General features: G+C 44.0%; 1 protein-coding gene across 4 annotated transcripts; it reads right to left on the reverse strand.

Moving 5' to 3' along the window:
* Positions 1 to 3,431: 3,431 nt before the first annotated feature.
* Positions 3,432 to 109,318, reverse strand: SLC44A1 (solute carrier family 44 member 1). 4 transcript variants are annotated; one of them, XM_054031267.1, is made up of 16 exons: positions 109,107 to 109,314; positions 64,980 to 65,069; positions 62,046 to 62,188; positions 43,814 to 43,950; positions 34,591 to 34,684; positions 28,369 to 28,538; positions 25,674 to 25,763; positions 23,574 to 23,713; positions 22,577 to 22,763; positions 18,895 to 19,060; positions 15,307 to 15,463; positions 14,988 to 15,071; positions 12,682 to 12,819; positions 10,578 to 10,814; positions 8,707 to 8,787; positions 3,432 to 5,838 (listed from the first exon to the last, which is right to left on the reverse strand). In XM_054031267.1, exons 1-16 carry the CDS (start codon positions 109,131 to 109,133, stop codon positions 5,815 to 5,817), a joined length of 1,965 nt encoding a protein of 654 aa, XP_053887242.1. In that variant the 5' UTR covers positions 109,134 to 109,314; the 3' UTR covers positions 3,432 to 5,814. The 4 variants fall into 4 exon arrangements, with proteins under 4 accessions (XP_053887242.1, XP_053887243.1, XP_053887240.1 ...); XM_054031265.1 differs by lacking the exon at positions 3,432 to 5,838 and having other exon boundaries at positions 5,862 to 8,787; positions 109,107 to 109,318; XM_054031266.1 differs by lacking the exons at positions 3,432 to 5,838; positions 109,107 to 109,314 and adding an exon at positions 87,326 to 87,374 and having other exon boundaries at positions 5,862 to 8,787.
* Positions 109,319 to 144,179: the final 34,861 nt, after the last annotated feature.

The raw sequence follows: 144,179 nt of genomic DNA on the forward strand, positions 1-144,179 counted from the left end.
ATGGGCTGCGCCTGTGATCTAGGAGCTGTTGACAAACATGAATAATCCTGAGGTGACGGGCACAGGATGACTACCTGGCTCCTAGCGAACAAAGTGTGAACTGTAGCTCAGCTTTCCCTCTCTTTTTGCACAGATGTTCCAGGGAAGGAGGGTTGGAGGGTTCTTTTTATTCTGCTCGTGTTAAGTTGCATTGCTTTGTTAGGAATATTACTCCACAGTGAAGAGACCTCGCTGACTGCCTCTCTGGCCTTTTTCTGCTGTGTAGGTCCCCTAACTTACACCTGGGCTCTCACTCTCCTGGTAAAGGTCTACGCAATCCCAACATTCTAGTAAGTGAAGTATTTTTGCATTAAGAGCAAAGGAGGCTAATGGAGTGAGGTATGAAACTCCCTCTGACTTTCAACGGGAATTGCATTCCTAAACTCTTCTGAAAATCCCAGCAAAACACATTTGTACTTGTCCAGAGAAGCACTGTCCCATCTCGTGCAAGTTAATACCTGTAGAAATGCAGGCATTGCTGTTCTAGGGGTCAGTGATGCCTTTAACTGCTGCAGAGAAAACAACCTTAAGGTAGTTTTAAATTGTCTGCTGCTTGTAATTTAATCTACCTATGTCTTCCATCAAATAATTCAGAGGTCAAAGCATTCTTTGAATTTATTTAAAGCATTGCAGTTCAGTTTTCAAGACTGGTGGTGGTTCTGCTGTAAAACCTTGCAGCACTTTGAGTTCTTTGTTAAGGTATGTCCAACATCCCGCTTCATTTATTTGAACATCAATTGGAACCAATTTCAGCAGTAAGAAACAGGTTTTGACCCCATAGTACTTGGTAATTTGTGTTTTTAATAGAATTTCCACCAACTATTTTTATAGGATTTTGGCTGATTCCCTATGGAAATTCCAGACAACTATCTGTTCTAATTCCTCTGAAATATCCTGTAGAAAACAGGTATATTCAGAGCATTATAATTTGCATGTTTTCCCCTTTGGGGAGAAAAGTTGCCCCAAGGGTTTTAATTGTTTCATTCGTTAAAGAGAATGGTAGGTGGCTATATCTATTTAAAAAATAAATGGAGTCAAATAGCTTAATGGGACTAGAAAAGTATTTTCGTGATTTTAGAATGTCACTGAAAATCGTTTTGGCTTGGTTGCATTCTCTTGCTACGTTGAAGTTAAACTTTGCAGCACTGTGGTACACCAACGGTTCTCAGTGTTTTCCAGAACACATCCCAGGCTACAAACAAAAGAGTTGAGACCCCAGCCCTCTCTAATCTATCCAGAAAGGAAAGCAGCTTGAGAACACAGTGGCTAGACAGCATATGAAACAGAGAAATGTACTAGTCTCTGCCCATAGGCAATATTAACAGCAAGTGTCAACAAAGACATTGTTTTAAAAAAAATTACATTTAAAAGTGACTTAACCGAATGTCTTTGTTATCAGAGTGTGCACAATGTTTCAGACAAATCTGTTAGTTTTAGAGCTGGGTTTGGGACTATTAAATTGAAAAACTACAGGCTTTGTTCAGCCATAATGTAGCTCAGGACCTATTACTAACAAACACTTTATGAAACTGATGCTTAGATTTAGGAAAATAGCGACCATATAAGCCCAGGCCAAGACTTTCAAAACTGGGCACTTGAAGTTAGATACCCACTCTTAGATCTGGTCCACAGTACTTCTTAAATGACTATTACTCAATACAATGTGTAATATGCATGAAGACCAGAATGATCACTGTTTGGTGATTATATACTATACAAAAGTCTGCTATATGCATCTTACTCTGAATCCACAACATACATTCATAGAATACATTTTAACTGCTCAGAGCAAGCCATTAAAGTGCATGTCATGAGGGCACGTTAAAAAGAAACTCAAATCCTGGCAGATCAGTTGGTCGAACATTTGACTCAGCTGGGACTCTTGTCTCTACCATTCTACATTGGGAGAGCCACCAGCCAGTGTGCATCTCCGAAAAAGGGGGCATCTTGTTGCAAGGGAGTTGCTGCTTGTGGGGAAAGCCCTTTCAAAGGCAGCTATCGCCAGCAGAGGGAGTTATACAGAAGCTACTGGAGAAGCCCGAGATTGGCTGTGAGCCCATAACTGGATTTTCCAGGTTGAGTGAGCCCCACTTAGTGCGTGACCAAGAAGGGAGACACCGAACAACAAGACTCTCTCGAGCTACAGAGCCAAATGAAAGCTGTACATAAGACAGCCCTGCCAACGGGCACACTTGGGGTTGAATGCAACCCCAGGAATCAAACTAAGAACAGGGGCTGGGGATGCATCTTGAGTTGTTCGCATCACATGCTTAGAGGCTAGCTGTGGAGCCGCGCGGAGATCTCACAGGTGGCGGTATGGCGACTGCAATGACTGCAACTGCTGTGAGGAAGAGGGGATGGTCTCAGGCAGGAGATAAGTGGTGGGGAAGCACCTTAAATCCCCCCATTTAGTCCAGGTGATCTCCTGAATCACTGCCTTGGGGAGGCGAGGATGCCCTTGGCACATGCTGAGGTCAGTGGGGCAAAGGGGGGCTGGTGCGCAGCTGCCCCTATGCTGAAAGAGAAATATAGAAATGAGAGCTTTTCTGCAGGTACGTGTGTTCTCCCTGTGGCCAGCACATTGTCCTTAAAGAACAGGGGGAGGCAAGAAGGGCCGGACACTGCTCGGCCTCCACCTGAAGTGCAGCAAACAGGTCTTCTGTGACCAAAGCTAGGAATATGTTGCATAACGTGCTACAATCCAGATGTGCGGTCATTCACCCAGGCTAGGATTTTAAATCCAAGCTGACCTGGCTGAATCTCTAATCTTTCTTGCTTAGGCAGAGGTTTTAAGCATCAGGGGAGATGGCTTCCCCAACTTTATCCTTCTGAGCCACCCCCTCGCCAGTAAGCGTCGCCCAGTATAGGGGGGAATGGTAGCACTGACACTAGCTTTGATAACCAGATAGGAAGAAGTGTCCAAATCCTTTATCACTGGCAGTGCCCAGCATTTCAGCTGCCACGTGTAGATATTACTGCAGGAGAAATCACATTCCCACTACCCTCATTATCAGGACAGGCAACGAGCGTCTAAAACTTGCTCTGCAAGCAACTTTCTCTAGAGACTTGTTTTCCACCTCTCTCTCCACACACAAAGGAGGGACTAGGGAGGAAGAGGGCAGCGTGTAGTCTGCTGCAAAAGTAAGTTTCAAAGAGCATCCAAAACACTGAAGTGCCACTAGAAAGCCTGCCTGGGAAAGGAATGCTTTTGAACAGCCAGGGCATTTGGGATAGTTCAGTAAGGCATGACCCTACTTTGTAACTGAGAAGCTAAGCATGCTGGAGATACGCTAAGGAATGGTACACTTGAATTGATTAAGAACTTTATCATGATAGATAACTTGAAAATTACAGCTACCCATACAAAAGTATTGTCCATAACTACTTCTACACACTGTGATAATAAAACCAATTTATTTGTAAAACAGGCCCTGTTATAAAAATGGTGCACAGGCAAGTTATACAAAAATACAAACTCTGTTTCTGATTACAGTTCCAGTTGTAAGTTAACTGAAAAGCACCCCCTTCCCCCACAGCTTCCAGGGAGCAGAGAACCCAAAGTTGTGGAACTTGTCATGGCAGGAATATGATGTTAGGTCATCAAAGTGAGGAGAATCCAAGACTTCCGTCAGAGCACGTCAAATGCTGTCTTCAGAAGCAGGGTGTAAGCTGCGGTTTCTGTGGAGTAGCTAGGCACACGACAATCCTTTTCTTAGCTTTGGAATCCAGCTCCTAGGTTCCTGCTGAGCCAGTATTGAACTCGCTGCCAAACCCCACTGATCTTGGCAAGTATTCTGAGTCTCCAAACTCCAGTGCACTTCTGGCCGTTGATGCAGCAGCCTCCTTCCGGGCACAAGAGAAGGCTGCCCTAATGCCTCCGAGACATCCTGACAGATGCATGTAATTTACATTGAGAGACCTAACCACTGCTCCATTTAAAATCCCAGACTAAAGCCCTGATCCAGTTAATGCTTACACAGGTGTATAACTTGACTTACATGAGCGGTCCTGCTGAAGTCAATGGAACTACTTCCTTGAATAACGCTAAACAGTTGCATAAGTGTTTGCAGGATCAGAGCCTAAGCCAGTTTTTTGCAATCAAACAGCTACAGTTTATTTATATTCATACTGTTTGGTCTGTGTTATGATAAGGGTAAATCCTTTTATTCATCCTGATTTTTATTGCAAGAAGTATCAAATGACTTACAGAAACAAAACAGAAGTAGTTAGCTACCACTGGAACTGTTAAGAGCACTCATTAATTAAAAAACTACAGGATGCCTTTTCCCTTCGGCAGCAGTTTAAAGGTCTGATCCTTTGAAAGGAAGCACATAAGCAAACCCTGGTGGCATTAATCGTATGCTTCTCCACACATCCCTCTGTAATCCATTTGCAAAGCTTAGCTGAAGGGCTGCTCTCTTTCAAAAGATTTTCTTGTATGGAGCGAACAAACCATTGAGGCATTATCTATTCTTACAGAGCTTGTCTTTAGTGCAATAAGTTTAAAAATTCTGCTCTGAAATATTTACTTTACATTAACAAAAATAGTTTTCTTAAAAAATTGTAACAAAAAGGAGTATATCGCATGAACAGATCATGAGTTTTTAGCAAATACACTAAGCATTTACCATTACAATAAGCTGAACAATGGAGTATTAGCATTCATATCTGGTAAGCTTCAGGAATGAAAAGTTTTAAACACTCACGAATTAAACTGAACAAGTTCTCTTATGGTTAGTGGAGAACTTTAGATACCATGGCAGTGTCATTTCCAAAGAAATGTTTATCTACCCTCTCCGGTTTTACCCGCCGGTTACAGCACATACTAACGGGAATGAGAAAACAGCCCAGGCCTGGTCATTTACATTTACACTTCCCAAATCTCTCTGGAGTTAAATAAAAACAACTTCCAATACTCTTTGTACAGTTTGTTTCTCTCCCCATGTCCAGCATCCTTATATCTAGTCATGAATGAACCATGAGGAGTATGGCTAAGGCGGAGTTTTAATGATCAGTTTGTTCAACTGCTCGTTTGGAGAATCCATACCCTTCAAAGGAGCCTTATGAAGTGCAAAGCAGGCTACTGAACTCAAAGGGAAAAATAAAGTAAAACGGAAAACAGTTGCATATAAAACTCATCCTTTCCCATTTTCTAATTTCTCTTTCATAGAAATACAGGGGCTCCCACAACATCTAAATACCTGAGGAGTTGGTTATTTTGATATCTGAAATTTATAAACAAAACAATGTGCAACCCCACTAGGCCCCAATAGGGTTGGTGGGTAAAATGACTGACTACAAATGAGTTATAATTATGACTCTCATTGAAACCCTTTTAAAAGCCCCTAAAATTTTAATTGTTTTTTAAATCTGAAACATTTCCCCAGAAGTCACTGATGCATCTGAGTTTAAATATAAAATCCTAAATGAGCTGATTTAAAGGTAATTCTTGGTTACATTTCAATTTTGAGGGACACCTGATAAATCTGATACTCTAACCAAAAGTCTTGATTTAATTTTTTTTTAAAATAACTGATTCCTCCTCTAGATTGTATCTTAATCAGATAAGAATCTTAACATTTCCATGACCACAATGATTAAAAAAAGGAACAATGATAAAGTTGCTTGTAAAAGCCACCCGTATGAAAAGAGTACATGTTTCACAAAAATAATCATTAAAAAAAGTATTAAATCCCTGTTCCTTTTCTGATTTTGGCTGCTTATTTATATATAGTGTTTTGGAATGTCAATGGGTTCCATAATGGCTGGCTAGTTTCAAGATGAACTTGCTCCAGAGGCCTAGAAAACAAAGTCATACAGTACAGTCTTAGACACATGTCAATGGACAATTGAAGAAATTGATCCAAAAGGATCACTACAAATAGTAAAGTTTGAAAAGCCTTGTTCTTGAACCTAGACAGTCTCTTTAGAAATGACAACTCCTAAATGTTTCCACTCAGATTTTTAAGAAGTGTAATTCTAGGTAGCCATTTAAATTTCTGAACTAATCCTCCACACTTTTGAGAGAGATTCCCTCTACTTTATAAATGAGGGAACCGAGGCAAAGCAGTGAAGGCCCAAACTCCCCAAAGTGGCCTTTAATTTTTGGGTACTCAACTTTAGGAAGAGAGGAAATGCTGGATCAGATCAGAACTATGGTCCATCTTGTCCAGTACCGTCTCTGATAATGGCCTTCAGAGAAAGGTGCAACAAACTTCACATTAGGCAGATGTAGGATAATCTGCCCGCCCCCCACATGAAGCTTTTATCCTACTCTCTAATAGTTAGAGATGAGCTTCAACCCTGTGGCATGAGGTTTTAGATCCTTTCCGAAAGGTCAGCACTAACTACTAGAGCTCTGCATGTTCTTGTTATTCATATGAGGGTTGTCCTGCTTGTCTGGATTCCCTGCAGCTGAAATTAGGCACCCAAAATTTGGAAGCCACTTCAGAAAATATGGCCCGATGATTTGTGGAAGGCAACCAAGTTAGCATCAGTACTGAAAATACAATGTAGGAGTTCCTGCCTTCCTGTCCCAGGCTCGCACCATCTCTCTAGCAATCCTCTGTAAGGGACTAAAAGATAAATTTCAAAACCTGAGTGGCCTAAAGTTAGGTTCCTAAACAAGAGGCCTGACTTCCCTCTGAAGGCTGTGGCAGTGTGGATGCTCAGCCTGTCTTCACAGGTACCCAAATTCGGCTGAGGAACCGAGCTGAAGCCCCAAAGTGCTGGACCAACAGCTTTTAGCATCTTTCGCAGTGTGCACTAGCTATAAGGTGGATGTTCTTAGGACACTACTTGATGTAAAGCAGTACTCTGAACTGGGAGTGGAGTAAAAAGCTTTAGGTTAGGACTTTCAAGGCAGCTGTCCAAATCCTCTAAGCAAATTCCCACTAATTTTAATGGGAGCTGTGAATACCCTTAGATAGATTTGAAAATCCCAGCAGTAGCTTCTAATGTTCACTTAGTTGGAATTACTCCTTGAAGGAAATGGTAGATCATACATATGAAAACGTTCTTATCCTATATTTAGATATACAACAGCACTTATGCTTTAACAAATACTTTAAGGTGGAGAAAGGCCAGTCATAGCTAAAATGTTGGCCTTTCAGAAGACTGTGCAAGGGAACGAAACCACACAGGTCACAATAAGTGAGCCAAACCACTGTCACTGGACTAAGTGTCTATACGCTGTGGAAGTTGTGCATGGGAATTACTCTGCACAGTTCTAGAGACGACAACAGTAATGAGATCTTGGCACCCATAATAAAATAATAATAATAATATAATATATATGGAGATATACCTATCTCATAGAACTGGAAGGGACTTTGAAAGGTCATCAAGTCCAGTCCCCTGCCTTCACTAATAGGACCAAATACTGTCCCTGACAGTTTGGTTTTTTTGTGTGCCCCAGATCCCTAAATGGCCCCCGCAAGGACTGAACTCACAACCCTGGGTTTAGCAGGCCAATGCTCAAACCACTGAGCTATTCCTCCCAATAATAATGAAAGACTATTTATAATCTAGGTTGGATATGCTAGAACTGATTGTATACATAACTTTGCATAACACTCCTCACAGCTCCAGGGTTAATCAGAGAGCAGGAATTCAATCTTTCTAGATCAAAGTGCTGGCACAGCATGCCTTTATATATGCCATATTAAAAAGGAATTTTCTACTATACGGAAATGTATTTGGATTTCATAACTTTTTATGATTTAAGAGCGTTACTACCTACTGTTGGAGGAATCAACATAAACCCCACTATACCCTATGGCACTGTTCTAGTGTCAGTATTAACAGACTCATCTCTACCTAGTTCAGTCATACCTGCCCATCTTTTATACACAGAAAGCCTGGCTCCCAGTTCTCCGAGTCCCAAGCTCACCTTGCAAGATGGAGAACTCCATTATCTGTATTAGTTACAGATGTTCCTTATTACAGGATACTTAAACATGCAATGCCTTTCAAACAGGCACAGCGTAAGTGAAAACAGGTGGTGGTTAAGACTTCAGAAGCATAAGTGATGCATTGTCCCTGTATCTGACAATGTGAGATGGAAATAGAGAGCGCAAGAGACAGCAACATAAATAGTTAGCAATAAAAAACAAACAACTGGGAGAAATGTTATTTTAAGCAGGTTGAAAGGAATCACTGTATCCAATCCCTCGCCACAGTTTAACATAATTTGGTATGCCCCTGAAGTGCATGGCCCCATTGTTTTAGGATACAGCTCACAAGTGTCCTTCAGGCTTTTATGCTGAATGCAAAATTAAGAATTTAGTTCACCAATGGAAAGAGGAGTAAGTTGGGCTATGATAGTAATTAATTACACTCCCTGCCCCACAGATCTTCTGTATGTACCACCTAGCATGTTGTGGGCACTGCTGCAATCCTGATCCTAATTCAACTGACTCTTCCACTGTAGTTCTATGTCACAAGATACAGTTCCTTTCAGCTTACTTTTACAGGAGATGGTCTCAGCTGTGACAAAAACTCTGCCATCCAGGTGATAGGCAAGCTCACAAACAGAAAAAGCAGAACATCTTGAGTGATACAAAGAACAAAAACTTCCCCTGAAGAAGTGCAGTCAGTAAAGACAGAGAGGGAGAGGAAGTAAAAGTGAAATTCTTGGAGGATGGCCACCTCCTCATCTGCACCTACCATTGGTTTTAGCTCTCTGCCTTCAGCTCCACCTCCCCTGCCAGCTTCTTTCATTGATTTTCTACTGTTCTCCACAAATTCCTGCAAAATAAGTCAAGTGGCTTAATCTTTCTTCCACTGGTTGTATACTGAAGCATCCAGGGAATGTGCAAGCCTATGGCTCACATATAAAATTCCCTGACAATGTCACAAAAAGTAATCTGTTCTGCCCCAAGAAGTGAACACAAAAACAAGAGATACCGCCTCCCTCCGTCTCTTACCCCTTTGGCACTCAAAAGATCCTTACAGACAGTATTAACCATACCCCCACCCATCCCTGGCATCCACATTCTGATGACTGGCACAAAATAAATACAGACCCCAGCCACTACAGTCTGTCCAGTGAAAACAGTATGTAGTGTTACAGCTCTATCAAGCCGTTGTAATAGAAAAAAATATACAGGGATTTTGTTTTTACTTCTAGCAATGCCTTCTAGTTTTCCTTAATCCCTCAGAACACAACTTCTCAAAACTTTTGCACATCCAGGGTCTCGTCTTGTGAGATTTCCCCCCCGCCATGGACACGGCCTTTCCCATTTGTTATAACATCAAATGGAAGAAGCCAGGCATTAGACCCTGCTATTAAAGATATCAGCAGATATGCTATAGTTCTGTAGTATTTCAATACATCTTTCTATTGTAAAGGTGAAGGCATCAGGTAGGAAGTTCCATGCCATGTACTTTGATATCTACCGCATCCCTTTGTTGTTTACAATTCTGTGGCCAATCTGAACATTGATTCTCTGCACACACGCACGCGCACACAGTGTGATCTTTCTAAGTTTCTTGTGCTAGATTATATATCGTGATCTTACTAAATTACCTGTGCTACGTGAGTGTAAGGTATTTTCAATTATTATTCTACATTTGATATCAATGGGATCAGCTAGTATTACGTACTATACAACCTAAAGCACTACACAACAGAGGTTTAGGGTTAAAATCCTGACACACTTCCCAACAAGTATTCAGAAATCAGAATGTTAAGAATAATTGGATTTGAGTCTGTCTCTGGTTTATGCATGAGAATACATTTCATGTGAAGTGAGGAATGGACTTCATGGCTGCTATGCAGAGCAGGTAGAGAAACAGGAGCAAGGAAATTCTCTCTTAGCACTGAATTCAGTCTAATGTTGGCTTTAAGAGGATTTTTACTTCCCCATTTCTAGTACATCAGATGTACATGGGGGGATGAGGGGGAACATCTAAATTAAGAAACTAAGACCACGTCTACACTACCACTTATGTCAGCAAAACGTATGTCACTCTGGGGTGTGAAAAAACCCACACACCTCAGCGACATATGTTTCACCGGCCTAAGTGGTCGGGTGCACAGTTTCTCCCACCGACATAGCTATCGCCACTCATTGGGGTGGTTTAATTCTGTCGATGGGAAAGCTCTCTCCTGTTGGCGTAGGTCTGTGGTGTAGCCGTTCTGATAGTGGCGCAGCTGCATGGGTACAGCTGTGGCGCTGTAGGTCTCCAGTGTAGACATAGTGTAACTGTAACATGGCCTACTTTGTCCCTGTCAAATGAGATGCTAATAGCAACTCGGGCTCAGACCCGTACTCAGGGAGGGACTGTAAGTGCTGCTATTTGAGGACTAGGAGAGACGCTGTCTGAGCAAAGGCTGGTCTGCCGGTCTGGGTAAGAAACCCCAACCTGGGCACTACTGACGTTAGTCATACTGTCTTCTGGACCCAAGAGAAAGGTCTTTAAAAAAGGCTGACCCTGGGATTTTTGTGCTGAATGGCATCAGAAGCTTGCACTAAATTCTCTATCAACAGTAGAGTTCCTTTGACTCAAGGGAGAGGGGAGGAAAACTAACTTACCATGAGAATTTTATCCATGTAGAATTCTCTACCAGGGCTTCCATCGTTGTATTTTGTATCAATGGCAAAACATAAGAAGAGGACATCCACGACCATTTCATAAATTGACAGGAAGCAGTGAGCAACCAGGAAAGCAAAGAGGCAGACGATGATGAGAGGCAGCACCCACACTGTGTAATCCCTCTGGTAGTTCAGCAACATAACCCCCGCCAAGCCTGTGCTGCAAACGATCAGTACCTGAAGCAAAGAAAACAGAAAGACAAGAAGGATTGCAGAAGCCGTTGGATTATTTTTCATGTACGTGTGCACACACTTTAGTCTCACAGGTATAGGAGAACTGGATGCTACTATGTCACTGATTCCACCACAAGACACTAAATGCTTCTAAAACCCCACATACTGCTGGATCCAGCCAGAGCTGTTTTCAATGCTGGGCCTGCACAGAGAAGAATACCATCTCTTCAAAGCCCCAAAGCTAATCACATAAATAAATACAAACCTGCCACTCACCCATTGCTCCAGGAAAAAAAAAAAAAAAGACAGAACCTTACTCTGTTGTGTTGTCGGTTTATTCAAATTATAAACTCCTCGGGTCAGGAATCAGTTCTAGGTCTGTACTTTGTACACAATATAAAAATTAATATAACCAGATCCACCAATTAATATGCTTTATAATAATTTTGCTTGCAGACACACACTTAGTCAAAATATCCCTTCAGCTTGTTCCAGTCCCTCCTATTTGCAACAGGAAGGCTGCTAAGAATGACCTTGTGTACTAGGGCCCCACTGTAAACTAAGCATTATTTCTAACTCTGATTTTAACAGCGCAAGGCATTTCTACATATCTTTCAGGTAGTTTCCCAAAAATTAGCATGAGTGGCTCTAAGAAACGTCATACTAGGTGTCAATGTAGTTTTTATGAACAATACACCATGCCTCTGCATTTAAAAATCAAACACTGCAAAATAGGTCAGTTTCCACTGTATTATTCAGATATTGAATTAGGCTGAAAGAAGAGCTGGGTTGGCCAGGCAGCAGCATAGAGCCAACACTGTTGTTTGGTAGTTTGCACTGCTTATTTAAGCATTACTGACACCCTTCTGTTCATCCAATGATGTGAAGGCCATTTTTTCATGGAGACATTTCCTAGAATGTTAGACTACTCCAGAGAACTGCAGTGTTCACTTCAATACCCCCAAGGCACCTGTATCTTCATTATGTGCTCATTCCCATCACTCTGTATTGATTAGTTTATTTACTGGATTAGAAAACCACACTTAGAGTTCAGCCCACTGTAATCTGATTTATTACACGGAGAGACGTGCATGGAGGATAGACAGTTCATTCCATGAAGGGCCCCAATGCTGACGGGTACTTGTGGGGCTACAGCTGATGCAGTGGGACTAGCATTTAGTAGGTTAGTAAATAAGAACACAAAAAGTCAGCCCAGGTGTAACAGTAACTTACTGGGTTCTGGTTTTTCCTAAAGAAATAGAAAACTGAGCTGCAACAACAGTGCTTAGTAATCTTTCTACCCTGGAATATACTTGGTCCCAACTTTTTCCTCTTTACTCCCACTTGGGCAACTCCCAGCTGCCAATACAAGGTCCCGCTGCCTCCCACTCCACCCCTACTACGAGGGCTGGTCGAAAATATATGAACTTCTTTCTGAAGGAAAATTGAGGGTTTGATTAAACAAGTTGTTAGGGGAAGTGTCTGCTTTCCTTACATTTTAGATTTTTCATTGGAAAACCAAAAACTCCTGGCCAGACTTTTTTCAGCTTTTCAGTTGCCAAAGGAACCAAAAGCCAGAATATGTTTGATGACAAGAAATTGGAATTTTTAGCTGAACCCCGGCAATGTGCACTTTCTGACCTGTCTCACTCACCACCATCCAGAGGTTCTTTTACATTCCCCTTTCCTGCTCAATTCCTTCTAACCCATGTTCCTGAGCAGAAGCAGCAGGATGGGATGGGTCACAGCAGTAGGCAGTGGGAAAACAAGCGCTCAGAGGCACATTGTAGCCGGAGTGCAAGCACAGGGAAGGTTTCTGAGAGCAAGCAGACTTGTTCCAGGTCTGTAACAGTACACCCCTTCGGCATACCTTTCCCAGGAACAGCATGAAGTCTCCCACTGTGTTTATAGCAGCCACTCGCAGAGCATTCTCCACTAGAATGACAAAGGCATCCTTTGCTGAGGTGCAGAAGTTGGTGCTGTTGATAGCTGTGGCTGTGTATGCATTCTGGGGGGAAGCAAAATGAAGAATTAGTCACAGACACTCTGTCCCCTTTCCTTCAACGTTCCCCACAGCTCATGTTCCCAATATCTACCTACCTACCAAGAAATCATCTGTTACAGCAACAAGACTTTCTCCGCCCATCCCCTTCCACAACAGAAAGCACAATGTCATGAGACACTTGATTTAATAAGAGATCTTTAAAGGTACAAATCTAATCAAGAAATAATGAGGACTCAGTAACATGACACTCACTTTCAAGACAATCAGCCCCATCCCAGAATTAGGGAGGAAAGGAACTGTGTAATGAAAAATCCCGTCCATGCTCACTGCTGATTTCATACACCAAAACGGCAAGGGTTTGTGCTGGATCTTGAGACAGTCTCTGCTCACCTTGAAGCTGCTGAACCAAGTCCCCCCAGCGGAGTGGTTGAATCAATAGACAGAGAACAATATCGGAGGGAATAACGATTTTTCCACCTGCCTTGCTTATTCTTGCCACATATATATCAGTTTCACACCAAAATGCTAATGGAAAAAGAATTTGGAATCTCTCTGCAGGAGTAGGAGGTGAGCAACGGCATTACTACCACGATAAGCAGCTGGACAAAAATCTCTCTCTCTCAGGACATACAATAGTTTGAGGGTCAGCTGTTTCAGAGAAGTTGCTTTCTAGATGTTGAAAAAGAAAGCATTTCTAGTTCTGTCCAGCATCACTGAATACGTAAGTCAAGGGTAACAAAGACAATTTCCAATAATTACACACTAATCATCTTCATCAAGAGCATTCAAAAACAAGGCCTGCTGACAGCAGGCCAGGACTATGCCCAGGCTAGAACTTTATGGTACCACTCTGAAAACCAAGCTTCGAATAAGGCAGCTTCCAAAAACATATCTTGTGGTTCTACAAGCACTACAAGTTCTGTATGGCTTTAATCTGACCCAATGGGAGAGTGTGAACCCAGATATCTTTGTGAGCGAGCTCAATTGTGTAGGTTTATGAAATCAAAGATGGAGGAGCTCCATTACACAAAATGTGTGTCTCAAATTTGAGAAACAAATTGAACAATAGTAAAAGAGAGATATATATTAACAGATTACAGCACAGCTCTCCCACAAGGAAACAGATATGACTAAACAACCCATCACAATTCACAGTCATTTCCCTTCTTTAGAGAATGGTACACAGAAGCTGGGAGGTATATTTCTCAGCTCAGGTCCATGTACCCGTGACAGCTCTGCTCAAGCTAGCACGCTAAAAATAGCAGCGTGACAGCCGAGGTGGCCCCTTGGGCTAGCCACCTGAGTACATACTTAGGATCTCAGACATGGTTAGACTCTGGCACTAGCCCAACCTGCCGTAACTACCCTGCTATTTTTAGCACACTAGTCAAGCAGAACTAGTGTGTATACATCTACCTGAGATGGGAACGCACCCCCCATCTGCTGTGTAGACATAGCCCTAAAAGAAGAGAGTGACTTAAAAGAAATAAAGACTTCAAGGTACAGAGACTCCTCCGGGGCACGGGGCACTTGCTGGAGGATTCTCTGCACCTTGAGGTCTTTAAACCACGATTTGAGGACTTCAATAGCTCAGACACAGGTTAGGGGTTTATTATAGGAGTGGGTGGGTGAGATTCTGTGGCCTGCGTTGTGCAGGAGGTCAGACTAGATGATCATAATGGTCCCTTCTGACCTTAAAGTCTATGATTCTAAATACATTTTCTCAAATATGTGATGCTTAAATATTAAAAAGGAGAAAAGCTCCACACTCTGTTACCATATATACACTTTCAAACTTAAATGTACCTGAGGAAAGTGGGTGCTGGGAGGGTTGTATTCAACCATTAAAATCTAATGCTATATTGCTTAGACACAATTAGTCATTTTTAAAGGACAAAATGTCTTTTCCAGAAAGAGGAATTGGGACAATTTTTCACACAGGCGCTGTAAATGAGGACGAATGTAATGAGCCTCAGTGAGATCACAATGTACTTTAATTTCAGTAATGGGGACATGACTGAAGTACATAGGTTCAATCAAGTTCCAAAGTACAATTTAACATGTGTCAACTTCAGGAAAAAATTACCCCATCTTCTGGTTTCAGACTAGCCTTCCTCAATCACATAAGTTGTCAGCCTTTATATAAAAAGTCAAAATATATAAAATCTTACCTGATTTAAGTAAGTCAGGCACTTTTCTAGACACCAAAGGCAGCAGATGCAAGCTTTCAGCATACATCGAGCACAGGCATTTTCCTAGCATGGCAACAAGGGGGGAAAAAAAACAGGTACAATAAAAAAAACCCAAAGGATAAAGAACATGGACGATCATTACATTCAAATGCATGGGCTATACTTTAAGGGCTGAATATTCTGAAATCAGCCCTTAAGTTTCATGCACACTCACACACTTACTTTTTTGGTCAAAATTTAGGATCAAATTTCAAGCATTTGGAACCCAGTATTTTAATAAGAAGTAGGTTTCCCTTACTTTTCCTTTGAGTTGGGAATGAATATACATAAGGATCATTCGTGGAATCTTCACTAATGTGATAATGAAAGAACCTTTTGCCACTGTTCCTAGGTGGTAACAGACAAGACGATTTACTGATGCCAGAATAGGAGTAAATGGCAGATTCCTTTTCTCCCTGTGGAAAATCATCAGAGAAATAAAATAAAGCAGTATCATCAATATGGACTTTAGATGAGAAAAACCAGCTACAGACAAATTCTGACTGCGTTCACAGGTGAAAAGCAATTTGGTGGTCTCATTCTGGTCTTCAGTGGACATTGCTGATTCATTGAGAAGCAGGGTCCATAGCAGTATTAGCTCTAATGTAATAGCAGGAAAAGGATGAGTCTGTGAGGGGACACTTGCCTGCACTATAGTTACACCTAACCAATCAATTTTTTAAGCTCTACACTTCTATGAATGTCTAATTCAAACATTTTTAAGTCTTTCCCTCCTCTCCCCCAAATTTATTTTAGGATTTTCCCTATTTTATATATTGGAAAAAGCATATATACGTTCATTACACAAAAGCTGTTTTCAGACCATTTGCATTTCTGAATATACATATCCACACAGCCAGGGAAACACGTATTAAGTATTAAAACAAAATACAGTGCTGTAACAAAGTATTTATAAGGATGTATTTATAAGGGGAAATAGGGATTTATTTATAAGAGCTGAATGCACAGTCTTCTGGTACAGCTATTAAGAAATGTATTCTTATCATTCGTATTTCTCTAAAGCAAACCATCACTATTTCCCTCTCTACGGAGGCTTCATTCAGCATTTAGTGAAAGAGCACTCAATAAGTATTAAAAAAATAAACTCAGTGATAAAAGTATCATAGGATTAATGTTATTGAACTGTCAGTGTTCCAATAATAAAATACCTCCCCTGAATTTAGGGAAACCTATTCTTAAGGGCGGTTTCACTTGAAAAATATAAAAAAGTGGCACCTTCTAATTCCACAGACCTGCTCCCTGCATGTACTGATTCATGCTGACTTCAGTGAGGAAAAAATGTTTTTACAACTTTTGGCTCCTATTAGCATTCTGAAGTCAGTTTTCAGTGAGCTGGATTCTATTTCTTCTTGCAAAAAACAGTTTCCCCAGTTCCAACCAGTTATACCTGTGCAAATGGAAGGCGGCAATTGGCTTGTACAAGTGTAACGGAGGGCCTAATCTGGCCAGAAGAACCTTATGGCTAGGCTTGGAAGCATTACATTTTTACCAGTAGATATTGATAAATGTCAATTTCACCACAAGCACACACATACACACATAATAGCAGAGTAAGAAAAATGCTGCTTGAGTTTGATTTAAGGATGTTTGCTTTGTATATTTTGACAAGAGGATGTTGACAACTCGTGTTTATAAAAACTAACTTTCTGATTTTCATTGTCTACTGTCGTTAAATAAGTCTGACCTTTCCCCTTCATTCCCCTCAACTGTGAAAATTTAAATAAATAAAGATGGAATGAAATGCTTGAAATGAACATTGATATTATCCATCAAAATAATAAAAAAAAACCCGAATTCTGCTGAGCCTACTTATGACTGGTAGCATTGCATGAAATGCAAAGAGCCCATCTTGGCTTTCAGAGCCCTAGGTGAGAGTGCAGGGCTAGCAGTTAAACAAAAATCTTCCTAAATGGAAGATATGTACATTGATCTAGAAATCATTAACAATGTGGAACCCCAGTATACCATTTTCACAGTCACTTTTCAGACTAGAACCACACTTTAATATGCAAGAAAGCAAAGTACACCTCTACCCCGACATAGCGCTGTCCTTGGGAGCCAAAAAATCTTACCGTGTTATAGGTGAAACTGCGTTATATCGAACTTGCTTTGATCCGCCTGAGCGTGCCCCCCCGGAGCGCTGCTTTACTGCGTTATATCCGAATTGGTGTTATATCGGGTCACGTTACATCGGGGTAGAGGTGTAGTAGAGGGAAATGGATATTTAATAACTCAAAGTTCCCATTAAGGGACGATGGATAGGGAGCAGGTAAGAGCAAATTCATTTACCTTCAGGTAAAATACAGTTAATAAACTCACAGATGTTGGAGATGCAAAAGATCTCTTAAATCATCTAGCCCAGCAACATGCTGCAGCAAGACTATTCCTACCTACTGTGTATTTCCTAGTTATGTACAATTTTTGAAAACTGTACATTTGTAAAAACAGCACAGCAGGGATATCAATGAAAATAAATTACTGTCAGGTATCTTTCATATGAGAGAACATTTAAACCAAGGTCTTGCTCTGTTCTGCATGGACACTGACGACCCTATGGCAATTTTAATAAGGCATAAGGGCTTTGTCATGGGTTGATATTTTCCTTCCTTACTCCAACCACTCTTGCTGTGCATCACGGCTGATGCCCTCTGCTTCAGAAGTAGCTGCATTTTCCCAGAGGTGCTGTATTTCTACTGTTTGCAAACTACTATGAGACCATTTGGAATGGGAAGTGTAACTTAAATTATCAGATTGTTGAGCACAGAGATTTCTTTTTTTAAACAAATATATAGTGAACTATAAAATATCAGTTAGTTACATTTTGAGAAATTTCACTTTAGAAAGATATACTTTTAAAAAAAGAAGAGGCGAATAAGTTCAATAGCATCATTTCTTTCCTTAATCAAAAATGTTGCCAACAGTTGTATGTTAGTAAAAACACTCGATATCACTTCAGTGTTGCTCATTCTCAAAAAATTATTGCAAGACGCGTGATAGAGTTTTTCTTAAAGCCTTATCTCCTAGCTCTGTTATTGAGAACCTCCGCTTGCATTTAAAAAAAAAAAAAAAGTTTCTAGTCCTTATTGTGGTAGAAAAAAAGCTTAAAAACATGATCTCCGTGCACTTAGAGACTTAAAATTTTTTTAAAAAGCTCAGATTTATTTATTTTTAATTCTCATTATTTTTTAACACGGCAATACTATCAATTAGGAGTTATCCTAAGGATATGTGATGCATCCCTCCCTTGTACTTGAGATACACGTGCATTAGCTGATATGAGTATAGCATGATTTGCAAATTAGAACTCACGCACAGTGATGGTACATGGAGATTTAATACATATATTTTGCTTCACTTGAACATTAGTATATAATCTGAATTCATATGAAAATGATGGCTTCTAATGGGACTTTATGTAATCTTAGGAAACAGACAAACGAGTGGGTGAAAAGAATTAAAGGACTGTATTTTTCAGTTAAGTAATCCCAGTCAATTAGCGCTAATCATCTTTTAATTTAAATGGAGCTTATCAGCTTTATTACTGAAAAGAGATAAATGTCAAAGTGCTTTTTACTTTTTAAAAAAAATGCATCATCTAGGTCTTCATTGTGTATATGGGACTTAGGGGCAACCCAGACTCTGGTGCTTACCATCTTCAAATTGCACATAACCAGCTAAACACACTATTGATTTTAGAAGTTTGCTTTTGCTTTTCAGCTTCGAGGCAGAGCACATCTGCTCATTTCACCACAAGCTCTGGCCCCAGTTATTTTTGATGATTCAGTTACTAGGTCTCTTAAGAAAAAGCTGTCTGAAAAGTTCTCACCTTGTGAAATAGTATGTCACAACAGCCCCGGCTACAGTCATCTGTTGACATGCTAGAATAAATTCACTGATCCAGATCAGCCCTACCATATGGTACCACCACATGTATCGTAGAGGGCCCAAAACCCGGAATTCCACAAACCCTTGTTCATTTAGGACAGGGCTACCTAGGAACAAATCAGAGAAAGAAGGCAGATAGCCAATATCAACTTAGAAAGAAGGAATCGTTTGTAATTCAGCTAATAACTCTCAATCATTTAAAGAGTGACAGCTCTGTCTCCTAATAAAGCGTTAACATCAGTGTAGTTGGACAGTTGATAATGGAGATAATATTGCTGTGTCAGCCTGCAAAAATATTAATTACCGTTAAAAATTATGCAGAGAAAGGATTTTAAAATTCTTCAGAGCACACGCAACATCCAACTTAAAAAAAAATAAATTGTTAGCTATGTGGCAATTTGGGGGAAAAAAAAAAAAAAATGAAGCAGAATGATTTCTTATTCCAAAATGTAATGGAAGGATACCTAAGTCGTTCTGAATTTTCTGCCACCCTCCCTTCATATCCATAGTTTGCAAAAATTGCAGAAATTTATTTAAAGATCATAATTTATATTTTTTAGTTAGGATCAAACAACATTAATGGTGACCTCTATTTCTTGATGGTGCAAGTGTTTCTATGTGTGTTTTGTCTATATTTGAATAACAGAATCTATTTGCTAGAATATTAGCAGCGTTTGAGAAGAGAAGATTTTTCCCAAAGAATTTTATCCATATTTTAATACCCATTAGACTTGTCTGATCCAAGGAGCACTTTCACATAAGCTCACTGACACTGTGTCAGGATTTCCTCAGGCAATGGATGCTCTATTTCAAAAAGCATTAGCACTCACTGTGGAGGTCCATCTCACCCATCAAAATGATGTGAACAGCAGAAGAGGTTCAGGAAAACACAGAGAATGGAGATAACAGGTGCATAAAACAGATCCAAATGGAAAGCCATTAGCGTTTTCACTTAGGTTTGCACTAGATCTCTTATGTGAATGGTTTCAGATTTGTATGAATCTTGGAAGTCAAACACCACTACCAAAATAATTTTGTTCTAGTGAATTACTATTTGGAAAAACAAGTTTCTTCTGACTCATTTTTAGAAAAATGTTATACATTTTGGCTTTTAGTAGTTTGGGAAATACTGATATATAGTATGTATGGCCTTGTTTCTGCAAAGACGTCAATATTTGCTTAACTTTAATATGTTTTGACACTTTGTCCCATTGACATCAATGGGACAACTCACAGTGAATAAAATTAGGCACATGCAGGACCAGGGCTGAGGTTACCAACAATTAAAACTGAGCAAAGCTTTTTATTATTAAAGCCCAAACTTTGGCCCTGCTGATGCAATTGGGTCCATGCGGGTGTAGGGGTCTACCCGCACAGCTCAAAATGCAGAATTGGGACCTCAACCATTTTCAGGTACAAGAAAATATTGTGACTCATTGTTCCCCAGATAACAAACATCACCTCTCATAATTCAAATTAAACTTATAGCAGTAAAACAAACAAAACCAAGAACAAATTCCATTAGCTCTGTCCCTTGTTAAAAACAGGGCCCCAAAATCCCAATTATTTTTCCACAGTTAGGCTGAAATAGTTGTATGATCTAAAAAGTGTTAAAATTACTATATTGTATTAGAGCATTTGTGAAGTAGTGAACATACCGTTTCAAATGTCAAGTTCCATTAAACCCCCTTCCCCCAGATGCTTATAACTTTCTGAGAAATACACATTTCCCATTTTGAAAAGTTATTGCCACCGTTTTGTACAGAACTAACTAAAATCAGTGAAACTTTTAGGCCCCAGTCCTACAAACTCCTCTATTCAGGCAAACCCTTGTACCTCTGCTGAGCCACAGCAATGTCTATGGGGCTCAGGTGAACCTCTAGGCCTTTATCTTGAAACTGGGTGTGTAAAGTCCTCATTACTGTGGAGCATGTCCCCTCCTAAGGCTATGTCTACACTTAAAATGCTACAGCGGCACAGCTGTAGCACTTCAGTGTAGATATGTCCTACAGTGATTTCTGTAGTCAATTCACCTCCCTGAGAGGCAGTAGGTAAGTCGTTGGAAGCGCTGTCTACACAAGGACTTAGGTTGGCTTAATTATGTCACTCAGGCATGTGGATTTTTCACACCCCCAAGCAAGGTAGCAGGGTGGATCTAACTGTCTAGTGTAGACCAGCCCTAAGACTGTCACAAACAACAGAAAATTGGCTACTGTGCATTTGCGTTTTGAGCGACACTCTGTGCATGCACGCGTCCTTTTAGAAATGTGCATTTATCAATTTAAGTAGTGGCTAAATTGCTTGTGCTGCCTTAAGTCCTTAGAGGAGCGTCACTGGGTTTTTTAACCCTTTGCTCTACACTGAAAAGGAGGAAAATTAAATGCAAAAAACTGTTAATGTAATGTTACTGTCATAGGAGATATATTAAAAAAGTCAAGAAATGCAGAGTTATGGCCCCTACAATAATATTAGCATATTCACATTGCATGTCTCTAGTATTTTCTAGTCCTTTTATTAGAGATTGCATATATGTTGAATATTATGGCAAGTGGCTATATTAATATTTCTGCAGGAGAATACCATTAACTTGAAAATTACATTGCTCTTCATGCGATTGTTATAAGTAACCCCTAAGATCACCATAACTGAAAGACGGCAGAACACTTTTCCTCTATTATTCTGTTTGTGTATTTGACAGCACTTTATCAGGTTGCTGATGTTGCACCAGGCCCTGCTGGGGACTGTTTACTAGTAACAGCTGCAGCAGATCTGAAAATGAATAGATTGCAAGCAGCAGGCGGCTGGTTGTGTGCACAGAGAAGGGGAAGAAGGACCAGGGACAGACCTGAGCATGGCTGGTGGTGTTTCTCTCAGATCCAGCCAAAATACCCTCTCAACACAGAAAGGAACAGAAATAACACTTCTGAATATTTTAAATAATGGTTTAAATTGCAGGACATTATTTCAAAAGATGTGCTGAGTTTAATTTTTGAAGATAAAACCAGATTGATGGGTTCCTTTGAAGTTGTACATTTCCTGACTTTTTAAAAAATGTATGTCTTTACTGATGTATTGACAGGCTTTTTTTGCATTCAATTTCTGTAACTCTGCAATCAATGAGAGCCAAAAATGAGACACTATCCAGTCTGAAAGCTACCCTAACAGGATAGCTAAGTATTCCTCTGGCATGGGGAAATCTGAGAGTGGCATAAAGCTGGTATCATAAACTCTCCACCTTCCTTTCGTAGGCCCCCCGCTGTATATGGAATATGCCATAGCCAGAACACACTGTGTTCAAACAGGTCCCAGCTAGCATGACAGTCTTTTGGAGACATAGTGCTTGCATACGTTACAGCAGCCCTGCGGCTGCTCTTCCTCACATCAAACAGGGCCAAAATAATGGTAGAAAGCCACTTCCAGGGCACCAAACAATGGGTAACTTCACACCTGATGATGAATACAGATGTGCACAAGAACACAGTATTAAAGTGCTCTCTGTGCTCATTCAAAGTCAAAGGGATATATCAGAGCACAGCAATTCTTATTTTCAAATTTTACCTACATCTAAAGTCTGTACAAGGAAGTACTAGTGTTTACTCAAAAGAAGCAATGTGCCCACATACCTGTCGTGCCAAGGAAAAGCAGGACCATGATCCAGTAGCTCCAAAACAGGATGAGGGCAAAGAAAGTCCAAAAGGGCTGGAAGACTAGCAGTGGCAGGTGAATGAAAACTTTGCCAGCCACGTGGAACAAGGCAATGGTGAGAGCTACTCGCTTGCGCATAATTAACATGATCAAGAACAAGATAACCTGAGGAGAGAAGTTTCCAACTGACATTTTAGGTGATGAAAAGCAGACCATCAGGTGCAGTAAACAACACAGGATTTCAAGTAGAGCAAACCAATCACACTTCCAACAGTTTGTGTAAGCCCTGCAAGTTTACACGACTCAATCCTACATCAAATATTTCGAGATTGATTTATCAATGCAAACTACTTTTAGTGACTCCTGCTACCTTTTAAATACTTTTTTGAACTGACACTCAGACTGACAAGACTATAGACCAAATTCTATCACTCAATTGCATTGTGCAACCGAGTAAAAGCAATGGGATTGCACAGGTGTAGCTGAGGGCAGAATTTGCCCTATATTTTGAAACAGAACCTGGAGAACTTGTCAGATAAGTTTATAAAAAGGTTTAATTACAGTGCATGCCTGTATCAAGTATTATTAACTAAAATGAAATTATGAGGTAGCATCTCAGCGTTGCATGTTTGATTTATCTGACAAACAGGACCCAAGTGCAAGTGAACATACAGATTAAGGGTCCAATCTTGAAGCTGCTCTGTGCATGGAAGTCCCAGGTGACTTCTGAGCGTGGCCCAGACCAGCTGTGGGTTCAGGCCCTACAATCTATTCTTCTGATGTCAGGGGAGAGTGTGTATCTACCAGAACAGTGCCTAATAGTAGAAAGTGCAGCAACAAACAGAGAGGGATATTGTTTCTGAAGCACTTTCAATTTTTCATGCACATATTACAAAACCTGCATTGACAAGCCAAAGAACATGGGAAGAATGGCAGAAAAAGGGAATACAATTTTGTCAGTGACAAAGCACTTACCGTGAAGACAGTCGCTGAAATGGCATAGACCAGGAGGGCCTGAAGATTGTCTTTGGCTACTTGAAGCTGATCAGCAGTAAGCGTTTCATTGACAAACTTTGTTTGCTTAGCATACAGCCACCACAATACTCCTGTGCCTCCTATATTTTGAATTAAAGACAGGACAAATACTATATTTCCCTCTACAGAACAGACACAAAGAATGGAATCAGTCAAACACAGCACAGTCTAAACGGATAGAAAATAGCCAAGTGGGCTGATGCTATTCTGAAAGGAAGGATTTTAAAGGGGGAGTGCTCTGGCTCAAGCAGGTGCTCTCCCTGCACTGCTCCTACCCTGCTAGGAGCATCTGAAAATCATGCAGTCCCTTGGATCAGTACTCCTCATTTCATGTGGTTTAGAGAGAACAGGGTGAAGCCACTAGTCAGGGGAGGCATAGTAAGGACAGATACTGCTCCCATATGACAGGCATTAGAGGACTGGAAGGGGGTAGGGAACAGATGATGATGTGGTGGGAGGTGTATGGGAAATTAAAATGGAAGAACTGAGTGAGGGAGCCCCAGAGACGATGTAGAGAAACAAGAAGAGCAAAGAAAGGTGAATAAGTGAAAGGGTAAACACTTCAGAGAGAAGTGCCACCATGAAAGAGGAAAGGAAACAACCAAGAGACAGCGAGAGAGAAAGGAAAGGGGAGAAAATCCATGATACCAGAAACAGCACCTCAAATAAATCACAGATAGGTGTTCCTGCCTCCAGAAGAGCTGATGCAGGCACTGGAAGTGCAGGAGTGATGGGGAAGAGTCAGCTCACCTCACTTGAGATGGGAAAATGAAAAATAAAAATAAAAGGCTAAAGAGAAGAGAGGGAAGTGTCTCCCATTAAACTCCCTGGGGGAAATCCCAGCCCTACTGAAGTCAATGGGAATGGCAAAACTCCCATTGATTTTAATACGGTCAGGATTTCACTCTCCGGCTCTAGCCATTTTTCCAAGACAGAACCGTCCCTTTGATCTGGGATTCCATACCTCCAATGAATTAACCTTTTTCTTTTGATATTTCTCTCTCCAATTCTCCTCTCCTTACCTCAAGGTTTGAGACTCAGCTGCAGTGTGCCTATCTAACGTGCCAAAATCTTAGCTGATTGATTCTACTCATTTCAAAAGATAGGTGTGGGACTCAGGACATTCCAGATTTGCCGCCGACCATATGGGACTTTCAAAAACATGAACTGATGTAAACAAAGCAGCGTGTCTCACAAAACACAACTTTTAAGGTCTTCACACTTGGTGCAGTTTTTCAGCATGTAATAAGATGTCAGTGGGGCAGTTCAGAAAAACTAAGTGATCTTGGCCCACTGAAATTTTTCTAACCCTAACCTTAAATCATGGCTATCACCGAATTTAGCTTCCCCCACATACCCATTATTTTGCCGACATTATTAAAGATCAACAATACAAAACTTCAGTTCCACAAAATTTAAAGTTAATGGGGTAGATCAAAGCTGCCAGAAAGCAGCCGGAATGGGACAGCTGGGAATTCACATTCCGTAGAAGAATCTCTGGAATCTTAAAGCCAGCGTGTCTAATTCATCCCACAGCTTCAGGCTACTGTTACTTGCTCTAGGGGCCTAATTAGCCCCCTGCTCCCCAGTAGTCCCCAGGATTGGAGGAGGTATGCAATGAGGAGGAAAAGTGATGGAAAACCACCCATGTTCCCCTCTGCTTAAATGTATTGAGCAGAGCTCAGGCACCCCTAAGGATCTCGCTGCTCTGCCCCACAGGGCTCTACACTGCAGTGTACGGATTCTAGATACATTCCTGGGGTCATTCTCCAGGTTGTCATGGCGGTGTGCGTACTCATTCACCTAGCAGGAGGTGCAGCAATTGTCTGGCTGGGTAAGGAGCAGCAATGACTCAATCTAATCCAGTCCTCCTCAGCCAGAAAAATAGCAGTTTCCCCACGGAACCCGGAGACAGGTCAATGTAAAGCAGGAAAGAAGAAGTGGCTCTGAGTAGGATGCTGACGAACCTTGCGATTGGGGGAGGGGTGAGAGAGAGATCAGAACATGGCTCTCAGAAACAAGGAAATGAACAAGACTTACCAAGTGATCCCAAAACGACAAGAATTGTTAAGATCCAAACCAGCACTCTTGAAATGTACCTGATTATCACCATCAAAATCATGGACAGCACTGCAGAAGAGAGAAATATAATAAGCAGAGCAATTATTTCAGACAGGAACATGCTACGAAGGTGTTGTTTTTCGCAAGCAAGGGGGAGGAAGTTCAACTGAACTCACTACTCTAAAGATAACTGCATATTAATAGAATCTTTTATAAAAGGAATTTTCCCCCCTATGGCTTTCAAACTTATTACACAAATACACAAGGAAAGTCAGGTAGCCTCTACAATTCCTGCTTCTGCTAAATAAAAAGAGCATGTGTGCATTTACATAGTACACTATATATAAAACATAGCCACACAGATGTATTCAGACAGTGATAGAACAAACAAGAGGACATGACAGAAGTGTGAGTTTAATATCATGAGTTGGGAAAACACTGCACAACTCTGAGCAGCAGAGGAGAACTTGCATGCAAACATACATGCTAAACAAGTGCAGATATTGTGATGTATGTAATTTAAGATGTCATGTTCGTTACAAAGAAAAAATTACTGCTTTGTGCTTTATCTTTCTTATTCACATTGGGTACTTTAATGAATTTTATTGATTCTGCAATAATTTTTTACTTGCAATTTTCACATTTCCTCCTCCAATCTTTATTATTTTCCCATTTCTCATCTCTTAAATCCCCGTTTTTGTGCACTTGGCATTATGGCACCATATGCAACATGCCACTTCAAAGTTCATTCGTTTGGACTGGTGCATAAATATTTCTGCATCTGTTTCCAGAGTGCACCTATAATTTGGGAAGCTAACTCCCTCACAGGGAGCCAGGCTGGGCACTATATTAGTCCCACCGACATACAGGTACAGCATGCTAAAAACCCTCCTTAAATTGTCACTCACTAACATGTATTGTGTGTGTACTAGCTACATTTTGAAGTGAAAGGCATTGGGGTCTTCTTTGTGAACTAAACAATCTACCATTCTGATTTTTTTTCATTAAAGGAGCATAAAAAGTGATCTGAAAGCAATCACATTTTTTTATCCCCCTTTAACCTAAAGGGCTACATTAATTTTATGTAAAATTTTGCAATAAATATTCACAGTAAAATCTGGCACTAATCCAACTATAGTGTTGCTAATAGACAGAGCCCTATCAAATTCACGGCCATGAAAAATGCACCATGGACCATGAAATCTGATCTTTTGTGTGCTTTTATCGTATACTATAGAGATTTCATGCTGGAGACCATAGTTTCTCAAATGGGGGGTCTTGATCCACAAGGGAGTTGCAGGGGGGTTGCAGGGTTATTTTATGGGGTAATACCAATACCATACAATGCCAGCCTTATTTCTGTGCTGCTGCTGGTGGCCGTGGTGCTCCGCCTACGGAAATGGGCTCCTGACCAGCAGTCACCACTCTCCAGCTGCCCGGCTCTGAAGGCAGCACCATCGCCAGCAGCAGTGCATCCCCTCCCCCTTACAATAACCTTGTGACCCTCCCCCACCCCCAACTTCTTTTTGGGTCGGGACCCTACAATTATAACGCTATGAAATTTCAGATTTAAAGAGCTGAAATCATGAAATTTACTATTTTTAAAATCCTATGACCGTGAAATTGACCAAAATAGACCATGAATTTGTTAGGGTTCTACCAATAAAGCTACAGGCTTGCAAATTCTTAGTTTTCTTGTTACTTTTAGGTCAAATTATTGCAGGTCCATGATTATTACTATGGAGTGCAATGGAAGAAAAAGTTCTGTGGGTTTCTTTGCAGCTGGTTTCAAGAAGTGATTTTGCGTTTTATTTTTTTCCAGTCAAGATCTAGCTCTCTCTATACAGAGACAGATTGGCTATAGCAGAGTCTTGCTGCTATAGACTTTGTGGCACCCTGTAGTCAGCCAGTCATTTCTTTTTCTTTAACCACACACTCTTTTGACAGATGGCTGTAACAGCAGGGGTTGGGTTTTTTAATAGGTTAAGGGCCTCATACTAAGAATCAAATGAAGTCAGCTGATCAGAAATGTAATAAATTTGGATGCACACAATTTTACCTTCATTTATAGGGTCTGTTTAAAACCATCATTTCACTTTGGTGTGATATCAGTGATCAACAAGAAACCTAAGGCCCAGAATTGGGAATTTCCCAGCTTTTAGTAACACATTTGCAACAACATTTGCATTCATAAAAACCAAGGTTAGCAGTTTCAAAGGAGCCAAATCCAATTGCACCTAACTTCCTTTCGCTCCTTTGAAAATCCCAGCCAAATAGCTAAGCCATACACACCAAAAGAAGCCTAAGCCCCAGGTTTATGAGAGTATAATGCCATGCACCACTCTCATTTTTAGGAGGTGGTGCAGGGAGTGGGCAAATGGATGAGTGGAAGGGCCAGATGAGCATTGTAAAGTACAGCTGCCTCTGGTTGACTTAAACAGCTGTGGCAAGAGCACTGAAGAATGTCCAATCCCTCCCACCCATTTTAAATAAAAACTGAATGTGCATGTATACTTCTTTCGAAACACTTATTTGGCTACTGAGTAAAAAGCATTTGAACAGTTTCCTGAGGGCTTATTATGGTATATGTTTTATGTTCATGTTGTGGCTAGAGGATGTTAAAAGTCTCCTATCGCAGTACTATGAAACAGCTAATAATGAGAAAAACAATTACCTAGTGATAACAAGCAAAGTCCCATTATAATCTCTTTGCTGGTCATAACTCCACTAATCAGCCTGTGTAAGACACTACTGTCACTGACAAAGGTGATCAGGGCCTCTGCAAACTTGGCATAGCAGGAAATGTTCACAGGAGCACAGCGATGGAAGAATGGAATAGGTGCACTGGTGACACAAGAAAAAAAAAATCAGAAAAAAAATTACTCCTACTTAATATAAATGCCACATCAACACACAAATGAAAGGTGAATTGATGCAATACTCTCCACCCTCATAACACCATAACAAGGAGCTGTGAGTTTAATGCAGAGGTGCTACTATAATGACAATGGTCACAATGAGGAGTGATGCAATTTTTACAAGTATTTCTGTAAAGAAGGCAGCATGCATATTCCAACAGGATATTACCCTCCGCCTCTCAAAGGAGTATTTTCTTATTTCAGCTTAAACATCTGTCATTCAAGTGTCATGTGGTACACCAGCTCAAATAATGCCCTTCACTGACTTCAAAATGGAATACTGACCCACTTTTGTAGCAAAAAAGTAATCCAAGTATGATTGTACTATAGTTGCAAAAATATTCATTAGTCTAAAATGTCACCATTTACAACTGTTGCCAAGCAGCCATGATACAAATACTTTATTCTTTCCCTCCCTTATGCTTATTCTGGTCATAGGAGAGGAAAATTACAGTGATTACTTACATTACCTCAGCTAAATATTTAAATGTTTTATAACAAATGCAATGAAGAGGCCTGTAATTGTTTAATTATTCCTTTTACCCTGAATGGTATTGGAGTCCCTCTCAAGGAGTACTGACGTTTTGCATTATACTTCTCACCCCAGTAAACAGACACTGGGATGCAGTTCACCAGCAGATAATACAGGAGAGCACAAACGTGAGACTTTATTTTCCCAATACTGCCCACTGGGGAGTTGCATCTTCTTGTATCCTAAACTATGTTAGACTATCAAGGTTGTCTATTTTTTAATTATTCTTTTCCATTACATTTAAGACACTTTTATTAGTGATATACTCTTGCTTGTAATTGAATCCAATGAATACAATATATTTTTACATTAAATTGAAGAGTTTTCTTTTAACCTCCAGATTCTTTCCTTCCTCTCCATCAGTTCCTACTGACTTATTTTCAAGATTTCAGTATAATGAAGCACCAGTGCACACTATCCCTTTGCGAGTCTCCTATTTTAGTAGTGATTTTGAAGCCAGAGATTTTCTGTACCAGATACCTCTTTTTAAATTGTGAGTCTTACCAAAATTCTAACCCTCACTTCGTGTGTGTCGGGTTAGAGGAATCATCTGCTTTAAGAATATCCCCTCTATGCATTATTATTTTGGCGAGGTGGAAGAGAGGAGGGAGATAACATACTAAAAAAGCAATTGTCTAATTATTCAGTGCAGAATTGGGAGGTTTTTATGATCACCCTCATAATTAGATAATTAACAGATTCCCATGCTTTTGTGAAACTGACAGACAGGTTTTAAGTCAACTGTGCTGACTAAGTAAATGCGTTTGCAGATGCTTATACTGATACTCCGCTTTCAGTGAGTGGTAGAGCCAGCAGTTAAGCAGAATAGTTATACATTTAGTCAGAGCTGTTAAAAATCAAATTAAACCCATAGTAATGGCCTTCCCAGCTAGAGAGCAGCCTATCTATTCCCACAGCTTTTTTAGAAGATGGAGCTAGTTTGGGCGTGTGTTAGCATCTTGCAGGTCTGCACAGAATGTATGCAATGAAATTTGAAAAACTTGAAATTAGAGGGCTTTGCATTTAGCTTTTAATTCGTGCACATGCTCCAATTTTTAAGAAAGCTTACAAAGTTTCACAGGCTTATGCTGAAAATTAGAGCTATCATTCTGACAAAGCTCAGTTTTTATCTGGAAACGTGCAAAAAAAATCCATTTTTTACATCTTGATGAGAAAACAGACATTCTGAAAAAAAGTCATGAGAAGCAATATGACCTGGAGGAGAAATATATACTTTTTACCTTTATCTCACAGCATTCCTATATTAAACCGCTAATATCCCACTTGCTTGTAGCAATTATATTGTACATATTAAGTTACCTGTTTTTATGTGTAACAGTTAAATTCAAACTGTTATAATTAATAAAAAAATAAGGTCAATGGTTATTACAACCTTTCTTGAATAAATGAAACGCTTGAGAATCCAGCATGAGACCTGCTTCTATTTCAGTGGTTCTGACTCAATGAGCATGTGATGTGATGTGTCTCGTTTAACAAAAAAATGAAATAATAAATCTAGTCATAGTGACCTCTGCTATTTATAAGGCCCCTTGATTACACCTTGCTACATTACATACGTAAATGAAATTATAAGCTTCTAAGAATAATCTGCTGCTTAATCATCGTGATCAAGATAAGCAGAATCCACCTAGTAGGGAATGATGATAAATAAATTTTAAAAAGCACAAATCTGACAGTTGCATTGAAATTATATTAAGGGCCCAGTTTAACTGGATACGGACAAGGAAATGAATGCAGAGTTAAGAACAGAGTAGTTCTCTATCAGGTGGGCCTCAAAACAAGGGTGGATGTGAGATATTTAGAGTCCCCATAACTGATATATGCCAACTCGTGGGAAAATCGTGTCTTACTAATCTATTAGAATTCTTTGAAGGGGTCAACAAACATGTGGACAAGGGGGAATCCAGTGGACATAGTGTACTTAGATTTCCAGAAAGCCTTTGACAAGGTCCCTCACCAAATTCTTATGTAAATTAAGCTGGGATAAAAGGGAAGGTCCTTTCATGGATTGAGAACTGGTTAAAAGACAGGGAACAAAGGGTAGGAATTAATGGTAAATTCTCAGAATGGAAAGGGGTAACTAGTGGTGTTCCCCAAGGGTCAGTCCTCGGACCGATCCTATTCAACTTATTCATAAATGATCTGGAGAAAGGGGTAAACAGTGAGGTGGCAAAGTTTGCAGATGATACTAAACTGCTCAAGATAGTTAAGTCCAAAGCAGACTGTGAAGAACTTCAAAAAGATCTCACAAAACTAAGTGATTGGGCAACAAAATGGCAAATGAAATTTAATGTGGATAAATGTAAAGTAATGCACATTGGAAAAAATAACCCCAACTATACATACAATATGATGGGGGGCTAATTTAGCTACAACAAGTCAGGAAAAAGATCTTGGAGTCATCGTGGATAGTTCTCTGAAAACGTCCACGCAGTGTGCAGAGGCAATCAAAAAAGCAAACAGGATGTTAGGAATCATTAAAAAGGGGATAGAGAATAAGACCGAGAATATATTATTGCCCTTATATAAATCGATGGTACACCCACATCTCGAATACTGCGTACAGATGTGGTCTCCTCATCTCAAAAAAGATATACTGGCACTAGAAAAGGTTCAGAAAAGGGCAACTAAAATGATTAAGGGTTTGGAACGGGTCCCATATGAGGAGAGATTAAAGAGGCTAGGACTCTTCAGCTTGGAAAAGAGGAAACTAAGGGGGGATATGATAGAGGTGTATAAAATCATGAGTGATGTGGAGAAAGTGGATAAGGAAAAGTTATTTACTTATTCCCATAATACAAGAACTAGGGGTCATCAACTGAAATTAATAGGCAGCAGGTTTAAAACAAATAAAAGGAAGTTCTTCTTCACGCAGCGCACAATCAACTTGTGGAACTCCTTACCTGAGGAGGTTGTGAAGGCTAGGACTATAACAGAGTTTAAAAGAGAACTGGGTAAATTCATGGTGGTTAAGTCCATTAATGGCTATTAGCCAGGACGGGTAAGGAATGGTGTCCCTAGCCTCTGTCTGTCAGAGGGTGGAGATGGATGGCAGGAGAGAGATCACTTGATCATTGCCTGTTAGGTTCACTCCCTCTGGGGCACCTGGCATTGGCCACTGTCGGTAGACAGGATACTGGGCTAGATGGACCTTTGGTCTGACCCGGTACGGCCTCTCTTATGTTCTTATGTTCTTAACTCATGTAGGGGAGCCTGAGCCAACAGAACGGAGCATTCTGCTGCAGTGGTATGCTCGCCTTTTCTCTCCAATCTCAATGGAAGCTTCTCTGCCAGGGCTGTGCAGAGTTGGAACAGGTAGAGGCAGGAAGGAAAGGGGAAAACTGGCTAGATTCCCTGCTCCAAAGCCACCTTCATGCAATGAAACTGCTCTCTGGCACAGGGAAGAGGTTCCAGGAGGCATGGCTGGAGGGCGTGGTTATCTTTGGCAGTGCTGTGAGGAAGCCAAAGCGAGTAAGGACAGAGAGTGCCAAAGGTGAAATGTCAGAGTCCCCCAAGATCTTTAGGTTCCTCTGCAGGACATGAGGAACACACTACCTCCGAATTGATCAACTGGGAAACTTCAGGGGACAGTTCTCAGCTGACCTAAGTTGACATAGCTCCATTGACTTCAATAGAGTGATATAATTTACAGCAGATGAGGATCTGCTTCCAGGAAGGGAACATCAGGGAGTTTTCCTCCTCAACATCCTTCTTCCTGCAGTTTATTTTATTTTTCAATCCTTCAGACCATTTCATTTCTTCTCCAAAACGTGCTTGTTCACGCCAATAACTGCACTAGCACAATATCGAAAACACAGTTATGGGAGTTAAAGGCAAACCACTGGGCATTTCCTTTCATTTTCTTTGGGGGTTTAAATCAAACTTTAGGAAACTTTAAAATTTAAACGAATGTTTTTCTTTTTATTTTAACTTATAACTGTAGAATAAAATGGAGAAACCCTCCACTGACATAACAGCTCCTTCTGACTATTTTAAAAAGCAATTTTGCCAGGAATCTGCACTGTATTATAAAGTCTGCATGCTTGCTTATTATTGAATGACATGGAACTGTTTAGGAAGAAAAGTACATTTAATTTTTGCCAGAATTGTAACTGACAAGCCATTTGAGTGTGCAAAACACCACTGGAATTGTTATTTATTTTAGTTAGGTAGCGCAGCATCTATGCCTAGGTCTGTTGCATAGGCTGTAGAGCTGCAGTAAAAAAAGAAAAGAAAAAAAAGATTCAGAGAAAGTATGTTATTGTCAGCATTCGAGTTGCTGCTTATCATAGTCAATTTAAACTTGGATAAGTTACCGAGGTAAACAAAAGACCTTTAAAACTCCAGGTCCTAAAATGGATAGAACATATCCTCTCCAGGACTTTTCTCTGTTTCTCCTTTGCCAACACTCATGTCCATGAAGAGAATGTATGGTCTGACCCTGAACAGATATAATCCGACTGAGGTTGTTTCTGAAGTAAGAACTATGCCGGGTCACAACTGTTTGCATTGTCAAGCCCCTTCAATTTCAGCTAAAACACAGAAGCCCAAAGCCACAAACACCGCTGTAGAACTCTCGTTAAAGACAGTGGAACCACTCACAGAAGTGTTTGCAGGACTGAGCCCTAAAATAATCGCATTGCTGAACAACTCCAAATTTGCTGCATAGCTGAAGTGCTGAACTGTCCCTGTACTTCTGGGCAGCACTCTAATCTTCCAACATACAGCTGGGCTCCCAATGCCAGCAGCATCCTCTTTGTTACAAGCACTACCATAGACTTTACCAAAAACAGCCAAGGCAGATCTTCGTTGAAATTTTAAGCATTAAAACTAGAGTGATTTATTTACAAAACGTAGTAATACATGAATAGGAGTGCCTTCAGGTATTTGGGTCTTTTTTCTTCTTTCTGCCATTTAAGCATCCCAGTGCTGGAAACTTAGACGCAACCAGAGAACCAGCAAATGAAACAGACCCACCGAGTTTAACTGGCTGAGTAAAGTGCAAGAAGCAAACACCATAAATGACAAACGTAATATTTTATATGCATATACCACCTTTCATTCTAAAGCCCTTCATACGTTGTGTACAAACAGCACCACTAAAATGCAGCCAGTCTTCAGGGTGGCAAACAAACTGAATTGCAGCACATAGCACAACACTGAGTATATAACATCAAATAGCATTTGTAATATTCCAGTTTTAATAGCGCTAGTAACACAGTAGGCTTCTTTTTTTTTTTTTTTTTTTTTTTTTAAAGTGTTATGTTGACAGAGTCTCTTTAAAGATGACCTTTGTACCAACAGAATTAACATGCTAAAAACAAACACAGGTATGTTATAGAGTGACCTAAACTATTCTATGTGAGATTTTTATGAAATCTTTTTCAGACAAATGAACAATTAGACAAGAAGCCATTAAACTTACCTCTCTGGAACCGGGAGCTTAGGACAAAGCTTAGAGGCCTGTGAATTTTTAGTGTACTCAGATACCTGTAGTTCATAGCTACATAAATTTGATCCTGTTGAAAGAAAAACAATATTACAAGATCAAAAATCTAATATTCCTGTTCCAGTCCAGCAAATCATCTTAAAATGAATAATAGTCCTGATTCTCCACTCCATTATATTAGTTTCACAGGACTAAAACTCCACTGACTTCAGAGTTACAAGAGACTACTAGAGAAAATGTTTTGTAATGGAATGTTGAATCAATGTATTAGATGGGCCCCTTACATCCATGGTTGGGTCATCCTCCTACCACCTTTGATCATCCAAGAGAGAAAGGCTAAATTCACAGTCCACTTTTAAAGGAAGGAGGACACAAATCACTCGACTCCTTGAAACAGTTCCCTCCCCCCTGACTGTTTCTTAATCATTCTTAATGCATTAAAATTGCAGACACACAACATCCATGATTAGGCATCAAAGGAACAGATTTTTATTGGTAAACCTTAATTTCACCATACACCCACAAATTGAACAAAAAATATTTCCATCGATAGCAGTCAAACTTACAGATAGGCAAAGTGAGAAAATGCTGCTTGAGAACGCAGCTTGATTTAAGAATATTTACTTTGTATATTTTAACGTGATGGTGCTGATTTGTGTTTTAATGGTTAGAAAGCTTTATCACTTTTGAATTGCATACTGTCAGTAAATAATTATTGTCTGATCCCCCCCTTCCCCTAGTTTCCCACAACTGTGAAAATTTAAAATTGCTAAATACTGGGGAAAAACTGCTTATATACAAACAAATATGATCCATCAAAATTATACAAAAATAAAAATTAAATTCTGCCAAACCTATCCACGATGAAAAGAAATTATCCAGTTTTCTTTTTAAACTACAATCCATGTGCTTTACAGAGAGCAAAGAGGATGAACTATTGAGGTTAAAGAGTGAGTTAGCTGAAGACCTGTACAGAGAAGTGCTCTTGGGTTTATATTGTTCAATTCTATAGATGCTCAGCAGCTCTAACAAAGCTGAATCCCGCTCCACGCACTGGCCAGTTAAACCATACTGGAGACCAGGAACAATCAAGTTCAAACCATGCTTAAGCACAGTTTTTAAAACTGCTGAGCCAGCATCAACTGGACTTAATGATGCTGCACCACATAGCAGCATCTCCTCCCATTTACTACCCCTGCAGAAAGGAGTCTTCTATTTGTACAGAGAAGTGGCACAGCCTGGGAGTACCAGTGCAAAGTATCCCGTGCAGTCTCAAGACCCTCAATTGTATGGTTTAGATTTTTCAGGAAGAGATGAACATCTCTGTATTTAGCAGATCATTAAAGAAAGTCAGGTGGCTGAAATAGGCAATCAAGAATCAGGACTTCTGAATTCTAGTTCCAGTCCTGCCATTTAGATAATTACTCCAGAGGGCATTCTGCACCAAAAAATAAAAAATTCTGCACACAATATTTTAAAATTCTGCCAATTTTATTTGTCAAATAAATGTGGAAGCTCCAGCGTGGCACTGGGGAGCACAGGTCACTGGCTGCACAGAGGGAGGGAGATCACTGTGCAGCTCCCCCCAGGACACGTACTTAGCGGTGAGGCTGCACCAAACCCTGATACAGTGCAAGGACCGGGCCTGGCCCAGAAACACCTCAGGGCCCTGCCCCTCCATGCCAGGTGTGGGCAGGCAGGCTCAGCAAGGCAGGATCCAAGTGTGGAGGGGCTTAGTATGGGGGGATCCAAGTGTGGGTTAAGAAGTTTCTATGGGAGGGAATCTGGGTGTGGGTGGCTCAGTGGGGGATCCAAGTGCAGGGGTAGGGAGATCTGGATGCACAGGGGCTTGTTGGCGGGTTCTAGGTGCAACAGTAATGGGACTCTGCAGGGGGGTCCATGTGAAGGTGGTTGAGCTCAGCAGGGAGAGGGGTCTGAGCGGGGGGGGGGCGGGGTTGGCAGGGGGGGTCTGGTGTGGGGGTCCAGATGCTGGGGGAGTGGGGCTCATCGGGGGAGTGAGGCTCGGTGGGAGGGTCTGGATATAAGGGGGTCTGGATGTACAGAGGCTGGGTGGATGGGGGAGCAGCTCCTGTACAGGGAATCCCTCCTCCTGCAGCTGAGGAGCGATGGGTGCAGGAAGCAGGGGGGTGGAGGGGAGAAGGGAGTTTGCAGAACTTCCCCAGGGAGAGAAATCTGGGGGTGGGTCTGACTCAGCCTCAGATGCTGCGTGGGGAAGAGGAAGTCCTGTCCTCCTCAGCCCAGCCAGGACTAGCAGCTGAGTCCGGCTCAGGGTAGGAGCCACTAACCGGGTCTTCCCCAGTCCTGCCCTTTGCCAAAAACAGTGATTTATCTCTTTGGTGGCTGCCCTGGGCACTTGAAACATACTGCTCTTGTGGCTTCCCTCGGCTTTCCTGTCAGAAAGTCATTTTTCTGCAAGGAAGCAAAGAAATCTGCTCGGGACATAAATTCTGAGCATTTGCAGAGGCGCAGAATTGCCCCAGGAGTAATGATGAAGCACTATGCCTCAGCTTACCTATCTGCAAAGTGGCTATAATACACCTGCCTACCTCAAAGAGGTGTTGCAAAACTTATTTGTATATCAGTATTTCTGCATTGTTCCTGGCTCTGGAAACAGTATTGTTTAGTGGTAGTCTGGACAGACTAGTGGAATGTAAGGATATCCCTGTTTGCATTGTCCACAAGAACTGAATCTGGGATCTCTGGATCTAAACCCCCAAGCCTCTAATTCTAATTCAAATAGTAAAGGGCCATAATCAGGAGCATGGAGGAAATAGCAGATTCATGATCTTCCATATATGGTTTCTTCTCTAGAGGGAGACAGAACCACACTGGTAGCCTGAGTTACATAACATGGTAATTTGGCCCAGTTCTTCAGAAAGGTAGTGTGGGAAAGAGGAAAAGATTTATACTGTCATATTAGAGAGTGGGATTCTATTCCTAGTTCTCTCTGAAGTGAGACTGTGCGCCTTCTGAGTCACTCATCTGAAAAACAAATAAATGACAGTTGCCTGTAAGATAGGTGTATGAGACCTTGGTTAATAATGGTTATAAGTATGCAGAAATATGAACAGTAAGTCAGAAGGCAAAGTGGAATACATCGGATTGTCTCCGGACTAGCAGCTCAGTGCCCATTCCCTTGAGTACAGGCTATTTTGTGGGGTAGTTTGTCTCTCATCAAAAACACAACAGATCTTGCAACTGCAAGAGTGAATCTCAAGACGGAGGATTCTTGACAGGTCTGCACTGTACAGGTTGGTGGAGGGAAGCTGAAGGCATTAAAAGCTGGACAGTGGCAACCTGGGCTTTTGGTACCCAGGATGGGTAGGCCTGGAGGCGCTTGTAAATTTTGGGCAGGGTTTAATTAATTTGATCATCCCAGCAGTTATTTACAGCTACCACCTTCCACATCCACACATTTGCCCCATATTTATGTGCACAGCTAAACCTAGTCAATGTGTCTAGCAAAATGATCAGCAGTAAACAGTTAACCGGGATGCCATTTGTATTGCATTAGGTTTCAGAGTCAGCAGCCAATTAAGAAAAATGGGATCAGTTCCCTGCTCTAGCTATACAAGCGCTAGTAATATTACTTAAAAAAAAAAAAAAATGAAACCTCAGATACTAGAGCGTAGTTCTGCAGTAAATTGTGGCTATGGAATTTGCCCCAGAATCCACCAAATCAGAAACTTGCATGAGCGCTTATTTCACATGGTAAGATATGTTCCACTGCCAACCACTCTCTGTATAAAGGAGACAGGTTTGTAGGACAAGGAGAAGATCCTCATGTGATTAAGACAAATTATTCCTATGGGGGACGAGCACAAGGGCTGTTCTCACAAAGATGACTTTCTTGAGCCCTTGCAAGTGCACAAAGGTTAAGGACATCAGAAAGAGAAACATATTGAGACTGACCAGCTCTTCTTCATTCTGTGTCTGCTGGACCGGACAATTTGCAATAATACTCAGTCAAATGCTAAAATGCTACAGGGAACAAATCTACCAAGAATGTATGCGCTAAGAACATACATAATTTAGACCTCCTATGCCAGAGATTTCCGTTTTTGTGTGTGTGTTTTTAAGAGGAGGCAGGAAAGCAGTTTGACTTTCCACTCACTTCTAGAAAGAGAAACTACAGGTTTTAATGCTCCATCATGGGACCAAGAGGTGCTGGGCCAGATGGGGGAGGAGTCCAGCAATAAGATAGAGACTTTCACTTCCAGGTCACTGGTTTGAATCTGGTCCAGGTTAGTGGTAATCAAAAGGAGTTCTCACCTAACATTAATTTAGGGGCCTATGTGAACTGAGGAATGGTGCACACATGAGAACATCAGACCTCACCATCACAAATGATACTATTTACTGGAAACAGTAAAGAGGTTAACTATCAAATAGGCACAGCCACTGAACTATCTTCTCACTACAGGTGGTTGCAGCTGGTAGGGACTGAAGCAACAGACAAGGTGAAATAAGACAGACTGTACTGCTTACTATGTTCTACAGATACAGTGGACTTCATTCTCCAGCACTGCCACTTGGCATCTTTCAGAAACATTAAATACACTTTTAAAGGGAGGGAGAATATGCAGTTGGATATTCAGAGTTTCTTGAACTCCTAATGGTCTCACAGGAACATATAGTAGGCGCCAGTAAAGAGGAAGCATCAGAGGAAGGGAGAAATTAAAGCTCTCTATTAAATAGTTCTGGGATTCAGACTAAAGAAGGGAATATTCTCTAGAGCCTACAAGAGAGTTCCAAGGAAGGAGACATTATTTACATCTTTATAAAGGTCTCCAGATATATAAATATCTATACGACTGCAAAGGAAGAATAGCAGAGATATCCAATCATGGTTGCCACAGCAACTAACTGGATTCAAAAATGTGATTAAGAAATATTTATCTATCCTACAGTGAGTCAGAGAAGCCTTAAAGATGTATTTTTATGGTCAGCTGCAATCCTTTATTTAAAAAAAGGAAGAATGCTGCCCGAGCCGTTTTGTCTTTTCTGTTCACCATTCTTTATCAGTAGATAGAAGCTTGAAAGCAAATATTACTGATTTCCTTTCCCTTTGGTACACAGCAATTCTCTCTCCTCCCACCTCTCTCACTCCCACAGATTTCTAATGGAGCTTAAAAATGAGTGTGGCTTTTTAGCTTACTTTATTTGCAATACAGTCATTGATGCAAGCATAATCCTGGGAGAAAGGTTCACTGGTTATAGTCCCACTCCCAGGAGCAGAACGCAAACATGTTTTGTGATTTTTTTTAAAGACTTGTTTCTGTTTTCAATGTAAGTGTACCAGACAGTGCTGACAGATGCAGACAGTTCTAGACTAATGTGGAGGAGTGCCCCCAAGACCTCCATGCAGTACTACTCAACCATAAACAATCAAACCAAAACATCAGTTGTATCTATTACAGCCATTCAAAATTGTACTTATATTCAAATAATGGCTTTAGGCTAGATGAGGTCTGGCAGAAACCAAATGGTGTAAAATCCGTTTCTCCTTGGCAACATGCCTTTAACAAGGAAACCTAACAGCACAACCAGGAGCTTCAATAATCATTCCTTGGCTGCGATTTCCTTAACAGTTTTCAGGAGTGAAAACCAACATTTTCTAACCTTTGCACATTTCCACAAAAATATGGAGAAAATATACAGTTCACTCCACATTATCTCCAACACATACAAAATCTGCGTCAAAGCAGTGCTTTGATTATTATGCATACAGATGAAGAGGCCATTATTGCTCAGACCAGAGACCACTGAGGCAATAGTTTCCCCTACCTACAGCTGCTTCTCATTTCTTCACAATACCTATGTGCGTTTTACTTTCATACCCATCCCAAAGAAATCTCTACAAAGTCAGTAGATTAGGCCTTTTGAACCCAACTCGGATAAGACGACTAATTCAGTGCGTCTTCTCATTTCAGTTCAATTTTCAACCTACTGGTGTAATACAAACAGTGTGGGGTGGCTCTTGGCTTGTGCTCAAATCTGCGACACCCTCACCCTCAGCTCAAAAAGATGCCTGAATTTGACCTAATCAGCTTGATTTCCTTTACTATTTTAATTCGGGTCAGCCTCTGCAGCAGGCTTTTTTCCTTTCGTCTTTTATTTCAGTAACTGCACCTAGGCGTGGCATCCACCTGGCCTGGCCTGGCTACAGACCTCTGCAAGTGAGATCCAGGCCAAGACGTTTAAAAATAGAACCCTAATTCTAGGCTCTTAAACCCACATTTAGTCATTAGTGACCTAATTTTAAGTGCTGACCAGCCGGCCGTTCCCACGAAAGTTAATGCTAGATGCCACACGCACAGCATTTTTGACAAATCCGACCACTTGTTTAGAAGCATGTGGCTAATTTTAGGTTCCTACTTCCAGAAATTTTGACCCCAGATTTCATAGCACATGCATAGATAAAGGAAGTTTTTTTGTGAGCAGTGGGACATGATGAGAAAGAAAATGAAAAAAAATCGAATTGTCTTAAAAAGTTATTTTAATTCAATCTGGCCAACAAGCACTATGTGCATCCACGGTAACTGTTTGATTACTGCATGGAGTCACTACACGGCAGAGTTAAGGTTGTTTGGGTCCTTTAACTGCATTTTCACACATTAAATTTAAAATCCAAACACACTAGCCTGAAAAGTTATAAACCCAAGAAACTGAGAGTTGGTTTTGGGATAGTTATGATATCCCTGTAATGTTTCTTATCTTAACGTACATATATGTATTTCCAACCTTCCTCCAACCTTAATCTATTTTTTTTCTGGGAATATTATACAATCCTAACTAAATACAACAGTCATTAATTTAGCTTAATTACAATCCAGTTATTCAGATGTAGCCTGTGCACAAGATTTCAATGGAGGGCAAACAATGCAGAAAATTTGAAGAATGTGTTATTCCATTATGAAGATCATCTGAGACATTACAAGGTCTGACACCAAACAAACACTAAATTTCTTAAAGGCTCCATTCCCAATTAATTTCAATCCAGGTTAGTTAATGGATTTACTTTCAAATTCTCAGAAATAGCCTGTATTCAGTGGATGCCATAATTTTGGCATGGACACACTATTCTTCATACTTAAGGTTGAGTTGAGTCTGGGTTAAAGCAGATTCAACCTTTTTCTTAACTACGGAGCTGTAACCACCACTATCATAAATTTAGAACGCAGGCAGTAAACTTCCAGCAAATACAAGTTTAACTGAATCAAGCTTTCGATCCTAAACAGTTGATATACACCTCTATCCCGATATAACGCAACCCAATATAACACGAATTCGGATATAACGCAGTAAAGCAGCGGTCCGGGGGGCCGGGGCTGCGCACTCTGGCGGATCAAAGCAAGTTCGATATAATGCAGTAAGATTTTTTGGCTCCCGAGGACAGCGTTATTTTGGGGTAGAGGTGTAGTTTTAAACAGAAGTACCAGCAGGGGATGACATGATTTCTAAGCCATAACTATATTCTCACAATCTTGCATAGTGTTCATCAGTGATCTTCTACTCTGGTTACATACTTTTTTTTTTGGCTAATTTAGTTACAACATGAAAGCTCAGTTTAGATTCAGCGTCTACTTTATTTTGAAATTCTGCATTATTAACATTCTAATTGGTTTACCTCAGACCTAAAATGACTGGCCCATGGTCACACTGAGCGAATATGGATTAGAAAACAGGGATCAGAGCCCTTGAGTACTTTTGGCTGACACTTCCCTGCAATAAGTGCCAGACTTCAGATACCCTGGTCTAAGTTTACAAGAACCAAGGCAACTCCATTTAATGCCAATTTTAAAACATTTCACAAGCTCTTGTTTTTTATACAGCAAGTGCCAAGGAATTTTGGTTAGCCTGGATCACCTTTAGCACAAGATGCAGTAAATTTTAGCAAAGCGCGTAGCCTTTGGTTCAGTTCGACAAAGACAGTCATGCCAAATATACTGTAGTTATCACAGGATAATAAGGAAATTTTGATTTCCCAGCACAAGTTAGACTTACACAGAAAAACAACACTAGTCAAGACAAGAGAAAGACACTAGGCTTAAGTGGCCACGTTTAAATATTTCAAGAGGCTCTGATGAAGAAATTCTCCTACTGAATTCTTCAGTTTAGTTGCACTAGAAGGCCACTGTACATCAGATAAGACAAAAATGAGAGGTAACCAAACTAAAGCCACTCTCGGATACTTGAAACTGAAGAGTTAATGGAAGTTAGCACCTCCTTGCCTTCACCAAACGGGGCTCCAGGCAAACAATTATCTGCTCTGTGCTCAAAACAGTAACACTGTCACTATCAGCTAATGAGCAGAAGTGTTTTGCCATGACCTGCAAAAAGATCAAGTGCCAAGGTCTAAGGAAAAAACCCACTAACCATAGTCATGAGAGCTGAATGACAGAACAATTTGAAGGGATTTTTGCCAAATATTTACATTTGGCTTCCTCACCTTTCAAAGTCCCAAAGCTGGTCACCTATCTGAGGGCTTGTCTACACTACTGCTTAACTCTGTTATAATTATTCCAGCATGCCTTAAGGTGGTCATATTGATATCACCATGGATAACAAAGCAGAACAGTTCGGGGGAGGAGGGAGGAGGAGAAGAGAGGAATTGAGTCCGTTTCGTTCAACCGTATAGTTTCCCTTATGCTTACCTCACACAAAATACAATAAGAATGTTGAAAAATAGGGAACTGCATTGCAGCACTGAATGAAAACAGGATTACCACCCACTCGTTGGCAGACACCATGCTCCAGTGCAGTTCAATAGCAGTACTGATCTCACCAATCCAATTCTTGCTAGAATGACTCAGCAGCGTAGGAAGGCTACCTGGAGCAGTAGCTCGAGGGAGCTTCCAGAATGCAGGGGCACAGGCCCATAAAATGTAAAACCGCTTTGGTCAAGTTCCTGTTAGGTCTTGCCTTTTTTTCTTCTTCAAGAAAATGAACTTTAAAAAGGAGATTCATGTAGATAACAGGGCAGGACAAATGGCTACCATTAGGTTTTAGTTTTATAAAAATACTAGAGACTATTCCCCTTGGTATTTCCCATCATGTTTTGTCAATTCATTTTTAGTTCTGCTAAGTCTAAGGCATCTTTATCTGTCTTATATCTATGAATACTAAACAAACATATTTGGCTCCAGAGGAAAAAATGGACGTGCTTTCCTCATACCATTAGATTCCGCAAATTTCTGAACGTCAGCCAAAGTTTTTAGCTCTTTCCTTGGGCAAGCTGCTACACACAGGGCAATGGATTTGATCTTCCGATGTACCAGGTCTACGTTGCATGGATCCAAAAAGAACACATACCTACAATAGGAAAAAAACAAACAAGTGGCTGAACTATTTATATTGCAAGAACAAACTTAAATTTGTTTCTAGCAGAAAAATTCTACCAAGACATCAATAAATAATGTCAACCATAACAATAATTTCAGGATTCCTTATTTTAGGACAATACCAATGTGGCATAAGCACATACAGAAAGAAACTAATAGAGATTGAACGTATGCATTATAGGATCCTTGAATGTACGGACTGATACTGTACAATGGGCATACTCTAAAACATTTGATCAGACTTCAGTACATTCAAGTGGCATTGTTTGTACAGCCTCAGCACTTCTATTATAGACGAGCTTCCACAGTTATAAACAGGCTGTGAACATTAACTCCTGTTTGAAACATAACTTGAAGATCTCCAGTCTTTTCCCCTGAAATACAAAGTGGAAAAAAAACAAAACAGAAAGGTTGTATGTATAACGTAAAAAGAAATGAAAAGAAAAGCTCAGGATGCTTTAATAAACGTACGTAACTCAAACAACTCCAGCTTTTTGTTTTAAATTGATTTTTCACACCACTAGTCCATAATATTGACTAGATCATTGTGGTATTTATTTAGAAGCATAAAAATTGTTGTGCTATTTCAGGTAACTCTATCTACTGTGTAAGTGCAGTATTTTAAAATATCGCCTTTCCATGAACTCTATCATGATTTAAAAAACACCCAAAGTTGTGAAATGTGCATTGTTTAACAACTCCCTAGCAAACATCTCCTTCCTCTAGATGTCTTATCTCAAAACCTAACTCTGGAGCTATCTCATTCATTCAAAACGTTAAGAACATGTACTATTTCTATTAAACACATTGATGAAAAGTCTCTTCTGATCTCAGAAAGCCTATTTCAAATCATAGTACACTTGGAGACAGTTACAAATGATTTTGCAACAGGTACATGGTGAAGTACACTAGCAAAAATATTTTTCAGTTGATCCAACTGTTGAAATGCTTCTCAACCCAGTGCACTAGCAAAAATACCATTACAGACCATTTAAACAGTTTTGCTGGTTTTGATTCCTTGAGGTTTTTATTTATGTATTTATTTATTTATTTGTAGGACAAAAAGCACTTTCTTGCTAAAAGTGAAGAGGAACTGAAAATTGTTAGATCCTCAGTAAGTTTTACACCACACTCCTTAAGGGAATACCTCTGAAACTACATTACTAATAAAGGACATCTATGGGAAATGCAAAGATGTCCAAGTATATGTTTATTGTTAAATAATCAGAACAGGCTATGTCTAATTCACAGTGTCAGATAGTGGGAACAGAAAATGTCACTTGTGTCATACAATCTGACCCTTTGCACATAGGCTCTCTACTGTTCCTGGCTTTTCTCACATCATTTTGACTATGTGCAGTGATGGTGCCTCACTCTGGGTAGTCAGTTCTATTATCCAAGTTCAATGTACAAAAGTTATTACTATTTAGCCTCAATTTCTCAGTTTCTAGTTTCACGTCCTACCTTCTGAAATGGAATCAATCCCTGTCATCATTTATATTAACTTTAATGTATTTATAAACTGCTCATGTTCTCCCCTGAATGTTCTTTTTCCTAGTGAAACTGTAGTGCTTTCAGTCTCCCTAGGTATTATCCTCCACTCCTTGGATTATTTTTTCATTTCTGTTTCCCCTGCATACTATATCCATCCACTACTGTACAAACATTATGGGCTGTGACACAACTGGAAACTTTGAACTTCATATTCTATCCGGCAGCTGATTTCAAAGGTAACTACACATAGTAATACATGTGTATTAAGCCTCTGATTCCCCATTTCTCTCAGCAAAAGCACAATCTCCACTATTAAAAACACTTTTGAGTAGCTAGAATTTTAATACTAATATTAAAAAAATACTAGAAAAATAAAATTTACAAGACAGGTGGTAATCCTAGTCTTACCCCCAAAGGGGAATAGCTTTCACTGAGATACTATACCAGGAATAATAACACATAGCAGCACAACTGAATCGGAAATCCTTTGGCAAGAGCAAGTTAGGAGAGACAGTCCCCTCTCTTTGTTGATTTGAGTTCTTGCTATTAGTAGAGAGGTACAGTTTCAATGGAAGGGGAAAATTACACAGATTATTTTATGAGGAAAATCCTGTAATTTTGAGCTTGGTCCTGTAATTTACAGGTATAGCATAGCTCTATGGTGTCATCTACGTTCCTAACAGGAGCATTCTGTTATCATATCATTAAATAGATACATATAACCTAAACACTAAAGTACTCCTTGGTTTAGAGTACGTTTGACAGGCAAAGTTTTCAATACAGCTTCAGAATGAAACTGGAAACTGTGGTGGTGTCTGCAACCTTAAATCATACTTTTTGAGAGTTACGGAGTACTTCTTGTGAGGTGCTGAACACCCTTCAGTTCCCACTGACTTCAGTGAGTCATACTCAGCACCTCACAGGATCAGGCCCTTAAAGTAGAAAAGTTGACTCTGGACTTACAAAAGCAACGTAAGTTCACTACGCTGTCCAACACTGTCACTTCTTGGGTTCTTGAGATTGGGAGGCTCAGACTTCTGTAGGAAACCTACCTGAAGTAAAATACTTCTTCAGTCTTCTTCTAAGAGGGACCCCAGTTCATGAACTGACATGACTTGTGTCCAGAAGAGCAACTTATTCAAGGATTGCCTCTCTGACTGGTGTTTCGTAAGACTTTTCTGGTCCTAGCAGAGTGAAATAATTGGCGATTCTCATACTACTGGAAGTTGCAATTGTGACAAAATATTTGAAGTCACTTTGTGCTCCTGGACGAGACTGGTTAGGGATGATTTTAGTCAGTTGTTCGCATGCTTTTTTGGGTGATGCAACCAAATAGTTTAACATCAAGAGGGAACGAATAGATTGTTTCTGGAGGCATGTCCCGGAATGCTGGCAGGCTAGGTTGTTGCAGAATAGGGATCCACACCAGAAAATAGCATTTCACAGGTTCTTGTACAGAAAAGCCAGAGTTAATTTAATGGATCTGAGCTGCTTAGAATTCCTGTCTGTACTCTCGAAGAGTCTCTTGGATGAAACATGGAGTAGGGTGACTGAGAGGGCTCTACGTGCTGATATTATGAATATTACCGTTGTAATGGGGAAAGATTTGAAGCCCCTTTTAAAGAGCTCTTTATCTTCTAGTCTAAAAAATCCTCTAGAGACTCCGTTCCCTGTGATCACAGTTTTCCAACGGCCAGGAGCAATCTTGGCTGAGATGAAGAAAGAAGCTGTCAGTTCTGAGAACTTGAGTCTGAGAACTTGACCAATCAACTTAACCCTTTAAACATGTCACAGCTTTGAGTGGCTCTTGATAGACTTCTTCCTCTTTACACTGAGCCATCACAAGAGATTCTCCTATTAAGATCACTGTTGTGCTCTTTTAATGCTTCATACCATGGAGGTCGTGAGCTAGAGGGAGTTGGGAGGAAGGGTCTGCTATTTTTAATGGCTAAGTAGAAACAGGTCAGTGAGCTCATTAACATTGCCCTGTAAAAATTACCTGAATCCAACTGACTGTTCCCAGTGCAGATCGGGAGAGTTCACCCACCTCTTCTAATGATTTAAATGACCACTTATGGCAGCTAGTTAACTAAGCACAAAGCTGCTTTGAGTTTTGTTTTCTTCATGGCTTTTCACTTTCTGGGGTGAGTTTGGCTACAGAGTGGGAAAGGCTCAGTAAAAGATGTCAGAGGAAATCTAAAGCACCCAGGGACCTCTGGCACCAATGAAGATCCATGGGAAGTCACTACAGAACCCATTTCAGTTCTGCCTAAAGAACTGTGAAATTATAGTTCCAAACATGAAGGATACAAGTAATCCAAAGTACACTAGTTAAGTCAGCCACGCAAACAAAGGTCATTATTTATCTTACTTGGGCTGGTTCAACTCACTTCAAGATTACACTGCAGGAACAGGAAAATAATTAATTGTACTATAATAAACCTATACATACTAGCCGTGTAAATTTTTAGTTGGTCTATGCTTTAAGACAGCCAACATACTGGATTAATGAAATTACAAGATCTTTGTAGAGTGTTTTCATAATCCAAAACATTTTTTGAGAACACATAGAGAAAAAGAACTTCTGAAATATGAAAAGAGGGAGGAGAATTATAGAGGCAAAAATACTTGATTAAACTGATGTAATTGTGGACATGCCCAGTTTTTGGCCAACCCCAGTAACTATCTGGAATTTTAAACTCTTCATCAGTACATGCCTACATCTATAATGTTTCTTAAATTTCATTCAAAGGTAAATTGCAATATCAAAGCTACAGGTTTAAACGTTCAGAAATCAGAATATGAAAGTTCAAGTTCACAGCGAAGTTAACCGCCGAAGCACATATCTTGTGGCATACATTTAACAAGCTTAAATATATATATTTAAACCAACACAGAAAAAGAAAATGTTTCAAGTGTAGCTTTTTTCATCTTTGACTATTATTGCTTTTAAGTTTACATCATGGTAACATTGATTTTTTTTGGTGTGTGTGTGTGTGTGTGTGTATTTTAGTGCCTACTTTTCCACACTCTCCCCCCCCCCCCCCCAAAAAAAAGAAAAAAATCCGAGCTACTACAGAAATATATGGTTTTAAATTAACATGAAGTCACACAAGGAAAGAAATGGAGAGAGAATCAACAGTCCCTTCACATGACCAATAGGCTTACTGGGCAAATGCCCGATTACCCCATCCATGCCTGTTCAGTCATGGTGAAAAAAAAGTTAGCAGAAATATAAAAGTGAGAAGAGGCAAAGGTATTGTTTTGTTTTCCAAATATCCTGTGTTCTGCTATTTTAAAACCACAATCAGTTAACCTTTAACTGTGCAGCAAGCTAGCACAATATACAAGTCTGTCTTGGCTTGGAGCATCTTGTATGTGCCTACGTTTGTAGATTTCATTGATTTCCTGTCATCCCTCAAGACATCTCTAGAGGTTTAAATGAGCACTGTGCAGAACCACTGTTCACTGCAATCGACAAGCATCTAATTGCAATAATGGAGAGATGAATTAAAATGTTCACCCAATTCATACCAGTTCTGGGTGGGTCATTTAGAATTTAGCTCATGTATTTTCTCTGCATGTATGCTACAAACTTCCCATTTGTCCATTTGCTACCTGCATGCACTGAGTAAAGAGCCCATTTATTAAAGTCTTTGCTTCTGGGGGATCAAGAGAATTTGCTAGCATTTGAAAATCACTGGCTGACAATTCTCTGAAGCAGGGTATTTCTTCTTGTAGTTTTTGTGAAGGATATATACTATAGCAGGGGTGGGCAAACTTTTTGGCCTAAGGGCCACATCAGGTTTGCGCAACTGTATGGAGGGCTGGGTAGGGAAGGCTGTGTCTCCCCAAACAGCCTGGCCCCCGCCCCCTCCCACTTTCCACCCCCTGACTGTCTCCCTCAGAAACCCCAACCCATCCAATTCCCCCTGCTCCTTGTCCCCTGACCGCCCCTCCCCCATCCAACCCCCCTGTTCCCTGTCCCCTGACTGCCCTCCTGAACTCTATCCACAGCCCCGCCCCCTGACAGGCCCCCCAGGACTCCCACTCCCAACTCTCCCTGTTCCCCATCCCCTCACCGCCCCCCCAGAATCTCCGCCCCATCCAACCACCCCCTCCTCCCTGACTGCCCCCCATGACCCCCCGCTCCCTTACCCAACCCCCCATACACTCTCTGCCCCCTTACCAGCAGCAGGAGCTTGCAGCCGCGACACCCGGCCAGAGCCAGCTGCGCTCCCCACATTGCCCAGCATGGCCTGCGCAGTGACGTGGCTGCGGGGGAGGGGAGAGAGTGGGGGAGAGGCCGGGGACTAGGCTCCCCGGCCGGGAGCTCAGGGGCCGGGCAGGACGGTCCCACGGGCCGTAGTTTGCACACATCTGTACTATAGTATCTTCATTCTGCCAAAGCAGCAAGATAGTACAGGTCAAATACCAGTCAGGACTGGCATTTGAACAACTTGTACCTTGTCAATGTGTTCTTAATTTTGTTTGCCAATTACTCTAGCACATCAAGATAATTTTAACCCCATAATCCTGGCAAAGCTCTAAAAGACAAGCAACCTCTTCAGAGTAGGCAGATTGGTCTGGAACTGGTTGTCAGGTCTTCGCTGCACTCCAGGGGTTTGTCTCCCAGCGCACAGCATATTGAAACTATGCTGTGTTCTTTTTGTAATAAAGAAAAAAAGTCAATTTTTGGTGCAAAGGTGTGGCTGTGAAAAAGCTACAAAACTTAGTCAGGATACTCTCTCAGAATCTGATGTGTACTCAGCGAATCACTCCACGCAGAGGACCCCCACCCCCATACACGCATATTATAGCTCAAGCTTCCCCAAATACCGTCAATTTCACTTCCTCATTACATTCCCTACGTGTTGCTATGATTTAGCAGGAAGAGATAATGCTACTTTACCGATAATTTAACATGTCTGCTTCTGATTGGAGGCTAAAGATAACATTACTCTACAAGAAGAGGCAAATGGAAATATCTTCAGGGAGCCCCGAGAAGTTTAGCAAGAAACTGTTTCTTCAAGGCTTAGTTCATGATAGAGAGGCTAAGAAAAAAAAAAAAAAACTTATTTTCTCTGGACTGTAAAAAGCCTTACTATAAAATTTAGATGAGCGTATGAAGTAACTCCATGTACCGTACCTCTGACACTACAAGAACTCAGTCTGACAGAAATAGATGCTGATCAGATTGTTTTGAAACAATTTCAAGACAGTGAAAAACAAGGGGAGAAAAAAATCACTTGCTAATATATAGGAATTGCCATACTAGATCAGACTAGAGCTCTCTGTAGTCTAGTGTGCTGGACAGTATCATATGCTTCAGAGGACGGTGCAAGAAACTCTATAATGTGCAGATATGGAATAATCTGGCCATAAGGAAAGTTTCTTCTTATTCCCAGGCAGGTAGTAGTGTCTTATGCTCTAAAAGAAATGATGATTTATAACACTTAATTTTTCTTAACTATGGCCTGGTCTACACTACGAGTTTAGGTCGAATTTAGCAGCGTTAAATCGAATTAAGCCTGCGAGCAGCGGCACAGGAGGCAGCAAACAGGGCTGCTAACAGGGGAGTTTGAGTGGGAGTTTGTAGGGGGAGGTGGAAGGAGAGGCAGGAGGGCACGGTGTGTTGTGTGCTCTGTGTCCCCAGGTGCTGTGGGCAGAGACTGCAGCAGCCATGAGCAAGGCAGCAGTGGACAAAATGCAGATGGCTGCATGTGGAAGCTGCAGTATGTATATGGTTCTAGCGGGTGAGCCTGAACAGAGGTATGTTTGCATTAAGTGCCGCCTAATACAGTTACTGGAAGAAAAGATTAAGGGGTTGGAGATGCAGGTAGATACCCTGGTGGAGTTTAGAAGGGGGTTCGAGCAGCTGATGGAGGAAAGGCAAGGAGGGGCAGAAGGGGAATGCTCAGGGGTGCAGGTGGAAGCAGAGACCGAGGACTGTGAGGGGGGAATCCTAGGGGAGGAACAAGGGCAGTGGAAGCATGTGACCGTGAGAAGCAGGCCAAGGAAAAGGAGGGCTAGTGAAGGGGAAATAGAACTCAGGAACAGGTTTGGGTGTTTGGATAACGAGGAGGGGGGGCAGCGGGTGGTAACTGAAGGTGAGAGGGTGAGGAAGAAAGAAGAGCAGCTAGTCCAATAGAGAGAGGGGAGGAGTTGATGGAGACAGCACCAAATCTGGGCACCGGGAGGATACAGGATGGCACAAGGGGGAGTATGAGGGAAAATAGGAACGGACACGGGTTTCGACTAGAGGGAACAGAAGATAGATTGGTAGATCGCACTGTCGCCAGGCGACGGCAGGTTTATGTGATTGGGGACTCCTTACTGAGGAGGTTGGATAGGCCTGTGACCAGGGCAGACCCAGAGAACAGAAGGGTGTGCTGTCTACCGGGCGCAAAGATACGGGATGTGGACCTGCGGTTGAAAAGGATACTAAAAGGAGCAGGTAAGAACCCCTTGATAATCCTTCATGTAGGAACGAATGACACGGCTAGGTTCTCGTTAGAGAGAATCAAGGGAGATTATGCCAGGCTGGGGAAGACGCTCAAGGAAATCGAGGCTCAGATCATCTTTAGTGGGATTCTGCCTGTTCCTAGAGAAGGGCAGCAAAGGGCTGATAGGATTGTGAGAATAAATAGTTGGCTAAGGGAGTGGTGCTATAAGGAGGGCTTTGGGATGTATGGCCACTGGGAGGCTTTCAGGGACAGACAGCTGTTCTCACGGGATGGACTTCACCTGAGTAGGGAAGGAAATAGACTTCTGGGAGGGAGGCTGTCTCATCTCATCAAAAAAGCTTTAAACTAGGAAGTTGGGGGAGACGGTTGGGAGATGTACAGTTAAGCTCCACGCCAGATTCCAACATTGAAAAGGCGAGAGATAAGAAGAGATATAGCTGGGGGGATGGGATTGGACATAAGAAGGAGAGGGGGTAGGAACAGTAAGGGGTCCATAACAAATTGCATAACTAATGGGAGACAGGCTAAAAGGCATACATTAGGATGTTTATACACCAATGCAAGAAGCCTAGGTAACAAAATGGAGGAGTTGGAGCTCCTGGTCCGAGAAATGAAACCAGATATCGTAGGAATAACTGAAACGTAGTGGAACGGCAGTCATGACTGGAGTACAGGTATGGAAGGGTATGTGCTGTTTAGGAACGACCGGAACAAAGGTAAAGGTGGGGGGGTGTCATTGTATGTCAATAATGAGGTAAGCTGTAAAGAAATAATAACTGATGGAATGGATAAGACGGAGTCCGTCTGGGCAATACTCACACTGGGTAAAAGAACTACTAGAGCCTCCCCTGGGATAGTGCTTGGGGTGTGCTATAGACCGCCGGGATCTACCCAGGATATGGATAAAGAACTATTTAATGTGTTTAGGGAAGTAAATACTAATAGGAACTGTGTAATTATGGGGGACTTTAACTTCCCAGATATAGATTGGGGAACAAATGCTAGTAGCAATAATAGGGCTCAGATGTTCCTAGATGTGCTTGCTGATCAATTCCTTCATCAAGTAGTAGCTGAACCGCGAGGGGGGAGGCCATTTTGGATTTGGTTTTAGTGAGTAGTGAGGATCTCGTTGAGGAAATGGTTGTAGGGGACAACCTTGGCTCCAGTGATCATGAGCTAATTCGGTTTAAACTAAATGGAAGGATTAACAGAATTAAATCAAAGACTAGGGTTTACAATTTTAAAAAGGCTAATTTTAATAAATTAAGAGGACTGGTAAGGGAAGTGGATTGGGCAAACATATTAATGGATCTAAAGGCAGAAGATGCCTGGGATTATTTTAAATTAAAGCTGCAGGAGCTGTCGGAGGCCTGTATCCCGAAAAAGGGAAAACTGTTAGTAAGCAAGAGATTTAGACCGAGCTGGATGAGCGACCGTCTCAAAGGGGCGATTAGGAAAAAACAGAAAGCGTACAAAGAGTGGAAGAGGGGAGAGATCAGTAAGGAAACTTACCTTATTGAGGTCAGAGCATGTAGAGATGGAGTGAGAAAGGCCAAAAGCCATGTAGAGTTGGACCTTGCGAGGGGAATTAAAAGCAATAGTAAGAGGTTTTATAGCCATATAAATAGGAAGAAAGCAAAGAAAGAAGAAGTGGGACCGCTGAAGACTATAGCTGGAGTGGAGATTAAGGATAATCTAGGCATGGCACAATATCTAAACGAATATTTTGCATCGGTGTTCAATGAGGCCAATGAAGGGATTAGGAATATTGGCAGCGTGACAGAGGGGGATACAGGAGGGGGGATTACCGTATCTGAGGTAGAAACCAAACTTGAACACCTTAACGGGACTAAGTCGGGCGGACCGGATGATCTTCATCCAAGAATATTGAAGGAACTGGCACGAGAAATAGCAGGCCCCTTAGCAATAATTTTTAATGAATCTTTAAACTCGGGGGTGGTACCGTTGGACTGGAGAATAGCTAATGTGGTTCCTATTTTCAAGAAAGGGAAAAAAAGTGACCCAGGTAACTACAGGCCTGTCAGTTTAACATCTGTAGTGTGCAAGGTCCTGGAGAAAATTCTGAAGGAGAAAGTAGTTAAGGACCTTGAGGTCAAGGGCAATTGCGACAAATTACAACATGGTTTTACCAAAGGCAGATCGTGCCAAACCAATCTGATCTCCTTCTTTGAGAAAGTAACACACTTATTAGATAAGGGAAATGCGGTGGACCTAATATACCTTGATTTCAGTAAAGCATTTGATACTGTACCGCACGAGCAATTATTGGTTAAATTGGAAAAGATGGGGATCGATATGAAAATCCAGAGTTGGATAAGGAACTGGTTAATGGGGAGACTGCAGCGGGTCGTATTGAAAGGTGAACTGTCAAGTTGGAGGGAGGTGACCAGTGGAGTTCCTCAAGGTTCGGTTTTGGGACCGATTTTAATCTATTTATTACTGACCTCGGAACCAATTGTAGGAGTGGGCTGATAAAGTTTGCGGATGACACAAAGTTGGGAGGTATTGCCAATTCGGAGGAGGATCGGGATATTCTGCAGGGAGACTTGAATGACCTTGAAAATTGGAGTAACAGAAATAGGATGAAATTTAATAGTGAAAAGTGTAAGGTGATGCATTTAGGGATGACTAACAACAATTTTAGTTACAAGCTGGGGACGCATCAGTTAGAAGTAATGGAGGAGGAGAAAGACCTCGGAGACCTGGTAGACCGCAGGATGACTATGAGTTGACAATGTGACGTGGCGGTGAAAAAAGCCAATGCGGTCTTGGGATGCATTAGGCGAGGTATATCTAGTAGGGATAAGGAGGTGCTGCTTCCGTTGTACAAGGCGCTGGTGAGACCTCATTTGGAGTACTGTGTGCAGTTCTGGTCTCCCATGTTTAAAAAAGATGAACTCAAACTGGAACGGGTACAGAGAAGGGCCACTAGGATGATCAGAGGAATGGAAAACCTGTCGTATGAAAAGAGACTCGAGGAGCTCGGGTTGTTTAGCCTGACCAAACGAAGGCTGAGGGGGGATATGATTGCTCTCTTTAAATATATCAGAGGAATAAATACCAGGGAGGGAGAGGATTTATTTCAGCTCAGTACTAATGTGGACACGAGAACGAATGGATATAAACTGGCCGTGGGGAAGTTTAGGCTTGAAATTAGACGAAGGTTTCTGACCGTCAGAGGGGTGAAATATTGGAACAGCCTTCCGAGGGAAACGGTGGGGGCGAAGGACCTGTCTGGTTTTAAGATTAAGCTAGATAAGTTTATGGAGGGAATGGTTTAATGGGAGAATATGATTTTAGTCAAATGAACAGCGTGCCATCGCTGGTAAATAGTATCAATGGCCAACGAGGGTCTGGCTGGAGAATCTTGCCTACATGCTCGGGGTTCTACTGATCGCCATATTTGGGGTCGGGAAGGAATTTTCCTCCAGGGTAGACTGGCAGAGGCCCTGGAGGTTTTTCGCCTTCCTCCGCAGCATGGGGCAGGGATCGCTAGCTGGAGGATTCTCTGCTACTTGAAGTCTCTAAACTACAGGATTTGGGGACTTCAACAGCAGAGTCAAGGGAAAGGGTTGGGACGGCTTTGTGGCCTGCATCATGCGGGAGGTCAGACTAGATGATCATAATGGTCCCTTCTGACCTTAAAGTCTATGAGTCTATGGACACATCCACACGACGAAGCCCTTTTTTTTCTGACTTAAAGGGCCCTTTAAACCGGTTTCTTTACTCCGCCTCCGATTAGGGGATTAGCGCTGAAATCGGCCTTTGCGGGTCGGATTTGGGGTAGTGTGGATGGAATTGGACGTTATTGGCCTCCGGGAGCTATCCCACAGTGCTTCATTGTGACCACTCTGGACAGCACTCTCAACGCAGATGCACTGACCAGGTAGACAGGAAAAGCCCCGCGAACTTTTGAATTTCATTTCCTGTTTATACAGCGTGGAGAGCACAGGTGACCACGCAGAGCTCATCAACACAGGTAACCATGATGAAGTCCCAGGATCACAAAAGAGCTCCAGCATGGACCGAATGGGAGGTACGGGATCTGCTCGCCATATGGGGAGATGAATCAGTGCTAGCTGAACTCCGTAGCAGTAAACGAAATGGCAAAATATTAGAAAAAGTCTCACCATGAAGGACAGAGGCCATAACAGGGACGCACAGCAGTGCCGCGTGAAAATTAGGAAGCTAAGGCAAGTCTACCACAAAGCCAGAGAGGCAAACGGAAGGTCCGGGGCAGAGCCGCAAACATGCCGCTTCTATGCAGAGCTGCATGCCATGCTAGGGGGTGCAGCCACCACTATCCCAACTGTGTGCTTTAACTCCATCAATGGAGAATCACGCAACAGGGAAGCGGGTTCGGGGTACGAGGAAGATGATGATGAAGACAATTAAGATAGCTCACAGCAAGGAAGCAGAGAAACCGGTTTCCCCAACAGCCAGAATATGTTTATATCCCTGGACCTGGAACCAGTAACCCCCGAACTCACCCAAGGCGTGCTCCCAGACCCTGAGAGCACACAAGGAACCTCTGGTGAGTGTACCTTTGTAAATATTACACATGGTTTAAAAGCAAGCGTGTTTAATGATTAATTTGCCCTGGCAATCGCGGCCAGTACAGCTACTGGAAAAGTCTGTTAACGTGTATGGGGATGGAACAGAAATCCTCCAGGGACATCTCCAGAAAGCTCTCCTTCATGTACTCCCAAAACCTTTGCAAAAAGGTTTCTGGGGAGGGCTGCTTTATCCCATCCGCCATGGTAGGATACTTTACCACGCCAGGCCAGTAGCACGTAGTCTGGAATCATTGCATAACAAAGCATGGCAGCGTATGGTCCCGGTGTTTGCTGGCATGCAGACAACATCCATTCCTTATCTCTGTGTTATCCTCAGGAGAGTGATATCATTCACGGTCACCTGGTTGAAATGGGGTGATTTTATTAAAGTGCCCGTTTCTGCTCGGCTGAACAGAAATGTTCCCCGCTGTTAGCCACGCGGTGGGGGGGAGCGGTGAAGTGATCATCCCAGAGAATTGGGTGTGTGTGTGTGGGGGGGGGATAGTTGGGTTTGTGCTGCAGGTTAACCCGGAAACTGCAGCCCCTCCTTTTACATTGCAATCCCATTTTAAATGGCCAACCCAATGGGTGCTTGGTATGGGAAATGAGGGCGCTGCTGTTTGAAACCATTCCCACATGTTATGAAGGTTAAAGAAGCCAAAAGACTGTGGCTTACCATGGCTGCCTGCAAGCCGAATTCTGTTGCCTGGCACTGCGTGACTGATCTCTCACACCAAACCGGCAGGCCCTCAATATAAGAGGAAAAATGCGACCTTGTAACGAAAGCACATGTGCTGTGTAATGTGAACAGCAAAATTTAATGTGAAAAAGTGTACTCATTGTTCTCTAAAATGTGTCTTTTTTAACCACCTCGCCCTTCTCCACCACCAGCTGCAAATGTTTCTCCTTCGCAGAGGCTAGTGAAGATTAGAAGGAGAAAACGGCGGACTCGGGATGATATGTTCACGGAGCTCCAGATGTCCTCCCATGCTGAAAGAGCACAGCAGAATGCGTGGAGGCAGTCGATGTCAGAGTGCAAAAAAGCACAATATGAATGAGAGGAGAGGTGGCGGGCTGAATCGCGGGCTGAAGAGAGCAAGTGGCGGGCTGAAGAGGATAGGTGGCGTCAGCTTGCAGACAGAAGGCAAGAATCGATGCTCCGGCTGCTGGAGCATCAAACTGATATGCTCCAGCGTATGGTTGAGCTGCAGGAAAGGCAGCAGGAGCAGAGACCGCCGCTACCGCCCCTGTGTAACCAACAGCCCTCTCCCCCAAGTTCCATAGCCTCCTCACCCAGACGCCCAAGAACGCGGTGGGGAGGCCTCCGGCCACCCAGCCACTCCACCCCAGATGATTGCCCAAGCATCAGAAGGCTGGCCTTCAATAAGTGTTAAAGTTTTAAAGTTTAAACTGCAGTATGTCCTTTTCCTTCCCTCCTCCCCCACTCCTCCCAGGCTACCTTGGCAGTTATCCCCCTAGTTGTGTGATGAATTAATAAAGAATGCATGAATGTGAAGTAACAATGACTTTATTGCCTCTGCAAGCGGTGCTCGAAGGGGGGAGGGTGGTTAGTTTACAGGGAAGTAGAGTGGGGGGGAGGGGGCAGCAGGGTTCATCAAGGAGAAACAAACAGAAGTTTCACACCGTAGCCTGGCCAGTCACAAAACTGGTTTTCAAAGCTTCTCTGATGCGCACCGCGCCCTGCTGTACTCTTCTAACCGCCCTGGTGTCTGGCTGCGCGTAATCAACGGCCAGGCGATTTGCCTCTACCTCCCACCCCGACATAAATGTCTTCCCCTTACTCTCTCAGATATTGTGGAGCGCACAGCAAGCAGCAATAACAATTGGAATATTGGTTTCGCTGAGGTCTATCCGAGTCAGTAAACTGCGCCAGCGCGCTTTTAAATGTCCAAATGCACATTCTACCACCATTCAGCACTTGCTCAGCCTATAGTTGAACAGGTCCTGACTACTGTCCAGGCTGCTGTGTACGGCTTCATGAGCCATGGCATTAAGGGGTAGGCTGGGTCCCCAAGGATAACTATAGGCATTTCAACATCCCCAATAGTTATTTTCTGGTCCGGGAAGAAAGTCCCTTCCTCCAGCTTTTGAAACAGACCAGAGTTCCTGAAGACGCGAGCATCATGTACCTTTCCCAGCCATCCCATGTTGATGTTAGTGAAACGTCCCTTGTGATCCACCAGGGCTTGCAGCAGCATTGAAAAGTACCCCTTGCGGTTCATGTACTCGGTGGCTTGGTGCTCCGGTGACAAGATAAGGATATGGGTTCTGTCTATCGCCCCACCACAGTTTGGGAATCCCATTGCAGCAAAGCCATCCACTATGACCTGCATGTTTCCCAGAGTCACTACCCTTGATATCAGCAGGTCTTTGATTGCCCTGGCAACTTGGATCACAGCAGCCCCCACAGTAGATTTGCCCACTCCAAATTGACTCCCGACTGACCGGTAGCTGTCTGGCGTTGCAAGCTTCCACAGGGCTATCGCCACTCGCTTCTCAACTGTGAGGGCTGCTCTCGTCATGGTATTCTGGCGCTTCAGGGCAGGGGAAAGCAAGTCACAAAGTTCCATGAAAGTGCCCTTACGCATGCGAAAGTTTCGCAGCCACTGGGAATCGTCCCATACCTGCAACACGATGTGGTCCCACCAATCTGTGCTTGTTTCCCGGGCCCAGAATCGGCGTTCCACGCCATGAACCTCCCCCAGTAACACCATGATTTGCACATTGCTGGGGCCTGTACTTTGTGAGAGGTCTATGTCCATGTCAATTTCCTCATCACTCTCGTCGTCGCGCTGCAATCGCCTCCTCGCCTAGTTTTGTTTTGGCATGTTCTGGCTCTGCATATACTCCAGGACAATGCGTGTGGTGTTCATAGTGCTCATAATTGCCGTGGTGATCTGAGCGGGCTCCACGATCCCAGTACTATGGCATCTGGGCTGAAAAAAGGCGCGAAACTATTGTCTGACGGAGGGAGGGAGGGGCGAGTGACAACATGGCTTACAGGGAATTAAAATCAACAAAGGTGGCTGTGCATCAGGGAGAAACACAAACAACTGTCACACAGAATGGCCCCCCCCAAAGATTGAACTCAAAACCCTGGGTTTAGCAGGCCGTTGATTTCACGGCGGGAGGGGGAAGCAAATGAATACAGAACAAATCTGGTCCATCTATCTTTTACATCTTAGACTGGCAGCAGATGGTGCAGCATGACTGATAGCCATCGGCATCTTCTGGGTGCTTTGTAGAAGATGCTGTATTACGACTGCTAGCCATCATCGTCAAGACGGTGCAATAGGACTGCCGGCAGGACTGAGTCTCCAGGAGACAAAACATGTCTGCCCAGGTGCCTCTGATCGAACTCACTGAGGAATACGACGACGGATACCAGTCGTAATACACCATCTACTGCCAAAAGGCAAGGAGCTGCTGCTGTATAGCAATGCAGCCCCACGTCTGCCAGCAGCCAGATAGCCAATGATGGCTACCAGTCATACTGCACCGGCTACTGCCAAAAGGCAATTAGCTGCTGCTGTGTAGCAATGCCGTACCACGTCTGCCGGCACCCAGATGACATATGGTGACGGTGAGCTGAGCGGGCTCCATGCTTGCCATGGTATGTTGTCTGCACAGGTAACCCAAGTAAAAAGGCGTGAATCGATTGTCTGCTGTTGCTCTGACAGAAGGGGAGGGGCCTGACGACATGTACCCAGAACCCCCCGTGACACTGTTTTTGCATCATCAGGCATTGGGATCTCAACTCAGAATTCCAATGGGCGGCAGAGACTGCGGGAACTGTGGGATAGCTACTCACAGTGCAACGCTCCGGAAGTCGACAGTAGCCTCGGTACTGTGGACGCGGTCTGCCGACTTAATGCACTTAGAGCATTTTATGTGGGGATACACACAATCGACAGTATAAAACCGATTTCTATAAAACCGGCTTCTATAAATTCGACCTAATTTCGTAGTGTAGACACACTCTATGTGACATAATCAGATGTTCTCGTAAGCCATACAAAAGTAATCCTTTTTCTGAACTCTGTTGAACTCTTGGCCTCAGTGATATCTTGTGGCAATGAGTTCCATACATCGTGAGAGACTGTGTAGGTAAAAAAAAAGTTATTTCCTTTTATCATTTTTAATTTGCTGCCTTTCAGCATCATTAGATGTCTCTTTGTATTATGTGAAAGGATAATACAATAAAGTACTCTTCCATGTGACAGCTGATTTGAGGACACAACGTTCTTGGATATAAAAAATCTGATTGATTAGTGAGAAAGTGGTCCAATGCAGTCACACATCCCGCTCATCTACTTTTTGAAATAGGACAAGCTGCTTGTGAAATGAGTAGCAGATTGCCAATTCAAACATCAGGTGATTTTCTAGGATAATTACCAGCCTTACAAAAAAGGACCTGGAGGCTAATTAGGAAATTTATGAACTTTGAATTAACACCTGGCCTGGATTGTAAGCCCACTCTTTATATCTTTCAGTCCAAGATGCTGCTCATCCCTTTGAACGTTTCAAAGTTAACATCAGAAAAGATCAAATCAGTTTTAAAGAGTTTACAACAATATTAAATTCAATACTATGTACTGCTCAATTCCCTAAATAAAACATGCAATTTTTACCCCACAGAAAAATTTAAAAGATGTCCTTATTCCATTAAATAAAGGGCAAGTATTTATGTTTGGTTTCCAAGGGATGAATGCCACTTGATGCCCAAGCATCAAACTAGGCCTACAACTTTTACAGATTTACATCAATAAATTGTTTAACTGTCACTAGATTTTATTTAACCAACTCAGATTACTTCAGAAGAAGTGATAGCATTTCCTAACTATTCACATTAAATTACTCTTCCAAATGAAGATGCCAAGAAAACTCCAATACTATCTCCAAATAATCAAACCTTCAGTCAAGCATCCTTACAAAACGATCTGCATGTATTGAGTGGTTTGTTAGTCTAAAGACAGGTGAACCAAGACTATTCCAGAAGTTAATAAGGTCTTTTAGTTTTTCCATTATCCTTTGGTGCAGTCCTATTTCAAACTTCATTAGTTATAGTCTCAATACAGTGCAGTAGTGTTGATTTACAAGCTAAAGGGATATTTTGCTTTCTAAAGTCCTCTGAATTGTTCAGAGGGGTTTCTTGGCTTTCCTCATTCAACCCTGGAACATTTGAAAATGTTGGTCAGTCTGTAAAGCCCCAATGTACCAAACGGCTGAACACAACAATCAAACTATATAATGAGATGCCAAGAAGAAAGCAATACTCCAGATTATTTTGTTTGTATACATATTACAAATTCCACAATGCACATTCACAAATGCAGGCTACTGGTTGTTAGAGAAAGCTTTAAGCAAGAGAAATTCAGGCAAGGACTAGATAGGAAAAATTAAACACATTAACTAAAAGAGAGTCAGAATATTTATTGTAATCTACTTCCAACGGACAACAGACTCTGGTTCAATCATCCACTAGTTTGGAAAAGGCATATACTCACTTCTTTTGTGTGAGGTCTAAACCACTATTGACTATTCCATCCACCTTTACATTCTTCTGTCCACAGATATTTCCATAACTGTCATATCCTGAAACCAATCTCGCAGCTGCTCCAGTAGCTATTGAAAAGCCACAAATAAAACCCTGGGAAAAAAAAAAATAGATAAAAGGTTTCAATGGCAACTGTGTCAGGAACACAGTTTAACAATGCTCTCCTTGGAGCTGGTTGTGAGGGAAGGGTCAGTTGTAATTCATTTATTTCAGAGCAGGGGAGTCCAATTTTTTGCACCCTTCTTTGAAATTCCTTCCATTTAAAAGGGAAAAGTCTAAGTCAATCGAGAAAGAACCACTGTGGGGAACAACAGACAGTTGTGAATTTAAATGCAAACACTAATTTAAAATATGATTCAGATGCGCTAAAAATTATTTATTAGCTGAACAGGCTCAACAATGTGCAAGGTGCTTTTACAAGAGACAGGCATAAAACAAAGTTCCTGAGGGGAACTGCTCACAATCTAGGCAGATAGCACACAATTATAAAGGGGAGGGAGGCAGGGAAGGAGAGCAACACATGCAGCATGACTAGTGAAGTTTGGGATACACCTTGTTAATTTCCAGATAGTTTGGGTATTTTGGTTTGCAAGATTTTTCAAACATCTTGTTAACACTTCTGAGGGAAAGAAGGCCTATTTGGAGTAAGTGCATTTTAAGGAGAAGGGGAGGCAGGGCAGACCAGGCAAGACATTTCAGATATAGGGGACAAATGGAAGAAAAAGAAACATAAATAACAGTGGAAGCATATAAAAGGAGCAGCTAGGAGCAGCATGGTGGAGCAAAAGGGGGAAAAAAGGGCCTTAGAGAGGAGAGACCCAGGTCTCACTGGGCTATAGACTGACTTTCAAAGAGCTTAAATCGGATATTAAAGGGGAAGTTTGGGGGTCAGGAGGAAATGCAGAGAGGCCACTGTAAGGAGGTCGTGCCTTAAAGCATCAATTATCTCTTTACAACTAATTAGGTTGGCAAGATCCTGGGCAGAGAAAAATAGTCCTTACGCTGTCTCGCCAAGTGTCCAGTGATGCCAGAGGAAGAAGATAAGAGGGGTAAGCCAAAGTTTGAGACTGGTGGGAGAATGAATTGGTGGGGGGGGGGGGGGGGAAGAGGCAAAGGAAACAAGTGCAGAAGAGAGTCTGGAGTTACAAGTGGACACAACAGAATCAAAAGGCAATTGGAAGGAGGGTGTGGAGGAGTCAAACATTGACAGCCTTAAAGCCTTAGGAAGGCAAGACAGCGCAGTGCTAAGGAGGGACCAATACCGAAGGAGACAAGTTGATTAGAGAGAAATTCCAAATGAAGAGCAGGTCACTGTCTTATAGTAAATTAGCTTATTTATAAACTTAACATTGGACAAGTCAAAGCAAAGAAGGAGGAGCAAAAGGTTATCGCTAGTAATAAGCTGATTTGCAGCTCTTTCTGTCAATTTCATCAATCCATCACCACTCAGGTAAAAGCTCTAATTCCTTTTAATAGAATTTTATGTAGGATAATGCACAGGTTCTTAATGTTTTCCACACTGTGACTTTACATTACAGCAGAGAAGTTTCAGGATCCTCCTCCATCTATTTTAGGATTTTATTCCCATCTAGCCACAAAGTGAGGGAAGGTAGATGTAACCACCTGAACTTATTTGCAACTCCCCAAGGCAGTGATGATATGACAATTGCTCCACACACCGTATTGGTGAGACAAGAAAGCTGTAGGATAGTACACCATAAAAAAGGAAAAATTCACAGTTGCAGGTGTGTATGGAATTATATCAGCAGGACACGGCCAACAATAAGACCGGGTAACAGCAAAGAGTGAAACGTAACACAATCTGGGACCTAATTTTCAAAGATGGGCATATGCAACTGTGTGTACCTAATTTGTATAGTCTAATACCCCAAATAAATATACAGAACTAGGCATTTCTGTATTAAACTGTCATTTAAAAATCAAATTTGTCAATGGATTGCAAAAATACCAAAGGGGTGCCAAGTGAAGAGCAAGTTAGCTATGAGCTTGCAGGGCAACCATGGTTGTAAAATAAAGCCAATAAGAGTTTGAGATGCATAGACAGAGAGAATCCTCTCACCAACCAGGGATGTGAAAAAGATAGTTATTCTCTAATTGGCGGTGGGTTGGACCTAGAATAATGTAAGCAACCCTCCCTAATTCCATACAAAAAAGGCAAAAACCAAGATACTGAATTTTCACTATGCTGCAATCATTTTTTTGTAATTTGACATTTAACTGCATCATAGCATTTATCAGGAGGAAGCCAAGTGTTTTGGCATCTAGATAAAACACAGTGAGGCTTTGGCACCTGGGACAGCTTGGGAAGAAGGTTTGGACTGTGGAATAAGCGTATTAACTGGATGGCTCTGCTAAAGTTATCAGCAGGGATATCAACAATGTTGAGGTTTACATTGCCATTTTTATGTTTCAGAACTAACAGCCTATTGAGATTAAGGTAACAGTTCCTTATGCTCAAAGCTATTTTTTCCAAGACATCTACAGGCTTAGGATGATAGCGTTTAAAAAAAAAAAAAAAAAAAAAAAAAAAAAAAAGTAGGCCAAGTGTAGCGTGACATCTTCACAACCATGAGGGCTAGAAACTTGTTTTAAAAGTAGCTTCGATTCTGATGCACACAATTCTGTGGCAAAACAGAGTCTACTGCAAATTATGAGACCCTGTGAAAGTACTAGATTTGTGCATTGTGACACTGCTTTAGAAAATCAAGCAAGTTCTTGTTCCGTAACTGATACTTGCCATGCTAAAATACACTAGACATTGACTGACGTTAGCAAATTTCTAATCTCAAAATCTGATTTCTTCACAATGAGTGAAAACTGTCTGTGGCTATGTAACATTTAGAATCTTTCTAATTTTACTCACCATTCCAACACAAAAGAGGATGAATAGCAACAGCCATGGTATATCTGTGCAGCTGCGATCCTCCAGAGGCTTCCACTCTCGTTTGGAGCTCTTGGGTGAGAAAAAGGGATAAAGACAATGGTTACGAAGTCAATTCAATAAAATATGTTCTGCTAATAACAAAGCGCTTTGAAAAGTAGTTTTTAGGGCACTGATATTCATCTGGGTTTATCTTTTGATACTTAAGTTACTTCATCTAGACTGTAAAATGTACAATAATTATTTAAACTACAGTGAGGCTAATGGAACCATTTAACAGACAGTCAAGGTAATGTGTCCAAGGGTAAATGCGATAAGAATCTGAAAAAGAGAGCGAGTAAGAGCAATGCTGAATTCAGAAAGCATTTCACTTATTCATATTTCTGGCTCTAGCACTAGAGGGGAAATAAGCATGGTCACTCAAGGGATCAACAATACTAGCTAGTCACTGTACCCTGCCACAGCTACTGTATGTAGAGTAATCTGCTTTCCAAGAAGGATAAAAGGATAAGCTTTTCACAAACTCATCAGTTTTAAACACCTCCATGGCAGGATTAACAGCATAGTACAGACAGAAAGACTGTAATATGTAGCTGTCTAAGGAACAGTTTTTTAATCTGTCTAGAAAAGGCAGCTGTGGAGTTCTGCAATTCAGGCAAGTCATGTCAACTTACTAGAAGGAAGGAGTCTAGAATTAAGTTAAAACTCTCAGGAAAGAGATTCCACTGCTGTATCAGATGACAGAAATACCTCCATGGATAAAAGGCTGGACTATTAACAATTTGCACTATAAAAATGGCTACCTTGCAGCCCTCAAGTGTACATTTCATAAAGTCTGTTCTATTTATACTGGCTCATTATAATTAAAAAATTATGAAGAAGTTTTTAAGCTACGCTTCTTCCCTAGGAAGCTAGGGGAAGAATGCATATTGACTACAAAGGAAAATTAAGTATAGCACTAGAATTTTGTTCACAGATCAAAATTTTGATTTAGATCCAAGGTTGAAAAAAGTACACCTCATTTTAAAAATAATAAAGTTGCAGAGACAACAAAGCTCTTTCAATAAGTTTCCAGGAACCTACTGCTTGTAGCATCTGCCTAGCAAAAGTTTAGGCATTTCACAAAGATCCTTTTAGAGCTATTCTTCCATTCAGTAAGGACACAGACTGTAGTCCTGAAGAAGTGTAGAATGGCCTTCTATACCTTTATGGGACAGCATGAACTGGGATATAAAGAAACAACTAAAGATTCCAACTTCTTGTGTAGGATAACCTGCCAAAACCTTAAATTTTCATTATAGGTTCTGGAGTTTGTTGGAGATTCAGATGAGAAATTAGAACAGGAGACTGAACTTTGCTGACATTTGCCATCTCCAGCATCTAGTTTTGCAGACTGACCAAAAGCAGAAAGTCTGCAGTATGTGGCTGTTGTATTACTAGCTAAAATGTGTTAGTAAGATGTTTTTTGGTATTCAAGACTCATCTTTAGCTTGATTTGCAAACACAAATACCCTTTACAAATAAAGTTATTAGAAAACTACAAACTAGATACAATGAATGAAAAACTGCATCTTCCTCATGCTCTGCATTCAAATTGCACATCCTGTTTGAAATGAAGTTTCATGACAATGGTATCTGTTAATATTTTTAAAGACTTCCTGTATTTGTCCAGGCTGTGCGTGAGTCCTCTAATCAGTGGCTGTTGACAGGAAAATAAAAGAACATCTCTTGGGAAATCACTGCCTCCCATGAGAGGAGCTGGCTGGGTGACCCCACTCAGTCTGGGCTGGCATAGAGGGGACTTGGAAGAAATTTAAGTTTCCAGATAAGAACTCCAGCAGACCCAGACTCTGGGAACTGCAACCTCTGGAATTTGGCTAAGATCAGGAACCAGAAAGGTACCTTATAAAGGACATCCTGCAGCATGGACTTGGCTTTGGAAGTTAGCATCCACAGAGGCTGCCCACATCAACTCTAGTGCCATGAAACAGTAAGGATACCCATCTCTCTCTCTGCTGAAAAGGTAGAGGCTGCTCTTGTGGAGTGAGCCACGAACCTCTTTACTCCAAACACTACATTCTCTTTCTTCATATATCACTCCCAATGACACAAAGCCTTAAAAGGCAAGCTGGGGAACCCCACAAGAATAAAATCTGCCCTCTAGTTTCTAGAGTTTTATTCAGTTATGCAAAGCCCTCTTCCCACTGAGCAATAAGTTTCTCTTTATTCTGTGGGACTGGAAGGAATGAGGAGAGACATCCCCACCCACGTGGACAGATGAAACACGCTGGAGGACACAGGAAAGAGACTGAATTACTGCAAAAAGAACAGGAGTACTTGTGGCACCTTAGAGACTAACGAATTTATTTGAGCAGACTTACACGGCTGCTACTCTGAAACCTGAATTACTGCAGAAGTTCTGACCTGATTAAAAAGCCATGTAGCAATCTGTGAACAATGAGCAAAGTTCCCAAAATCATGGCCAAACAGATTGCCAATAAAAAGGAAATTTTGAGAAACCTCTCCTAAGATCTTCTTTAAGGCCTTGGCTACACTCGGGAATTCACAGCGCTGCCGCGGCTGTATGTACTCCACCTCTCCGAGGGGAATAGCTTGCAGCGCTGTGAGAGCTCTTGCAGCGCTGTATGTACTCCACCTCTCCGAGGGGAATAGCTTGCAGTGCTGTGAGAGCTCTCTTGCAGCGCTGTATGTACTCCACCTCTCCGAGGGGAATAGCTTGCAGCGCTGTGAGAGCTCTCTTGCAGCGCTGTATGTACTCCACCTCTCCGAGGGGAATAGCTTGCAGCGCTGTGAGAGCTCTCTTGCAGCGCTGTATGTACTCCACCTCTCCGAGGGGAATAGCTTGCAGCGCTGTGAGAGCTCTCTTGCAGCGCTGTATGTACTCCACCTCTCCGAGAGGAATAGCTTGCAGCGCTGTGAGAGCTCTCTTGCAGCGCTGTATGTACTCCACCTCTCCGAGGGGAATAGCTTGCAGCGCTGTGAGAGCTCTCTTGCAGCGCTGTATGTACTCCACCTCTCCGAGGGGAATAGCTTGCAGCGCTGCGAGTGAGCGTGCAGCGCTGTATGTACTCCACCTCTCCGAGGGGAATAGCTTGCAGCGCTGCGAGTGAGCGTGCAGCGCTGTATGTACTCCACCTCTCCGAGGGGAATAGCTTGCAGCGCTGCGAGTGAGCGTGCAGCGCTGTATGTACTCCACCTCTCCGAGGGGAATAGCTTGCAGCGCTGTGAGAGCTCTCTTGCAGCGCTGTATGTACTCCACCTCTCCGAGGGGAATAGCTTGCAGCGCTGTGAGAGCTCTCTTGCAGCGCTGTATGTACTCCACCTCTCCGAGGGGAATAGCTTGCAGCGCTGCGAGTGAGCGTGCAGCGCTGTATGTACTCCACCTCTCCGAGGGGAATAGCTTGCAGCGCTGTGAGAGCTCTCTTGCAGCGCTGTATGTACTCCACCTCTCCGAGGGGAATAGCTTGCAGCGCTGTGAGAGCTCTCTTGCAGCGCTGTATGTACTCCACCTCTCCGAGGGGAATAGCTTGCAGCGCTGCGAGTGAGCGTGCAGCGCTGTATGTACTCCACCTCTCCGAGGGGAATAGCTTGCAGCGCTGCGAGTGAGCGTGCAGCGCTGTATGTACTCCACCTCTCCGAGGGGAATAGCTTGCAGCGCTGCGAGTGAGCGTGCAGCGCTGTATGTACTCCACCTCTCCGAGGGGAATAGCTTGCAGCGCTGCGAGTGAGCGTGCAGCACTGTATGTACTCCACCTCTCCGAGGGGAATAGCTTGCAGCGCTGCGAGAGCTCTCTTGCAGCGCTGAATGTACTCCACCTCTCCGAGGGGAATAGCTTGCAGCGCTGTGAGCGAGCGTGCAGCGCTGTATGTACTCCACCTCTCCGAGGGGAATAGCTTGCAGCGCTGTGAGCGAGCGTGCAGCGCTGTATGTACTCCACCTCTCCGAGGGGAATAGCTTGCAGCGCTGTGAGAGCTCTCTTGCAGCGCTGTATGTACTCCACCTCTCCGAGGGGAATAGCTTGCAGCGCTGTGAGAGCTCTCTTGCAGCGCTGTATGTACTCCACCTCTCCGAGGGGAATAGCTTGCAGCGCTGTGAGAGCTCTCTTGCAGCGCTGTATGTACTCCACCTCTCCGAGGGGAATAGCTTGCAGCGCTGTGAGAGCTCTCTTGCAGCGCTGTATGTACTCCACCTCTCCGAGGGGAATAGCTTGCAGCGCTGTGAGCGAGCGTGCAGCGCTGTATGTACTCCACCTCTCCGAGGGGAATAGCTTGCAGCGCTGTGAGCGCTCTCTTGCAGCGCTGTATGTACTCCACCTCTCCGAGGGGAATAGCTTGCAGCGCTGTGAGCGCTCTCTTGCAGCGCTGTATGTACTCCACCTCTCCGAGGGGAATAGCTTGCAGCGCTGTGAGCGCTCTCTTGCAGCGCTGTATGTACTCCACCTCTCCGAGGGGAATAGCTTGCAGCGCTGTGAGAGCTCTCTTGCAGCGCTGTATGTACTCCACCTCTCCGAGGGGAATAGCTTGCAGCGCTGTGAGAGCTCTCTTGCAGCGCTGTATGTACTCCACCTCTCCGAGGGGAATAGCTTGCAGCGCTGTGAGAGCTCTCTTGCAGCGCTGTATGTACTCCACCTCTCCGAGGGGAATAGCTTGCAGCGCTGTGAGAGCTCTCTTGCAGCGCTGTATGTACTCCACCTCTCCGAGGGGAATAGCTTGCAGCGCTGTGAGAGCTCTCGCAGCGCTGTATGTACTCCACCTCTCCGAGGGGAATAGCTTGCAGCGCTGTGAGAGCTCTCGCAGCGCTGTATGTACTCCACCTCTCCGAGGGGAATAGCTTGCAGCGCTGTGAGCGAGCGTGCAGCGCTGTATGTACTCCACCTCTCCGAGGGGAATAGCTTGCAGTGCTCTGAGAGCTCTCTTGCAGCGCTGTATGTACTCCACCTCTCCGAGGGGAGTAGCTTGCAGCGCTGCGAGTGAGCGTGCAGCGCTGTATGTACTCCACCTCTCCGAGGGGAATAGCTTGCAGTGCTCTGAGAGCTCTCTTGCAGCGCTGTATGTACTCCACCTCTCCGAGGGGAATAGCGTGCAGCGCTGCGAGGGAGCGTGCAGCGCTGTATGTACTCCACCTCTCCGAGGGGAATAGCTTGCAGCGCTGTGAGAGCTCTCTTGCAGCGCTGTATGTACTCCACCTCTCCGAGGGGAATAGCGTGCAGCGCTGCGAGGGAGCGTGCAGCGCTGTATGTACTCCACCTCTCCGAGGGGAATAGCTTGCAGCGCTGTGAGAGCTCTCTTGCAGCGCTGTATGTACTCCACCTCTCCGAGGGGAATAGCTTGCAGCGCTGTGAGAGCTCTCTTGCAGCGCTGTATGTACTCCACCTCTCCGAGGGGAATAGCTTGCAGCGCTGTGAGAGCTCTCTTGCAGCGCTGTATGTACTCCACCTCTCCGAGGGGAATAGCTTGCAGTGCTGGGAGCGAGCGTGCAGCGCTGTATGTACTCCACCTCTCCGAGGGGAATAGCTTGCAGCGCTGCGAGTGAGCGTACAGCGCTGTATGTACTCCACCTCTCCGAGGGGAATAGCTTGCAGCGCTGCGAGTGAGCGTGCAGCACTGTATGTACTCCACCTCTCCGAGGGGAATAGCTTGCAGCGCTGTGAGAGCTCTTGCAGCGCTGTATGTACTCCACCTCTCCGAGGGGAATAGCTTGCAGCGCTGTGAGAGCTCTCTTGCAGCGCTGTATGTACTCCACCTCTCCGAGGGGACTAGCTTGCAGCGCTGTGAGAGCTCTCTTGCAGCGCTGTATGTACTCCACCTCTCCGAGGGGAATAGCTTGCAGCGCTGTGAGAGCTCTCTTGCAGCGCTGTATGTACTCCACCTCTCCGAGGGGAATAGCTTGCAGCGCTGTGAGAGCTCTCTTGCAGCGCTGTATGTACTCCACCTCTCCGAGGGGAATAGCTTGCAGCGCTGTGAGAGCTCTCTTGCAGCGCTGTATGTACTCCACCTCTCCGAGGGGAATAGCTTGCAGTGCTGTGAGAGCTCTCTTGCAGCGCTGTATGTACTCCACCTCTCCGAGGGGAATAGCTTGCAGCGCTGTGAGAGCTCTTGCAGCGCTGTATGTACTCCACCTCTCCGAGGGGAATAGCTTGCAGCGCTGCGAGGGAGCGTGCAGCGCTGTATGTACTCCACCTCTCCGAGGGGAATAGCTTGCAGCGCTGTGAGAGCTCTTGCAGCGCTGTATGTACTCCACCTCTCCGAGGGGAATAGCTTGCAGCGCTGTGAGAGCTCTCTTGCAGCGCTGTATGTACTCCACCTCTCCGAGGGGAATAGCTTGCAGCGCTGCGAGAGCTCTCTTGCAGCGCTGTATGTACTCCACCTCTCCGAGGGGAATAGCTTGCAGCGCTGTGAGAGCTCTCTCGCAGCGCTGTATGTACTCCACCTCTCCGAGGGGAATAGCTTGCAGCGCTGTGAGAGCTCTCTTGCAGCGCTGTATGTACTCCACCTCTCCGAGAGGAATAGCTTGCAGCGCTGTGAGAGCTCTCTTGCAGCGCTGTATGTACTCCACCTCTCCGAGGGGAATAGCTTGCAGCGCTGTGAGAGCTCTCTTGCAGCGCTGTATGTACTCCACCTCTCCGAGGGGAATAGCTTGCAGCGCTGCGAGTGAGCGTACAGCGCTGTATGTACTCCACCTCTCCGAGGGGAATAGCTTGCAGCGCTGCGAGTGAGCGTGCAGCGCTGTATGTACTCCACCTCTCCGAGGGGAATAGCTTGCAGCGCTGCGAGTGAGCGTGCAGCGCTGTATGTACTCCACCTCTCCGAGGGGAATAGCTTGCAGCGCTGCGAGTGAGCGTGCAGCGCTGTATGTACTCCACCTCTCCGAGGGGAATAGCTTGCAGCGCTGTGAGAGCTCTCTTGCAGCGCTGTATGTACTCCACCTCTCCGAGGGGAATAGCTTGCAGCGCTGTGAGAGCTCTCTTGCAGCGCTGTATGTACTCCACCTCTCCGAGGGGAATAGCTTGCAGCGCTGCGAGTGAGCGTGCAGCGCTGTATGTACTCCACCTCTCCGAGGGGAATAGCTTGCAGCGCTGTGAGAGCTCTCTTGCAGCGCTGTATGTACTCCACCTCTCCGAGGGGAATAGCTTGCAGCGCTGTGAGTGAGCGTGCAGCGCTGTATGTACTCCACCTCTCCGAGGGGAATAGCTTGCAGCGCTGCGAGTGAGCGTGCAGCGATGTATGTACTCCACCTCTCCGAGGGGAATAGCTTGCAGCGCTGCGAGTGAGCGTGCAGCACTGTATGTACTCCACCTCTCCGAGGGGAACAGCTTGCAGCGCTGCGAGAGCTCTCTTGCAGCGCTGAATGTACTCCACCTCTCCGAGGGGAATAGCTTGCAGCGCTGTGAGCGAGCGTGCAGCGCTGTATGTACTCCACCTCTCCGAGGGGAATAGCTTGCAGCGCTGTGAGAGCTCTCTTGCAGCGCTGTATGTACTCCACCTCTCCGAGGGGAATAGCTTGCAGCGCTGTGAGAGCTCTCTTGCAGCGCTGTATGTACTCCACCTCTCCGAGGGGAATAGCTTGCAGCGCTGTGAGAGCTCTCTTGCAGCGCTGTATGTACTCCACCTCTCCGAGGGGAATAGCTTGCAGCGCTGTGAGAGCTCTCTTGCAGCGCTGTATGTACTCCACCTCTCCGAGGGGAATAGCTTGCAGCGCTGCGAGTGAGCGTACAGCGCTGTATGTACTCCACCTCTCCGAGGGGAATAGCTTGCAGCGCTGCGAGTGAGCGTGCAGCGCTGTATGTACTCCACCTCTCCGAGGGGAATAGCTTGCAGCGCTGTGAGCGAGCGTGCAGCGCTGTATGTACTCCACCTCTCCGAGGGGAATAGCTTGCAGCGCTGTGAGAGCTCTCTTGCAGCGCTGTATGTACTCCACCTCTCCGAGGGGAATAGCTTGCAGCGCTGTGAGAGCTCTCTTGCAGCGCTGTATGTACTCCACCTCTCCGAGGGGAATAGCTTGCAGCGCTGTGAGCGAGCGTGCAGCGCTGTATGTACTCCACCTCTCCGAGGGGAATAGCTTGCAGCGCTGTGAGCGCTCTCTTGCAGCGCTGTATGTACTCCATCTCTCCGAGGGGAATAGCTTGCAGCGCTGTGAGCGCTCTCTTGCAGCGCTGTATGTACTCCACCTCTCCGAGGGGAATAGCTTGCAGCGCTGTGAGCGCTCTCTTGCAGCGCTGTATGTACTCCACCTCTCCGAGGGGAATAGCTTGCAGCGCTGTGAGAGCTCTCTTGCAGCGCTGTATGTACTCCACCTCTCCGAGGGGAATAGCTTGCAGCGCTGTGAGAGCTCTCTTGCAGCGCTGTATGTACTCCACCTCTCCGAGGGGAATAACTTGCAGCGCTGTGAGAGCTCTCTTGCAGCGCTGTATGTACTCCACCTCTCCGAGGGGAATAGCTTGCAGCGCTGTGAGAGCTCTCTTGCAGCGCTGTATGTACTCCACCTCTCCGAGGGGAATAGCTTGCAGCGCTGTGAGAGCTCTCGCAGCGCTGTATGTACTCCACCTCTCCGAGGGGAATAGCTTGCAGCGCTGTGAGAGCTCTCGCAGCGCTGTATGTACTCCACCTCTCCGAGGGGAATAGCTTGCAGCGCTGTGAGCGAGCGTGCAGCGCTGTATGTACTCCACCTCTCCGAGGGGAATAGCTTGCAGTGCTCTGAGAGCTCTCTTGCAGCGCTGTATGTACTCCACCTCTCCGAGGGGAGTAGCTTGCAGCGCTGCGAGTGAGCGTGCAGCGCTGTATGTACTCCACCTCTCCGAGGGGAATAGCTTGCAGCGCTGTGAGAGCTCTTGCAGCGCTGTATGTACTCCACCTCTCCGAGGGGAATAGCGTGCAGCGCTGCGAGGGAGCGTGCAGCGCTGTATGTACTCCACCTCTCCGAGGGGAATAGCTTGCAGCGCTGTGAGAGCTCTCTTGCAGTGCTGTATGTACTCCACCTCTCCGAGGGGAATAGCTTGCAGCGCTGTGAGAGCTCTCTTGCAGCGCTGTATGTACTCCACCTCTCCGAGGGGAATAGCTTGCAGCGCTGTGAGAGCTCTCTTGCAGCGCTGTATGTACTCCACCTCTCCGAGGGGAATAGCTTGCAGTGCTGGGAGCGAGCGTGCAGCGCTGTATGTACTCCACCTCTCCGAGGGGAATAGCTTGCAGCGCTGCGAGTGAGCGTACAGCGCTGTATGTACTCCACCTCTCCGAGGGGAATACCTTGCAGCGCTGCGAGTGAGCGTGCAGCACTGTATGTACTCCACCTCTCCGAGGGGAATAGCTTGCAGCGCTGCGAGAGCTCTCTTGCAGCGCTGAATGTACTCCACCTCTCCGAGGGGAATAGCTTGCAGCGCTGTGAGCGAGCGTGCAGCGCTGTATGTACTCCACCTCTCCGAGGGGAATAGCTTGCAGCGCTGTGAGAGCTCTCTTGCAGCGCTGTATGTACTCCACCTCTCCGAGGGGAATAGCTTGCAGCGCTGTGAGAGCTCTTGCAGCGCTGTATGTACTCCACCTCTCCGAGGGGAATAGCTTGCAGCGCTGTGAGAGCTCTCTTGCAGCGCTGTATGTACTCCACCTCTCCGAGGGGACTAGCTTGCAGCGCTGTGAGAGCTCTCTTGCAGCGCTGTATGTACTCCACCTCTCCGAGGGGAATAGCTTGCAGCGCTGTGAGAGCTCTCTTGCAGCGCTGTATGTACTCCACCTCTCCGAGGGGAATAGCTTGCAGCGCTGTGAGAGCTCTCTTGCAGCGCTGTATGTACTCCACCTCTCCGAGGGGAATAGCTTGCAGCGCTGTGAGAGCTCTCTTGCAGCGCTGTATGTACTCCACCTCTCCGAGGGGAATAGCTTGCAGTGCTGTGAGAGCTCTCTTGCAGCGCTGTATGTACTCCACCTCTCCGAGGGGAATAGCTTGCAGCGCTGTGAGAGCTCTTGCAGCGCTGTATGTACTCCACCTCTCCGAGGGGAATAGCTTGCAGCGCTGCGAGGGAGCGTGCAGCGCTGTATGTACTCCACCTCTCCGAGGGGAATAGCTTGCAGCGCTGTGAGAGCTCTTGCAGCGCTGTATGTACTCCACCTCTCCGAGGGGAATAGCTTGCAGCGCTGTGAGAGCTCTCTTGCAGCGCTGTATGTACTCCACCTCTCCGAGGGGAATAGCTTGCAGCGCTGCGAGAGCTCTCTTGCAGCGCTGTATGTACTCCACCTCTCCGAGGGGAATAGCTTGCAGCGCTGTGAGAGCTCTCTCGCAGCGCTGTATGTACTCCACCTCTCCGAGGGGAATAGCTTGCAGCGCTGTGAGAGCTCTCTTGCAGCGCTGTATGTACTCCACCTCTCCGAGGGGAATAGCTTGCAGCGCTGTGAGAGCTCTTGCAGCGCTGTATGTACTCCACCTCTCCGAGGGGAATAGCTTGCAGCGCTGTGAGAGCTCTCTTGCAGCGCTGTATGTACTCCACCTCTCCGAGGGGAATAGCTTGCAGCGCTGCGAGAGCTCTCTTGCAGCGCTGTATGTACTCCACCTCTCCGAGGGGAATAGCTTGCAGCGCTGTGAGAGCTCTCTCGCAGCGCTGAATGTACTCCACCTCTCCGAGGGGAATAGCTTGCAGCGCTGTGAGAGCTCTCTTGCAGCGCTGTATGTACTCCACCTCTCCGAGGGGAATAGCTTGCAGCGCTGCGAGGGAGCGTGCAGCGCTGTATGTACTCCACCTCTCCGAGGGGAATAGCTTGCAGCGCTGTATGTACTCCACCTCTCCGAGGGGAATAGCTTGCAGCGCTGTGAGCGAGCGTGCAGCGCTGTATGTACTCCACCTCTCCGAGGGGAATAGCTTGCAGCGCTGTGAGAGCTCTCTTGCAGCGCTGTATGTACTCCACCTCTCCGAGGGGAATAGCTTGCAGCGCTGTGAGAGCTCTTGCAGCGCTGTATGTACTCCACCTCTCCGAGGGGAATAGCTTGCAGCGCTGTGAGAGCTCTTGCAGCGCTGTATGTACTCCACCTCTCCGAGGGGAATAGCTTGCAGCGCTGTGAGAGCTCTCTTGCAGCGCTGTATGTACTCCACCTCTCCGAGGGGAATAGCTTGCAGCGCTGTGAGAGCTCTCTTGCAGCGCTGTATGTACTCCACCTCTCCGAGGGGAATAGCTTGCAGCGCTGTGAGAGCTCTCTTGCAGCGCTGTATGTACTCCACCTCTCCGAGGGGAATAGCTTGCAGCGCTGCGAGAGCTCTCTCGCAGCGCTGTATGTACTCCACCTCTCCGAGGGAATAGCTTGCAGCGCTGCGAGAGCTCTCTCGCAGCGCTGTATGTACTCCACCTCTCCGAGGGGAATAGCTTGCAGCGCTGCGAGAGCTCTCTCGCAGCGCTGTATGTACTCCACCTCTCCGAGGGGAATAGCTTGCAGCGCTGTGAGAGCTCTCTTGCAGCGCTGTATGTACTCCACCTCTCCGAGGGGAATAGCTTGCAGCGCTGTGAGAGCTCTTGCAGCGCTGTATGTACTCCACCTCTCCGAGGGGAATAGCTTGCAGCGCTGTGAGAGCTCTCTTGCAGCGCTGTATGTACTCCACCTCTCCGAGGGGAATAGCTTGCAGCGCTGCGAGAGCTCTCTTGCAGCGCTGTATGTACTCCACCTCTCCGAGGGGAATAGCTTGCAGCGCTGTGAGAGCTCTCTCGCAGCGCTGTATGTACTCCACCTCTCCGAGGGGAATAGCTTGCAGCGCTGTGAGAGCTCTCTTGCAGCGCTGAATGTACTCCACCTCTCCGAGGGGAATAGCTTGCAGCGCTGTGAGAGCTCTCTTGCAGCGCTGTATGTACTCCACCTCTCCGAGGGGAATAGCTTGCAGCGCTGTGAGAGCTCTCTTGCAGCGCTGTATGTACTCCACCTCTCCGAGGGGAATAGCTTGCAGCGCTGTGAGCGCTCTCTTGCAGCGCTGTATGTACTCCACCTCTCCGAGGGGAATAGCTTGCAGCGCTGTGAGAGCTCTCTTGCAGCGCTGTATGTACTCCACCTCTCCGAGGGGAATAGCTTGCAGCGCTGTGAGAGCTCTCTTGCAGCGCTGTATGTACTCCACCTCTCCGAGGGGAATAGCTTGCAGTGCTGTATGTACTCCACCTCTCCGAGGGGAATAGCTTGCAGCGCTGTGAGAGCTCTCTTGCAGCGCTGTATGTACTCCACCTCTCCGAGGGGAATAGCTTGCAGTGCTGTATGTACTCCACCTCTCCGAGGGGAGTAGCTTGCAGCGCTGCGAGGGAGCGTGCAGCGCTGTATGTACTCCACCTCTCCGAGGGGAGTAGCTTGCAGCGCTGCGAGGGAGCGTGCAGCGCTGCAGGCTCTGATCACACTGGCGCTTTACAGCGCTGCGCTCGGGGGGGGGGGCGGAGTTTTCACACCCCTGAGCGCAGCAAGTTGCAGCGCTGTGCAGTGCCAGTGTAGCCAAGGCCTAAGTGTTCATAACACATGCCTATGAGGTGTTTAGCTAGGTAAGACTTCACTGTCAACTGCTTGAGAGAGATATTCTTACCACTTCCAGATGGCAAGTCAGAAATGCTATCCGGTACTTTGCTTATGTATTATTTATTTCAATGTATAACAATATACACAAAAGTGCCTACACTCAGCTCTAGGTGCCTCTGCCAAAATTTAAAAATACAATCAGCAAAACGAAAGCCAACAGCTGTTAATATTTCCAAGCCACTGCCACCCCCCAATCTCAATAAAAAACAATCCCATCAACACTCTCCCTCTCCCCAAAAACAGCTTCTAATGTGCCCCTCTCCCCTCAAGAGCCTGGGAAACTGCTAATGGTCCCTACAATATGAGATTTGGGTTTTCATACCAGGGAGGTGGGAGAGAATAGATTGCAAAGTTGAGGGCCTCTAATGGAAAAATGCTCTGCAAATCACTCCTTCTCTTCTGTACTGAATGGACTCCAGCACAAGTGCCTCTGCTGACTGCAACCATGGCAGTAAGACATGGAACAAGAGTCAGTCTTTCAAGCACTTTGTGGTTCTGTCCCTCAAAAAATGACTTCACCCAAAAAAAAAAAAAAAAAATAAGGTCAGTGTGGTTCCTTGTTAACTGCCTCCTTTACTTTTGTATAAAGTCTGCTGTTTGCAAATAAGCTGCATTTCCTAAGAGTATGTCTACGCTATGGAGACTCTTCCAGCACAGCCCTGGTGGCTCAGCCCTGAAATGTACATGTGGTGAACACCAACAAAAAGGTTTTTTCCATTGGTGTAGGAACACCGCCTCACTGAACAAGTAAGCAACATTGCCGGAAACTCCATCAACATAGCTGCATCTATACTGGGGGTTATGTCAGCATAGCTACGTCGGTTGGGGGTGTGGGGTTTTTTCACACCCCTGACCAATGTAGCTATGCAGATATAACTTTCCAGTGTAGACCAAACCTATCTGCCAACCACACAAATTCACTCTGGGCTCTGAGAGTATGTCTACACTGCAATTAGACACCTGCAGCTGGGCCCATGCCAACTGACTCGGGTTGCAGGGCTGTTTAATAGTACTGTAGACTTCCAGGTTCGGGCTAGGATCCTGCGAGGTAGAAGGTTCATGGGCCAGCTGCAGGTAGACGTGCCCCAACAGTCAAGCTGGGTTCTTTAAATCTCTCTCATTATCACCGCTACCAGAGGTGCTTGCAGGCCAAATGATGCCCTCAGCTACACTCAGGCAACTCAACTGTCTTCGAATGATGCCACCCTTACACTTAAAACAACATCTGCAGTGAGGTTTTTGCATTAAGTCATATTTGTACAAATTCTATTATGTTAAGTTCATGTAATGGCATGCTCAATATCTTTAAAGATCTCTCCAAGCTCTTTTCTGGCTTTGCTAAATCTCACAATATTTTTTATTTACAGGTAGTGCTCACAGAAAACATAAGAAGCTGATGAGTTTCGTTTGCTGCCACAACTTTGGAGGGATCAGTCCTGATGATGAGATGGCAGATCCTTCTGTGCGGACCACCTTCAAATGAAATCTTGTAATAGGATTTTTTAAAAGCCATTGGATGTACTTTGGAAGAGCATTGACAAGGATTTGGAATTACTCACAGTTACCACAGGGAATCCATTTCATTTGCTAAGTCAGCAGACAGCACCAGAGCCTTCCAGGACAACAGATGCAAAAGCTGCAGACACAATTCTCAACACTTCCCACAACGCACCTTTCAAGATCCATGGGCCCTACACATGCCTATCACAATATGTGGTGTACCTCATTCAGTGCACTAAATGCCCCAACAACAACTGTGTGAGTGCAACCAGACAGTCCTCATGCTCTCAAGAGAACTCACAGGCAAACAATAAGACAAAAAATACCCTATCACCTGTGGATGAAAACTTTTCACAAAATGATCACCCTACATCTGACCTCTCAGTCCTCATCCTCAAAGGAAACTTGCACGACACTTTCTAAAGACAAACCTGGGAACTTAAATTCATAACTTTGCCAGACTCTAAAAATCATGGACTGAAAAAAAGAGACTGGATTAATGGCTTATTACAACAATCTATAATCAAAGCTGCGAGTTTGTCATGGATTCTGTGACATCTATGACTTCTGCAGTGGCCGGTGTGGCTGGTCTGGGGGCTGCCTGAGCAGCTCCTGGGCCAGTCGTCCTGGTCGCTGCTGAGGCAGTCTCAGGCCACCACGCTCTCCTCCAGCAGCAGCAGGAGTTTGGGTGTGGAAGGGGACTCAGGGCTGGGGCGCGGGATGGGGCGAGGGCTCAGGGCAGTGCTTACCTTGGGGGGGCTCCCCAGAAGCAGTGACATGTCCCTTCCTCAGCTCCTAGGCGGAGGAGTGGCCAGACAGCTCTGTGTGCTGCCTCCACCCGCAGGCACCGTCCCCACAGCTCTCACTGGCCGCGGTTCCTGGTCAAATGCGAGCTGTGGAGCCAGCGCTTGGGACAGAGGCAGCACACAGAGCTCCCTGGCCACCCCTCTGCCTAGGAGTTGAGGTAGAGACGTGCGCCACTTCTGGGGAGCTGTGCGGAGCCAGGTAGGGAGCCTGCCAGCCCCTCCAACCCCTGCACCCCCACCCCACCCAGCAGGGTCCCAAGCTGCTCCCCCCAGAGCACCCGTTGTGCCCCCAGGACACACCCCCAAAGCAACCATGGCACCCCTGGGCTGCCTCACCCCAAGATTTAGTCTGGGGTATATAGTACAAGTCATGGACAGGTCACGGGCCGTAAATTTTTGTTTACTGCCTGTGACCTGTCCATGACTTTAACTAAAAAACCCATGACTAAAATGTAGCCTTATCTATAATCCACAAACAAGCTCCCCTCCCCCTGCACTGCTCTCCACCCCCCTTAACACTCCTCCAGTCATAGGAGGTAAACAGGCCAATTCACCTTGGTCTCTTGAAATAGGTGTTAACTACTTATGCTAAACAATTGGTCTACCTTGTATTTAAGCTGTGACACACTAAATCAGGGGTTCTCACAACACATTTTTTTGGTGGCCTCAGTGTGGCCACAAAATCTCCCTGGTGGCCACACTCACACTTTTCCCTAAAATACTTAATTAACTTTAAGAAAAATAATTAAATATGCACAGATACACACCCAAATCATTGTAATTTATATATGTAGGGTTTTTTGTCAGACTGAATAATAAAAATAACGCTGTGTATATTTGTTAATATTACTTTTCACAGCAAACTTAGTAGCTATCTAGGAAGCTGTGAAAAGTGATATTAACCAACATACAAGTATCATTTTTCACAGCCTTCCAGATAGCTAGTAAGCCCCAGGACCCAGCCCTACATTGGGGGGGGGGGGGGGAGAGGGGGTGTCAAAAGAGGAGGCAGCTGGGGCCAGAGGTGATGGTGGGATGGATGAGGGGCCGGGGGAGGCAGTGGGGGCCCAGGGTGATTGGGAGATGGATGTGGGGCGAGGAAGGCAGCAGTGTCCTGGGGCGATGGGAGGCAGGATAGGCCCCATCGGTCTCCAGAGGCAGTGCAGGGCAGCACATCCAGGAGCAACAGGGAGGGAGGGAGGGAGGGGGAGGGACTGATGCGCTGTTCCCCGCACTCCATCACCAGGCTTTCATGCCTGCACAAGAAGTCCCTGGTGGCTGCATTTGAGAAACATTGCTCTAAGTACCTTTCCCAGACCTAAGAAGAGCTCTGTGGAGCTCGAAAGCTTGTCTCTCTCACCAACAGACGTTGGTACAATAAAAGATATTATCTCACCAACCTTGTCTCTCTAAAAGGAAATATGAAAGCCATGATTTTAACAGGTATTTAAAAGGTTACATGGATGAATTAAGTCTGTTTCCATATCTTTACTCACGTCTTGAATTGTGCTAAATCAGGTTTACAGCTCCACAAAAGTGTCAAACAAGACCTCATAATCTACATACGAATTCTCAATGTATGTAACAATCATCCTTTGGACGATTAACTACCTGATTTTCAACTCCCCAAAATATCAAGAATAAGATGTGGTCCACATTCAGATCTTGTATTTATTTTGAAATGATTACTAGCCTTAGCTACTTACACTCAAAAGTCCAAAATATTTACTTTATGGTCATCACAAGGTCTAACACAAATGTTGTGATTGTGTTTCTTCTGTAGTAGGCCTCCACTTTTTGCCTACATCATAACTGAAGCACCATCAAAATTGCAGCTGACAGGCTTTGCTTGCAGCCCTCAATCTGCATTTCTACTGATTTCAGCCTTTTCTATGGACAGATTAAGATTCCTTCAGCATTTGCTGATGCAAGAAGCATACAGACAAGATAAGCAAAAACTGATATTTTTCCTTACCATTTGCCCCACTGTAACAGTTTCCTGTTAAAATGATGGGATGCTGTTATTCTTGTTCTGCTAGCTTACAGAAGGTATTGCCACTGAACAAAGCACGTAACTTGAAGAAGAGCTCTGTGTAAGATAGAAAGCTTGGTCTTCTTCATCTATGAAAGATGAGAGTTTTGTTGAGAACTGCTGGTGGATTGGCTGCTGAATTTGCTATTTGATTAGTTGTTCTTTTAATGAATAGCAGAAGTGTCTAGAGCATGAGATGGTTACGGTCATACCTCAGAATTCAAAATAGGAACACAATTTTCTTTGTACAGATGCTTGTAGTTATCACACAGTCATTTTTCTTCATTTTCAACCAACATCTTGCATTAATGTCAATCAATGCTGCTTTTTGTTCTGACTAATTTTTTTCTTGTATTAGCCCCACTTGCAGAATCAAGTAGTGGACCTACAAGTTAGGTCCGTTCAGTGAACACCCAGGAGATAGTGCCAATTTTTTTAAAGGAGTAAACAAAATGACCCAGGTAACTATAGGCTTCAGTCTGACATCAATCCCAGGAAAGATAAGGGAATGGGTGATGGACTCAATTAATAAAGAATTAAAGGAAGGTAGTATAATTAACACAAATCAACACTTGGTTGATAAGGTAATAGTGTTGATGTAATATACTTTGACTTGGTACTGCATGATATTTTGATTAAAAAACTAGACTGACATAAAATTAACATGGCACACATTAAATGAATTAAAAACTGGCTAACTAATAGATCTCAAAATGTAACTGTAAACAGGGAATCATCTTCAAGCAGGTGCGTTTTCAGTGTAGTCCCACAGAGACCTATGCTATTTAACATTTTTATCAATGACCTGGAAGAAAATAAAATCATCACTGACAAAGTTTGCAGATGACACAAAAATTAAGGGAGTGGCAAATATTGAAGAGGAGAGGTCACTCATTCAGAGTGATCTAGATCGCTTGGTAAAAACTGGACACAAACAAACAATATCCATTTTTGTAGATCTAACTGTAAAATGTATACATCTAAGAACAAAGAATGTAGGCCATACTTACAGGATGGGGAGCAGTGACTCTGAAAAAGATTTGGGGATTGTGGTGGATAATTAGTTGAACATGAGCTCTGTATATGATGCTGTGGCCAAAAGAGCTAATGCAAACCTGGGATGTATGAATAGGGCATTTTGGGTAGGAGAGGTTATTTTACCTCTGTATTTGGCACTGATGCGAACTCTACTGGAATACTATGTCCAGTTCTGGTGCCCACAATACAAGAAGGTTGTTGATAAACTGGAGAGGATTTGGAGAAGAACCACGAGAGCAATTTAAGGATTAGAAAACATGCCTTACACTGATAAATTCAAGGCGCTCAATCTAGTTTAACAAAGAGCAAGTTAAGGGGCAACATGATTACAATCTGTAAGGACCTACATGGGGAATAAGTAATGTATTTAATAATGGGCTCTTCAGTATAGCAGAGAAAGGTATAACATGATCCAATGGCTGGAAGTTGAAGCCAGACAAATTCAGACTGGAAATACGGCATAAATTTTTAACAATGAGAGATATTAACCACTAAAACAATTTACCAAGGGCCGTGGCGCATTCTCCATCACTGACAATTTTTAAATCAAGATTGGATGTTTTTCTAAAAGGTCTGTTTTAGGAATTATTTTGGGGAAGTTCTATGTTATAGAAGAGATCACACTAGATGTCAAAGATTCCAAAGCCAGGACAGACCAATGAATCATTTCTTTAAATTGTTCATTTTGTGCTACATTGACAAGAAAGTTGCCACCCTCATTTGTTAACATCCTGTTCGAGTTTTAATTATTTTGATTGCAGTAGCATCTTCAGGCCCTAGCCCCTATTGTTCTAGGCACCATCCAAACCTAACGGATCCAAGCATAAGATCATAAAAAACAGATAAATACAATACAAATGGGCAAGATGGCCTAACACTGAGATGACATGCAATTGTCACAGCACACCAACTGCTCAGACACAGTCAAGTGTTTTGTAGGCAAACTGACAGAGGTGAGATCTGAAGAACACCACCACTGACTTTGGAGATTTTTTACGGGTGGCTTCTCTCATGAAGAAGTGGAGACAGGAGAGTCAAAATGCTGGTTAGAAAAATCTGACAAATAAGCAATGCAGGTTGGTATCGCTGTTGCAATGTAAACAGGGATCAATGTCTCAATTACAGCTGGCTGATTTAGGTTCGTCAGAAGTTCTGGTCTTTTCGAATTTGCTTTGCAGCAGCGTTTGGAATGGAAATAACTGGGGCAGAGATTGCATTTGTCAGAGAGGAGAAAGTTGCAGTATTTGAGACATGAGCGGATGAGAGCTTGGATGAGAGTTTTCAAAATGTGGAAGGCCAGATTACAGAAATGTTGTGCCTGAAGCAGCAGATTCTGACACTGCCTGGATAGGTGTATTTAGAGAGAGGAAGAAGTCAGAAGACAACACAGATTTATGGGCCTGAGCAATAGGGAGGATGATAGTTACTGACCACAGCAACTAAGACAGGAGGGAGGCGGAGAGCCGGGAAGGAAAGATTAAGCACTTTGTTTTGGTCACATTGAGTTTAAACTAGCAGCTGGACATCCATAAGGAGATGAAGTGGGGAAGGCAACATTTTAAGATGACAATTATGGTCATGTATGAGAAAGACAGCTCACCAGTCAAGAAGGAAAGTCTTTGCCTTTCGGTTGATTTTTTTGTGTGTGTGTGTCAAAGACTAACAGAGACTACTAGTGAATGAAGGTGATGTTCAAGTGCTTCTGGAAGACCTAGAACAGGGACTTCATGATCATCATAGCTACATGTCAATGATAATGGCAACGCATTATTTGAATGATCATATTTAACAGTGATCCAATTGTACTTCAGTAGACTTTGAATGAAACTTTGATATTAAATCTTAAAGAAACTGGAAAAACAGATTTTGTGCACTTTCAGCAATGAACTTTTCTTACACCCTAGCTACTTAACTCGACAATGTTAATTTTTCTTTAAGAGAGTTACCTGGTTTTGCTTTTTCAGTCTATTCAATTACATATTTCCTACAACCATCTTAAAACTTCCTTGAGCAAGGAAAATTCTGGTCTGGATGTTTGGTAACCCCTAAACACCTAGTCGCAGCAACTGAGCAGCTTTCATGTTCACCACTTTTAGAAAGAGAAACAGGCACCTTGTGAATTCAATATTGAAGACTGAAAAGAAAGAAGCTTTATGCAAACTATGGGATCAGGTGCCCTGCCATCCAGATTCTAGGAAACTCAGGCACCTAACACCCCCCCCCCCTCACCACACTCACACTCACTCCCTCTTTAACATTCAATAATAGTTGATCCCACCCATTAGGGATGTGACCTCTCTAGTCACCTGTGACACCACTCACTCCTTTTTCCTGCTAGACTTGACAGTACTAACATTGTAACTGATTGCTAATAGATATTATAACCGTGATGTTCTCATCACTCCTTTAAAATTTGTAGAATTGGTGAAATCTTCATTTAGATTTAAATTAGAACCTAATATTTCTAGAATCAAAGCCATTTTCAACTACATATGTAAATAATTCAGAAGTAACAAATATTTTAAAACCTGGAGAAATCCATAAATATCAATAAAACCTACTAGGATCTCCCTCACACACCCTGCATTCTCTCTTTTGCATTTATATCCAAATGTTGAATTCAGAATCTGGTTTAGTCCTGTACATAATTTCCCATTTGAAAGTGATTCTACATGAAGAAGTGATATATACTCATCTCATTTTGCACAGCAACGTCAAACCCATTTTAAGTTTTTCCATCCTAAAAACTAATATGACATCAAATTAGAGGGGAACATTTAAATTCAGCAGCGTCAGTTAAGAAACCAAATGAATAATACACTGGAACAACGTGAACATCTGAACTCCGACTGCAAAAAACTGGACAATCTGCAAACGGGAGTTTGAAGATCTATGACCAGATACTAAAATCCTACTTAAACTCTACAGATGACATATCTAGAAAGTACTCTGTTCCAACTATGCTATACAAATGAGAGTATAAATGTTTGTTAACCATGGCTACAACTTCAGTGATCTGGCTTCGTTGTTTTCAAAGGGGCATGATTAGGTTAAATAAATACTTAAACAGATTCCCTTAAATTAAGGTGCTAGTAACTTACGTATTCGAACTGGAAGAATTTTTTAAATTATTTAACCGCTTATGCTTTTTTTTTTTTTTTTTGCACTTTCAGAGTGGATAATGAAAAATGAACTCATTTTATTTTTGTCAGTGTCACTTTGTCCTATATTAACAAGCTGTTGCAAAGTCTGGACTGCAAATACTGCAAGAAATTTTTATTCATTTAATAAAAGGCAGTTTCTACTGGAAGGGTTTTATGAAGTCTTTGGGGACATTTCTACTGATGCTAGGCTTTGTAAAAGATTATTTACAAAACCTCAACCTTAGCATCAAGTTCACCCAAGTGCATCCCCTTTAAATCAACTATTTTTCGGTGACCTTGATGCAGCAACCTGCTTCAAAGCATGGAAAAGTGTGACTAAATTCAGGAGAGCAAATGGGAATGACCACAGTTGGGGCAGTCTTCATACTGTATTTGCAGCTCCGGGGATTCAGGAATGACAGCACAGTTATTTATCTACACAAGTGCAGACAGCCACGATGCGGACAGTACTGACATGCAGGGCTTGAAAACTCTACTTGCCCAGGATGGGTAAGAATTTTTCCTGGTTTACTGCCATCAAGTTCTGCAGAATCTAAGTTTATGAAGTCAAGCCCTTATGGTTCTAAGGAAAACTTCCAAATTCAAACAGAGATTTCAATGATGAAATGATGTCTTACCAAGTCTGCAGAGACAGTTCCAGTGCCACCATCACCACTTGTGTGAAAAATGGGACAGACATGATGAAGCCTGATTCACCTTAATGGTGGCATTTTTTGTTTGTCTGGTTTTGGGTGGATGAAAGCCACTCTTTTTAGGAGTGTGCCATGGGGTGCAGGGAAATCTGTTACTTCCGTCTTCTGGAGCAGGAAACATGTCCATTCCTTGGAACAGAATTCCAACCAACCCAGCAATGGGCCAAGCATGTGTGGAGAGTCCCTACCAATACCACTCCAACACTCCAGACAAGTGTTAAATGTAAGCTCCCATATGATGAGTTAAAGAAAATAACCTTTGCTTGACATACATTTGACACAAAATGAACTTTTAAAGTATGATCAATGTGTTTCATATGAATCATTTGTAAAAGCAATGTTATGGTTTATCAGCAGTTTAATAATTTATGTAATATTTACCAGCTCAGGTCCAAAGAAAAAAAAATCTACTAGCCCATCCTTTACCTTGATGCATTGCCATTATAAAAAAAGACAAGTAAAATATTACTGTGGTTATCAAAAATCTCTCTCTTACAAACATTTTACATTGTAGAATCATGTAGGGTCTGTGCAGCACAAGTGTATTCTCCAACCCACCATAAGGCACGACAATCCATTTCACGAGGCATTGCCATCTCTGCATCTATTGCTGCTCTAAATTTTCATATATCCTCCTTTTAATAAAAGAAAGTTAGCATTAGTAAGGTTCTTCTTCCACAAGTGAGCATGGATTTCCCACACTGCTCTAAACAGCAATAGGAGGTTGACGTACTGATTCTAGGTATCTACAATTTAGATCCTCGGTTACAGCAACAGTAGTAGCCAGTTTCTCTCCTTGCATTATGAATATTAGGTTGCAGAAATAAAGATTATGTACCTGGAGGTAAAAAGTGTTCCCCAATGATCAATAGTGCAACTAGTAGCAACCCTGGATTAGGCATGTGTCATCCCCATACATGAGCTCATAATTACTGCATGAGAGAATAGAATACTGCACTAGGAGAATACTTGTCTACACACACACAGGAGCTCTGCTAGGCAATGAACAAAACAAAGCATGCAAACCTTCAGAATGGAGCATTAAGACAGAAGAATAATTTGCTACATGTTTTTCACTGAACAACACTAGCCAATTTTTACTCAAAAAACTTAAGATATTACAAAAGTTGTTGCTACCATGCAAAAAGAGAGACCAATTTTAAAAATTCATATCCATCTTTCAGAGAATCGCTCCTTGACAATTCCATTATAAAGATTTTGTCCATTAACTTGTTTTTTTTTGGAGGGGAGGCAATAATTACCCTAGTACCATATACTATCCTGCAGATCCCATGCGTCAGTCCCTAAAAAACCCCACACACATTTATGTGGAAAGCGCTACAGGGGAAAGGAGCATCTCAGATTAACTATTTAAGTGTATGAGTCCAGTATTCACAGTGCGAGGATTTAAGATTTCAGTGCTCAAAGTAAAGGCCTGAAATGGTGAAAGTGAATCACAGTTCATGACCCAATCCAACTCTTACCTTGAACTTACATAGTGCTTTGTGTTTTTAAAGCACTGTACAAACATGCATTAATTAAACCTCCTGATTCATACCTTTGTGATATAGGTAGGTAATATTAGCCCAAGTTTCTAGATAACAAAGACAGGTTACACTGGCTTGCCCTAGGCCATACAATGGCTATCAAAGCAGAGACCAGAACTAAGAGGTTACTGGCTTCTGGACTTTCTCTTGGGTCCAGGCTACACTACAAAAGATTTGCCAGTATAGCTATAATGGCAGACAACCCTCCTAGGGTAGACACAATTTCTACCAGCAAAAAATGTTCTTCAGCTGGTACAACTTATACTGGTTTCCTGGACAAAAAAACAACAACAAAAAAACCTGGTATAACTGCATCTACACTAGAGCTTTTGCCAGTATAAAAACATTGTTAAAAAAGCACCCCTGACATCATATCGCCAAGACTTTCTAGTGTAGACCTGGCCTCAGACGACACTCCACCCTGCCCCACTGATTCCACCGCCCCAGTTTACTAAGACATTTAATCACATTGCAATGACGAATAAATATTAGCTGTCCTATCACCCCCACCCAAAAGAGCATACCACATTACATGTGACAGGTTTCAGAGTGGCAGCATTACATGTGGTCAGTTATTTCAGCAGGTTAGAAAGTAACTTTTAATATGTAAGTAAGATGATGTTTTTTATCAGAAGTCATTATCAAGAAATTGATAAACACTACACTAAGTATCAGAGGGGTAGCCGTGTTAGTCTGAATCTGTAAAAAGCAACAGAGGGTCCTGTGGCACCTTTAAGACTAACAGAAGTATTGGGAGCATAAGCTTTCGTGGGTAAGAACCTCACTTGCATCTGAAGAAGTGAGGTCCTTACCCACGAAAGCTTATGCTCCCAATACTTCTGTTAGTCTCAAAGGTGCCACAGGACCCTCTGTTGCTTACTACATTAAGTGTTTATTGTAACTTTGTTGTGTCTGTAGATTAGCAAAGGATTCTTATGAGCTTTTTTACAAGTTATTCTCTTACTATTATAGGGTCCTTATTATTTGAGCACAGGGTCTCCTGTGTGCTAGGGTCTTTACCGGAAGGACTTTCACATCCTGAAGCAATACCTCAGAAGACAAAACCAGTCTGGAAGAGTCACTGGGGTATGTCTACACTACAATAAGATATCCATGGCTGGCCCATGTCAGTTGACTAGGGCTTGCAGGGCTTGGCCTGTACTGCCATGAAGTTGCAGTGTAGATGTTCCAGCTCAGGGAGGAGCCTAGGTTCTGGGACCTTCCCCTGAGCCCGAACAACCATACTGCAATTTTATAGCCCCACAAGCCTGGGTTAGCTAACATAGGACTGCCGCGGATGTTTTATTGCAGTGTGGACATACCCACTAGGTGACCATACTTCTCCCTTCTATACTGCATATGTACATCTGTTCTGCATGCTCACACAACTCAACACTTCTGCTAGGAAGGGAAGCAGCAGCCTTTTGATTGTACAGCACTACAAAGCTATTCTCAGTCATGGAGAGGAATGAACATCTTGTATTCTGTTCTTCAGGGACTAAACGTAACACTAATGCAATGATCCCACACCTACTACTTCATGAAGTGCTCCCCTACTTCTTATATCGTATTTGCAAATTTTCAATGTAATTTAAGTGTAATTTAGTGCGCATGAACTGACACTTGAATTATTAATATATTATTGATGAGGCAATATGAAACGGACAATCTTGAAAAAGTTTGTTTACAAACCATTTATGAATCCATCAATGCCATATGATTACAATTACAATGTCATCTTTGCAGTCAGTTGATTCTATGACTCATTTATGACTTTGTTTTCACAAGATTAGACAGGTACCTTCCCGGCAGCTATGACAACATGCATAGCCAATACAGATCTTGAAAATTAATAGAACTGGCAAATCAGGAGCAGGTTGATATCTGACAGCTACAAATATAGACCTATGATGGGGAAAAAATCCATACTTTTAACCACCACTGAAAGTGTTTTAATTAAAGCGCTTCAAAACACCTATTTGAAAATAGTAGGCATTTGGCTAGAAAACAGAACTACCCATCATAAATAAGAGTACTCCACATAACTTTCATACACAAATGATTTACAGTCTATTTGAATATCAATAATGAGATGCTTTTTCTCTTTTTCAATAGTTCTCAAATCACAATCTCTAATACTGACCTATTCAGACCAAAGAAAGAACACCCTATTTTCAGAGTAGTTTTCTCTGTCGCTGAAATAATATAAATGATTTCCATTCACATTTTTGTATAATTAACAGTAAATACAATCTGCTTCACAGACTCCTTGAATTCCATTGTAGCTCTGAAATCACAAGTCCTAAATATTAGAATATTTTGAAGTCTTAGGACAATATTAGATTACATCTTTAACAGTTATCTGCAAGTTACTTCCAATTAATTTATTTTTAGCTTCATGAAAATGTGAAATTAGGGTAAGAGAAAAGAGCAAGACATAACCATCAAATTAGAGATCTCAGGACAATTCCACAGAGAAAGCTGCCCCTCCTCCTATGCACTCCCCTAGAGTCTGATGAGTAGCTGTCTCAAATGAATTTTTTTTTTTATCCTTTTACAGTTTCTAAAGTTAGAACTTGAGGACACAAAACATCACAGCTATTGCAAGACCTCATGACCTGCAAGTACTGCTGTAAGAAATAATGATCTTGCCATCCACCATAGACACTTATAGCAATTTGCTAAGTAATCGCTTAAAGGGTGTCCTTAGCTCAAACTGGTTTGTCAACGGGAAATTGCATTTAATAAAATCTGACAATTTATGAGTGGACTTTGAAGTTCAACATAGTGAGAAGAACAATAGTGAAAAGAACAAACCATTTCACATTTCTAGCAGAAAAAAGAAGACAAGGGAACAGTTCTAACGAGTTTTGTGAAACCTTGACAGCAGCATTCTAAGGGGGAAAACATACAGTTTGCATTTTCTACTATTTCCAATACAATTTTGGCATCTCATTTTAGATTTAAAAAAAAAAAACTATTTTCATTGGCTTGATCTTGGTGCTACAGGAACATACAGAGACCACAGCAAGACTATATATCCAACATTAGAAACTATCCTACATTTCCCCCCCACCCAATAAACAATTTATAAACCAAATTCTTTAGAAGCTTCACCAATACATCTTAAAGATAAATAAATCCAGTCTTGAAAACCCACACAAAGGCAACTTAAAAGTCTTTCTTTCTATACTGCCTTTGCAATTATTTCAGAACAGCTCTTTTCCTCACAGGCAAAGATGAGTTTCTCCACCTGGAGATCCTACTGTGAAGTTGTACTCTTGCATATGCACGTGGTAAGACAAATGTTGTCCTGGAAATGAATGTACTATCACAAATTCAACACCATGAACCAAATCCTGCTTGCCTTAGCCATGTGCATTGTTCCATATCACTGCATAATGAAGCAGGGAGACAAGCTCGGTGAAAGCCTTGTATGAATACCAAAATCTGAGTGACAGCAAATAACATTGCGAAAAGAAAAGAAGTCACAAGTTTGCACATTTCCTTTAACAGGGATATAGGGTGTGTGGGAGGTGGGGGAAGTATCAGAGGGGTAGCCGTGTTAGTCTGGATCTGTAAAAAGCAACAGAGGGTCCTGTGGCACATGCGTCTGATGAAGTGGGCATTCACCCATGAAAGCTTATGCTCCAATACATCTGTTAGTCTTAAAGGTGCCACAGGACCCTCTGTTGCTTTTTGTGGGGAGGGGGATTACACTACTAATTTGCATTTATCTGAATACTGTGAAGAAAATTTACCTTGCTTATGGGTCCAAAATGTTAGCCCTAAAACTAAAAAAGAATTAAACCAGAAGTAAGATGGCAGTGCTTGAGGACTCGGCAGGCAATTAAAGTGTGTATTTACATAAAGAGGGCTCTGCCTGATTCATGGGGAGGGGAATAATATACCAAGTCCTTGACTTACAGATCAGCCCACTGCATTAGGAGCAGGAATTATTTTTGCAAATGCCCATTTTCCTGAAGTCCCTATTTAAAATAATGGGTGGAGTCTGAAGAACAACTCCAATAAAAAAGGTTTCAGAGTAGCAGCCGTGTTAGTCTGTATCCGCAAAATAAAAAAGCAGCTCTCATTGGCCATGGCACTAAAATAGCTTCTACAGCTCATGAATAAGGAAGGAATTAACATTCATCTCAGGTACAGGACTTGGAATATTCCTTCTTGGACAACTATCAAAAAAATACCATTTAGACCACAGGATCAGTTCGTTTTAAAAATTACAAGATCTCAGAAACAAGTATTATTGGAAAGCTGGGCTTCTTAACTTACCAGTGCGATACAGCATTCAGCAAATCACCAGCCCGTAATATCAGTACATTCTGAATACCAGGTTAGCTCACATGTCCCCTGCCCCTCATTTTAGCAGCTATTATCTTTAGAACAGCCACAGTTAGGAATTACCATAGGAAAAGTAACTTGGAATCCCAGCTTCAAAATACTATAAAGCATTAATCTCCAACTCTAGTGCTACACAAGGTCTGTTGAAACTGTGTTTGCTTCTTCCCCTACTTGTAATCTTTAAAAATTTAAAGATGGTCTTCAAAAACAAAGGAGTTAAGATTTGTGCCCTTTTTGCTCCATTATGATGTACAAAGACAGCCTGAAAAGGATCCGTCCCGCCCCCCTCTCTCAGTCTCTCTCTAGAAGACTTCCACGATGGCTGGAGGTTTGATACAATGACATCAAATGCAATGGAAGGGAATTGCTTCATAAAAATCACAGATATTAAAAATGGATTGGATGAACTAATAGGACTTCTTCGTTCCTCCGCCAATATAGAATTGTTCCCTATGGTGAACCAGTACAACTAAACTTTTCCAAGCACTGTCCGTGAACTGGTAGTTCGAATAAAAATTCAGATCAATAGGAAAAGCATATATGGTAGCACACTTTGTAAAAATTGGCTTCCAGTATCAGAGGCTGGAAAGAATGATAGCCTTTTCCACCAGCTTCTCCAAGTGGAAGAAATTCAAAGAAGAAAAGATGTGCGATGCACAGTTGCACTCAAGTTAGCTTGCAAAAGATAATTAGGTCAGTCAAAAAAGTAACCGCTGAAATGCATTTAATTGAAAGCGTATTTTGCCCTTTTGGCTAATTATACAAGTGTAGCTACAGTAAGTGAGAAGACTCTCTCAGAAGAAAGGAATAAAAGTAGAAAGACAGCTGACATCTTTACTATACCATGAACCACTAAAATAAGCTTGCCCTCTTTTCATAAGGGGCAAACCAAAGTGGACAATTTCAGGGTACAGCACATGCACTGAAAAACCACCACCAAGCTTAAAATCTAAAGGTTGATACAATGTTTTTACACACAAGGTAGGTTGGGGACAGAATATTACAGGTTTTTATTCCAACATTCGTGGTGATGGTTGCAAGACGATCTTTTCTTGTTTGCATAATTTCCAGCAAAGTTCTCCTTTGAAGATAAGGACTTTCCACGTCTGGTCTCAGCCCAAAGATTGTGTTTTAAAGTTTGAAGAAAGTCTCCTCAGATAACTTAAAGGCTGAAGTGGTTAAAAAAAAAATACTTTTAACACTGTAAAGATTTCTGATGCAGATAATTCAGAGATGGTTTGAATGCCGTAACGTCAAACTTCACGTAGGGCTAGACCCCCAGTGAGAAATGGTCACAATTAGGGGGGGGAAAGCCACCATTAAAAACTCTCCTTTGCATTCAGAACTAAAAAGTTACTTGCATATGTTGTATAACTGCATGCAGCAGGGCTTGGGCGGGTGTGTGGGGGGGAAATTACCCGATACTTACTAACCAGAGGTAAATACAGGAGGAAAGGAAGCAGAATGCCCTGGTGAGAAGGCCACCCCGCATTACCTACAGTCTAAGAAAAGAAACAGCACTGGGATTTCTAGCAAGGTCCCTGGTCCACTGTCCCTGGACCCTGCTTGGAAGCACCATCTTTTATATTATCAGACACCTACTAGCCAGAGGCTAAGTTTCAAGCACCATCTCCCATCTGTTGAAAGGGAGACTAAACTTTCTGGATACTATGAAGAGAGTCTGCTATTGTACTCATTTCTCAGCATTCATTTGAGTCCCCATCCTCTAAGACGTAGTGCCCACCTCTTCTGCTGCTCATAGCTTTCTCAAGCATGAGCAGAGCACTGACTGCTGACAGTTTCACTGGTTATGTCAACACAGAAAATCTCTGAGCCTAGGTCTACAGACTCGGGTTCCGCTATGGTGCTAAAAATACCCATGTAGATGTCTGGGCTTGTGATGGAGCTTGGGCTCTGAAGCCTGGGGAAGAGGGTGGATTACACAGCCTGAGTCCCAATCAGAGCCCAAATATCTACACAGCTATTTTTAGTGCCATAGAGAGAGCTCTGAGAGATGGAGCCTGTAGACCTGGATTCTAAGACTTGCTGCTGCATGAGGTGTTTGTTGTTGTTGTTGCCGCCATTACTATTACCCCAGCTTACTGGATAGCAGTAAAAATAGTCATTAATTTTGTTCTGCTGCAGAAGAGGTGAGCAGCAGCAGAGGCACTGTGGTTGTGTGGTTTGCATCCTCTGGAAGACATCACTGCACTACTTTACATTCGGAAGACTAGAGACTTATTTTAATCAAAACTTACATTCAACAGAATTTTATGGGGTAGGTCCCCAAACTCATGAGGGAAAACTTCCCACTTACTACTGACTAATGGGCATAATTTTTCAAGCCCATGTATGCTGGGCAGTTGAGATGCACACACACAAAAAAGGATAATTAAAATGCCATAGGTCATTATTTACCATATGTATTAAGTGGCTGAAAATAAAACTTTCTGAGTTCCAGACACCAGTGCCACACTTAAAAGGATCACTCCCCATTCTGTCTCAAAAGGGGAAACTACATATAATTGACTTAAATCTGAAATCTTAAGACTAACCGCACAAATGCTTCAAATCCATCATTCAACAATGCATTGCAGCTACGACTATACTTCATGTTCCACTTGTTGAGTATTGTATCGTGCTGTGCGTATAAGCACTATGCTTTCACACTGACTCCTGCTCAAGGAAGGGACCTGTTACTTGTTGTCACAGCTCATCAACTGTAAGGTCCATGTACTATACTAAACAGAAAGCAAGGAAATGAAGATCAGCAGTAATTCAGCCACAGTGTAAGTATGTAGTATTTTTTATTACAACTTAGGCTGTTAAATGTATACATTAACAGTCAGTATGGACACAGTATGCAAGCTAAGAACTACAATAAGAACTTTAGCTTTTTCATTTTCTGATGCATGTGCATTTTAATTTGCAATTTTAATTACTGCATTAGTTTAGTTTTTGGTATTTAATAAGTTAAGATGAACCAATTCTGTGTTTAATTATAAATTGGTGAATTAATTGATAAAAGAAAAATCAATGGAACCCAAATATACCTGCTGTAGTATTAACAACGTTAGACAAGTATACACCTCTACCCTGAGGTAACGTGACCTGATATAACACGAATTCGGATATAATGCGGTAAAGCAGCACTCCGGGGGGGGTGGCGGGACTGCGCACTCCAGCGGATCAAAGCAAGTTCGATAATATGTGGTTTCACCTATAACGTGGTAAGATTTTTTGGCTCCCAAGAACAGCGTTATATCGGGGTAGAGGTGTAACTGCAAAATATCTCACCACTGTGTGATAACTAAGGCCAACGTTGTATACAGTAACTCCCTATGCAGCATTCAAAGAATCACAGAATATCATGGTTGGAAGGGACCTCAGGAGCTCATCTAATCCAATCCCCTGCTCAAAGCAGGACCAACACCAACTAAATCATCCCAGCCAGGGCTTTGTCAAACCTGACCTTAAAAACCTCTAAGGATGGAGATTCCACCACCTCCCTAGGTAACCCATTCCAGTGCTTCACCACCCTCCTAGTGAAACAGTGTTTCCTAATATCCAACCTAGACCTCCCCCACTGCACCATTGCTTCTTGTTCGTGTCCATCTGGTAAGTAACAGATCGTCCATATATTCAGAGATATATGAGGAAAACCAAGTTTTATCAAAAGGACTATGAAAATAATTGCTTTGAGATTAGCGCCAAGCATTTTATTTTGAAACACCTTGCATGTGAGAGTTGTTGCATGGTCTGTCATCACCGGCCTTTGTAGCAATGTATTCTTTTAATCTGTAAAGCCAAGGTCACAACCAGAAGTTTATAGAATAAGATGTGCTTTGTTTATCCCACTCATGGCATTATATTGCCTGAAAGATCCCAAGCCCTTCTCACACAAATCTTAATCTAACCTAATGCAATGAAAAGGTATAAGGAAAAGAGTACATTTCCAACCTCCCTAGTTGTAGTGCATGTATTAAGAAAGAAAGCAAGATATCAGAGTCTTTCTGATAATGTTGTGAGGAAATACACTTCCCATAGTTCTGATCAGCCAGTTTAGAAGTACAGAATTATGTCAACAATTCAGTCGATAACAAACAAAACTATTAAAGTGTGGAAAGAAATAATGTGGTATCTCCAATACCAGAGTCAAAAACGGAAGCTGTTGATTCAACGGCAAATCCTGTTTTTCTCCCTTATTAAGGTAAAGAACTTCACAATAAAACAACACAAAATCCAAGTTTTCTTTGATCTTAAGCTTGGGCTTTCTTGGATAAACCCCAAGACCACTTTAAGAGAGAATAGCAGAAATTGTTATGGCACCACTACTACCCCAGTGAAGCTACACAAAACTCTGCTATACTTCCACGTACTCTGAACATAGAGAGACTTTTTCACAACTGTTATGAAGTGGTTTTTCCCATATCCAAGTGTCTCTTTCTTACCACCCTCCCCCTCCACAGTGCCCACAAAAAAAAAAAAAATATATATATATATATATATATATATATATATATCACAAGTCTGGCCTGTGGCTTTGTTAAAGTTTCACACAGCACTCACAATATGCTAGGTACTTTCCCCTGAGGAGCTCGCACGCTACAGACAAATAAATAAATAAAAGGTAAAAATGAGTATAGTGGTCAAGGTGGGGATGGGCCACGGCATAACAATTAAAAGGTTTTCTGTAAATAAAAAAGCTATTAATAAAAAAGCCAATTAATCCTCTTTACATCTCATACTTGTCAGTGTAAGTTAGTGCCCCATAGGCCTCATAACTGCAGCTGGTCTTTAGAAGAAACCTTGTGCATAGATGTAAGCACAGGAGACAACATAGATACATTTGCATGAGAAGCTGATAAATGGTCAAATGAAGTTGGTATTGATGGGGCAACAAAGAAGGTGGGCAGGGGCAGAGCAGTTATGCAGAGACTTCGGTGACTGCTTCAAACCTCAGGTGGATGGGGAGTCAGTGAAGGGATGACATGGTCTAAACAACAGGCAAGGAAGGAATTGAAGAGGGGTGATGTGAGTGTCAGGAAGATCAGAAAGAAGAACATTGCAGTAATGAAGTCAGGCAATCATGAGGGCCTAAATGAGATATTTAGCTGAAGGGATAGAAAAAGGACAGATCAGAGAAATATTGTGGTCGAAGAAGCAACGGTATTTGCATATAGCTTAAGTGTGTGAGGTAAGGAAAAAGAAATAAAAAATACCTTCCAAATTAAAGTCTTGAGTGACAAGGAAGATGGTGGTGTTTTCTACAGAGACAGATGGAGCAGTTGGGAAGGTGTGAAAGAAAACAGAAGGAGCTTGGTACTAGTCATGTTAAACTTAAACTGATGGTGAGGCATCCAAGGACAGATATCAGAGATGCATGCTGTAGTGCAGGATTAGATAGAACAGGGGTTCTCAAACTGGGGGTCAGGACCCCTCAGGGGGTCATGAAGTTATTACATGGGGGTCGCGAGCTGTCAGCCTGCACCCCAAACCCCGCTTCACCTCCAGCATTTATAATAGTGTTAAATATAAAAAAAAAAGTTTTAAATTTATAATGTGGGTTGTACTCAGAGGTTTGCTGCGTGAAAGGGGTCACCAGTACAAAAGTTTGAGAACCATTGAGACAGAAGGAGATAAAACTAGCTGTAAAATAAAAAAAATAAAGAGGAAGGGGCTCAGAGGTAATTACAGAGACAGTGGTGGAGGACAGACGGAAGAGAACTATCAGAGAGCTAGGAGAAGAATTACAGGACAGTTTTGCAGCATTCCAGGGAGTGCGCTCAGGAAGACTGACCTCTGCTGCTTTTGATATCATCAAGGAGGGTAGGAATGGAATAGAAGTCTTGAGACTTGGCCAGGAAGAGATCTTTAGAACTGCAAGCAGTTTAGAGGAGAGAATGGAAGCTAGATTGGAAGAATTTAAAAATGACTAGGACATATTAGATGTCTTCAAGTTACCAGGGCCTGATGAAATACATCCTAGAATCCTCAAGGAGCTAACTGAGGAGATATCTGAGCCATTAGCAATTATCTCTGAGAAGTCATGGAAGACAGGAGAGATTCCACAAGACTGGAAAAGAGCAAATATAGTGCCCATCTATAAAAAAGAGAAATAAGGACAACGTGGAGAATTACAGACCAGTCAGCTTAACTTCTGTACCCAAAAAGATAATAGAGCAAATAATTAAGCAATCGTTTGCAAACATCTAGAAGATAATAAGGTGATAAGTAACAGTCAGCATGGATTTGTCAAAAAAACAAATTGTGTCAAACCAATCTGACAGCTTTTTTTGACAGGGTAACAAGCCTTGTGGATGCGGGGGGGGGGGGGGGGGGGGAGGGCGGGAAAGCAGTAGACGTGGTAGATCTTGACTTTAGTCAAACTTTTGATTCTGTCTTACATGATCGTCTCATAAACGAACTACGGAAATAAAACCTAGATAAGGGGTGGGCAAACTACGGCCAGGGGGCCGCATCCAGCCCTTCAGACATTTTAATCCGGCCCTTGAGCTCCTGCCGGGGAGCGGGATCCAGGGCTTGCCCCGCTCCGCGGGCTCCCGGAAGCAGCAGCATGTCCCACTTCCGGCTCCTACACATAGGGGCAACCCGGAGGCTCCACATGCTGCCCTCACCGCAAGCACCGCCTCCGCAGCTCCCATTGGCCGGGAACCTCGCAGAGCCGGGGCAGCACGCAGAGCCGCCTGGCCGGCACCGCGCCTCTGCGTAGGAGCCGGAAAGGAGACATGCTGCTGCTTCCAGGAGCTGCTTGAGATAAGTGCCACCCGGAGCCAGAGCCCCTGACCTCCTCCCGTGCCCCAACCCCCTCCCCCAGCCCTGATCCCTCTCCTGCCCTCCGAACCCCTAGGTCCCACTCTCCTGCACCCCAGAGCCCACACCACCAGCTGGAGCCCTCACCACCACCCCCCACACCCCAACCCCTTGCCCCCATCCAGAGCCCCCTCCCGCACACTGAACTCCTCATTTCTGGCCCCACCCCAGAGCCTGCAGCCCCAGACAGAGCCCTCACCCTTTCCCACACCCCAACTCCCAATTTCATGAGCATTCATGGCCCACCATACAATTTCCATACCCAGATGTGGCCCTTGGGCCAAAAAGTTTGCCCACCCCTGACCTAGATGGAGCTACTATAAGGTGGGTGCATAACTGGTTGAAAAATCGTTCCCAGGGAGTAATCATCAGTGGTTAACAGTCATGCTGGAAGGGCATAACGAGTGGGGTCCTGCAGGGATCGGTTCTGGGTCTGGTTCTGTTCAATATCTTCTTCAATGATTTAGATTATAAGTGTTCTCTCTATGCCATTAAGTTTTGCGGATGATACCAAGCTGGGAGGAGTTGCAATTGCTTTGGAGGATAGGATTAAAATTCAAAATGATCTGGACAAACTGGAGAAATGGTCTGAAGTAAATAGGATGAAATTCAATAAGGACAAATGCAAAGTACTCCATTTAGGAAGGAACAATCCGTTGCACACATACAAAATGGAAATGACTGCCTACGAAGGAGTACTGTGGAAAGGGATCTGGAGGCCTTAGTGGACCACAAGCTAAATATGAGTCAGTGAAATGCTGTTGCAAAAAAAACATCATTCTGGAATGTATTAGCAGGAGTGTTATAAGCAAGACATGAGAAGTAATTCTTCTGCTCTACTCTGCTCTGATTAGGCCTCAACTGGAGTATTGTATCCAGTTCTGGGCGCCACATTTCAGGAAGGATGTGGACAAATTGGAGAAAGTCTAGAGAAGAGCGACAAAAATGATTAAAGATCTAGAAATCATGAACTATAAGGGAAGATTGAAAAAATTGGGTTTGTTTAATCTGGAAAAGAGAAGTCTGAGAGGGGACATGATAACAGTTTTCAAGTATGTAAAAGGTTGATATAAAGAAGAGGAAGAAAAATTGTTCTTCTTAACCTCTGAGGATAGGACAAGAAATAATGGGCTTAAATTGCAGCAAGGGAGGTTTAGGTTTAACTGTCAGGGTGGTTAAGCACTGAAATAAATTGCCTAGGGAGGTTGTGGAATCTCCATCACTGGAGATTTTTAAGAGCAGGTTAGACAAACACCTGTCAAGAATGGTCAAGATAATTAGCCCTGCCACAAGTGCAGGGGACTGGACTAGATGGTCTCTCAAGGTCCCTTCCAGTTCTATGATTCTATGAATCCAGAATGAAGATGAAGGAGAGAACTCAAAGCAATTGTCGTAAACTGCACATTCAATGAGTTCAAAGGCAGGGTAGGTAGAGAGGCAGGCAAGCGTTGATGGTTAGCTTTGAAGATAGAGGAGATTAGACCATAATGTATTGGGAGTGAAGGGTATGCTTGTGTTCATTTTAAACAATGTGATTTACAAGGTACTTGTGCATAAAGAAGCATGCTGTGGCTCACCACCCTAGGAACATTCTAGAGAAGGCCAGGGGGTGGGGGGTGAGCTCAACATGTGGAGTGGAGAAGTATAAGCATGTGATGAACAAATCCATATATGGAAAGATTAAATATGATTGGTTAGAGGTTTGTGTTATATAACTTGTTATGTAAGTACCATGTGCTATAAAATAGCAATGGGAGAGGCTCCTTGCTGGAGGGATTCTGATTTTTTGTACCAGGGGCTCTCCCTTTGTGCACATTGTATAAAGCCTTGTTGAATCAAATTGAACTGAATCGAATCGAAGTCCCTTGATTCTGCCCAGCATCTGACTCATTGAGAACCACAAAATCCCAACAGTTTCTTGGCGCAGCGAGCAGGGTGGGAAATATCCTTCAGGATCACATCCTACAATCAAATTAGAGGGTAAGTTTGTTCATTTTTTATTTGGTTGTGTGTCTCTGACCTGACTGGTGACTCTCATACCTTTTGTAGTAAGCAAGTCTTGGTGCTGGGGAATTCAGGGGGTTTGTTGCAGTCTTAATACATTGTACTTAGTGTGGGGGCTGGCTAAACTGTAAGTTCCTCTAAGTGTTGTTGAAGTGGGAAATCAAAGAGGCTATAAGGACCAACAGTTAGTGTAAGGGTGGGTATACCCATAAGTATCTCTAGCTAGTGTGTTGGCTGGCCCAGATCTCCTAATTGGGCATTGTTATTGTGCAGATCAGATAATTTGGAAAAAGGATTCATTTGCTGATTGGGCATTTCAGTCTGGGATGTTTGATTTGAATAAATTGTTATTAGTCCGTAAACAGAATTGTATTTAAAAATTTGGAGATTGGAGGATATTTAGGTTAAAAAAAAAAAGAAGAAGGGGAAAGATGAAGGGATATAGTGATCCACAATATGAAGAGTGTATAATTAGTGCTTTTATAACTATTGTAGCAGTAAGTTTATGAGTTTTCTTGTGGAGATAGTTTGGCTGTATGACTGAAATAAAGAAGGATGACCACCCCCCATTACAGGTGGGCAACACTGATTTTGTGCATAACCCACACTATTTATCAGAGGAGGAGGATGTCTTCAGTGTAGATGTAAGGTGTCTGGCTGTAAAATCTGCCGTCTCAGTATGACAAGGCATCGAAACAAGGATATCCAACACACGATGATTATCCGACTAAACATCCACATTATGTTGCCTGTTGGTGTATGGGGTTAAAAAACAGCAAAGAGAAGGACAAAATGGCTGGTATGTGTTTAATTGTTGATTATGAACAGCTGGTTAGAAAGGGTATGTCTTCACTACCCGCCGTAATGGCGGGTAGCAATCAATTTATCCTGGATCGATATATTGCGTCTCGTTAAGAAGTGATATATCGATCCCCGAACGCGTCGACTCCGGAACTCCACCAGAGCGAGCGGCAGTAGCGCAGTCGACGGGGGAGCCGCGGCCGTCGATCCCGCGCCGTCTGGACCCCAGGTAATTCGATCCAAGATACTTCGACTTCAGCTACGCGAAAGTTGCGTATCTTGGATCAATCCCCCCCCCCAGTGTAGACCAGCCCAAAGTGTGATGTGCTAAAAGGAAGGGTGGGAGAGTTAGAAGCAGAGGTAGAAAAAAAACTGCAAGCAGAAGCAAAAAAGTATAAAGAAGCAGACTTGCAGGGAAAGAGATCTTGTCTCTCAGCACCTTTGGACTCTACATGTGGAACATGGGGATATCAGTCTAGTTTCATGGCTCCGGTGAGAGTGTACACAGTCCCTAATCCTAATCAAGGGGAAGGGGATCCTGCTACTGTTAGTCACCTAGAGCACAATCCTATGAGTCTATCAGACTTGCGGAGCATGTTAAAAGAATTGCCATCTTTGCAGCTTAATAACCCAAACCTACCCTTCTGGGAAAAGGTACAGGAGCGAATGGTAGTGGGAGGCTTACATGCTTTTGATGATCACGTAGTGTTTTCAGTCTTGGACATTAGCAATGGCTTTTGGTCTGTTCCTGTGCACCCTAACAGTCAATTTTGGTTTGCATTTACTGTTAAAGGGAAGCAATATATCTTTACTCACCTAAGCCAGGGTTTTTATAACTCACCTACTTTGTTTCATAGAGCGTTAGCTGATGGCTTCTTGAGTTGTACAGCATGTTGATGATCTTATCTCCAAACCAGATTGCCAAATGCACATGAAAGACTTAGAAGTGATCCTGCAGCACTTGGCAGACAGTGGGGTAAAATGTAATGCTAGAAAGGCTCAGACTGCGAAGGAGGAAGTATCATATCTGGGGTATCTAATATCCAAGCGGTACAAACGTTTAACTGTTGACCGCATTGAGGCTATTAATTCAGGCCCATGACCAATTACGGTCAGGGGAGTTAGGAAAGTGTTGGGGCTATTCAATTTCTGCCGAACTCAAATCCCAAATTATTCAAGGATTGTCCAGCCCCTTAATAATCTCCTGAAGGGTGCTGGTGGACCACATGATGCAATTGAATGGACACTTGAATGCGAACAGGCATTTACCACATTGAAAACAGAGGCTAAGTACTGCCTCAGGGTTGGGACTTCCTAATCCATTAATGCCTTTTACATTGTACACGCATGTCAGTGAGGGACATATGGCAGCAGTGTTAACACAAAAACATGGGGACAAACAGTGCCCAGTAGCATACTATTCTTCTAAACTAGATGCTGTCGCTCAAGCAATGCCACCATGCCTCCAGGCAGTGGAAGGAGCTTCTATGGCCCTAAGTCAGGCCTCACCACTTACTGGTGCACAGGATGTAAATATTGTCGTGCCTCATGCTGTCCTTGCTATTTTAATCAGGAAAGAAATCTTCGGCAGTCTATGTTGCAAGATGGACTCGATGGGAAACGAGCTTGCTAATGCCTTCGGTACATCTGCAATGAGCATCATCACTAAACCCTGCCACCCCCATCCCTACCCCAGATGAGGGACACCCGCATCATTGTTGCCTTAAGGAAGAGCCCTTGGATCTCCCATTGGTAAAAGAAACTGAAATACCTGGTGCCCCATGCCTATACGTGGATGGTTCTTCCTTCTATGTGGACGGCCAGCGACACACAGGATGAGCCGTTTGTACTCAAGATGGGCAGCTGGTGACACATGGCAGTTTACCTGGAGCATCGGCACAAGTAGCAGAACTACAGGCATTATTGCAGCATGTGAAGCTGCGGACGGTCATGCTGTAAATATATATACTGATTCTAGATACGCGTTTGGGGTTGTACATGATTATATTAACTTGTGGGTAAATCAGGGATTTCTGACAAGTACAAGATCCCCAATACAAATGGGGGGTAGTGGAGAAACTTCATGCAGCCATGCAGAAACCTACCGAAGTAGCAATGATAAAAGTGAAGGCCCACACAAAAGGGACAGACCCTCATAGCAAGGGAAACCAAAGGGCAGACGAGCTAGCTAAACAAGCAGCAGTGGAAGGTAAAGAGACACAATTGATTGCAGCAACACAGCCTCTCATAAAAACCCCAAACTTTTTTGAATTACAGGACATTCAACACGCTGCACCAAGGGCAGAGAAGTGGTTATGGATGGATAATGGGGGCAAACTGTGTGATGATAACACTTGGAGAGTGTTTAGTGTTACCAAATGAGGTGATGGGAACTATGAGACAAGTGTATCACATGTTGGGACATGATGGAGCATGTTTATGTGAGGAGGTGTGTAACGTGTGCTCAATATAATTCTGCTCCCACAGTGAAAATAAGAATGCGACATCAGCCAAGACCAACACAGCCCTTCACGCAGTTACAAATGGATTTCATTGGGCCCCTGCCAAGATGCAGAGGGAAAGAATATGTTCTGGTGATCTTGGATCACTTTACTAAGTGGGTAGAAGCTTTCCCAGTGGCGAAGGCCACTGCGTCTGATGTAGCTAAAATACTGATGACCGAAATAATTCCCCAATGGGGACTTCCATGCTTCACTGATAGTGACCAAGTACCCATTTTACAGGGAAAGGCAGGGTCACCAACCTACAAGTGGTTCTCATGTCTATGAGAGCCAGTCCTACTAATCCACATTCCTTATCTCCTTTTGAAATCCTGACAGGGCGGGCGATGAGCACGCCAGGAAATCTGTGCATTGGTGGGGGGGAATTGTATGTCATGGGTGACCAGCTTGCTGAATATTGCAAATTGTTATCTCTGTGTGTCTCACAGGACTCCCCAACTGAACCAGACCCAAAGGCTGGCAAAGAGGACACGTGTGAGGTGCAGCCCGGTGATCAGGTGATGGTGAAAGCCTACAGAAAACGAATCTTTGAACCAGCCTGGACTGGTCCTCACACGGTTCTCTTGGTAACGCCTTCAGCAGCCCGGGTCACTGGAATTCCAATTTGAGTGCACCTGTCACAAGTAAAAGTATACACGGGTGAGACTCAACATGGGGCACAACAATCCCTGTTTACTCTGTGTACTCCTGGGAAGACATTCTTAATATTGTTAAGTGTTTTCATTTAATATTCCCAGTTTAAAATTGATGTAGGAATTTTTTGTGGTCTACTAATTGTTTTGAGTGGTTTCTGAAACTTGAAAGTTTTTTAGAGGTCTCATCTTAATAATGCTGCAGTGTCTTTCAGTGTTTTATTGATGTAATCACCTGGGAAGGAGCCCCTGGATCAGATGTAAATGCCATTACTCAAGCTATCAAATCCAATAATAGGGACTGGGTTAAAAAATGGTTAGTAGCAGGAATGACAGTTTATTGTGGTGAGAGTAGGGCTCATGTCTAATCAACTTAGATATTACCTTAACTCAGCAACACAGTTGGTTAGGTCCTAACTGTTGTATTCAGCCATCTATTAACAACTACCAAAATGCATGAGCAAGCATTGGTCTAGGCGTGTGGAAGAATTGTGTTATCATCCTGGCATGGTGTTCAACATGAAAGTTGCAGCCCTGATAGGAGACTCGCTCGTGTCACAGATGCCATGTTGGGTGAGAGCTGCAGTTCTCAAAGACTGAATGTCTTCACCTTCGATGGTGGCAGGGGAGTGGTCCCTATCAATAACAGGGGCATGTTGGGATGGTCATTCCATCCTTGAAGAGGTGTTAATTCCTGTGGGTTGGGCTCCTGAATTGGAGGCTCAGCCTGTCCACCCACTCCCATTCTCATGTCACAGACACCTGTTTAGAATAAGGGCCGGAGATAACTATATCGTTTTCCCATGGGACCAATGTAAATCCCAACAGGAGGGAAAAGAAACAGGACAGCAATGGACTGAAGGAAAGAATGCAGGGGCTAGAATGGTTAAGAGGATTGGGATACTGGGGTAGATGGATAGAGCAGACAGGACACATACAGAAAGGGGTGTTGAGTATAGAAAGGTAAAATGAAGGTGAGGAGTGAAATAATGAAGGATTTTATCAATTTAGCCTTTGAAATAAGCAAATTCCTGTATGGAGAGGGATATGGCATAGAGAAAGGAGTGTTTAAAGGACAGAGTCAAAGACTGCATATAAGCAAAAGGGATTGTGAAATGCATTACTGTTTGACCAGAAAGATGGCAGAGATGAAGAAGAAGAAAGAAACATTGCAATGAAATAAGAAACAGGAGCAGAGGAAACAAATGGTGGAAGAGCGAAGTCAATGCTGGAGGGAGACCATGGACATCTTGAAAGGGACAGAGGTCACATCAGGCACAGGTGGAACCTGACGAGCAGGGTGCAAGTGGTCTATGTTAAAAGAGATGAAGTGGCAATCAGAAAAAGGGAACTTAGATAATGAGAGCTCTGAGATGAAGAGATAGCTGGTGAAGTCAGTGTCAAGTGATCAGTTTTTCTACTGAATGGATGATCTGATTCACAGTTGAAGATCAAATGAGTGAAGGCAAGGAGTTGTGTAGTTAATGAATCCAATGAGACATCAACACAGAAATTGAAATCACCAAGAATAAGTGTGGGAGGTTGTGATGAGAGGAAAAAGGAGTCACATGTCAAATCTGAGAGAAAGCTGGCTGGGGAAGAGTCAAGGGGCAGTAGATGACAGCAACATGGAGTAGGAAGAGAGTCTGCTGGAGTTTGCTCAAACAAGGAGATGGAGCGGAAAGGCAGGAATGATTTATAGAAGCAGCAGGAAAGGGAAAAGAGGAACCCAAGACCCTCACTAAGTAATGAGGCTGGGTGGTACAGACAGAGGCACCACTAAATTTGTAGTATCATACCCAAGAACCAACAGATTAAGTAAAACAGCAGCTGCTAAAATATTCAAACACTTTATTTTGGATTATCTGAAGACATCCACCAGGACCCTGGTTAAGGAATTTGAGAGTCAACTGTTCTTGAGATTTGATGAATATAGAAGGACACACAAAGCTCATTTACCACACAACTTGCCAGTCATAAGGAAACCCAGTTGAAAGATTCAGCAGAATAGTATTAATAGTCTCCTGAACCCTGACTGACAAATACAAGTCCACCTAGAAAATTTAAACCAAGCAGTGCAAACCTATAACTGTACCAAGCATGAAACAATTAGTTATTCTCTACTTCTCCAGCTTTATGAAAGGTCTCCAAGGTTATACATAGATAACCTTTTTGATTTTGAACAGAACAAAGGGGGCAATAACGATGCCAGGTACACAGACTGATAAAGAAAAATGCTAAAAAGAGCCTGTGAAATAATTATGAAAGCAGTGTGGAAAAGGGGAAGCCTAGTGCAACTGGAAAGCTCCGAGCAGTGTTTTTAGAATCCTAGTAAGAAAGCTGTCTGAATTTGGCAGGACACGAACACTCAGTTCGTACCACTGATGAGTCATTAGGGACAGAAGAAATGGATATTCAGCCACACACACCATCCCCTGTTGTGACTGTCAACTCCAGACAGATGAAATCACCAAAAGAAATTTACATTTATCACTTACAGTACTTGAGAGCTACCCACATTATCAGTCATGTTGCCTTCAAACAGGGGCAGTAGCTGTAAAACCCTGCAATCAATGACCTAACCTCTAGCAGGTCAGCTTTCTGCCTGCTGATGGGAAATACCAAAAGCATAGGAAGGCTAGAGTTATTAGCACTTTAACTAAAGTATATGGATTGCCCCATGAAATCATGATTTTAAAATCTATTAATTTAATGTAGTTTTGAAGAGGGGAGTGATGCAGGGCTGTGGAAAAGTAAAGCTATAGTTTGGTACCAGTGTTTATGTAGGACATAGCAACATTTTTATCCTAGAAACATGGTATTACGCTGAGCATTGTGCTCAAAGGGAATGTTAAAATGGGAGACGGAGCTGCAAACTGGAGCATTGGGTGGAGCTATTCCTGGTGGCTCCCATCTAGGAGACTGGCAGCACCACTGCAGGGAGGAAGAAAGAGGCAGCAAGGGCAAAAAAGAGACCGGGGCAGTGTGGGGAAAGGAGCTACAGGGATTAGTGAGGCCATGGGGAAAGGACCTGGCCCTGCAGCCTGACTGGAGCCCTTCCCCTGGCTGCTGGGGCACCTGATGGCTGGCCAGGCCCAGTGCCGAGTGGGGCCAGGGGTCAGGGTGGCTCTGCACAGAGGGGAGCCCTGCCCTAGGAAGCGAAAGAGGAGAAGTTATTGTGAACTGATCGCTCTACTCCCAAGGTGATGAAGTTGTGCCCCCCCATCCCTACCTTCCTCCCATCCAGGGGGCGAGCGGGCCAGGTGTGAAGATGAGGCACCATGGGGAAGGGGGGAACGAGGAGATGGGGGGCGCCGTGTGAAGGAGGGTCACCTGGCTCCCCGAGAGGAGAGGGAATAGGGGGCAGCCGGCAATCCGGGAGGGGGCGCCCCACAACCCCTGGGGGGAAGGGGGGGAGCACTTTGCAAGGGGGGATGTGGGAAGAAGGTGGCGCCGTAGGGGGGGGGACTGTGTCCCCCGGGTCCCTGCACGGGGGTGGGCCAGGTCCCCGCGGGGGGGGGGGAGGGGCGCGGGGCGGGGGCCAGGTCCCCGCGGGGGGGGGGGAGGGGCGCGGGGCGGGGGTCGGGCCCCCCGGGGTGCAGTCGGGGGGTCCCGGCACGGGGGGGCGGGTCCCGCTCACGTGTGAGGCCGAGCTGCAGCATCCCATGGCGGGCGCGGGTCTCTGTCCCGGGGGAGCCGGGCCGGGGGTCCCCGCTAGGCACCGGGCATCCAAGCGCCGCGATCACCCGCCCCAGGGCAGTGGGGCGCCGCTCCGGCCTCGCCCAGCTCCTCCGCGCGGGCGGGCGGGCGGGTCGGTCACTGGAGCTCGGCTGCGGCTCGAGTCCCTCGGCAGCGCCGCCCCGCGCTCCTCATCCTCCCCCGGCGGCGGCGCGACGCGGCGGCGGCTCAGTAGAAAGGGGCGGGGCCTGGTCCGCTCACCAACCCGCCGAGACCGCAAAGTGCGGCGGGCGCCGAGTGCCGGCTCAGCGCGCCCGCCCGGGCAGGGATTGGTGGCGCGCCGCAGCCATTTCCGCCCTCCGTGAGGGAGATAGAGCGTATGCACTGCTGTCCGTCGCAGAAAGGGCTCGGCCCACTTCCGGCCCGAGAGGCGGCTCTACTCCTGCCTCCTCTCCACCCAGTCAGCTGTCCGTGTCCTTCCCTGGGGCAGCTGTGCGAGTGGCTGCCTGTGGCTCCCCCCTGCATAGCTGCCTGTCTGCCCCACCCTCACTGTATGTAGGGGGACCAGCTGTCCCAAGGTGATACGGACAGTCCTGATTTGGGGGTCTTTTTCTTGTAGAGGCTCCTATTACCCCGCACAACCCCATCCCGATTTTTCACACTTGCTGTCTGGTCACCCTAAGTGTAGGTCTGTCTCTACACTTGCCTGTGTCTGCGACACGTTTGTGCCTCCCCTCTGCTTTGCTCCCCCATCCATCTGTCTCGCCAGTCTATACCTAGCTGGGGTGTCTACATGACTCCCCCCCACACCCCATTGTCAGTATTGCCAGCCCCACCTCTTCAAAAAAAAAAAAAATCACAAGTCAAGCCCCCAAATAGCCCAAGATGCACTTTGAAATGCCGACTTTTTAAAAATAATGAATGTTATTAAAAAATTACCTCCTGGCAACTAAAGCTCTGGGGTGTACTTGCTTCGTGTTTTCCAGCTTTTCCACAAGACATGGACTAAAAACTTTTGTTTTTAAATGAAAGCTGAGATTCTTGGGTAGATCACTTGACTTCAATATAGGAGAGACCCTGGAAAATCAGCCATCCAAAAGTTTTTATAAAAATGCAAGAGTTGCCAACACTGCATTGTGAAGAAGAGATACAGGGCCTGATCGCCCAAGGTGCTCAGCACCTTGGATCCTATTCACTTCAGCTCAAGTCCACATCCTCTCTTAACTGCAGGTCCATAGTGTGTTTTTTGAGGAAACATACTAAACGTGTATAGGTTTGGAAGGATTAGATTATCACCATCACTCTACAGGCACAAACGGATGAAAAAAATAATTCCATCGATAATCGAAGTTTACAGATAAGCAAAGAAAGAAAAAAGAACCATACTTTATATATTTTGACATGTGATGTTGACAAGTTGTGTTGTAACTGTTATAAAGCTTTCTTTTTGAATCAACATCTACTTCATTAAATAATTATCCTGACCTCCCCTTGTCTGATCCATCCAGCCCATAATTTCCTGCAACTGTGAAAATTTCTATACAAATAAAAAAAGTGCTTAAAACAAATGTTATCCATGAAAATTACATGAACAAATAAAAAAAAAATAAAGTTCTGCCAAGCCTCACTATATGTGCCCTCCTGATCCCGTTATTCCAATCTAGTCTCTCCTCTGTAACTGAGATAAAATGTGACTGGATATTCTCCTTGTTAATACAGCTCCTGTCTGTGGGATGCTGATTTCAGAAAAGAAAAATAAAAAGTTAGTTTTCCCATGAGGTTCTCCTGGGGAGATTTTCCACAGACCACCTACTAAAGGCATCTACTCTAAACCACACTCTTCCATGGAAGAAAACTGCATTCTGTGGGTGTTTTGAAAACTATATCCATATGTGCATGCATGTGTGCATACCCTGGCTCCTGCAGGTTCAATCACATGAAGAGATCCCTGTAGCTGCACAGAGCCCCTTAGAGTCAATGAGACCTAAATGAATGTACCACCGTGACTCTATCCTCCTAGCGCTACATAGTCTCTGCAGCTGGTGCAATCTGCAGTTGCTGGCTGTGCTGAAGTGGCTCTAAGGACAGTTACTCAAGGGGCACTGTTTGAGCTGCAGTGCCAATTCAGGCTAGCTAGGGAACAGACAGACCAGCCTCAATGTGCTGTGAGACAAGGTCAGAGCAGACAGCAAAATATAAGATGAAGCATTTAAAACCAAAAGTTAAGCTGGATGCTGGGAAAAATATGGATTTCTGGTAATTGTCTAACACGATCATTGAAAGTAATTGAGACAGAATAAAGCATCTGGGTATGTAGAATATACTAAACAACAACAGCAGGGGGAAGGGTTTATAGCCTTTACATTCCCCCTCCCCCCCACACACACTATATGTACCTGAAAGTCCAAGGATATGGGGGCACAGTTGAGAAAATACTTTTCTTCCACCCAAAACATCACTGAGGATATTGCTGGCCCCCTTGGCATAGTTTATTTGGGCATATAGCTCCACTTCCACAAGCTGTGTAGACCAGGGATAGCATCACACTTTAGATGTGTGTGTTTGTGTGTTTTAATTCAAGGCAAGAAGAATTCAGTTATCACCCTTTCCCTGGGGCCTTTCCCAGAGTAACTGCATCTGTGCCAGGAAGCCATGTGGGTTCTGAGAGAAGCTATGTCTACACTAGAGACCTGAGCCACTCACAGCTGAGCCAGTAGGATTGCAGCAATGTACGTTTCAGCATAACCATCTTTGACCCCCTCCACAGTCATTGCAAGGAATCCCCTCTGAGGTCTCAGGCCTCTAGCCATCCCTCTCCTTCCTGAGCAGAGATTTAGGCTACAGTTCTGCTGCATCCCACTGCGATTACCCCATGCAGATCTGACTAGCGTTCAACCCCTGTCATTTCACTTTCTCCAGGGACAATGACAGTGGTTTACCAGTGACTACACAGCTCTTCCAAAGCAGGGTACATATATTTAAGGAACAAAAGCAGCCAGAAAAAAATATTAAAAACAAAAACAAAACAAAAAACACAGTACAGTGGTCTAAAGAGCCACTAAATGTACCAGAAGTTGTCCATCCATCCTATGGGGACCCTGATAGGTTCCAGTCTTTCCAACCCCTCACCAGGGTGGGGTCCTCCCGTAGGCAAAACATTGCATCCATTTGTTAAATCAAAAAGAAGGTCCCATATCAAGCTGGCTCTTTTTACCTCATGTTTGTTCTTGGTTTCCTGCATCTCTTGAAAACCTGGCTTGAACTATATCCAAACTACACCAGGGGAGACACTTCTCTGGAGAGGTTTGCACTCCCAAGGACTGCAGTAATTAGCCACCACTGTTTTCAGTTCCTGAAGGAGCAGTGATAACCCCCACCTCCCCCCTTGGAGTAGAATGCAATCCTTAGCCCACAATAATTCATTAACATTCATAAAATTAAATACAGTATGTCGTTAGATGTTCAGCTGCATGTGTGTGTTCTCCCCCTTGTGCTGCCCCAGCTCTGGTGCAGATAGTTGGAACAGCAGACCTTGAGTGAACTGCCCAATGACCACAAGATCTGTTAAGGTACGAAGGCACCAGGCCAGGTACTCCCTCTAAAATACATCTTTATACCCTAATACAAACAAGTTATGTACTGCCTCTGACATAATTACTGCCCCCTAACATGGCTAGTTAGTTATCACCCATCATATTGATTCAATCAAAACATTTCTATTACATACTGTCATCCTGACCTTCTTTTAAAAGGGATCAGTGTGTTCCAGTTATCCTTGGGAAATGTTTTTGTATCATCCTTGATATCTGGATGTTCTGGTACCACTTGGTATCGGAATGTGTTTGATTACGTACTCTGTGCTTAGCACTTCTTAAAAATATGTATTTCTGCAATATTAGCCCTGTTCTTGCCAGATTCTGTAAGCAGGTCCTGCCTCATACCAGGCCTTTAATACAAGGGCTTATGTCTCAGGCTCTCTTCCTACTACACAATAGTCTTAAGATTTACTTGTATTGATCATATCTGTCACAGTAAGTACCCACAATGTGGTGAATCCAGTTTTGCCCCATGTCCATACCAACTCTGTCATACACTCTTGTAGTTGCACCATACGTTAGATATTCATCCAGCACAGCTCCCTGGAACACTGGCTTCTGGGAGCCCAATGGGATTATGGGAGAAAAAGAGGTCAAACTGCCATAAGTGCCTGTGCCCCAATGCCATTTCAAATACCTCTAAATGGAGGCAAGGGTGAACATTTGGGTCCTTGCTCATCAGGGAAGATTTATGGAGCTTTTGAAAAAACAGTTCTGAGGTGTCTATGGTGAAGTGGGAAGAGGGTTTTCTGGCAGGACCCGTGAAGAGCCAGTAACTGAGGCCAGCACTCGATATAGCTTGCCACAGTCTGGTGTGGCAATTCCTATGTTTACATGCAGCCCTGCTCTGTGTTATGATCTTGGAAACCTTATAAATTCTGATAAATATTATGAAGCTGTTGCTGTAAAAACTGCTGTATCACGAATGCCTACGGTCTATATATAGTCACTAAAGGTTTGTCACCAATGACCATGTAGCTTTCACACCAGCTACAATGGTGGGTCGTTAGAACTCAACACCCGCCTAGTCAGAGTGAAATTCCTTAGTCCGATGGGTTTGCTGAAGTGGGAAGAAGATTCCTCCCTCCCTCCTGACCAGAGGAGGAAGTAAGGGAGAGAGTGGAAATTCCCCAAGAAGGACCAAGGGACAGAAGTGATAAGGCAAGATTATAAAATGACTCACAGGGGGAAGGTGCAGAGAACCACACCAGACATTTGAGCAGGAGAAGGGAAGGGGAGGACTGGCCAAGGCCAGAGCAGACAAGGTGGGGGAGAAGGCTCCGTATTTTAGAACCCAAGCCATGCACTGAAATGGAAGGATCCTGGATGGCCCCAGAGGACCCTGACTTCTGTCAGCTGAAGTATGCTTTGAAGTGATGAGGAAAGTGAGGCAGGGAAATGCCTGTAGGGTTTATTATTTTGGTATAGCTCTCTATTTCTTGTGCTAGTAAAGAAAGAGCAGTTTGCATTAAATCCTGTGCAAAATGTCTGTGCATTTTATGTTGCTCCTACCATGGAGCCCCTTGAAGAGGTAAACCAGAAGGCTAAGCAAGGAAGAGAATCGAAGGTCTCAGCACTGGTTCCAGAGACAGAGCTGTGACCGGGCTGCCCACAGGACAGGGTGCCAGACATAAGAACTGCACCCTGAGTGTGTTCCCAGAGGCCTTTGAGCAGGGGGCTGGACTAGATGACCTCCTGAGGTCCCTTCCAACCCTGATATTCTATGATTTAATATTATAGTTTGTAATTTGACCACAGTTTTTAATACACAGAACATAAGAATGACCACACTAGGTCAGAACAATGGTCCATCTAACTAGGTATCCTGTCTTTTGACAGTGGCTAATGCCAGCTACTTCAGAGGGAATGAACAGAACAGGCAATCATCAAGTGATCCATACCCTGTCATTTGCACCCAGATTCTGGAAATCAGAGGCTAGGAAATCCCAGAACATAGGGTTGCAGCCTTGATCATCTGGGCTAATAGCCATGGAAGGACCTACCTTTCATGAACTTATCTAGTTTTTTTGAACACAATTAGTTGTGTTAGCTAGTTTTGGTCTTAACAACATCCCCTGGCAAGGAGTTCCACAGGTTGTCTGTGCATTGGGTGAAGAAGTACTTCCTTTTTTTGTTTTGTTTTAAACCTGCTGCCTATTAATTTCATTGGGTGACTCCTGGTTCTTGTGTTATATGAAGGGGTAAATAACACTTCTTTATTTCCTTTCTCCACCCCAGTCATGATTTTATAGACCTCTAATCATATCCACCCCCCCTTAGTCATTTATTTTCCATGCTGAAAAGTCCCAGTCTTTTGAAACCCTCTTGTCACAGGGCACATCACTCACCATTGGTTGGCACCTCCTGCTGGTGGCTCTGGGGATTAGCACCTGAGATAGACATCCCCTTCCTAGGTTTGCATGCAATTACTCTGTCTCTCCTTCTAGTCTGCAGCTCCCTGACGCTCAGTGTCTCCTTTGTGACTTAGCCCTCTAACTAGGTCATTGAGAGATCCCCCTTCTGGGGTACAGTCCATCAGCAATCCAAGGTAGCCTTCCCATTCACTGCCTCAGTTCTATGCCATGCCATGCCCTTGGCGGCTAGTAGGGGAACCCAGGTCCACCCTCTTTTCCAGGTTCCAGACAGGGACCCTCAGCTCAGCAGTTCTGGGCTCCCTCTCTCCACGCTCACTGTTCCTTCCCTAGACTGCTTCTTACCACTCTGGTTCCCCTACTCTCTCGGGGTGTACCAGCTCCAAGAACCATTCTCCCAGGGAGTAACTGCAGACTATCTCCTGCTGCCCCCAAACACACCTCCCTCTTCCCAAGGAATTATTACTACTACTACTAGGTGCCTGCAGCCTTTTCCAGTAGCCCTATCAGTGCCCAGCTACCTGGTTTTATAGGCCCTGCCTGTTCCTGCACAAGTGAGCCGCTTTCCAATTAGCTGCCTCCAGCCTAAAGCTCCCCTGTTTGCAGCCTAATTAGCTGATTGGGTCCACCTGCCCCAATTCAGCTCTTGCAGGGCTAGTGGAGGAGCTCACCCCATCACACCTCCTCACACCAAAGCTGTTCCATACCCTTAATCATACACTACATAAGAGACTTACAGAGACACTGTAGTGTTGTATCTGATCAAGTACAGTCCTTTTGCATAGATTGAATTCAGGTTGCTGTGGAATTAGGATTAAACATGACTATCAGCAAATATTTGTGTTCTGGCTACCCTCTGTATGTCAAATGACATAACCCACATAGGAGGAAGTCCTTGCCCGCAGAGAAGTTACAGTGTGTTTGTGACAATACCCAGGGTACAATCTGGACTGATAGGCAGCTGTGTCCCCTCAACTCTCCAAACTGGGGTGTCTTTTACACTGCTTCACCGTGAGAATTACTGCTCCTTTTCTGTTCACACACAGTCTCCAGCATGCAAAATCATTGCCAGCTGAATCATGAGTGCATCTAACCAGCCACTCCTGAATTATATTTCAGAGTGACACCAGCAAACTCCCAGTCCAAGATTTGTTCCCAGAAACGTGCATCTTGTATTGCCCAGCACTCTCCTAATCAATACAAGCTCATAGAAAGTCCGTCATTTCATTAATAGAAAATAATGTACACAAATCCTGTTATTTCAAATGGAGGTTCCAAAACACTTCAATCCAAAACCACAGGCTTAGATAAACAATAAAACAAGTTTATTAACTACAGAAAGATAGATTTTAAGCGATTACAAGTAATGAGGCATAAAAGTCAGAATTGGTTACAAAGAAATAAAAGTCAAACTAATACTTAACATAACAAGCTAAATGAATTCAAAGCAAAGGTTTTATCACCACATGCCTTTATTGGCTGAACTCCTTCAGTCAGGAGCTCTCCTCCTGTTCAGTGTTTCTTCAGGTGCCACTGATGCTGTAAGCAGAGAGAAAGGGAGTAGGGTTTGGGGAGCTTCTCTTCTCATTTCTTATAGTTCTTTTCCCTTTGAAGGAGATAGGAAGTCTGGGGAACAAGAACTCCCAGGTGTTTCTTTGCCAATATGTAAATTTCTTGCTCACATCCTTTTTCCTACCAAAGAATGGCCACTTATCCAGGTGATAGTGCATTTGATTATGTTGACACCTGGCTGAGGTATTTGCTAGCCTTTTGTCTCTGGAGAACTGATCTGCATCTGTTTTCCCAGACTTGGAGCATGCCTTATACAGTAGACTTTTATAACTTTACACACAATGTTGCCATATATATTTAACCAGGACAATAATGTTCAGCAGATCATGAGTTTTCAAATGATACCTCACAAGGCATACTTTGCATAGGCATAGTTTGACTTCTGTATTTGGGGGGACAGCTCCAGTCAGGCCATGCGTGTGGGGGAGACAAATTCCACACCTGCCCAAGGCTTGCAGTTTGGGCGGTAATGCTTCCATGCTCCACCCAAACTACACCAATGATACATGGTACAAAAATTATCAGAGACATGTTAAAAGGGTGAACATAAGATTACAGACTGTCACAGTGTTTGCATAGTGCCTTTCACAACAGGGCCCTGATCCAGGTGCTACCATAAAACAAAGAATGAAGCACCACCACCATCGTCTTCCCACTACACGCTTATTTGTTGCGGAAGTGTACTCCACTTGACAATGTATATTATATAAGATTATACAGTTCCTTGCCCTGGGAATAATCTTAGAAAACCAATCTAGACAATGATTAATGTACTAAAAAAGTACTGTGCAAGGATGGAGCAGGGAACATACTGATGCAGCAGATTTATTATTAAGGAATCCTAGCGCTTCACTGGTGAGAGTGAGGAAGCCCATAAACTGCAACACGGCAGTTGGGTTTACTGTAAGTATGTGACAAGCAGAGATCATATTTGAACAACTGTGAACTTTAGAAATAATTAGCAGAGTAATGCCCTTACTGAGCCCTGATCCTTAGGAAATGCGTAGCCTTTGGACAGATACACAGTAATAGCAGCAGCAAAAGGTTCCTGGATTTCTTGAGAATGATGGTAGGATTTTTTGGCCATCCCACAAAAGCAGGAGGAGTAGAATCCAGAGGTTCTTTTTCATGTTTGCCTTTTTTTAAAAACACATCATTCAAGTGAGCATTGCTGGAAGAAAATGGAGGAGAGGAGTGAAAGTGGGAAATTCTCTAAGACAGCAAAGCACAAGCTGTAATTTAATTATGTGCTTAAGTGCATTGCTGAATTATGCCTTAGTGACCAAATGCTTTTGATTCTCATTTACATTCAGGCACCTTGACACCACTGGCAGGTAGGGTGTAAATGGAACTGCCAGTTGGACTGGGCAGGAACTGTTTTTTCTATCTGGTGAATATTTTCCTATTCCACGTCAGGAGGAAAATGAGACTTGAAATTTTGAATGAAGACCAGAACAGATTAAAAAAACCCAAACCACATACACCTGACAGAGTAGCCAATAGCCAGTCACTTGGAATATGGGACATCCAGGTTCACGTCTTTACTCTTCCTGATGTGGAACAGGGACTTGAAGTTGGGTTTCTCACTACCTGCGTCAGTGCCCTAACTGCTAGACCCAGCTTCAAGTCTCTGTTCCACATCAGGAAGAACAAAGAACCTGGATGTCCCATATTCCAGGTGACTGGCTATTGGCTACTTTGAGGAGGGTCTTTCACAATCTCTCTTGTTGGAGCTGTTCTACTTCATATGAATCAATATTCGTGGGGCCAGAAAGAGGGAGATTTTCTAGTCTGGTGAGTGCACAACCCACTGATCTATCAGCTATTTGGGGGATGGTGTTGTGACGGGTTCCCCCCCGGGGTGCCACTTGGAACTGGGGATCCCTGAGCCCTCTGACTCACCATCCTGGATTCCCACTTACACTGTGCTGCTCTGACAAGCTGTAGATCGCTCCCAGTCCTACACTTTCACCAGCATTAGCACAGGCAGGGACACACACAGCTGCAATTGCACGTAGGCTGACCAGTCACTGCATGAAGCAACAATAGAGAGGCTACAGCCAAGATAACCTCCAGGTTCCTAGGCATCCATCCCCCACTAGAGTATAAACCGAAAATTATACTGTCTTGCACAGGGATCTGTACAATGTAAGCTCATAAATAGTTCGCCCCTCCTTCAATGTGGAGAGGAATATGCAACAAACTTGTGTTAACCAAGCTGAGATTTTCCCCAAACACTTCACTTAAAGGCACACTGGTTTAGATAAAGCAAAAAACAAGTTTATTAACTACAAAAGATAGATTTTAAGTGATTATAAGTGAAAGCAAACAGATCAAAGCACATTACCTAGTAAATAAAGAAAACCACAACCTAAGCCTAAAATACTAGAAAGAATGGATATGAATTAGCAAATTCTCACCCTGGCTGATGATACAAGCAGTCCACCAGGTTTCCATACACAGGCTAAAAATCCTTTTAGCCTGGGACCAACACTTCTCCCAGTTCAGTCTTTATTCCTCATATGTTTCCAGGAGTGTCCTTGTGTGGAGGGTGAGGCCCCAAGATGATGTCACACCCCACCTTAGAATCATAGAATATTAGGGTTGGAAGAGACCTCAGGAGTGATATATAGCTTTACCCTATGGTGGGAACCCTTTGTTCCAAAAACAGTTCCCAGCCCAGTTTGTGGAAAAATACAGGTACCCAAAATGGAGACCAGTGTCACATGGTCTGGTCACATGCCCTTGCGTGCCCTGCTGAGTAATAGCAGCCATTACTCATCGGCTGTCTGGAGCGACATCAGGAAGGCTCGCCAGGTGGGGGATAAGCTTCTTCTAAGGCCTATTATTTTCCCTAATGGCCCATTGCCTTGAATAGGCCCTTCACAACCAGCTGTCTAGACTGGAAGCATTTTGTAACCCAGGTGTAACCACATTAGAAATACAGATACATAGTCAATATTCATAACTGCAGTTCCAAAAAGGATACATGCATAGAAAAAGGATAATCATATTCACAAATCATAACTTTTCCAATAACATCTTACATGACACATCTAGTACAAAATGCATCATAATTATGTCATATCATAATCATACAACTATAAAGAATACAGGGTGCGGTGTCATAGAATCATAGAAGATTAGCATTGGAAGAGACCTCAGGAGGTCATCTAGTCCAACTCCCTGCTCAAAGCAGAATGAACACAAACTAAATCATCCCAGCCAGGGCTTTACCACAGGTGTCTCTCTTATATCCTGGACCACATAAACTTTTCACACCGAAAGTTTAGTCAAAGCTGGTATGCTCCCCATGAAAAGTTTCTGTTTTGATGAATCAGCATTTTGGGATGGAAAAACTGCTCAGCTGAAAAATTCCCAGTGAACTTTAACTTCCTGAGCAGTTCATAGATTCCAAGCCCAGAAGGGACCATCATTTGGTCTGACCTCCTGTATAGCACAGGCCACAGAACTGCCCCCAAAAAATTCCTAGAGCAGATTTTTTACAGAAACATCCAATCTTGATTTAAAAAATTGTCACTGATGGAGAATCCAGCACAACCCTTGGTAAGTTGTTCCAATGGTTAATTACTCTCACTGTTAAAAAGGTACACCGTATTTAAGCCTTCTATATTGGTGTAAAGGGGCCTGTAGTGGGGCGGTCACCCTGCTCTGGCCCTGAAAGGGTTAAAAGCCAGCCCTTGGAGAAGGCTGGGGATGAGAGCCAATAAGAAGAGGCTGAGAGGCAGCCAATCAGGGCCAGGCTGGGCACTATAAAAGAGCTGCAGGGCCAGAAGGCAGTCAAATCCCTTCTAGTGTTGGGGGAGAGAAGGACCCAGTGGCCTGGGAGCATAAAGGTATCTGAAACAGAACAGGGCTGGGGAGCTCTAGCCTGATAACTCCCCAGGCTGAGGCCTTGGTAAAGTCCTAAGGGGGGTACTAGAGGTGCAGCCAGGGGATAGGCAGAGGCAGCTGGTCCAACCCCCTAGCCAATGATGAGTGGCCATTACAGACTGCAGTCTGCCCCAGAGAGTGAGGGCTAGATGATGACTGGCAGTAGCCATTGAGGCCAGGTGAGCTGGGGGAGGGGGTTCCCCTGGGAGGGGAGACCAGAGGGTGGGAGCACTGCTGTGGGGCAGCATCCTAAGGAAAGGGGCACCAGGGTCCCGGAGGGACATGGGGTCTGTGGCAGGTGAGACACTGGCCAGCAGGAGAAACTCCAGGGCTAGAAAAAAACAATTCCTGGACTGACCAGCCAGAAGTGCTGTGGCAGTGAGTGCTTGATCTGCTACAGCAGGGGTTCTCAAAGTGGGGGTTGGGACCCCTCAGGGGGTTGCAAGGTTATTACATGGGGGTCATGAGCTGTCAACCTCCACCCCAAACCCTGCTTTGCCTCCAGCATTTATAATGCTGTTAAATATATTAAAAAGTGTTTTTAATTGATAAGGGGGGTCACACTCGGAGGCTTGCTATGGGAAAGGGGTCACCAGTTTGAGAGCCACTGTGCTACAGGGCCTTAGTCTGGATGAGAGAATCCAGCCCTTTTTTCCTCAGCCAAAGTAGTATTGGTTTTGTCTATATTTCCATTTTATTTCTAATCTCAAAGCAACAGCTTAGAATTTATTGACGCTTCCTATGGTGCAGAGAAAGGGAGACAGCAACACGGAGAGAGAGAGTCTTAAATGACAAAATGCCTTTGAGTTCCAGATCTCTAAACAAAGAGATGCACTCTTTTAAAAAAAAAAAAAAAAAAAAAAAAAGTAACCTGTTTCCACTCTAGGAAGCACAGGGGGCAAACAGGAAGATTAAAAGGAAGCATTTGAGAAAGCACAAGTTCTAGAAGTTAGGCATCTCCCACCATATTTAAGCTCCATTTCAGCTCAATGAGAGCAGCGCCTTTTAAAAATCAGTCCCCTTAGTTATGTGCAACTTAAAGATGGAGTTTTCAAGACAGCACAGCAGTGGCTTAATTCTGCTCCCATTGAAGGTTAGGCCAATGCTGAGCACTTTTGAAAATCCCACCCTATGTGTCTAACTTTAGAAATCCGCTCCGGAAAGTCTTGGCCATGTAACAGGTTTACCCACCACAAGAGCACGTCCTCCTGGCTGGGCGAGGCATAGAGGCTTTTTTCCTGTATAGCATCCCCTGTTAATGGGCACTCCATCACTGCAGTGGTCTCTCTTGCTGTAATTCACAATGCTCTCTATTTGCAATGCAGGTCTCTGGCTAGGTCACTATGTAATCTCCCTTCCTGTTGTATCAAAGTCTCACTGGACCAGCGCTCAGGGTGGCACCTCCAACAGTCCTGTGCCACTTCCCAGTGACTGACAGGGGAACCCAGACCCTCCCTCTGCACTGGGTTCCAGCCTAGTCCTATAACCAGCTGCCAAGGTCTACACAATCCCCCTCCATGCTGCTGTTTCCCTGGGCTTCTCCCTACCCTGCCTTCTCAGGCTTTCTATCCCAGAACCCTTAGGGGTTCTCCCTTCTTCAAGGCTAGGATTTCAGGGCTTAGTCACATGGTGGAGGTGGTGGTTTCCTCTGCTTTCAGAAAGTGACTACAGATTCTCTCTCCCTATAACACCCTCTTGCACAAACATCGTCTCTTTATAATCCTTTCCCCACTTCTCCTCTTGCTGGGCTTCACCAGCAATTAGTGTTTATAAAGCCCAGGGCCTCCCATCAGGTTCATCCCACCTTAACCCCTTCAGGGCTGGTGTGGGGGTAAACATCACAGACTGTTTGATGGTTTTCATCTGCTTTTTGTTTTTAAAGTCTCTTCCTTACAGCATGCTATAATGTGAACTTTCAAGAAACAGGGTCTGATCTGCCATTCATGGCCATCAAGGCAAATCAGAGTAACTCCACTGAAGTCAGACTTGTACCAGAGGAGAGAGTCAGGTCAATAAGCGCAAATCAGACCATAGGCCATATTCACCACCTATCTAAGGTACTTTTAGTGCTCCCCTTGCCATAGTATTTGTGTAGCTCATAATCTCTAGTTTATTCTCACAACAGCCCCATGCAGTAGGGAAGTGCTGCTATGGGGAATGGAGACAGACTCAGTGGTGGGCCCGAGATCACATGAGAAGATATGGCAGAGAAGGGAATTGAACCAGGGTGCCAGGCTAACACCCTAATTGCTGATGGCTATGCGGTGAATTTGACTCAGCTGGAGAAGGGTTCTGTAATAATGCTGCCCTTGGTGGGACACTTCTGAGAATGTCAATTCAGGACAAATTGCTCCGAGCAGGGCAGTTACAGCCCAAAGTTGGAGTTCCTTTACTATTAGGGCAAACCAAACCAGCCAAACAGAGAGGACTTTGGTTTTACCCCACTGGCTAACCAGAAGTCACACAAGCCATTTCCTTAGACACTCCAGTTTTCCAGTGTCATCACCAGTGCCACTTGTTATGGGGATGAATGGTTATGAAAACCAATACCCCAGTAAAAGAAAAAAGGTTCTCTCGATCTCAAAGGGCCCAGACCCAGGTCAATATACAAATTAGATTTTACCCACAAATCACACTGCTGCCAATCCTTTAGAATCTAAAGGTTTATTTATAAAAAGAAAGAGAGAGAGAGCTAGAATTGGTTAAATGGAATCAATTACATACAGTAATGGCAAAGTTTTTGGTTTAGGCATGTAGCAGTGATGGAATAAACTGCAGGTTCAAATCAAGTCTCTGGAGTACATCCACCGCTGGGATGGGTCATTCAGTCCTTTGTTTAGAGCTTCAGTTTGCAGCAAAGTCCCTCCAGAGGCAAGAAGCAGGATTGAAGACAAGATGGAAGAGCTGCAGCAGCCTTTTATAATCTCTTGCCATGTGGTCTCTGCTTTCTTTGTCCCAAAGACAAGCTCTCCAGCACATGGCATAGAAAAACCTTAGAGTTCTGTCGATAGGTATGTCCCTGCATACCTTGCTGAGTCACAAGGTGTATCTGCAAAAAGAACAGGAGTACTTGTGGCACCTTAGAGACTAACAAATTTATTAGAGCATAAGCTTTCGTGGACTACAGCCCACTTCTTCGGATGCATCTGCCTTCTCTCAGTGGGTGAGTTGTATAGCTGATGGTCTTTAATGGGCCATCAAGCAGGCTAGGCAGTGCTGATGCCAAATTGTCTGGGGTGTCACCCAGAAGCACAGCACAAGTTTGAAATACAGACAGTATAGAGCCAATACTTATAACTTTAAATACAAAATGACACATGCATACAGATAAATAATCATAACCAGCAAACTATAACCTTGTCTTAGACACCTTATTTGACCCTCATTATACAAGATTTGGTGCCACTACAGGACCTTGGTTGCAACAATAATCTATACAGTCCCAGTTCATGTCAATAATGTCACAGGTTCATATTGGTCTCCCTCTCACTAGGAACTCTGAGAGTTTTAACCTTCCTCACACTTCAGCCCCACAAGCTTTTCCCCTCTGACGAAACAAGTTGTACATGGTTAGTCAGTAGATCAGAGACCTCACACTAGGGCTGAGAGTTGTTCTGCACGGCCTGACTAGCATCAGAGGGGACTATCAAGCCACTGACCACTCTGGTGAGCCCAAGGCACAGAACTAAACCTGCACCTGCACTCCCTAGTGCTGTGATGGCGCTGTGTCTCCTCACATTAAGCAGGACGGGACCATTTCAGTACTTGGATTGGAGGCCTCCCAAGAAGATGTAGGGTGCTGCAAGAAGTGGTGCAAGCAACCAGTAGGAGGAAGTCTTCCTTCATCCCTTCTGAACCGATTCCTTAGTGCCCCATGCTGGGGGAGGTGCCTTCTTTTGGGCCAGATGTACTCTGGAGGTCCTTGATCATTAAGGCCCTACAGAACTTTTAAAAAAGAGTAGGTGGATGTCCTGGGCCATTTCCAGTTTTATGGAGTGACACTGTCATTTTGCTGCCTTACCTCACCCTTGCTCCCTTGCAGTTTTAGCAAAGCTCGGTGATCTTCCCTTCCTGTATTGAAGTATTGTGTAGTGTTGCTTTGCATTGTTAAAAAGCTGATGGGTTTCACTCCAGCACTGGACTCCTGTGCATGAAGAACTGCCCTAAGATGAACAGCTCCTTTCACACCTGTCAGATGTTTAAATCCTTATCAACCTTAGGCAGACTCAAACCTGCGGCCTAGCGCTGGAAGGCTCCATTTTCCATTATCAGCGCACTGAGAAATTGAGTCCCCAGAAAACACTCCTCAAAAAGAGCTAGCTACTGCTGATTAAGTTTCTTTCACTTGATCTCACAATCGTGACCAGGACGGCATTGTTTGTTTGTTTCAGCTTGGCAGGAAAGTTTCCTGTCGTCCAAATGAGATGCTGAAAGCCCAGTGCAATCTTTCCTGTGGAGACAGTATCATCATAATACATTAGTAGCCATTGTGATCTTCTATCATTTCGCTCTGGGAGAATTATGGCTGTGGCATTGGGGATGTAAGACTACAGGCAGAACACTACTTGCTACAAATCTCTTGCAAAGCTGCTACAATAAATCTCTCGGAGAAAAGTCGTATTAAAAACTGCACAGAAGAGATCTGCCATTTGTTTTCTTAGGGAAGAGGGGCTGTGAAGAGACACACTGTTCCACTCCACACTCTTTAATGTCATGGAAGGAAGCATCCATCCTAGGAAATGCAGCTCATTCTCAGTGCAAAAGAAGAGAAAGGAGATAAAGCAACCTCCAGCCTACTGTCTATCTCAGGTTCCTTTATAGCCTTCTGGATGGGATGTCTCCTCAAAGACCATGACTGATTTGGGGTGTTTCAATGTTAAAAATACGTGACCATGCCAGATAGTCCCCTGGGGAGTTGAATGGCAGTGCTGTGGCTGTAGTATAGAGATACTGTAGCTCAGTGGTTAGAGCAAAGGGTGGTATGGAGCCGGAGTTCACACCACAGTATAAAATTAATTCCCACTGGCTTCAGTGGGAGATTTCAAAACCCAGGGTTTCGTTCCCAACCCTGTCACTGACTTGCTCTCAGAAGATATTCACTCATGATTATTCCCAGTATGACTTAATATAGCTGTGCTTCACTTCATCCATCTTTAAAACGGATGTCAGAGGGGGTTGAAGCCTGACTAACGCAGGTTTGTAAATGGACAGAGCCTGTCAGCCAAGAGCCCAGAATAAATGTGAAGTATTATTGTATGAATAAAGGCCAAGATTTATTTATTTTTTAAATCCATGGCTTAAAGTTAGTAGCCCAACTCCATATGTAGCCCCATCAATAAGTAGCCTGAATTTCAAATGTCCAGCACCTCCCACTGACTTTAGTTTCACTGTGGAAAAAGCAGGTTGTTTATTTAAGAAAATAACTTAGTTTTGGCAAGAGTGGACATTTCAGCATTCAGCTCACTGACACCATGTTTTTTTCGTTTTTTTTCTTAAAATTGACATTAAACATCCCACAGAACAGTAGCTTCTCTATTTACAGAAGAAGCTATAACTGTGAACGAAAGCACCTCTGTATTCACACCCTCACCAAAGGCTCTTATGTAAATTAAGCTGCCATGGGATAAAAGGGAAGGTCCTTTCATGGATTGAGAACTGGTTAAAAGACAGGGAACAAAGGGTAGGAATTAATGGTAAATTCTCAGAATGGAGAGGGGTAACTAGTGGTGTTCCCCAAGGGTCAGTCCTCAGACCGATCCTATTCAACTTATTCATAAATGATCTGGAGAAAGGGGTAAACAGTGAGGTGGCAAAGTTTGCAGATGATACTAAACTGCTCAAGATAGTTAAGTCCAAAGGAGACTGTGAAGAACTTCAAAAAGATCTCACAAAACTAAGTGATTGGGCAACAAAATGGCAAATGAAATTTAATGTGGATAAATGTAAAGTAATGCACATTGGAAAAAATAACCCCAGCTATACATACAATATGATGGAGTCATCGTGGATAGTTCTCTGAAAATGTCCACGCAGTGCGCAGAGGTGGTCAAAAAAGCAAACAGGATGTTAGGAATCATTAAAAAGGGGATAGAGAATAAGACTGAGAATATATTATTGCCCTTATATAAATCGATGGTACGCCCTCATCTCGAATACTGCGTACAGATGTGGTCTCATCTCAAAAAAGATATACTGGCACTAGAAAAGGTTCAGAAAAGGGCAACTAAAATGATTAAGGGTTTGGAACGGGTCCCATATAAGGAGAGATTAAAGAGGCTAGGACTCTTCAGCTTGGAAAAGAGGAGACTAAGGGGGATATGATAGAGGTATATAAAATCATGAGTGATGTGGAGAAAGTGGATAAGGAAAAGTTATTTACTTATTCCCATAATACAAGAACTAGGGGTCATCAACTGAAATTAATAGGCAGCAGGTTTAAAACAAATAAAAGGAAGTTCTTCTTCACGCAGCGCACAGTCAACTTGTGGAACTCCTTACCTGAGGAGGTTGTGAAGGCTAGGACTATAACAGAGTTTAAAAGAGAACTGGATAAATTCATGGTGGTTAAGTCCATTAATGGCTATTAGCCAGGACGGGTAAGGAATGGTGTCCCTAGCCTCTGTCTGTCAGAGGGTGGAGATGGATGGCAGGAGAGAGATCACTTGATCATTGCCTGTTAGGTTCACTACCTCTGGAGCACCTGGCATTGGCCACTGTCAGTAGACAGGATACTGGGCTAAATGGACCTTTGGTCTGACCCGGTACGGCCTTTCTTATGTTATGTTCTTATTGTGATGATCTTTGTACAAAATATTCCTTGTGAGGTGTCATAACTATAAAGGGAAGGGTAACATCCCTCCTGTGTACAGTACTATAAAATCCCTCCTGGCCAGACCGGACCACTAATACATGTATGCCTGTAATAATGTACCAGCTCGGTGAACATCAGGACTTTCTGTTCTTCCCTCGGCCAGACAGAGACAGTCCCTCTGAGACTCCATTTTATACATTAATACAAACAAGTTCCGTACTGCCTCTCTGACACAGTTAGTTGACACCCTCAGACAAAGTTGTTTTGACCACTACTTTAGTTCAGGCTTCAGGCCTCAAACCAGGCCTCTGATACAAGGCCTTATGTTTCAGGCTCTCTTCCTACTACATTCCCCCTCTTTTTGTCTTTTTATGTGGAGGATGTTTACCCATTGTTCCAGAAAAGCATAATGCATGGACTGAAGATGTCCCAGTGGGCTAAACATTGTTATGTGGTTACCTTACTTTACCACTTATACATCTATGCCCCATTTGTTTCTTAGTTTGCACATTTTTTGTATGACTGATGGACAGATTGATTGTAGTTTTTTATGGTGGGCCTGGGAATGTTAGGCCTGGGACTTTGAGGAATGTAGTTTTATTATTGAGCCTGAGAGGCACTTCCAAATAATTAATATATATGAATAATACGGATATGGTGTATATATTTGTACTGTATATGGGTATATATGTATAGTATGTATGTGTACATATGACACCACCTTATATTCAAGCATAACCATTTTTTTTTTAATTGGTGTTGTAGTTCGACCCTTGTGGTACTGCAGATAGCAACACATTTTTATTAGGACAATTACAGTTATTACCTGTATTATTAATGGTGGTAGGCTGAGTGTTGTGAAATACTGGGATAGGCGTTGTGATTAGTGTGTTCCACTGTGCTATGTATATGAGAAATAAAACAGAAATTTGGAGTAGTGACATTACAAATGAGGCCTTTACATATAAATGTATTGTAATTAGTTACTACTTAGTACTGTTTGTTTATGTTATAGATTACCCTTACTGCTCGTTGTCACTCTTTGGTTATTGCTTTGTGATACACCAGTAGCTGACCTAGATTTAGGGTTTTTTTTATGGATGCTGTTTTTTAGATAACCTACTGGATGGACAGTAACCAATTCGTTAAATATTGCTGTGTTAGGATTTAGTATTCGTACCTAGACTCTGAACATGATTGTTTGGAATAACATGTGCCTTACTTAGGATGCAGTGTTACTGACCCCAAAGTGTGACTGGTACTACCTGGGAATTTGTTTACTCAATTTGTAGTTACTGTGTAACTTAATTTTTTTACCAATTTGGGGGGAGTGGGGGTTGGCCTTTATGTTGTTTGCTGACATTCGTTTGATTTTTACCTGTGTGTTGGTTAAACAGTTTAGCAATGTGTAGCGAGGGGACGTGGTCTCCCTCCATGATGGACAGGGAAAGAACCTTGAGGGAAGCCGGAAGCAGAGGGGCGGGACAGGAACCAGAACTATAAAAGGCCGTCCCTCCAGCTCAGTTGGGCCAGAGCGGCAGGATGTCTCCCCCCAGCTGCTGGAGCTCGGAGCTGATGGAGGCTGCTACACTACCAGAGACCCAGAGGGACTACCAGAGCTGCCAGACACCGGGAACACCGAGGAGCTGTTGGGACTGCCACGGCGAGGTGAATGACAACCCTAGAATCATAGAAGATTGGGATTGGAAGAGACCTCAGGAGACCAGGTACCCTCTAACTGGGAGTGTAGGAAGGAGCCCAGGGAAGCCGAATAAGGTTCGGCTGTGTTACAAATTGCAAGTTGGTCAGTGTGTTGTGGCTGGATTTCCCCGCTGACCCAGTGGCGGACCACTCCATCTCTGTTAGGGCTCTGGGCTGGGACCCCTGGGGGGTTGGCAGACTCTCCACCTTTCAGCCAGAACGCCTGCATTGGTCTGATGCCTGCCTGAACTAGGATGCCAGATGGGTTTCTCGCCAGAGAGTTAATCCCCTCTAGACTGCCTGACTGCAGGCCAGAGCCCTGAACTGATTGCTGCCCTGCCCTGATTGAGTGCTCTGGGGCAGACAGACTCACTACTGCTCTGCCTGACTGCAAGCCAGAGCCATTAACTGATTAGGATCCCACCCTGATTGAGGGCTCTGGGCCTATAGACTTACTGCTACCTTGCTCGACTGCAGGCCAGAAGCATTAACTGTGTACTGCCCCGCTCTGGCTGAGAGCCTGGGGCTCACAGACCCAATTGCTGCCTGGCCTGGCCTGCAGGCTTGGACCTATTATTAATTGTCGGCTAATTCCCCCCCGAACGGAATCGCTCTGGGAGCATTGCAGTGAGAGTGGGTGTGGTCTCCCTCCCTGATGGACAGGGAGAGAACTGCGACCACCTTACACAACTTTATGTTCATTGTAAATGATGTATAACAATAATACAGTCATACAGCAATAATACAGTTGCTTTTACATAGTAGCCAAGTTTAACTCAACTGACAGTGGTTTCTAGTTGACTGCCAACTTAATTGTTTATATATGGTAGATTGAGGTGTATTTGACCAGACTCTTATTTATAAAGCACTTGACAGATGGATGCTTGGGGGTTCCTTTACTGTCTACTGATATTTTTTGGTGGTTTTGTGCTGTGACTTTTTCTCATGTTGGTCTGTGGGATGCAACCTTAAACAGCTTAAGTTAGTTAACATAATAAAGTTTTTTTTTTTTTTTTTTTTTACATTTCTATTGTTTTTAGTAACCCAAATTTAATGCACAGATTAACTTTGCGTGTTTACAATGTAATAGGAACCAAGTGTTTTATAACACAAGCTATACTTCGACAATTGTTGTATAGACATTTATTTTTACTTGAGGTGCATTACTAATATTTCATACTAAATGTAATGCTTAACTGCTAAAATAGATGCTTACAATTTTTTATGAAATGTATTGCTTTTCCCTGCTGAGCACTTTGTTTTAGCAAAAGAGTTAATAAAATAATTTTACCAAGCTTTTTAGAGTTAATTTGCTTGTGATAGCAATTTTACTTTTCTTAACTGTTTAGAAGCATAAACATTAGCAACCACTACTTTCTTTAAACATAACTTTAAAGAGAATAAAAATTAAACCAAAATGAATTTTAAATACAAGTAATTAAACCAAAATAAAATTTAAATACAGGTCGATGCAAATACTTTGAGGGTATTAAAGTTTTCTGACACTTGGTTGTGTTTGGGAGACAAAGATGGAAACCTGTTGAAATTGTTTGTTTAGCTTTATGCATAAATTGTTATTTTTAAAAACATTTTATAACTATATTTAAAAGTGCAAACAAGTTTATAAAAACCCAAACAAGAAATTGACATTTTGTTAATATTTTCTTTATCTAAATATTGAGGTCCCCCCCTTTTTTTAATAAAGAATAATTTTTTTAAAAAACAACAAAATAAAACTGATTAGTAAAAGAGGATTATTTTTGTTTGCTATTGCATTATTTGTTGAGGCAGATATATACGTACATATATTTATAACTGAGACATTCTTGAACTTTGAAAAAAATGGTATTAATAATATTATGATGGTTATACTCCAACCCATAGTATTAAAATAGTGTGGTACCACTTATATTTTTTTTTAAAAAGAGGTATAAAATTGACTTTTGTTGCAACAAAATAAAAATAAAATAGGTATGTGACACATACAACATGGGACAACATACATGATGTACAGGACAAACTTACAATTAAAAAGAAATGGCACCAGAATTTTATTTATAACTATACAAAATAAGGCAAACAAAAATAAAAAAATAAACAAAAGGGTTAAACATTTAAATAAAACAAGTTTTTACCTTTTTATTTAAAACTTTTATTAAAAATGATAAAAATGTATATTGTTTGCCATCTTTGTTGTATTTTTTTATTACTTTATATTAACTTCACATTAAAACTGTGCTATGTGGTAATAAGGAAAGTCCCTGTTTTAAATATTAGTTAGTGGTTAGGATTAGAAGCAGAGTTCCCAGATCAGCAGTCGTGGGTCACCAATGTGGTCAGATGTTTGTCATCAGATGTTTGGCTGAGTGCGTGTGTTCTTTCTGCCTGCTGTACGGATTCTGGCCAGATAGCCCGTACAGCAGGCTCCGATCAAACTGCCCAATAAATATACAGATTTGGTTCATAGTGAAGGAACTTGGTCAGGTTGATTATCACTATGACTCGTCGGCAATGCCCGGCTCAATGGCTACAAGTACACTAACACATGTATGCCCGTGACAATGGAGTAAATGGCAGGACTTTCCGTTCCTCCCTCATAGGGTTACCATATTTCAGCAAGCAAAAAAGAGGACGGGAGGAGCCCCGCCCTAGCCCCGCCCCTGCCCCTCCCACTTCCCGCCCCCCCAGAACCCCCAACCCTCCCCCCGTTCCTTGTCCCCTGACTGCCCCCTCCTGGGACCCCTGCCCCTAACTGCCCCCCAGGACTCCACTCCCTATCTAAGCCTCCCTGCCTCTTGTCCTCTGATTGCCCCAACCCTTATCCACACCCCCACCCCCAGACAGACCCCTGGGACTCCCACGCCCCATCCAACCACTCCCCACCCCCTGACAGCCCCCCCCAGAACTCCCAACCCATCTAAACCTCTCTGCTCCCTGTCCCCTGACTGCTCCGATCCCTCTCCCCACTCCTGCCCCCTTGACAGCCCCCCCCAGAACTCCCGACCCATCTAAACCCCTCTGCTCCCTGTCCCCTGACTGCTCCGATCCCTCTCCCCACTCCTGCCCCCTGACAGCCCCCCCCAGAACTCCCAACCCATCTAAACCTCTCTGCTCCCTGTCCCCTGACTGCTCCGATCCCTCTCCCCACTCCTGCCCCCTGACAGCCCCCCCCCAGAACTCCCAACCCATCTAAACCTCTCTGCTCCCTGTCCCCTGACTGCTCCGATCCCTCTCCCCACTCCTGCCCCCTTGACAGCCCCCCCCCAGAACTCCCAACCCATCTAAACCTCTCTGCTCCCTGTCCCCTGACTGCTCCGATCCCTCTCCCCACTCCTGCCCCCTTGACAGCCCCCCCCAGAACTCCCGACCCATCTAAACCCCTCTGCTCCCTGTCCCCTGACTGCTCCGATCCCTCTCCCCACTCCTGCCCCCTGACAGCCCCCCCCAGAACTCCCAACCCATCTAAACCTCTCTGCTCCCTGTCCCCTGACTGCTCCGATCCCTCTCCCCACTCCTGCCCCCTGACAGCCCCCCCCCAGAACTCCCAACCCATCTAAACCTCTCTGCTCCCTGTCCCCGACTGCTCCGATCCCTCTCCCCACTCCTGCCCCCTTGACAGCCCCCCCCAGAACTCCCGACCCATCTAAACCCCTCTGCTCCCTGTCCCCTGACTGCTCCGATCCCTCTCCCCACCCCTGCCCCCTGACAGCCCCCCCCCAGAACTCCCAGCTCCCCACCCCCCTGCTCCTTGTCCCCTGACTGCCCCTTCCTGGGACCCCTGCTCCTAACTGCCCTCCAGAACCCCACCCCTAAGCCTCCCTGTTCCTTGTCCCCTAACTGCCCCCTCCTAAGACCCCCCCCAACTGCCCCCCAGGACCCTACCCCCTACCTGTACCCTGACTGCCCAAAACTTTCTCCACCCCCCCCAAAAGCCCCCCCCCCCGTTTCTTGACTGCCCCCTCCAGAACCTTCCTGACCCCGGTCCCCCTTCCCTGCTGCTCAGAACAGAGTGTTGGGCTCTGTGCGAGCCGAGCCGGACACGTGGCTGCGCTCCCCTGCACAACAAAACCCGGTCCCTGGCCCTGCACAACAAAACCCGGTCCCTGGCTCTGCACAGTGCTGCCGGACCGGGTTGCAGGAGAGGCCAACTCAGAATGCAGGGCGGCTCCGGCTCCTCTACAGCTGCTCAGGAGTCCAGCCCGGGATTTTTCTGCAGCCCTCCCAGCCGCTCGCTCTGCCGGGGGAGGGGGAAATCCCGGACATTGTGAGTGCTTTACAAATTCCCCCCGGACGCTATTTTTAGCGCGAAAAGGAGGACATGTCCGGGGAAATCCGGACGAATGGTAACCCTACTCCCTCAGCCAGGCAGAGACACTTCCTCTGAGACTCCATTTTATACATTAATACAAACAAGATCTGTACTGCCCCTCTGACGTAGCCGGTTACCACCCATCACCTTGTACATCTCTTTTCATCACACTGTCATCCTGACCTTATCTTTAGGATGGGTCAGCATGTTCCTGTTATCTTTAGGGAATGTGTTGGTATCGAGATGCTCTGGTGCCACCCTTCTGGAATGTGTTTGCTTGTATATTTTTGTTCCTGGCACTACTTAGAAAGATGTGTTTCCGCAATATCAGAATGTGTTCTTGCCAAATTCTATGAACATGGCCTGCCACTGGCTCACAACTTAACTTTGCTTTATGGCAGCAAAGTTTTGACCATTACTTTAGTTCAGGCCTCAGACCAGGCCTCTGATACAAGGCCTTATGTTTCAGGCTCTCTTCCTACTACAGTGCGTAGCAAGGGGACAGCCTATATAGACTTCTCTGGAATTACTGCAGCAGTAGCCTTCTCAGTAATAGCTCTCTAGCAAGACAGTACCCTACTTGCTCTCAGTTCAAAAGTGCTTCCCCTGATCCTGCAGTAACTCAGGCCCCAATTCAGCAAAGCACATGTTTAATTTTAAGCAAGTGAACAGTCTCACTGAAGTCAACATGCTGAACTTTGAGTTATACTTAAGCACTGTGCTGGATTGTAACATAAAGAAATGACATTTGAAAATCTGGCCCTGGGTTTTTTATCCCCAGCATAATTGTCACTGATTTTTTTCAAAATCTTTCCCCATATGTTTTGTTTTCATAACTTCAATGCAGTTGGGTTGGAATCCCTTTTAGTCCCTCTTGTTTTAACATTTGTGTATGTCCAGGGCCACAATGGAGCTCTCATCAGGACCTCTGGGCACCTCTGTGATGCAAATATTAGACTAGACTTCTGTGGCTTCATGCCTATCCGTACCACTCTGCATTGAGATTAACCCTTTCTGTCCACCTCTGAGATAAATTCCTCCAGCAGCCTTCCTCTCCCCCCAGTTCTACCTGTGCAATAGGGGGCAGAGATTTTAGTTTCAGCCACCCAAATGAAGATTATGACAGTAGCTATAGGCTGCAGTCAGAAGCAGACCCCATTTTACTAGGTGCTTGACTGAGGGAAGTCATTATTTCTGCCCTGAGGCACCTTCACAGAAACACAGGACACCTGCATCCCATAAAATATATTACCCACCGCTGATTCCCTGTGGTACAGAAAAATCGGTTTTGTAAAAAAAGGGGGAAAAAACTACGGTGGGAAAATACTTCTAGGCCAGTTCATCTGCCTCAGCATAGTCATTTAATTGATTCCCTGCAGGTGGGCAGGAAGCAAGGTGGAGTGGGCAGGATGCTGGCCTGGTGGTCAAGATCCCGCAGTTCCATCAGCTCTGCTGATGCCTCACTGGGTTACTATAATTCCACCTCTGGTTCTCCCCCTCCCTGCTCCAAAGATAAATGAGGGATAATGCTATTTACCAACCTTTGTGAAATGCTTTGAGGTCTATGGGTGAGGAATGCTGAGTGTTGTATGTGCATCCGTATAGCAACACCTAGGTCCACACCCGCAGCTGGCTGTTGTGCCAGTGGATCTACTTTAATTGACTTTGGCTGAGGATGTGGCCCCTAAATTGATCCACTTACAAGCAAAGTAAAGAGAAGAAAAATCCTTACTGGTGTGTAATATTTATTGCACTGTGGGCTCAAAAGAACACCATTGAGTTATGGCTGAAAGGTTCTCTCAAGGAGAACAAGTCCTATTAATTTCTTGAACATTTCTGTTTGTCACACTTTATCAATCTTTGTTTACCTGGAGGCTACCGTAGAGCTAAGAAATGCACAGGAATAAATGCTGCCTGTATGCGGCTCTACTGTATATTCAACCTCACAGTCATTTCAGAGGCACACGATCAGTCAACATCAGATTTGTTCTGGCTCTGTCTGTTGCCTTTGACAAACTATTCCACTAAGCACCAGGATAATTTCTACCAAATAAATTGTTTTATAATGTGCAACCAGTTGGAGTTTGTCTCTGCTGGGAGTTTCTCATTTTTTTTGCCCCTTGAATTTAGCAGCATTCTCCAGACATCCTGGCTGCCTTTCTTGGTCCTCGACACTGTAACTACAGGTTTCAATGAGGCTTCTCACTCAGCTACCCCAGTTTTGACTTATAAATGCTTACATGGGAGCCGCTTAAGTTTCCAGATGGGAGGTGGAGGAGGGAGCAGTCTCAAGGAAAAGGGAGCAGCAGTGTGACGGGTTCAGTCACAGAGATCCCCTCGGGACTGTTGCCCGATATGCTGAAATTACCTTTGAGCCTGATTTCCTTGCCAGCTTGGGACTCCAGAACCCTGCCTTGTTGAGCCAGACACACTAGCCTGCTGCAACACAGACCCAGGGTCTGGGCCACGCCCCCAAAGCTGCAGACTTTAACTAAAAACAGCTCAGCAGGTTACCTGTCTCCAGCACCCAGACACCCAGCTCCCAATGGGATCCAAACCCCAAATAAATCCCTTTTACTCTGTATAAAGCTTATAGAGAGTAAATTCGTAAATTGTTTGCCCTCTATATCAGTGGTGTCCAAAGTGGGGTGCGTGCACCCCAGGGGGTGCACAAGAGGATCCTTGGGGGTGCGCGGCAGGAGGAGCACTTTTTTTTTTTTTTTTTTTGCTTCGTCAGTTCAGGCGGCAGGGGGTGCATGCTCAAAATTTTTTTACTGATGGGGGTGCACAAACTGTTAGGTTAAAAACCATCACCTAAAAATCTGTCAAGCCTTCTGAGGCCTGGGGACCAGCTTACCTGAGAAACAGCTCTCTTCCTATGACAGTGTCACGGTTATCAGCAGAGGCACGGACGTTGGATCCTCTCCATATCTAATTGTAACTCAGCCAGAGGTGAGGGATCTATTACAGGAGTGGGTGGGTGAGGTTCTGTGGCCTGCAATGTGCAGGAGGTCAGACTAGATGATCATGATGGGCCCTTCTGACCTTAAAGTCTGAGTCTGGGCAGTTGTCAAGCGGTTGGACTCTAATGCCCTCCTGTCTCTGCTCTGAAATAGCCCAGAATTGCTGACTTCCTGGGCACGCAGCAGAACCCATTTTTTCTGGCTGGCCTTTGAGGAGTGATCTGGCTGACAGGTTGGGTATTATTTGTAGATGTGGTTAGGAATTTTTAGACATAATGATTCCCCCACTCCCTCAGAAAAGGCCATTTGTCAAAACCATGACTTTTAATAGAAAGGGGTCAATTTTGACAAACCTTCAGTGGGAAAGTTTCTGAGGTCCAGGATGAAATCTTGAGAGAGCCCCACCCTAGAACAGCCAGTAGCACAGTGGCTTAGGGCACTCACCAGTGAAGTGAGACCAGAGGTCAAGTTCCTGCTTGAAGTCAGAGATTTGAACAAGGCCTCTCACAACCTAAGCAAGCCCCCTAACCTGCATGCTATTCAGGACGGTGTGCCCCAATTTTAAAATGTCTTTGGTTCATTCCGATGCAGAACAGGACATTTTTTGACATCTCCAAAGTTCACAAGTTGGGAACAGTTTCTCACCACCTCTAGTTAGTTGTATTTAGAGCTCCTGTCACTTGGTTGAATGGGTGAGAGGACTAAAACTAGGTCTTTGACTTTGAATATTTGGCAAGGCTTTTGAAGTCCAGGCACAGATTATTCCAACTCAAAATATTTATTCTAAAAATCAAAAGAAAGCAACAATACTACAAAAGTGTCCCATCTTTTAGATACAGATGGAGCCCCCTTGATGATCAAAGACTGGAAGATCTAACTGACATCCATGCAGTACATGCTTACTAGAAAGACTCATGTACATTTTGGAAGCAACTAGGAAAACCTTTCCTCTCTGGCTCCAGATCTCGATTGCATATTGCACTCAGGCCTGCCAACGGGGGGGAGTGGGGGGGGGGGAGCGGGGGACTAAGGGAGCAATTCCCCAGGGGCACGGGCAATTTAAAAGAGCCCAGGGGCCCCCAGCCACCACCGCTAGCACAGTAGCAGCGACAGCAGCTGGGAGGCCAGGGCCCTTTTAAATCGCCCAGGTGGGCCACTGGGTTCCTAGGTGTGCGTGGGGTGGTACCAGTGGTGGCAAAGGCAGCCGGGTGGGCATGTGGAAGCCCTGTCTGTGCCAGAAGAGCATGCCCAGCAGTGCAGTCGGCAGCTCGCTGGGTACCAGCCAGCGCAGGTGCAGCACCGCCCAAATGTCAGGCGGACCTTTCGAGAGGTCCCATTGACTATTCTGCTCTGGGCAGAGCTGTCCCTAGGGTACAGCGAATCGGGGCAACTGCTCCGGGCCCCATGGGCTGGCATGATTAGCCAGCACGGTTGGTCCTGAAAGTGACGGGTTGGTCCCGGAAGTGATGGATTCGTCACTTCCGCCCAAGGCCTCACACCTGCCTAGGGATGGCCCTGGCTCTGGGGCCTGGAATTGCTGTCGGTGGGCCTGATTGCACTTGTTCAGTGTGTACAATTTCCATTCATGTCAAGAGGAGCAACGTGCAGAGAATGAATGCCGTGAGGGTCAGAAAGAGCTGTGATGCAAAGAGAGGAGAAACTGGCCCCATTATTTTAACACAATCTAAATGGAACTTGATTCAGGGATATTGAAACAAAACTAATGGTAATGTCAGATTCCTGCAGTGCCTCAGTGATGTTAGAGGGACTGTCACTTCTTCAGCCTTGCGGCACCAAGAATCTCCTGAAATTGTCCATTGTTACAATGACAAGTTTCCCTAGTATAGCTAACACTGCAGTGACGCTTCACTCTGCTCATATGGGCCAATTCCAAACCTGCAAGTTCCCTGGACAATGAAACCAGCCCGATTCGGATGCACTAGGTGTGTGTGTGTGTGGGGGGGGTATTCCTTGGGAGCATTCTGAGGTTCACACCCTGCATGGAATGCATCCAGGGCGAGGGGTGGGTGGGGCTAAACTATAGGTGGCCTAAGAAAGGAATGACCCAAATTCCTTGGTCCTCCTTTAGAGAGGTCCTTTGGTCCTGCTCTATGGTGCAGTGGAATATCTATGGAGTAACCTATGGGGCAGTTCCCCGTGCTTGGGTGGGAGGAGGATGACGACGGCACATGCCATCTCTGCAGAACCCAGCCCAGCTACGCTGGCTAGGTGTTGGACTCATTGGGCCCCATGATGAAACTTGACACCACTACAGGAAGGTTTGATTCTGCCACTCGTCATGGAATTCAGCAGATGGGGGATGATTGTCTTGCCTTCTGTGCAGAGAGGGAAAACACAGTTGTTCCTACCCTGGGTAGGGAGAGATGAAGAGACAGCCTTGGCTCCTGTTGTCGTCACAGCTACTCTGAACAAGGAGTGAAAAACTCCATCTTATTGGAGTTGTTCCTCCCCATGAGCAAAGAGATATGGCTTTCCAGAGGAGCCCTCTTATTAGTTGTTCCAAGCCTGTTCCTGACATGAGATATTTCCTATTCCACACACAAAACAAGGCAGAGTTGGAAACCAGATGGAGCTGGAAGATAAAATTCACTGTGGAACATGTAGATAAAACCAAGACTGTTTAGCTTTCTGGACAATCTACATACATTTCATAGCATTCTTGTTAACCCCAAGTGTCATGGATTCCTCCAATTGGGAAATCTAAATACAGTTTACAGAAACAAAAAATGCCTTCCAAGTATTGTAGGAATAATTGCACAAGGCAGAAAACCTCTTCTTCAGCACTGAGGGCAAATGCTCTTTGTCTGTCTTACTTGTTTATCTCAGCCAGCTGTTGCAAATAGCTTTAGCTTATGCTCTAAGGCCCCAACTCAGGAAAACACAAAGTTTAGCATGTGCTGAAGTATTGAAGTCAATGGGATTTAAAACACGTCCTTCAGGGCTTTCCTGACCAGAGATGCTTTCAGGAATCAGGGCCTATTTACTCCCAAGGAAATGAAGTTTAAGACATTAGGCCAGATTCTCCTCCTGCGCTGGCCTATTGCCACTGATTTCAATGGAGTGGGTCTAGGATGACCAAACGTCCTGATAAAATCGGGACTGTCCGATATTTAGGCGTTTGTCCTGATATTTCGCACTCCTGTGGTTTTTTTTTTTTTTTTTCTCCGCTGGCAACCCCCCCGCCCCCTGTGTCCCGATATTTTCTTCCTCTCATCTGGTCACCCTAAGTGGGTCCTGCTTTACATCAGTGTAAGTAACAGCAGAAACAGGCCCATTTGCCTCCAGTAAAGCTTCCAACTGCTGTTTCTATCATGTCTTTAGTAAAGATCTACACCTTATCTCAGGGAAAAGACATTTTCTAGTAGTTAAGAGCAAGGAACTGGGGGATCAGCAGGCCTGGGTTGTATTTCCAGCTTTTCCATATTTAATTATTAGTTAATGATGGATGTTATTAATTCATAATTAAACAGGCCTGTAAGCAGCTCAGATTCCTGCATCTGGTAGTGAAGATGAGTTTTTGCACGCAGCCGGGTCCAGACCAGGAAGCAGGCCTGTCTTCCCAGCCGTAAACAGGTGCTGATGTTTCACTTTGCGCTTGGACAGCTTTGCTCATCTCCTCTCCAGAGGTGGAAACGTTTAGCCGCAGATGAGGAAAGTGAAGCACAGCGGGAAGGGATGCAGCTGGGGGATCTCTGCTTGGGCTGCTTCCAAAACCAGGTTGTAGAAGTCAATTTTGTTCATCCCGATGTTTTGGTTGTGGGAACGTCCCCAAATACCAGGCTATTCGCGCCTTCCCTTAATAGCAGCAGGAACAGCTGTGCTCTTTCTACCTTTTGCTGTTTGTGCTCCCCATGGCATCCTTACCAATGAGCGCCAGGCAATACAAAGACATGTATAGGCTCCTGGACAGGGAGGGGAGTGTACATTTTCACTAGATGCAGATGATGTCCTTTTCATGTATCACTCAGCTTGGATGACTCCCGTGGCCCTTTAATAAGTTGCATTGCTTCATACAGGGGTTCACGAGCTTTGGAGAGACAGAGCCCTGTGATGTGGATATTCCCCCTCCCCCCAGCCCTTGTGCTCCTGTGCATGTGGCACCGGAATCGTTACCGAGCAAAGGTCTGTACGTTGCAGCCCAAGCAGTACGAGGATGGGGAGCTTTGCGAACAGGGGCTGCTAACAGGGAGTTTCGCAAGGGAGTTCTCCAGGTGAAGGAGGAGCAATACAGCAACCTTTTGGGCTGACAGGGGGCTGCAGACGGGAGTTTGACAGAGGGAGGCTTTCGATGGTTAGGAAGACCCGCAACACCTGTGCCAGCACTGCTACTGTCTCCTCCACCTGTGCCTGTAGCCAGACAGAGTGCCTAAGCATGGATGCCTCTACCCAGATCCTGGTGTGGTTTTGCAAAGACTGTAACTTGCAATTTCCTCTTACTGATATCCAGGCTGGGGGGACCATCCAATGTGAAAGGTGCCTGCTGGTGGAATCTCTCAGGCAGCAGGTGGGAGAGCTACAGGAGGAGGTGGCTAGGTTGAGGAGCATCCGTATCCACGAGCAATTCCTCAACAGTGTCCATGTGGAGACAGCTGAGGTAGCTGTCCCAGTACACAGGACTGCTGATACACCACTGGTGGAGGAGGAGATGTCTCAGGGTGGACGCTGGCAGCTGGTTACTTCTGGCAGCAGACAGTGCTCCACCCTTGCTCCGAACCCTCCTGCCGTGGTTATAGGTAACCGTTATGCTCTTCTTGATACAGGAAAGAAGGAATCACTCCCTACAGTAAAGGAGGAGAAGCCTCGTACCCCTAAGGCTGGGGAGTCTGCTGCCACCACTGCGAATAGAAAACGTAGGGTAGTGGTGGTCGGAGACTCTCTGCTGAGGGGGACGGAGGCGCCCATCTGTCGCCCTGACATTTCATCTCGGGAGGTATGCTGCCTGCCGGGGGCCCGTATCCGAGACGTTACGGAGGCATTGTCGAGGATTATCCGGCCCTCTGACTACTACCCCATGCTACTCATCCATGTGGGCACAAATGATACTGCGCGGTGTGACACTGAGCGGATCAAGAGTGACTACAGGGCTCTGGGAGCACGGGTGAAGGAGTTTGGAGCGCAGGTGGTATTCTCTTCAATTCTTCCTGTCAAAGGTAGGGGCCCGGGCAGAGACAGATGCATCATGGAGGTGAATGCCTGGCTGCGAAGATGGTGTCGCCAGGAGGGCTTTGGCTTCCTAGACCACGGGATGCTATTCGAGGAAGGACTGCTAGGCAGAGATGGCGTTCACCTTTCGAGGAGAGGGAAGACCCTATTCGGACACAGACTGGCTAACCTAGTGAGGAGGGCTTTAAACTAGGTTCGACGGGGACAGGTGAGCAAAGCCCACAGGTAAGTGGGGAACATGGAGACCGGGGAAATGAGTCGGAAACAAGAGGGAGTGTGGGCTATATTGGCAGAGAGAAAGGAGAGTCAGGAAAAAACTGGGAGGAAAGATCAAACCAGTATCTTAGATGCCTATATACAAATGCGAGAAGTATGGGGAATAAGCAGGAAGAACTGGAAGTGCTAATAAATAAATACAACTATGACATTGTTGGCATCACTGAAACTTGGTGGGATAATACACATGATTGGAATGTTGGTGTGGATGGGTACAGCTTGCTCAGGAAGGATAGACAGGGGAAAAAGGGAGGAGGTGTTGCCTCATATATTAAAAATGTACACACTTGGACTGAGGTAGAGATGGACATAGGAGACGGAAGTGTTGAGAGTCTCTGGGTTAGGCTTAAAGGGGCAAAAAACAAGGGAGATGTCATGCTAGGCGTCTACTACAGGCCACCTAACCAGGTGGAAGAGGTGGATGAGGCTTTTTTCAAGCAACTAACAAAATCATCCAAAGCCCAAGATTTGGTGGTGATGGGGGACTTCAACTATCCGGATATATGTTGGGAAAATAACACAGCGGGGAACAGACTATCCAACAAATTCTTGGACTGCATTGGAGACAACTTTTTATTTCAGAAGGTTGAAAAAGCTACTAGGGGGGAAGCTGTTCTAGACTTGATTTTAACAAATAGGGAGGAACTCGTTGAGAATGTGAAAGTAGAAGGCAGCCTGGGTGAAAGTGATCATGAAATCATAGACTTTGCAATTCTAAGGAAGGGTAGAAGGGAGAACAGCAAAATAGAGACAATGGATTTCAGGAAGGCAGATTTTGGGAAGCTCAGAGAGCTGATAGGTAAGGTCCCATGGGAATCAAGACTGAGGGGAAAAACAACTGAGGAGAGTTGGCAGTTTTTCAAAGGGACACTATTAAGGGCCCAAAAGCAAGCTATTCCGCTGGTTAGGAAAGATAGAAAATGTGGCAAAAGACCACCTTGGCTTAACCACGAGATCTTGCACGATCTAAAAAATAAAAAGGAGTCATATAAAAAATGGAAACTAGGACAGATTACAAAGGATGAATATAGGCAAACAACACAGGAATGCAGGGGCAAGATTAGAAAGGCAAAGGCACAAAATGAGCTCAAACTAGCTACGGGAATAAAAGGAAACAAGAAGACTTTTTATCAATACATTAGAAGCAAGAGGAAGACCAAAGACAGGGTAGGCCCACTGCTTAGTGAAGAGGGAGAAACAGTAACAGGAAACTTGGAAATGGCAGAGATGCTTAATGATTTCTTTGTTTCGGTCTTCACCGAGAAGTCTGAAGCAATGCCTAACATAGTGAATGCTAATGGGAAGGGGGTAGGTTTAGCGGATAAAATAAAAAAAGAACAAGTTAAACATCACTTAGAAAAGTTAGATGCCTGCAAGTCACCCGGGCCTGATGAAATGCATCCTAGAATACTCAAGGAGCTAATAGAGGAGGTATCTGAGCCTCTAGCTATTATCTTTGGAAAGTCATGGGAGACGGGAGAGATTCCAGAAGACTGGAAAAGGGCAAATATAGTGCCCATCTATAAAAAGGGAAATAAAAACAACCCAGGTAACTACAGACCAGTTAGTTTAACTTCTGTGCCAGGGAAGATAATGGAGCAAGTAATTAAGGAAATCGTCTGCCAACACTTGGAAGGTGGTAAGGTGATAGGGAATAGCCAGCATGGATTTGTGAAGAACAAATCATGTCAAACCAATCTGATAGCTTTCTTTGATAGGATAACGAGCCTTGTGGATAAGGGTGAAGCGGTGGATGTGGTATACCTAGACTTTAGTAAGGCATTTGATACGGTCTCGCATGATATTCTTATCGATAAACTAGGCAAATACAAATTAGATGGGGCTACTATAAGGTGGGTGCATAACTGGCTGGATAATCGTACTCAGAGAGTTGTTATTAATGGTTCCCAATCCTGCTGGAAAGGCGTAACGAGTGGGGTACCGCAGGGGTCTGTTTTGGGACCGGCTCTGTTCAATATCTTCATCAACGACTTAGATATTGGCATAGAAAGTACGCTTATTAAGTTTGCGGATGATACCAAACTGGGAGGGATTGCAACTACTTTGGAGGACAGGGTCATAATTCAAAATGATCTGGACAAATTGGAGAAATGGTCTGAGTTAAACAGGATGAAGTTTAACAAAGACAAATGCAAAGTGCTCCACTTAGGAAGGAAAAATCAATTTCACACATACAGAATGGGAAAAGACTGTCTAGGAAGGAGTACGGCAGAAAGGGATCTAGGGGTTATAGTGGACCACAAGCTAAATATGAGTAAACAGTGTGATGCTGTTGCAAAAAAAGCAAACATGATTCTGGGATGCATTAACAGGTGTGTTGTGAGCAAGACACGAGA

Source organism: Malaclemys terrapin, chromosome 6 (assembly GCF_027887155.1).
Source record: "Malaclemys terrapin pileata isolate rMalTer1 chromosome 6, rMalTer1.hap1, whole genome shotgun sequence".
In the NCBI taxonomy this organism is placed as follows: domain Eukaryota; kingdom Metazoa; phylum Chordata; order Testudines; family Emydidae; genus Malaclemys; species Malaclemys terrapin.

Coding starts and splice junctions, on each gene's coding strand:
- SLC44A1 (XM_054031265.1), bottom strand. CDS start 109,133: ATGGGATGCTGCAGCTCGGCCTCACAC. Junction 28,539..34,590: donor AAGCTCCCGGTTCCAGAGAG/GTAAGTTTAATG, acceptor TTGTGTCACCAG/TGCACCTATTCCATTCTTCC. Junction 10,815..12,681: donor TCATGCTGTTCCTGGGAAAG/GTATGCCGAAGG, acceptor TCTTTGCTTCAG/GTACTGATCGTTTGCAGCAC.